Consider the following 141,629-nt stretch of genomic DNA (forward strand, 5'->3'; position numbering starts at 1 on the left):
CGCATCAGGCTGTGCTGCTTGGAGTGGGAGAAGGGAGGGAGAGAACGGTCTAGACTGGCCCTTTAAGAGCCACTTAGGGTCAGAAAGCCTGGGCTACAGAAAGGGGAAGGAGCTGATGTCAGAAGACGGATGGGCAGCAAGATGGGGATTGATGCTAATGGGGGAGTTAAAGCTAAGTACCCAGACACTCAGAGGGCAGAACTGCAGATCTGTCTTCCTTATGCTCACTGCCCCCCTCCCCAAACCAAGGCTGTAAATCTGCCTTCTCAACTGCGGGAAGGGGGAGTGAGGAAAAAATGAGATGCTTTCTTTTCCCTTTTCCTATTTTTTTTCTTTACCCTGCACCACCCCTCCCCCCAATTCCTTTGTCTTCTCTCAATCTCTTCCTCCCTATCCATATAACCCCTTCCCACTTAAAATTTCCAAATTTTGGCTTTCCATCAGGAACTGAAGGAATGGTGTCAGCTTGTAAAAGAGTTTGAAAGGAAACCACAAGAAGGCCTCTCTTACCAGACCTGGACGGGAATGGGCTGATGGTGAGACTGTGGTGAGACTGGCAGGCTGGAAGCTCTCAGTTGTCTTGGTTTCTCCTCCTTCCACCCTCTTCTCAACTCGAGGTAACTCTAGCAGCCTTCTCCCAGGACGGTAGGGTGAAGGCAGGAAGCAGGATATTGGATGCCAGAAGTTGAAAAGGGTGTGAGAACTTCAGAGTAGGGTTGATGGAGGCCTCTGATACACTGAGATGTTAGAGGGGCTAGGGGATCTCCAAGGACAGCTAGGGAAGTTACAGGAGCTGTTCACTAAAAGACATATAGTCTGGTTTCTCGGAAACTCCTAGATCATACCGTTCCCTCTCTGAGCACACACCTGCCTGCTGAGTAGAGACAATTTCAGGCCAATAGTCTATTTACTGTAAAGGTAGGGTCCAGCCACTCCTCACACCTTGAAGGAGGCAGTTGGAGGATCTCAGGAAGGATGGCTGCTTCAGAGGGGCTGGAGCTAGTAGCCTTTGAGGAATTCCATTTCTTCCTTTACTTCCAGATAAGATCCTATCTTCCATCTTTCTGGACCAATAATCACCCTTATCTCTAGTGGCAATCAGGGCCTGTTCTTGAGAGAAGTTCCTCTATTTTAGAGGAAGTCCCTTCTCCATCTCATCTGTTGCAGTACTAAACTTGAACTCTTTTCTAGTCCTGGAAACAATTGGTGCCTGATTGCTACTTGTTTCCAAATCCTTGTCAGCATCCATAACAGAATGAACCTAAGACATCAATCTCCTCCCAGGTTTTCCTTAAGAGGCCTAAAATCAGCTAGAGGACATCCTCTCTCTGTTTCCTAAGTTTTCAGGGACAAGGAAGAGGACAAAGTTGGAAAAGTGGGGGTTGTGAGCAAGAGCCATTGGAACCCAGGCTTCCAGCCTCCCAGCATCTGGCCAAGCATTCCCTCCCATCCCAGGGAGGTCAGCCATTGCCCTTGCCCTGGTCTCTGGCTGCTTCTCTATCCTGGTGATAAATCCTGTCTTTGTCTCCCCTTCAACCTGGGCCCCAGGCGGCTAGGGGTAAGAGGCTGGGGGAAGGGTCATTGACGAGGAGGGAGAGACACAAGGAAAGTGGGAGGAGAAGATGGACAGGAGCAGCTGGTGAGCAGGCTGAGGGGGTAGGGGGGATGGGGCCTCTTGATTCTACAGAACCTGACTGCACATTCCAGCAGGTCTGCATTCCAAGTGAGAAAGCCAGGATTCCTGAGACGTGGAAGTACCTTGGAAATGTCCCCTGGAGCATCAGGAATACTGGGAAATGAGGGGTTGGTGTGGGGTGCCCCAATGAAGAGGCTCCTAAAAGAAATGGGGGAATGAGAATATTGTGGGAATCATCCCTATGTCTATCACCAACCCCTGCACATGTGTGCAGTATGCACAGGCACATAGATAAACAGACAGACACACATGTGCACACACAAGATTTATGATCCATCAGAACAAGGGAGCCCAGGAGAGCCAGCCTGCCCCTCCTTGCCCAGCCCCTTCCCAACTGCCTTCTCTTGCTGTGACTTTCCTGTCTTTATCTCTCCATTCTTTTTTCTGCTTCCAGTCTTGCTGTGCTCTCTTTGTGTGGGGTTCTCTCTCTCCCAGCTTGTTATGCTGGCATTCAGCTAACTCTTAGACTCTACCTCTTTGTCTCTCAGTCACTTTTTCTCTCTCACTGTGCTTCTCTTTCCACCTTCCTGTCCCACTCCTCCCCCTTCTCCTACTTCATTGGACTCTCTATCCACCCTACCTCTGCCCTCTTAGGCCCAACCACCCCCCTATCTCATTGCTACCCCAGAGACCTCTGTTTGGCCCAGGGGACAGTCAGGTTTCAATGAGAAATGGGAAGGAGAAAAGAGGCTCTGAATGACTCCCTGTCTTGGTGGACGGTCTGGGATCATATTGTGTTATGATATGGGATGAAAATGGGTAGGGGAGGCTAGGTGACTAGGAGAGTTCAGCTAAGAGAGAAGGGGTAAAATGGGAGGGAAGAGAGACTGATAAAGAAAAGACACCAAAGCTCTGGGTGGGTAGCTCAGCTGGTTGGAGCATTGTCTCCATATGTCGAGGCTGTGGTTTCCATCCCAGGTCAGGGCACCTAAAAAGATCAACCAATGAACTCATAAATGAGTAGAACAACAAACTGATTTTTCTCTCTCTCAAAATCAATTTAAAAAAAAAAGACACTAAAGAGAGAAGGGTAAGGACTAACAGTTCCTTTTAAGTGTGTGTTTTAGGTCAGTCTGAAGGAGAGGAGCTGAGGGGCATCTACTGAGTCATATTGAGACACAGACCCAGAGACAGGATCTGGAAACCAGCCCATGAAACAAAGATATGATGTCCACAAGGCAGCCACAATTCTGAACTCTCTTGCTACCTGGGAAGATCTCTCAGACCTCTTTCTCCTCTGCAGTCTTGGAGTGCTAGTTCCCTCCCTACTTACCTCCTCCTCCCCAAACACCTCCCCTCCCCACCAGAGAAAATGACATCAGCTCCAGCTGCCACTGTCAGCCCAGCTGATGTACTCTCCCATGGGCGAAAGAGGCCAGTCACCTCTGCCCCACCCATTCATTCTCCAGCCCAGGAGCCCAGGCTTACACCAGCAGTCTCCCAAGGGTGGGAATGGAAGGAGGCAGTACCAATAAGGCCTTTGCAGGACACGGTGGAAAAAAAGGGGAGAGGGGCATGGACACCAAGGGGAGGGAGAGGAACTGGAGGGGGCACTTGAGAAAGAGGGGCTGCAGCATTAAATCACCCTGTGGGGGGGCTCTCTCTGCCTGAACTCAGTGGGGTGGGGAAAGGATAGACATTTGGGGAGGGGGAAGAGAAGAATGGGGAATCGCCACATCTGGCAGGCAGGTGTCTGGCACTGTTTAGGCTGTAGTCAGTCACTTTCCCAGCCAAAGAGCAGGAGGAGGGTGAGGGGAGGAGGGGCTTCCCAGGATCCCCTGGGAAAAAGGAAGGACTCACACACAGACTGAGGCCCAGAATTAGACAGAGACCAAAGAGCAGAGGTCTGCTCCCTAGTCTCTGCTTCAGTCAGTGCTGGGGACGGTTTGTCATAGTGTTGAATTGTTGGCCAGAATACTGGGTAGGTCAGGGCACCAGTTTCATTCGTAGTGGGTACCAGAAGGCAGAAAAAGATCAAACCAGGCCAGACTGCAGAGGCAAGCTCAGAGAATTTCAGATTTAAGAACTAGATAGAACTCCCTTCTCCACACCGTCAATGACCAGCACCTCCCAATTCTCACAGTGACATGCCTCCTGCCCAGGGTCAATGCTGAGTGATGAGTAGGAAGATCAGGATGATAATGCTTGACACTGCTTTCCTCCATGCAAACAGGCAAAGATAGACACCTAGTCCTCATCTAGCCCCCTTATATACCAATTTTCAATACAGGACTGCAGGGATGGTATACCCAAGCATATTTCTCTTTCTTTCTTTCTTCTTTTTATTATTTTTAATCTGAGGGCAATCCTGAGCATAGGTGCCCCACAGTTGTTCAGCTTCTTACAGAAGAGCAGGCAAGACTGGACTCTAGGTTTTATGTCTTGATGCTGGAGAGGCTCTTCCCTCGTTCCATTCTTCCCCTCATCCTTTCTTATCTCAGGCCCTAAATACGGTCTCTCTTGATGAATCCTGGATTTGCAGGCCTATCTTATGAGCAGTAGAGGTGACTGAGGAGACCCTTCAAACTGCAGTGCAGAGGAGGGCTCCCCACACTTCCCCCTCCTTAAAATCCTGCAGAGGAAGGGGAAAGAAAACCAAAGCATTCTCCTGTCACCAAGGCAACCATAATACCCCCAGCTAAATCCATCTTGTGAGCTCACCGCCCCATTAAGATGCAGGGCCAGGCTCCGCGCCAGCCCAGCCACATTCATTTGTGAGAATAAAGGTGGAGGAGGGGGAAGGGAGCAGGCTCTGGAGGGACGGGGAAATGGTGAGAAGAGGTTATTTACACCACCGTCCTGACCTTCTGGAGCAGCACTGGCTCCGATAAATAACCCGCTCAGCGCCATTTCAGAGCAGGAGTGGGAGGTGCAGGAAGGGAGCAGGGTCTGGAGGAGAGCCCCCACGCAGGTGCGCGTCTCCGGGTTACTAATGGCTGAAGCGGGAGCAGGCAGCTGGCTTTGGGAGTGGTGGGGGAGAACTCAGTTCCCTGGGACTCCCACTGAGAAAATACCATCCCCACCCCAGCCCTGGCGCCAATTTCCAGGCAAAGGGACTGAGAGATGCCAAGGAGGCAAACAGGCCCGTAAATTAGGGATGGCAGTGGTGGTGGGGGAGAATGCTGGGGAGTCTCTGAGGTAAGAGGGAAGAAATATTATAAGATGGGGAGTGAGGGGGATGCTAGAGGAATAGGAGCAGCTGCCAAAGAGAGAGGAACAAAAACATCACACAAAGGCAATTTGGAAAAAGAAATCTTTTATTCCTCTTTGCACAGAGCAAGTATATGAAGGAGGCTATTTCCTGACTTCATACATCTCTTACACAAAAATGCCCCCTCAGATATGCCCAGTTATGTGCCCTACTTCAGTCATGGAGAACTGGCCATTAGTAGGTGGGGCAGAAGTTTCAGGAAGGTTTTTTGAGACATTTTTGTGGAAAGTTTTTGGGTCAAGGGGAAAGATTAGACCCAAGAGTAGGCATTCCATCCTCCTTCTTCCTGGGGAAATCCAGATCCCGAAGGTTTTGTGAAGAAAGGCACCTCTCTCAGCGACCTAGGGAGGGGAAGAGCCTAGACCTACTGCCTGGATGGAGACAAAGAAAGGATAGGGTTAAGAGGCAGAGATTACAGACCCAAAGCAAAGAAGTGAAAAGCTTGTGGGGGGAGCAAAAGGACTGAGAGGGCCCAGAAGCCCAAGTCATAAATTCCACCCCCTCCCTAGTTCTGAGCAGAAACTCTTCTTTCTAAGACTTAGAATGGAGTTTTAGTTCAGGGACTGGCTTTCCTCCAGGGCACAGGGAAGACAAGTTGGGCAAAGACCCCAGGGCTGTGAAGGTAGAGTTTAGGTATCAGACCAAGAGATGTACGTTGCCACCATGACCACTCACAGACCACAGCGCTTTTGAAGCTATAAACCACAATCAGGGTAAAGAATGCAGCTGTGACTGAAATACAGAATTTTATAAGCCCTATCCAATAAAATTTAAATTACTGCTTCTTCCACTCTATTCCCTTCCTATGAGCTGTTCCAATCTTTTTTCCAAGGCTGAAGGATGGGGCAGTAAGGAGGGAGAAAATACTGAAGCCAGTAAGTGGGGCTGTGGCTGAGACTAGATATACCTCTCCTCACCACCACCCCCATGCATTCTACAGGAAAGAATTCTCTCTTTCCCTCCCCTTGCTGCACATATGAACTAGTGGGGTGAGGGCCCTGTAAAGGTAAGGGGAGAAAAATACTCAGCACATTCTTTCTCCTGCTTTGATTTTAAGTGTAGCTGCAGCAAAGGGCACAGAAGTTAAGAAGAAAATATGCAAGATAGGAGAAGGGAACATAATCCAGGTCTAGAAAGGAAGAAGTGCTTCCCCTGTCCTGCATCCAAATCTGCTAGAAGCTTTACTCCCAGAACTTCAAAAAACTGAGAAGGAATGGGAAGCACCTATGGGTCTGGGGGGACAAACACAGACAGGATGGAGATGTAAGGATCCCTTATGATCCCCGAGATGACCCTGAGAGCATCAGTTGGGGGACTGGATGAGAAATCACAGCAGATGTGGATTTTTTCAGGGGATGAAGAGCCAGGAACAGTGGGGTCTTCACCGAAGGAGTGACCACTTGATCTGTTCTTTGGCTGACTGCAGCACCTGCAGAAACAAGGGCAACATTAAGGGGGTTGGTTGCTGGAGGGAGGATGAGGATGGGGATTGGGATTGGGGCTTTTCCTTCCCCTCACTTGCCTTCTCTGTCCTTAGAAGAATGGCAAATAGGAAATTCCCAAGGGTAGAGGAATGGAAAAAAACTCTCTAAAGCCCTGAAGGATTGTCAGTTTGGGAAATTGCAAAAAAATTCAAATCCTTTGAGAGGACAAGGAGAGAAGAGATATGCCTGAGCAGAAAGAAAAAACTGGGGATTACTGGACATATGTTAAAAGGGATGTGTGTATGTTACCACATCCAGATGGACATTTTTTTGGTTTAAGATTTTATTTCTATCTAGAGAGAGGGGAAAGAGAGAGAAAAAGAGGGAGAGAAACATCGATGTGAGAGAGAAACATCAATTGGTTGCCTCTCGCAGGCCCCCAGCCAGGGACCCGGCCCACAACCCAGGCATCAGCACTGACGAGCAGAGCCAGCAACCTTTCTGTCCACAGGCTGGTGCTCAGTTCAGTGAGCCACACCAGCCAGGGCCAGATTAACTGCTTAGTGAGAATTCCAAGTGGGTAGAAAACAGAATCTCCCCTCCCTCCCCAGTCAGGCAAACAAATCTATTTGCAAAGCAGGATGGATCTATAAAACCTGCATATTTTAGAATATGCATTTCCAGCTTAGCCCTCATTTGAATAATGAGGCAGTGTGTGCGTGTGCATGCACGTATGTGCATGTGCGCATGTTGCACACACACAGACCATCTGCTTAAAACAAGCCTCTGCTCGAGAATAAATCACTGAATGTGGGACCGGGAAGGGAGGGTTTGAAGGGTACACACCAAGGCTGACAGCCACTGCTCACAGGAAACTGGAATGGGAGCTAGGGTAGGGTAAGGGCATTTGGCTGCAAGAGTCCCAGTTCTCTAGAATAAGAGGGAGCCAAGGAAGAAATGTCTTCAGTCTCCAGTCTCATTCAGGCTTCGTGGGTTGGGGCCGAATGCTATTCTAGCCTCTTTAATGACCCATTCCATCTGGTTAGGAAGAAGGGAGAAAATCATACCTGAGACACGGTCTGCTCCGTAAGGGGAACATCTTCACCCTATAGCACAGAGAAAAAAAAGCATTCAGTGTGGGAGAAAGCTGGAGGAAGACCTGACTGAAGTTTGGAAGTAGAGAAAGAAGCGATGGTCCTTTAAACTGAAGCAAAGGGCTAATAGCTTCAAGCTCTCAGTTACTTTAGGAACTAGTACAGCCATAATTATACTTGGCCAGGGGGCTGTGAGCAAAAAATGGTCATTTCATCCACCTTCTATTTTAGATAGGAGGACGTAAAAGATTTATTCCATTCCAAGTAATCATCAGGTTATGTGATCCACAACTTAGGAGGACCTGAATTCCTAGTCAGAGAAGACATTCCCTGAATACCAGTATCACTAGGGAAAGGATGAGGGGGAGACAGGGATAGTTTAATGGATCCCGTAAGGCCTGATGGGTAACAGCAAGCATGTTAATTTGAAGAAATAAACTGCTGCCAACAGCAGCCTGAGAAGGGGAAGGAGGGAGTTGGTGGGGAGGACCCTCTCTCTTGCCACACAGAGGCATATGTTACAGGAGAAGATTAAACTATGCAAATGGAGCCCACGGCAGTTAAGGGAGAAGATTTCCCATTACCCAGCACTGTCAGCCTTCACTCTTTGGAGGTCAGAACTGGGACATTCTGTGAATGGGGAGATTTCCTTTGCTCAGACATCTCTGTACCCCCACAATTTGCTGGTGGGCTCTCTCCACAGATTTGGAGCCTTCTGCAATTAACTTAGAGGCCCCTTTCTGATATCACTAGCACCAAAGAGGACTGAAATCCTAGCAGATAAGTACTTTCTAATGGAGAGGTGCTATCCTCAGTTTTATAAGACCTTAAAACACAAGGAAAACACTACTCTGTCTCAAATGATTGTGATCCATCCACAAAGGAAGAATAGGCCAACTTCAAGTTCCTAAAGTTTTAGGACCAGCAATATTAAAATTTCTTTTATTATATCATTGCTTCAATAAGTACATATTAAATGTATACTCTATGCAAAGACTGTACAAGGTGTTAGGTACTAGCTTAGGGGCAGAAATAACGTTCCTTTGCTTCTGTCTTAGGGACAATGAGAATTTGAAAAAGGAGAAGATTTATGTATTTTACAAACCAGACACTTAGATACAATCAGCAAGTCTGGCCCTGGAGAGTGAGTAGATGGAGGGATATAAACAAACACTCTTGCTTACCCTTAATGCCACCCGGTGTACCACTTGCTGGGGATCACTCTCTAGGATCACCCTACAAAGACAAGGAAGAGATCATGAGTCGCTCCCTCCTAAAAAACCTACTTACTGTGGGGATACTCTAGCCACTCAGTCCACTTGCCTTAGGATAGGGGCAGTTACCACCTCCCACTCCAACACACACCCTAGATTCAGAGAGGTCCAGGCAAATCAGAGAACTCACCCTCCATCTACGATTTCATCCACAGCCAGGAAGAGCCCCTCCATGTTCTCCAGCAGTGCTCGCTTTTCTACATTTTTCCTGAGTCCCCAAGGGGTTGGGGGAGAAACAGCTCATGTGTGAAAGGAATCCTAGGACATTGTCTGAGTTGGGAACCTACACTAGAGCAATAAATGTCTCCACCAACCACACAAAAAAGTAAGTCAGGTGCCCTGGCTGGTGTGGCTCAATGGATGAGTACTGGCCTGTGAACCAAAGGGTCACCAGTTCAATTCCCAGTCTAGGGCACATGCCTACGTTTCAGGCCAGGTCCCCAGTAGGGGGCACGTGAGAAGTAACCACATGGTGAAGTTTCCCTTTCTTTCTTTCTCCCTTCCCTCTCTAAAAATAAATAAATAAATAAAATCTTTTTTAATAAAGTAAATAAGGTAATTAATTCCTTTTTAGCTAATCCACTGTAAACACCTTCCTACTTCTGTTTGCTGAGAAAGGATCAGGAATGTCAGGAAAGAGATTAAAAAAATATAGTTAAGTTCTCAGGGGTTGGTTATCCAGAGCTGTTGTTTCTTTCCTACCTACCATGATGCTGCTCATGACATTTCTCATAAATGCTGACATCAATGGGTGGAAAAAAGGAAATAAACAAAGGTAAAACTCAATCTGGAGGTGGCAGGAGGTGGGGAGGGGTTGAGTACAAATTCCACTTGCACCCGAGCTCTGACTGACAAACCTCCTAAGCCTTCCCCTGTCCCCCCTCCCTAACCAGCTCTGTTCAGGTGTTGAAAAGAAGCCCAACAAGGGGGCTGGGAACAGTCAGGGCCCACTTCCACCAGCCTCAGATCTGGTGGTTGGTGTTTGTGGCCAGTCACATCCGTCAGTTTGACTCTTTCACTAGATTACCCGAAATGAAGTCTATTCATTCACCTGGCTAAGAAATAAATCATCCCCTTCCTAAGGAAATCTGAGCCATTCACCCTGCTGATTCTGTGGGGCTGAGAATGCCTGCTGTTCTGCTCCAGATGGATGGCTGTGCTGAGTTCACTGGGGAGCTGCTGTGGGGGAACGAGGTTCAGAGCCCTGTATGTTTTCAGGAAAAGTATCTTATACCTTTTCTACTGCCCATCTACATGAGGAGCAGAGGACTGGTGGAGTGGTGAAAGGGGAGGAGAGGGTAAATGGCACATTCTTCCTGTTCTACAGAAGGGAAACACTAAGGGCTACAAGTGAAAAATTAGGAGTGTTTTCTCCATTCCCAAGGTACTGATGTTTTATAGGGAAATTCCCTAAGCTTACCCCTTTCCTCTCTCTAACATAAAGAATGAAGTCCAGGAAAGCATTTTCAGGGTGCTTAGAACTCTGACAGAGCTAATGGGGAATAGAGTAGACACAAAGGTGAAGATTCTGCTCCCTCCCAATCCCCTTTCTTAGGAGAACTATTCCCGAGGGACATACTCTTCCCTCCATCCAGTCCTCCCCATCAATATGAATTCCTTATTCCTAATAAGCCCAACTTCTCAAGCTAAATCAGCTCCCTGGAGCCTCTGCTTCCCCACAAACCCCTGGGCCTGAAGAATAGTGACTTTCTCTCCTAAACAGATGTTAAGAATGGACTGCTCACCTCAGCATCTGGCTCAATGAGTCAAAGAGGCAGTTCAAAACAGCCATGAGCATCAGCTGTTGGGAGACAGAAGCAGAGAGAAAAGGTTCAAGACCCTGAAAGCTGCTACCTGAAAATAATACCCTCTAATTCATTAAGCATCAAAAGACATAGGCTTTTACAAAGGACCAAAAGCATAAGGTGGAAGTGAAAGCAAAACAGAAAGGGACCCATGGTTCCTTAGAGAAATAAATTCTGCCACATGATTCCACATTGGATGTCTCTCTGACCAGACTGTCAAACAGAACTTCCCTGTCATAGTCCTCTACATGTATTTACCAACTATATGTGCTACCTGATGTCTTAGATAGAGAAATCATTAACCAAGCACTAGCTGAGGTCAGAGAGTTAGTAAAAAGAACATGGGCTTTAGAGTCAGACAGATCTGGGCTTAAATCCCAGCTGAGCCATTTTCTAGATGTGTAACCCTGGGAAAATTAGGTTGAACCACATGAAACTGCCACTTTTGTAGTTCAACAGTGGTTAAATACTAGTAATTTCATATGGCTCCCCATCCACAAAACAAGGACACCAATGCCTATAACTCACACAAGCATTGTATGATTTAAATGACAATGAGCTTTACAAAGCACTTATAGCGATAAAAGCTCAGTAAGAGTTGATTCTCTCAAACTTTTACTTTTGCCTCAAATTATGTGAGAGCTTATTTCTACTTATCTACTCTCCTTCCTAGAACTTGCTACCTCAGATAAATAGCTTTTCCTGTGTAGAGCACGCAGGTTAGGACTGCATCCAATCTCAAGTGTGCAAGTCTCAAGTCTCAAGGACTAGACCCATTCAGAATGTATGGCTGGCAACATGACCCAGAATGTTGGCTAACTGACCCAAACTCAGTCAGGCGTGGAACCTTCATAGCAGGAGCAAGCATCCCCCAATCCTGACCATACCTCAGAAATCCATCTTAAAACATACTACTGAGGGAAGGCCATTAATATGGTACATTACTATGCATTCAAACACATGTGGTATGCCCTGGCCAGGTAGCTCAGTTGTAGAGCATTGTCCTGATATGTTAAGGTTGCAGGTTCAATCACTGGTCAGGGCACATACAAGAAGCAACCAGTGAACACATAAGTAAGTAGAACAGCAAATCAATGTTTTTCTCTCAACCTTCCCTCCTGCCCCCCAAAATCAATAAATAAATTTTTTAAAAAACCACACACATGTGGTGTCTCCTATATGGAGATAAATAAAGATCTGGGAAAACTTCTATTCTAGGTTGATTCATTTGTTAGGTTATTTTTGTGTGGCCAGCAGGAATCTGTCAACTTCATTAGCTCAGTCAGAAGCCAGAGGGATGTGGTACTCCTTAAGACCCAGAACCTCTAACTATGTCATGCTTGTGATTTAGGAAGTAGAATCAGGGACAGCAAAGAAGAGTGGGGATTCTTACCTCATTTTCATAGGAGCTGCCAATCACATAGAAATAGAGATCGATACTGCTTTTGTATACTACTGTTAGGCCTTCCAAAAGGGCAATTTCACCTGAGGGGAAAAAAGGTGGAAACAATGGGTGGCCTGAGATAAGTAGGACACAAAGAGTTACCACAAACTCCTGGTATACAGCTGTTTTGGGCTGAGATAATATAGGTCAAATGACCCCCAAAGATTGAAGTTGAACGGCTTTTTATTTTCAGGTGGTAGCAGAAGGTAAGTATAAACTTGGGGAAGTATAAATGTATCTTCTCCTCTAACCACCCTCCCCCCAACTACCCTCATTTCCCTCCTTGTATAAGACACAGGATACTAGTGGATCCTTCGGAGGTGAAAATGCAGAGCGGTCACCTTTACAGACTTCCATTTACCTGCCCTAATGGATGCGGTACAATAAGCAGAGCTGCAGTTAAATTTGTCAAGTGAGGCTCATAAATCCAGGGACTAGACAGGTAGCTAACAGCCAACCTTCCAGCACGGTATTCCCGCGTGAGGTACACTCACCTCCCCATTACATTTCTGAAGAGTTTATTATATGAGGGGAGGAGGAAAAAAAAGAGAAAAAGGAGGGAGAGTCATTTTATCCTTTCTCTGCAGTCCTGCTGCCACCCTCTTCCCACCATGGTTCTCCCTAACACAGAGAATAGTGAAAAGAAAATGACCTACTGTCGGTCCGATGGGTCTTGTTGAAAATGTTCTTCTCAAAGGCCTTTTGCTCCTTTACGCTGGGGTAGGTGTCGTCATAGTACTGGTCAGAAGGAAAGGAGAAGGGTTGGGTCATTAAAGCTCAGAGCTCAGAATGATTAGTGACTTTTGCTCAAAACATTAAAATGCTTTGCTCTGGATTTTGGATTTCTCTCTTTCAAGGCATGGGGTGAGGGAGAAATGTTGATATGAAGAAGAACTACAGAGGTAGGGTATGGGCAAGAAGTAACTGAATACAAAAATAATTTTTAAGGTCCTGGCTGCTGTGGTTCAGTGGACTGAGCGCAGGTCTATGAACCAAACAGTTGCTGGTTTGATTCCCAGTCAGGGCACATGCCTGGGTTGCAGGCCAAGTCCCCAGTGCGCAGGGGTGGTGGGGGTGGGTGACAGGCAACCACATATTGATGTTTCTCTCCCTCTCTCTAAAAATAAATTTTAAAACAACATTTTTAAAAAACAACAATTTTTAAGGACCCAGCTCTAAGCAACCCCACCTCACATTTCTATGACTGTAAGAGCAGAGGCTTACAATCCTATGATGAGGTTCTGCCCTTGTCTCTATTCTAGGAGAGCAATTCTGAGACCACTCTCATTGAGTGTTTCTATTCATTGACAAGCAACCCCATGTCAAGAAGTAGTGCTACAGAACACAAAAGGCAGTAGAAGCACAGAACACTTCTTCTTTTTTTTTTAAGATTTTATTTATTTATTTTTAGAGAGGGAAGGGAGGGAGAAAGAGAGAGAGAGAGAAACATTAATGTGCAGTTGCTGGGGGTCATGGCATGTGCCCTGACTGGGAATCGAACCTGCGACACTTTGGTTCACAGCCCGTGCTCAATCCATTGAGCTACGCCAGCCAGGGCTAGCACAGAACACTTCTTGTAGACCCTCATTCACTGTATGAAGCTGAGGAATTAAGAAAGGCTACAAAAATCTCCTCTAAAGAAAGGCAAACCCTACCTTATCCTGTCTCATAGCTTAGCTTTCTTTTCTGCAAACTGAAAGAAGCAGGAGGCAATCTAGCACATTGCTGAGCCCACTCCCAACCTCTCCCTGGTAAGGGAGTGGAAAAAGAGGCTGCTAAATCGCTCTGCTCTTTAGGGGCTAATCCGTTGCAGTCAGCTGAAGACCTATGACAGGTCTGGCATTTAGTAACTGGATAACTGTTTCAAAAGGTGTCCTGCATAGTTACATCCAATTACAGGAAGGAACAGCTGGTGAATTCTAAACTAATCTCTACCTGCTGATTGATTTATGCTACGCTCGCCCGGAGTTAACACACAAGGGACAGAAAAAATTTCTACAGGAGGGGGAGAATACAGAGGGAGAACAGAGGGGTGTCCTTTCTCTTCTTTTTAAATAGATCCAAAGTTAGAAACATCATACTGGGAAAGCCAGTAGGTAACAAGTTTGGTAGTAACTGCAGGCCTCCAGCCGGAACCCTGGAACTGTGAGGAATTTCCCTGGAAAAACCCAAACAGGTAACAAGGTAGAAGGGAAAGAGACAGGAGTGATGGGCATGACCAGGCTGTATCTCATATCTAGACACTGCTTTGTTCAGAAACCAAGGTTCCCAAGTTCTTCTCTGTTCTAATGCTGGTAACAAAGGAGATCAAAGTCTGAGGACAGCAAGGAGAGAAGCAGGGAAACTAAGAGACAAAAGCAGTTTAGGTTTAATCTGGAGTAGGCATGGACAAGATGGAAGAATTCTTATAATTACAGTATCAAGGAATATGAGTTAACAGGACCAGTCCCACTATTCAGATCTCAGAGTAAGTCTTTGTTTTGCTTCTAAACTAATTTGAAAGGGAATCTCACCTTGGCAAAAAGTCGATCTCCATCATTGTCCAGAATCAGGATGGCTTTGACAGTATACAGGGAGGGTTCCTGAAGAGATATGAACACACCTTCAGTCCTGAAGGCTCCTGCCACCACTGGCAAACTAGATACTTTCTCCTAGTCCCACTGAGGTGCCTCTGTGTATCCCCTATCCCAACATGGTTAGATACTGACATTTCCTACTGAGAATGGCCAAATGGTGAATGAAGTGAATTGAGGGAGGGGCGTTTTAACAAAGGACTCCAAAGCAGCATCAGATAAAGTTTCTCTGAGCCAGATCCACAAAGTGCTTAATCAAGATAGGTCATGCTTTTATTTCCAAATATCATGCTACAGTTATTTCCAAATTATTCTCCCTCACTGGTCTCCCATGCACAGGTGAGTATGGAATATGACCAGATTAATAGCCACTGCACAAGGATACTTGAAAAGAGGGCTGAATGCCCTAATGTAGTTGGAAGTTTCTGCAGTCCCAATGCAGTAGCAATGCAGAGGCATAAAGCAAGCCTTCCCTAAACCACCCACACACACAGAGGGAAATATCAGTGTGTGTGTGTGCATGCAAACACACACCAGTTCTGAATGGAGCCCTGCGAGACACCCATCTCCCAAAACTTCCCCTATGATCCCAATTCCTCTGCTACATCCCAACCACCACCACTTAACCTGCCAGGACAAAAAGCAATCTGAATTTTGGGGGAGCTAAGAAGCAATGAGAAAAGGATCCATTTAAGAAACACTCTGGGGCCTGGAGATAAAGAGGTGGGTGGGGGGGTTGTTTCTTCACTACCAAGAATCAAACTTTGAGAACACTGACTCTCATAGAGGAATCACAGTTTCTGCCTTAATTGTTGCACACAAACTCAAATAACTAAACAGCATTATCACTTTGCAAAAAGCTCCTCTACTCCTTCAACTTCTATGGAACCAGCTAACCAGAAGAAAGAAGGGGAGGCAGTGGTATGTGTACAGGTATTTACAGGCTCACATTGACTTTCTAATCAATATTACTTTACCCATTGATATCCCTTCCCTGTGCTATATAGCACAAGGCTAGTGCTTTGCTACCCGCCACACCCCTGCCCCCTTCCTGGCTTAGGAAACCCACAGTCCTCACAGGAGCCGGATATACTCTCCAAGCCTATGTTTAATAAACACCCAAGAGTGAAGAAAAAACAATCATTCCCAAGGATCCAGAAACTTCAGTGTCTGTAAAAGTAAATTGTCCCATGAGGCTCCAGAAGGTTTATGGTTCCATGTGAAGAACCAATCCTAGCTCAGGGAGTTAAGAATGAGAGTAGAGGAAACCCAGTCTTTTGACAACAAGGTGAATGTAAGCTTTCTTCACTTGAATTCTTAAGGAGAGTAATTTTTATATTTTGTTCATTGATTTACCCCAAGCGTCCAGAGCAATGCCTAACCATACTAAACTCTCTCAATATTTGTTGAATGATTATGAGACTCAAGTTTCAGAATAAAGTAAAAATGTTTTGATGTAGTATATACCTAAGAGACCCTCTTATAATTAGACTTCCACATATAGGTAGATTATCCAGTACGGCCATTTTGGGTAATATTACTACCAACTTATCTCTCCTCTGATAAATACTCCTTAGAGATGCCCACCCTATATATTACTCTCTGGAATAAATAAAGCATGACCAATTCCTCTCTCAAAGAACTCTATGTCTAGCAGAGGGAAGTCTCTGGATTCTCACCTAATAGGTCACAAATAAAAGCAGTTTTTCTAACTCCTAAATCCCCACAGAAAGATCTTCCCATAAAATAGGCCCAGTTCTATAGCAACGTGGATTCTCAATTCTCCAAAAGACAGATCCCAATGTGAAAGTTTCCTTAACAGAGAAAAAAAAGTCCACAGGGAAGAAAATACATAATATTTTTTCCCACAATCTTTTCCCTGGAAACCTTTGGCTCTGTTCCTCTATCCACATTCACAGCAAACTTAGAGAGCTACCTAATAGTTTAAACTGGGCATGGAGCTGGCATAGGTAACTAGTTCTTGCAGTCATAGAGTCTGGCATACCTAGGAAGAATGGGATCCCAAAGAAAAACCATTCTGGCTATGTGCCAATTAGGAGAGTCAAACAATGTCCTTTGTGGCCAACAATGTGAGTGCCTAAAACAGGTGGCAAAAAAGAGAAACAGATTTCTGGGTTCTGTTCCTGGCTATTTTCACTAGCTTTTTAGATGTTATCAAGGAAACTTCCAAAATAAAAATATTGGATCTTCCTGGGAAGGGTAAAAGACAGGCAAAGGAAGGCAAGGCTCGTAATAATCTTATTACAGCTCTGAAAGGGGTAAGAAGGCACCAGACAAAAGGCTGTTTATTTCAAATTCCAAAAGAATAGCTACATTAAATAAAACTGAGAATTAGGCAAGAGCTTGAATGCTGTTTTAGTTCTCTGTTCTGCTACAAGTGGAGCCAGCAGCCTCTCCTTTACTTCTCCTGCCACCTCCTGACTGCAGTTGGTTCCACTTCAGCCTGGGGCCTTTACCTCTCAGGAGTGGGGAGGGTCAGGAATTCCTCTCACCATAAAACCAGCCAGTTTAAAGGCTCCAAAGCCATTACTGATAATGTAATTTCATTTTTAAGTTTTTGCAAAGGGCATGTTTATAAATAACTCCCAGCTATTGAGAAATGGCCTTCTTGGACAATGGACTAGGCTTGACCTGCTAACACATTAAAATGCTGGTTATTGAGAAAGACCCTACAAGCTTAGGGATGTGTTCAAGGGATTTAAAAGGTCTATTCTTCCCTCCCACTCCCAAATGGGTAGCTGCTAGAAAGCTTTCGAGACAAAGTTCTGTGATGCACTGACTTTCAGAGAGCCACAGCCTGAGTGTATAACAGAACTTCACCTCAAATGCTAATGGTGCCTGGAAATGATTTGTAGGCAGATTAGTTTGTGGGAGGGTGCGTGGCTCAGATAGATTTTCATGTACATTTTTATTATCAAGAAAAACCAAGACTGAACTCCTAAAGAGAGCTGAAACAATGCTGAACAAGAAATAGTCTGCTGCAAAGAAGTCTTTGATCTCAACCAGGAGATGCTGAAGCCTGGTGGGAAAAAAAAAATAAAAAAATTTCCCAGTATCCCCTCCCCCAGCAGAGGACCAGAGAGGAAGAGCCATTCCTACTGCTGCCCCCTGTGGGCCTTCAGATGACCTGCAGCTTCCTAAGGATTATAGTCACTAGCCAAAGTATTAAAAAAGCAGCTGGCAGCTCTGGATAAAAGCTCTCTATTTGTGTGTCTTGTAAGCCAAACTAGGATACATGGGCTCTGAAAAAGGACTAAATCAAGTGTGTTCACAATGTATCAGTATATAGTAAGAGAATACTTTGGGATAAGATCATGATATGCCATCAGAAGAGGACTGAAGGAGAGTTTGGTGCAGGTAGACAGGATATTTGGGGACTATGACTAAAAACTTCATTTGATTCATTTGGAGGAGAGGGACCAACAAGGCTTCCTGGAGTTAGAGGATGCTATCTGCGGAGCTGCAAAGGGCACAAGTAAGAATCTGGTTGAGATTCCTAGAAAGTTCTTCATTTCCCACTTAAAAATCTTTATGGTCATGCCAAAAGGGTAGTACCATGGCTTGGCAATAGACTTGATCAACTAGAAACAAGATGCTCTTCCTTCAACCCTATTGATAAAATAAAGCCAAGACAGTAAAAACTAGAAAGAGAAATTCCTAGATAATAATCCCTGCTCTTTAAGACCTAGGCAGGTATTTGCTCCCTCATTCTGTGCCAACTTCTTAAAAATTAAAAGCTCCTTTGGGGTTGAGGGCTCCAATTTGCCAGCCACAAGTCTAGGGGCTTCAGATGGAAAGAAAAGAAATCAGGTAAACGCTTCGACAGGGAAAGCTGTTTTCACATGATACCCAGGGGTTTCCTTAGGTTCAAGAAGCACAGCTCAGGAAAGAATAGGAGCCAAGGTACCACCGAACTGGATGACATGAGACCAAATATTGGTTATACAGAGGAAACCAAACACATCTTGGCAAGGAAGAACTGAGAGCAGAAGAGATACCTAGAAATAATCTTCCTTTCTGACATAGATACAAAACATGAATGCACAATCACCAAGAATTCTGACACTACGGGAGAAAATGTCTCTAAACTCCTAAATAATCCTGATGTTATAGTCTGCATCAGCCATTACCTCAAGTTCTACCTTTCTCTAGGACTAAGCTTCATCACTGGAGAAATGAGGCCTGAGCTAGATCAGTTTATGTTAATACCTTTTTTAAAGTATAGCAGACCCCTTTGAAAGCTTATGAAATTTATGAACCTTGTTACCAAGAAAAGACACATTCACAAATTGTTTTGATTTGAAGAAGTTCATCAACCTAGGTTTAGAATTAAATGACATTCTTTCTGAAGATAATAAGATGGTATGGGGAGGGAATGAAAAAGGAGAAATGAGCAATACTTTTGTAAATCACCCCTTTTCTCTGCCTGGCACCAAGTAATGACTTCAATGAATGTGCGTGTGTGTGTGTGTGTGTGGCCTTCATAAATTAATAAATATGACTAAGTAAATATGACTAAGAAAACTAACATAGCCAACAGGGGAAGAAAAGGTCAGCACCACACCCCTCCAGCTTTCAATGACTAAATTTGGCGGCTGTGAGACAGGCAGGACAAAGATAACCAAGCCCCTGGCTCCTCAGGAATGCAAGTCTCAGGTCCTTTATTAAAATTCAGAAAGCCAGTGTGCTAAAGAATTTTATGCCCAGAGGTCACAGAGCCCCTAATTCTTCAACTATTATAGAAGTGAAATGATTACAGAAATGTGGGACAAAGCAAGCAGCACTTACTGGGAAGAGAAATTAATTGAACAAGGAGAAATCAAAGTACTCTCCACCTGAGGCTTGGGAGCAACATTAGAACATTCTGCCTCCCCAGTTTGGTAATTCAGGAGCCCTCATTTAAATATCACTCAGCAAAGGGAAAAATCAAATGGGGACAGATCAATTTCTGATGAGTCCTTGGTCATGATCTGTATCCTAATTTACTCCCAACTCCCCTCTCCCCCCATATCTGCTCCTGAAAACAAATAAACAAAAAAAAAAAACAGTCTTTAAAAGACTGATTGATAGCCTCTGTGTTCATCTTTCAACCTATTTTCTCCCCAAATCTACCTTTGAGGCAGAATTGCTAGCCTCTCCCCTAGTTTCAGTCTCCCTCTAAAAACTACACAAATAAGAGAAAAGAAGGAAAAAATTAGTAGACAAGCCAACTGGCCGTGAATGGGGATTATTTACCTCGATAGTGGGAAAATTAAAAAGCCAAATAAGAACTAGGCTTCATCTGCAGCATTTAAGATTCAGGTTATACAACAGTTAAGATTTCCTGAAGAGATGGGGTGGTCAAATACCAGAAGAGATGACAAAGACTAGGAAATCGAAAGACTAGGAAATCGAAAGCCTACTCAGTGCAGAATCAGGAGATGCAGAATGTGGGTGGGCCCTTACCAGTAGGGACATCTTTAAATGTTCATGGACTTAACCTCCCAAACCATCTTCATTGGCTGCCCGTGGGCACTGTGCCTACATCTTCCAAATTACTCTAGCATAAATGGGTAGTTAGGCATTGATTTTTTATTCTTGTTCTACCCTTTGCTTCCTTAGTTCCCCTTTCCATAACTAGTTTGTCAATATCCTATCTAACCAAGTCATATCGATGGAGTAAAGAACAGTAGCAAGTATCTAGATGAAAAAGATCCTAAATCTGTCACTATGCTCCCTCAAGTATTTGGATATTACATTCATCCTCTACCTCCCAGGGAAGACCTGGCTTCTCAAGGGTTTGGCTTTCTTCATGCGGAGGCTCCTCCTCCTCTTTTGACCATGTGACAGCTCCCCTAGACCTTTGATATAATTTATACCTTGCCAGGGACCAACTCTTTCCCACCACTGTGAAGGAGAGGGAAAAATATATATAAATACGTCGGAAATCTATAACGAGGTCTTCTTGGAGGGCAAGACATGGGGAGAGTTAGAAGCAGCGTCAATTGCTCTTTAGGGGTTTTAGTTCAAGCCAAGGTCTGCTTCCAGCAATCAACCATTAAAACAAGCCGGCCAGAGTAGCAGCACAGTTTATTCTGATCATTTAATTTGAAGTGTCAATAAATTAAACTTCAATCAATTAAACTAGGTGTGCAATAACCCAGATGGACACCCCGACACCAACATAATCACAATAAAAATTTTTATGGCTGCCAAGGACCTCACCGGGGGCAGTGCTGGCACTGCTCGCGCCCTAGCTGAGAAATATATCTCCACAGTGCAGGAACAAGGAGATTGCTTCTCCTAACGAAATGGGGGGGCCAGGCACCAGCAAGGACGCAGCTGGGAGAGGGGCACAGGGGACTGCCAGGAATGAGATGGGAGTGCTTTTGGGGCTTAATGTAATTGATACCTTTGCCCAGAGCAGGAGGAGGGGGCATTTAGGCCAAGTACCTCTACTGTTAGCGCCGAAGGAATTTAACAAAAGCCCCATTAAGATAATTCAGGAAGCTAAACCGGCAGAGCAGTATCAACCTTTAAGAGTCATTGACGTATTCTGCATAGTTTCCTCCTCTCTCTATATATGCATACTCTTGTGCACTTTGGATGCTCTGATGTTTGAATGAGGCTTAGTTAGAATTTTTTTTTAGGATAAAAATGTTATGAAGGGGAGAGAAAGGATACAAATAAAAAGTGTGGTCCATAAAGCACTAGAAAAGCACTCTGAAAGTGAATACAGAGATTAGGAAACATGAAATCTATGTGGGAAGATTTAAGGATCTAGACTGCTAAAGTAATTCAGCTTTGGAAAAAAAGGTAAACTAAGGGAGGAAGGGGATAAGCCATTATCTCTAAGATTCCACAGGTTATTGTCCTGGCCAGGTAGCTCAGTTGGTTGCAGCATCATCCCAATAAACCACAGTTATAGGTTCGATTTCTAGTCAAGACACATACAAGAAGCAACCAATGAATGCATAAGTGGAACCGATGATGTTTTTCTCTCTCTCTAAAAAATCAACTAGCCCTGGCCAATGTAGCTCAGTGGTTGGAGTGTTATCTAATAACCAAAAGGCTGTGGGTTCGATTCCCAGTCAGGGCACCTGTCTGGGTTGCAGGTTCATCCCCAGTCTGGCCATACACGATCCTTGGTCTGGGTGAGTGCAAAGGCTGCTAATCAATGCTTCTCTCGCATCAATGTTTCTCTCTCCAAAAAAGCAAATAAATGTCCTTGGATAAGGATTTTAAAAAAAGTAAAAACCAATTTAAAAAAGATTAATGGAGGATGGTGACTTGCAGAGCTCTCTCTCCATTCACAAGGAAGGTATATACAGCAGACAACAGCCAGAGAGAGGAAGCTAAATCCAAAGATGCATGCTAGCAGCATCATTATTAAGTACTGGGAACAGAAGGAATCTCTTTCCTTAGAGACTACAAAAAGACCTGAGAAAGTTTAGACAAATGTGCTTGAGAGCTAAACTACTTAATTCAATAAAGAAATGTGACCCACTGTAAAATCCTTAAATGAAGGGAACCTACTGGTATTTAGATATACCCATAATCAGATCAAATTTCAACTGATGGTTCTTCTTGAGCTCTACCCTGCCCTTCTTCTCAATATGCCATGTCTATGCACCTTGCAGACATGAGAATTGAATATGCTTTGATCAGATTTCCCCAGAGGTCCAGCCAAATCAGGTAATTAAACTACGAAAGGAGGAAGCCTAAAGGAACTTTAGAATTGTCTCCCTTTCTAAGGAGTGGGAGATTGTTAAATTCTTGTTAAATTCTATCCAGTTACAGTTAACTCTTTAGTTCAATAGAGAGCAAAAGTAAGCTCCAAGGATTCTTCACATTTTTTATAATGGAGATGGTGACCTAAGAATCCAGAGATGCTGCTGAAGACAAAACAAGGGGAAGAGAGTAAAAAAATCAGTGAGAAAGGGTGATTTTGAATTGGAGCTAAATTTTGTAAGCCAGTATGTGAAGGTAGTAAAAATGAAAAACCTATGACTCCTTAATTCTGAACTAGGGTTCCTCATCTGAACCACTGAATGTTGAAATTTTTTTTATGGGACTGTTTTCTCACTTTTCCAAAGGATGGTACAAAACCAGTGCCATTGTGGATACAGGGAAGTTGGTTCATTACATACAATGAATACCTTAGGTCATTAGGGATTAGTTTTTCTCCTGAACTCCAGCTGAGAAGGGCTAGAATTGTGAGAAGGGTATATAAATTCTTAATGGGAGCCTAAAATATATTGAAATTGTAAAGAGAAAAATGAAAGTTGGAAGGAGCTGACACAGATGAGACAAATGAAAATACTAGTTTAATATCGTGAGAACTCTGGAGATCAGCACAAGAATTGAACCTGTTGGTACTTTGTCTTCAATAAAAGCTTTATAAAACTGCTGGTCAAAGTACAACTTTCTTTTTTCTTTTTTAAGATTTTATTTATTTATTTTTTAGAGAGGGAAGGGAGGGAGAAAAAGAGAGAGAGAGAAACATCAAAGTGCGGTTGCTGGGGGCCATGGCCTGCAACCCAGGCATGTGCCCTGACTGGGAATCAAACCTGCGACACTTTGATTCGCAGACCGTGCTCAATCCACTGAGCTACGCCAGCCAGGGCAAAGTACAACGTTCTATATTGAAGAAGTAGAATGTGATAATGAGGTAACATGAGAGAGAATTAGTCTGGGATTAAGAATAAAAGTCTAATCTAATTTTGACAATGTACTTCCTTGAGCAAGTCCTTTTCCCTATACCTTAGTGTCCCCTAACCCCACGATACAGATTCATCATGACAAAGAATCAGTATAGTTTTTATAGCAAAGTTCAGGAGTGAAGTACCTGACCGGGTTAGCAGGGATCTGTGAATGTGGCATCTTAGGTACAGATTAAAATGGATATAAGAGAGAAGCAGGTTGAAATACACTGCACTGAGGAAGCAGAGATAGATAGCTGAGGTAAGAGAAAATGCAAGAGAGAGAGACTTTACATATAAGCCCCTCAACTCACCACGATACACAGCTTCCCAAAGTATCATCTCCCTCACTCCGTTACCTGTAAGCAGGTTCCCTTCTACAGATGTAGGGAAGTCTAAATATTTCTAAAACTTCCAAAGAAACTAATCCCCTAGAACTTATTTCAATCTGTTAACTAGTTAATATTACTTAACTGCTTGGGACAGAAAATGCCTTGTTAAAAACTAATTAAAAAATAAATAAATAAGAAAACTACTCAGATTTTAAGCTTTCTACCTGCACTTGACCAACCCATATGATGAAAAGGAACTATCTCTACCTTTGCTGTTTTGAAAAACACAAACTAAAACCTGTCATTCTCTTTTACCAGATGAGGGTTTGAATGCATACATGTATTAGAGCTGAAAGACAGAAAAAGGCAAGAAAAAGGCCTAGAGTTCAATTCAATTAAGGAACGAGCTGGGAGCTAAATTCCTACACACAGTCTATGTTAACATCTCCAAACTGCAAAACAGGTGAGGCACTTTTGGGAGACAATCTCTGGTCCACTTTTTAAAAAGGGATAAAAATGCTTCATTTGTTTGAACAAGCAAAAAAGATCATCTGGGCAAGGAAGCTAACACACCACTTTTACCACCAAAATTCTCATATAAGCAACGATAGAGTTAGATCCTACAAGAATTCCTAAAGTTTAAGTGGGTAGGAAAAAGGAGAAAATAAGGAGTCTAGAGAAATATTTCACAAACCATGCTAACTCTACCAGACCTTCCAGAACTTTGATGGAATGATGATTCTTTATCATGACTTATGTATATAAAATGAGTTAACAGGAAACCGAAGTAAAAAGAAGTAGTTTTCGAAGGAATGTGGCAATTATTAGCTGGGTGTCAAATTATGACAACCAACAGGAGAAGCCTGTGATAACACCACCTGCGTCCTAGTCCTAAAATCTGGGGCGAATTTGGGGGTTTGGGGAAACTCAAATCAGGATATCATCTACAATGCTTAGAATCGAGGGAACCTGAAAGACCCTAAGCCAGTATGCTTATGATCCTTTGCGTACTAAGGACTCCATGTGTTCCCTTCAACTTCCCACCCACTCTGCCCTCTCCCCGGGAGAGCTTCCTACTCTAAACCGAGGCTTTAGCTCCTGCTCTAGGCCACACTCTTATTACAAGGGCCAGTAAAACCCTCAGTCCGCGAGGATTTCCTGGAATTCCTCTTTCTACCCAGGCCCAGTCAGGCTGAACCCCGACTCCCAGCCCCTCCGGAGACCACAGCACCTCAGCTGCCCCGGCTCCTACCAAAATCAGCGCCTCCATCTTGCCCCGCAGTTGGTGCCGACGTGGAGCCGCAAAAGCAACGCCGCCGCTGATTGGTTCTACGTCCTCATTAGACCCCGCTCAGTATGGTGGTTATTGGACTACTGGATGCCAGATATTGCTATATTGTCCAATCAGTGCACTAGTTTGCTTAGCCGGAAGCAAACTGTCCAGCCACAAGGCTCAGGTATTTGATTGTCAGTTTAAACACTCAATAAAATGGTAAAACCTCTTCCTGAACGGGGCGGGAGGGTCCGTGGGAGGAGGCTGTTTCCATGGGGAACCGAGGAAGCGAATACTAATTTTCAATTGGCAGGGAGGAGAGCACGTGACATCGTCCGCCTGATTTAGCTGCTTTAATACGCTTTCCCTTTTGTGGGCGCTATGTCTCTTTAGCCCTTAAGATTGGCAGGCCCTGAGGGATCCTACCCCAACGCCTATTCCGAGAGCTCTCATTGCGTCGCTGATATCCACGGTTGCTTTGGCAAACACTGCTACCTCTTCCCTCAGACTCGCTCAGATCACTTCAGCATCCTCACAGAAAGTCTGCTCCATCACAGAATAAAAAAAATCAAAGGATACCCGCCCTGGCTGGGGTAGCTCAGTGGATTGAGCGCGGGCTGCAAACCAAAGTATCGCAGGTTCGATTCCCAGTCAGGGCACATGCCTGGGTTGCAGGCCACAGCCCCCAGCAACCGCACATTGGTGTTTCTCTCTTTCTCCCTCCCTTCCCTCTCTCAAATAAATAAATAAATAAATAAAATCTTTTTAAAAAATCAAAGGATGCCCAAAGTGTTAACTAGATAAACCAAAGTCATTAGAAAGTTAATGGCTACAGTAATAACCTCCCCAAAGGGGAGTGCCAGACTGTGTTGGACCTAGGGAAGGACCCAGTGAGTTTGTAAAAGCACATTTTCTTTTGTTAGAGTTTTGGATACCAGAGTGGTAAAGGGTCCAGGATAAGGAAAGATATAGGGAGCAGGGTCTGCAGTTCTCCATTAATGACAAACAGTTGCAAAATGAGAAAAGAGAAGTTTACTGAATTCAGGGATTTCACAATAGGGAAGAGTTTTGATGAAGTTCAGTTTTCCCCTACCCCTCTGTTCCTTGGTCTCTGACCTGCCCCCCTTAGGTTAAGAGCACCTTCTATTGCCTTATATTATCCCCAAAGCTATCCCACCCCTCACCCCTCAACTCCCACACACTGCTGTCTTTAGAAACTCTCCAAGAAGAGCATCCAAACCTACCCAGGAGTCTTTCTAATAATATCAGAGTAGACTCAGAGAGCCTAAGAGAAAATTACAGAACAATACAAAACAAACCACAGTGCTAACATTAGCTATGAAGGAGGGTATTTGATTTTCTGGTAAAATCCCAGTGACAAGCTTAATATCTGGAAGAAGCAAGGGCTTAGCCTTTATCTATTTCAATTAGGGAGTTACTCAGCCATTTAGCATTGTCCTAGCACTTAGCATTGTGCCTGGCATCATAAGCTTGTCCTTGGCTTGGCAGCTTAATGACAATACTAACATTGATCATTTACTATGGGCCAGGCACATACTACATCTTTGAATAAATTATTTTAATACTTGTATTTTTTATTTATTTTTAGAGAGGAAGGGAGAAAGAAGGGAGAGAAATATCAATATGTGGTTGCCTCTCACCTGCCCTCTACTGGGGACCTGGCCCACAACCCAGGCATGTGCCCTGACTGGGAATTGAACCAGCAACCCCTTGCTTTGCAGGCCAGCACTCAATCCACTTAGCCACACCAGCCAGGGCCATTATTTAATACTTTTAAAAACCCTTATGAAGTAGATGAGAATGGTGGAGCTGGGAGTAGTCAAATAATTTAATTAAGGCCATACAAGTATTAATTGGCAGCCATACATACATTTGAGCACAGAAAGTCTGGTTCTAAAACCAGGGTCTTACCCACGATTCATTCCTTTGACTTAGTGATACAGCCTGTTTAGTATCCTGGTCCTACCTGAAGTACCCTACAACAGTGCCAGATGATCTATAGGAACCACGAAGAGGCAAAAAGTATGATGTGATTGGTTTGGAGGAGGAAGTTGGCTCCTCTTTCTTTTTTGGCTTTTCTTTTTTTTTAGAATTTCAATTTTTTATTGATTTTAGAGAGAAAGGAAGGGAGAAACATCAATTTGCTGTTCTACCCATCTATGTATTCATTGGTAAGTTCTTTTTTAAAAATTTTAAATTGATTTTAGAGATGAAGGAAGAGAAAGAAACATTGACTTATTGTCCCTCTTATTTTTATGCATTCATTTGTTGATTCTTGTATGTGCCCTGACTGGGGATGGAACCACAACCCTGGCATGTGAGGATGGCACTCCAACCAACTGAACTGCCAAACCAAGGAATCTCCTCATTCTTTGATTGTGGAGTAACTGAAAAATTTTAATAGTCGGACCAAATTGCTTCAGAAGATGGCGAGTGGGGGGGGTGAAGCAAAAACAAACAAACAAAAAAAGAAGATGGCTGATTCTCAGCTCTCCAGCCTATTGGGCAACTGTGGTGTGGGGAGATATTAGTTCTTCTTGTGACTTTGCCTTAATAAGTGGGAGAATTCTGGCAAGCCCTGGTACCCTCTCTGGACTACAGCTGCCACTTTTAGAAAATGGGAACCTAGCATGAAAGTTTGGTGATCATTTTTGTTCATTTTGCTTCCATCTCCCCTTTAGCTGGAAAATCTTTAGGAACCAATCAGGTGGAAAATGCATATGTTCCCCCTACCACATATACATTATATATATATATATACACACACACACACACACACACACACACACAGTTGACCCTTGAACAACATGGGTTTGAATTGTGCAGGTCCATTTATATGTGTTTTTTCTAAATAAATACTATAAATGTATTTTCTCTTCCTTATTATTTTCTTAATAACATTTTCATTTCTCTAGCTTATTTATTATGAAATGACAGTATATAATATATGTATACATACAAAATATGTGCTAATCAACTGTTTATGTTATCAGTAAGGCTTCCTGTCAACATTAAGTTTGGAGGGGAGAGTCAGAAATTATATGTTGCCCTGGGCTGTGTGGGTCAGTGGATTGAGTGCTGACCTGTGAACCAAAGGGTAACTGATTCAATTCCCAGACAGGGCACATGTCTGGGTTGTGGCCAGGTCCTCAGTAGGGGGCGCTCCAGAGGCAACCACACATTGATGTTTCTCTTCCTGTCTTTCTCTCTGCCTTCTCCTCTCTAAAAATAAATGAAATCTTTTTAAAAATTATATGTGAATTTTTTACTATTATGGGTGTCAGCACACCTAACTCCAGCATTGTTCAATGATCATATACACACACATAATTCAAAATATATATACTTACAAACTATTTAAAATGTATAGAGGAGCCCTGATCCATGTGGCTCAGTTGGTTGGGCATTGTCCTGCAAAACAAAAAGTCACTGGTTCAATTCCTGGTCAGGGCACATGCCTGGGTTGTGGGTTCAGTCCCCAGGGCACAAATGAGATGCAACCAACTGATGTTTCTCACTCACATCAATGTTTCTCTCTATCTCTTTCTCCCTCGCTTCCCCTCTTTATAAAATAACTAAAATATTTTTTTAAAAATGTGTAGCCCTGGCTGGTGTGGTTCAGTGGAATGAGTGCCCATCCAATTCCCAGTTAGGGCATATGCCTGGGTTACAGGCCAGGTCCCTAGTTGGGAGTGTACAAGAGGCAACTGATGGATGTTTCTCTCACACATCAATATTTCTCTCCCTCTCTTTCTTCTTTCCTTCTCTAAAAATGCAATAAATAAATAAATTTTTTAAATGTGTAGAGTAAAAGATAGACTGGAAAGAAATACACCAAAATGTAACCTACTGTGTTAAACTGCCAAGACTCTTTTTAATGTTTCCATATTTTCTAGGTGTTCTAAAATGTGTGGGTGATCTTTTAAAAGAACAAAAACCATGTTCACAATGATATGATTAAAAGCATATTCAGGCACTGGCTGTCAAGGCTCAGTGGATTGAGCACCAGTCTTCGAACTGAAAGGTCACTGGTTCAATTCCCAGTCAGGGCACATGCCTGGGTTGAGGGCCAGGTCACTAGTTGGGGGTGTGCAAAAGGCAACTGATTGATGTGTCTCTCATATACTGATGTTTCTCTCCCTCTCTTTCTCCCTCCCTTCCCCTCTATCTAAAAGTAAATAAATAAAATCTTTTTTTAAAAAAACCTATTCACATATGTTATGTAACCATCACCACTATCAATCTCCAGAACTTTTACAATATCCCAAACTGAAACTTTATACCCATTAAACAATAACTATCCATTTTCCCCTCACCCCTCCCATTTGGATGACCACTATTTTACATTCTGTCTCTATGAATTTGGATATTCTAATAACTTATATAAGTGGAATCATATATTTGTTGTTTTATGTTTACCTTATTTCACTTACTGTGTCTTCAAGGTTATGTAAGAATCTTTAAGAGTTGATTTCATGGGACAGAGGATTCAAATAGGGAAGGGAATGGAGATAAAACTAGAAAGATACTTTGTAGCCAGATAGCAAAATGCCTTGAATACAACTACTATAATGAGACCAGATGATTGTGGGAGTTGGAACTGTTACAGTTTTTTGGAAAGTATTATAGCAATATTCTACAAAATTATGGGTGACTGGTGTGGTTCAGTGAATTGAGCACTGTCCTACAAACAAAAGGGTCACAGGTTTGATTCCTAGTCGGGTCACATGCCTGCATTGTGAGCCAGTTCTCTCTCTCTCTTTCTCCTTCCTATCTCTCTAAAAATAAATAAATACAATCTTAAAATTGAACATAAGTTCAACTACATTACAAATACAACCACTATATACTGGTTGTATCATTATATACTGGTTGTATAAAATGATACATATGTAAAAATGCTTATTATCCTGTGTTCATTATAGCATTGTTTACAATCACCAAGATTTGGAAGCAGCCCGAGTGTCCCTCATTTACACAATGGAATACTACTCATAAAAAAGAAAACCTTACCCTTTTGACAGTATGAATGGACCTGGAGAACATTATGCTAAGTGAAATAAGCTAGTCAGAGAAAGACAAATACTGTATGATTTCACTCATATGTGGAAGCAAATGAACAAACTGAACTAACAAACAAAAATAGAGACAGACTCATAGATAGAGAGCAGAATGACGGCTAAGTGGCGTGGGGTGTTGGGGTGGCAGCGGTTGGAGAGACAGAGGGATTGAGCAAAAAAGAAAAAGGACTCATGGCCATGGATAACAGTGTGGTGATTGTGGGGGCAGAGGTATAAGGAGACTAAATGGTGATGGGAAAAAAACTTTCAGAAAGAAAAGAAGTGTCCTAAAAAAAAAAAGAATGCTTATGCAACATTGCTTATAAAGGCAAAAATCACTTTCTCATCTATCAGCAGGAAAATAATTGGATAAATTATTATATATCCAGACAGTTGATTAATATGCAATTAATAAAAACTAATATAGAGTTATATGCATTAACTTGGAGAAATGGTCATGAAATGTTACATGACAAAAGTAAGTTGAAGAATTTATGTGGCATAATTCCATTTTTTCATTTAAAAATAAAGACTAATTATGAATATGTTTGAAATGTTTCTATTCTATTCATTTGTTCATTCAAAATATATTTATTGCATGACACCATGGGCCAGCCACTCACTCTAGGCACTCTCTATATAAAAATAGTGAACAATAACACAGACAAGTATTGTTGCCCTTAGGGAACCCCTGCGTTACGATTGGAGAGCAGGAGCAGACAATCACCAAAGAAATAACTAAATGCTATAGGAGATTGGGTGGTGATAAGCATTATGGGGAAATTAAAACTGAAAAGGAGCAATCCCACTATGTTCTACAATTTGGGGTGGTGCTGTTCACTTTGTGGAGAACTGAGGGACAGGGAGGAAGTTCAATAGGGTGGTCAAGACCTTACTAAGAAGGGGCCATTCGACTTAAAACCTGAAAGGAATCAGGGAATGAACCCCGAAGATATCTGGGGAAAGAGCATTCTAAGCAAAGGGAACATAGGGGAAAGAGTGGAAGAAAAATATTAACATATGTTGTTCTAGAGGGTGAGAAGGAAAGAGTGGATCGCTAAGTAGTTTTTCTTTATATATGTTGGTATTGTTTGATTTTGTTACAACAAGCATATATTTATAATTTTAAACTAATAAAAGTAAATATCAAAATGGGATAAAGTTGTGAGGATTAAATTAGATAATATGTGTAAAAATACATGTAAACTTTTAAAAGCTCTATTGTTACTTATTATGAGATTATGGAAACATTTTTTAATTAAAGCAAAATTAATGTAACAAAAATTAACCACTTTAAAGTGTACAACTCAGTGGTAGTAAGAACATTCACAATGTTGGGCAACCAACATCTCTACCTAGTTCCAAAACTTTTTCATCACCCCCAAATAACACCTGGTACCCATAAAGCAGTTGCTACCAATTTTCCCCTCCTCCCAGCCCCTGGCAACCAACAATTTGCTGTCTGTATCTGTGGGTAGTTAAAATAAGTGGAAACATATAATATGTGATCTTTTACATCTGGATTTTTTCACTTAGCATAATGTTTTTAAGGTGCATTTATTTTTTAGCATGTATCATTATTTCATTTCTTTTCATGCCATATAATGTTCCACTGCTCAATAAACCCTGTTTTGTTTATACATTCAATTGATAGACATGTGGGTTATTTCCCTCTTCTGGCTATTGTTAATAGTACTACTATGAATATTGGTGTAACTAATATTTGAGTACCAATTTTCAATTCTTTTGGTTCTATAACTTGCTAGGTTGTATGGTAAATCAATGTTTAACTTTTGAGGCATCACCCAACTATTTCCTACAGCAGCTGTACCATTTTACAACCCAAGGTATGAGGGTTCTAATTGCTCCACATCCTCACTAACATTTATTTTCCTTTAAAAAAAATGGTTATCCAGCCCTGGCTGGCGTAGCTCAGTGGATTGAGTGTGGGCTGCAAACCAAAGCATCTCAGGTTCAATTCCAAGTCAGGGCACATGCCTGGGTTGCAGGCCACGGCCCCCAGCAACCACACGTTGATGTTTCTCTCTCTCTCTCCTTCTCCCTCCCTTCCCTCTCTAAAAATAAATAAATAAAATCTTTTAAAATTAAAAAAAAAATTGTTATCCTAGCCCTGGTCAGATAGCTCAGTTGGTTGGAGCGTCATCCCAATGTGCCAAGGTTGCATGTATAGGTTTGATCCCCAGTCAGGGCACATACAAGAATCAGCCAATGAATGTATAAATGGGTAGAACAACAAATCAATGTTTCTTTTTCTCTCTCTTTCTTCCTCTCTCTCTCTAAAATCAGTAAATAAATGTTTTTTAAAAAATGGTTATCCTAGTTGGTGTGAAGTGGTGTTTCAGTGTGGGTTTTGCTTTTTTTGTTTGTTTGTTTGTTTGTTTATTTGTTTTTGCATTTCCTTAGTAGCTAATGATTTGAGCATTTTTTCATGTGTTTGTCGGCCATTTGTATATGTTCTTTGGAGAAATATCTACTCAAGTCATTTATCTACTTTTTTTAGTTGGGTTGTTTGTATTTTTGAGAGTTCTTTATATATTTGATACTGGACCCTTATCAGATATCTGAGTTGCAAATATTTTCTCCTATTTTGTAATTTGTATGGAAAAAATTTTAAGATGATTAATTTGACAACTGTGTGTGCAGGAAGGATTAGAGGGGAGATGAAGGCAGGAAGACCAACTAGGAAGCCATTGCAATTCTTCAGGTTTCAGTGAACACAAAATAGTAACAGTAGGGCAATGCCCCCAAAAGATTGTGTACAAGAGAAATTAGGAAAAGTCAAAGTATAATGGATGAGATTAGTCACATGTAAAAATAGTAACTGACCTGGTATAGTTCAGGAAAGCATAATTCTATCAATATATCTAAAGCTGTAGTAGTATAATCACTGAAAGTAAAATGACTGGAGCTCTAACACAATCAAACTCTAACCCAATCAATTATAACAAAATGGCTGGAGTGAACATAAGCAGCATTAATTATATTAACTTGGAGCTGAAGCTTGGAGCTCCTAGTTGGTGTGAAGTGGTGTTTCAGTGTGGGTTTTGCTTTTTTTGTTTGTTTGTTTGTTTGTTTATTTGTTTGTTTTTGCATTTCCTTAGTAGCTAATGATTTGAGCATTTTTTCATGTGTTTGTCGGCCATTTGTATGCCTGAAACCTAATCAATAGAATTATACCTTGTCTTCATAGAACGGGGACATTATCTGCATAGAATTCCCCCTCCAGCCAAAAAAAAGAAAATGTTTATTAACATTTCTCCAGTGACATTTAAGAAAAAAGATTCCCTGTTTGTTCAACATAAATAAATATTATCTTATATATTTATAAAGGATGTGGATACAGTTCCATTTGGCATTATTATTATCCCACTGATTTTTATTGTTCACTAAGCAACCTTCTAATTATATTTGGCTTCCAAAATCATAAAATATTTTTTAAATATTTTATTTATTTTTGGAGAGAGAGAGAGGGAAGGAGAAAGAAAGGGAGAGAAACATCAATGTGTGGTTGCCTCTTGCATGGCCCCCAGAAGAGACCTGGCCTGCAGCCCAGGCATAAGCCCTGACTGGGACTTGAACTGGCGACCCTTTGGTTCATAGCCCATACTCAATCCACTGAGCTACACCAACCAGGGCTCATCAAATATTTTAATCAGCCAATAGGATTGTCTAGGCCACTGTATGTTTTATGTAGAACTATGTAAATCAACCATATGGTTTATATATTGTGCTCTTTTAAGTTTGATCAGGATACATGAGTTCTCCCAAGGTGAATTAATTGACCAAATCAACTTCTGAGCATTCAGGCTGAGGTTTGGAACCTCTTAAAGAAGAAAAATCAATGTTTCTATCTCCAGTCACTCTAACATCAACCCCAGTGTGGAGGAGCCTTATTTCATGTATACTCAGAGAGATAATGAGAGGAGGTTTTTGTTGATTTGTTTTTCCATTTTGGGTGGAAACAGAGACTCGGAAAAGAGATTCAAGCTGCTTAGGGCTACATAGGGTTCACCTAGATTAGGTGCAAAACACTGTACTTTCCAGCCCCCACCTTGCTCTGCCTCTTGCTAAAGCAATGTTAGATTGCTGCTATTCCAGCCACCGCTGAATGGGAAACAGCATGATCAGTGCTAACCACAGACTACAGAATGGCAGCAGCTACAGCTGTTGGCCTGGACATGTGGGCACATGTCTTCCACAAGACAGTTGGTGAGGACATCTCAAGTCTTGGGTATTCAGTGGGGCAGTCTCTAATAGTGAGGCAGAAAATAGAAGAAGGTAGCATCTTTTTTACCTAGCAGCAGTTTGTCTTTGTCTCTGAGGTGTAGGAAATGTCTCCCTAACATACGGCTATGTCCACATAAAGGAAGACCACAAAAAAGAAGCTTCCTAGGGTTATATAGCTGCTGCTTCCATCCAAGGGAATGGGTTGGGAGTTCTGCCTGGATGAACTCTTAAGACTGTCTCCTTGTGATTCAGCCCTACCTCTGCATTATTTTCTCACTTTCCTCAGGACTGAATCCATATAGTCAGCTGTATAGAGAGCAACCTTGCTGTGGTGTGGAATTGAATGTTATCTATGCACTCAGAAGAATCTAATTTTCTCATCTCTTCACAGAACTGAGAGGGGATGTCCTTATTTAGGAACAGGGATGCTTCTTTCATCTTGGTAAGTTAGAAGGCCAAGCATGTGGGAATAGATTCAAGTAAGTCGATAGATTTAATATTAGATAAATAAGGCAGTCTCATCTAATTGCATCTATTTTATCAATGAAATATGAGGCAAGGTCACCTGCTGAGAGAGAAGTAGAAGGGGTGTTGGAAATTTCAGAAGAGAAAAGATGTGAAATATTTATTGAGCAGAACAGAAAGGAGAATTTGCCAGGAAAATGTAGAATTATTTGACAGTGTTGAGTTTTAGGGGCATAAATTAAAAGGTGATACTAGTCAACAAAATTCTGAGATTTTTCTCCACCAATATTTAGCTATCCTGGTATAGGTGTGGAGAAACTGAATTGTTGATTTAATTGAAATAGTTTTTTTTCCTAAGAAAATGCAATGGAGGGGTGGGAGGGCAAGGAAATCGACAGTGTCTACAAGTTTATAGTTCTGGATATGAAGGGGAGTGAATGGATTATTTAAAAAATAAGATTAGTCTCTGGCCAGGTAGCTCAGTTGGTTAGAGCATCTTCCAAGGCTGTGGGTTGTGCCTCGCTCAGGGCACATATAAGAATCAACCAATAAATGCATAAATAAATGAAACAACAAATGCCTCTCTCTCTCTCTCCGTCTCCTCCCTCCACCTTTTCTCTCTCTCTCAAATCAAAAAATACATTTTTTAAGAATAATAATAAAATTAAAATATAGTACCAAAGGCCCTGGCTGGTGTGGCTTCACTAAGCCGGCCTGAGTGTCAGCCTGTGCGAGCAGAAAGGTCGCTCGTTCGATTCTTGGTCAGGGCACATGTCTGGGTTGCAGGCTGGGTCCCCAGGTGGAGGTGTACAAGGGGTGGCCAATCGATGTATCTTTCACACAGGGATGTTTCTCTCCTTCTCTTTCTCCCTCCCTTCCTGTCTCTTTAAAAATAAATAAATAAAATATTTTAAAAATATTTTAGCACTAATATATATATTAAAAATATATAGCACTAATGATTTAGATGTCCTTGAGAAGAAGGGTATTCTGATAGGAGTAGAGGTGTTAGGGTATGGGAAGGAAAGGCAGAAGATGGTAAACAAGGTGAGATATTGGACATTTCAGAGGTTTTTATCTGGGCTGAATCATTTCAGCTTTCTTTTCTTTTCCAACCTTTGCTTTTCCTTAATTTCTTCTAATTCTTCTCCCACTGGAGAGACAGAAGTAATGAAGTCACTTTTCATCTCTATCTGGGTGACTGAGCTCTACTAAACTTCAATGTGAATTTCTGTCTGTCTTTTTTCTGTCTCTTTATTTTGGAAAAAGAAAGCTGAGAGTTGGGGGAAGATGAAGCTAGGAGCCCAAAACCTTTTTCCTCGTGGGTGGGTGTCTCATGCTCTGGCAAGTGACTTCTCAGAGAAAACATGGCCAGAGGCAGCAGCAACCAGGTTATGAATGAGCATGGTTTCAGCTGCAACCTAAGAGAACACAGACAAGAACTGCCAATAGGGAGACTGTGAGGCCCTGGGTGGAAGAGTTTTCTCGGGGAGAGGTTTAACCACAAGAGAAAATTGGGGAAGGGGGCCAGAGGCACTGAGAAAAGTAGACGACCTTCATCCTGTGTCTCCATGGGCCATACGTACATGAAACTTGAGGAATCAAAAAGACCCAAGTTCACCACAGTGAAGAGAACCCCAGGATGCTCCCTCTTTGTCAGTTTTGGCCAAGATGTTCACTCCTGGAAACTGGAAGCACCTCAGTGAAGCCCAGGGTTTTTCTAACCTGCCTAAGGATCCTGGGAGGGAGGGGGCTGAGAACTTTGATGGGCCCTGCACCTGATCATCATGGTCTTCCCTGCTGTCAGGAAACTTCCTCTGTACCCAAACCTCCTCTTACAACCCTGGGGCTTCCACACACCTGAAACCTTTATAGATTCCCCTCTACAGTTGTGCATTTACATATACTGTTTCTTTTGCCCAGAATTCTATCTCCCATTTTTTCCCTAGAAAATTCATATTTCTTTCAGCTTTCAAGACTAGTTCAAAGTTTACATCCCTTCTGAGGCCCTCCCTGAGACAACTATTTGCTCCTTTTTCTTTGTTCCCCCAAAACTTAACTTATCCATTGTCACCTCATTGGCCACATTCCTTTGTCTGTTTATACATGTGTCTGTACCATGTGAGTGCCCAAAGGGCAAAGGCAAGGATGATTCCTTCATTATCTTGGTATCCTCCAAATTTAGCAATTTGCTGAATGTTCTATAGGTATTTATTGAGTGATAGTATAATGTACTCAGACCTAGATACCTTAAGGTATATATAAAAAGATAAAACATAAAATTCAGTTTCCCCCAATAAAAAGCTTAAATCAAAATTAACAATTTGATTTAATATATTAAACATTTATTTAATTATTTAATAGTAAATGTACCATATACAGGGTGGGAGAGAAGTAGGTTTACATTTGTGAATACACGAAACACATTTCATTTTTCTATTATTTATTAATTATTGTATTATTTTTCACACAAACAACTATAAATCTACTTTTGCCCCACCCTGTATGTGCTACTTAATAGTGCTTACTATATCTCAGGCCCTGAATCATTGAATTAAACATACAGCTCAGCTTTTAACTTATTTACTTCTTATGATAACATGTAAGATAAATATTATTATTACTCCCAAATTACAGATGGCTAAAAATAAGCTCTTGGATATTAAAGAGCTTGCTTGAGATCTCAAAGTGACTGTCAGAGCCAAGGTACGAGTTTAAACCTTCCTGACTCTAAAACTCATGCTCTTAACCATTATATTGTGGTATTTGAGACAAATTTTGTACAGTGCAGTTTGTACTACTACTATTACAGAGTGATATAATAAGATACAGTATGATTCAATTAGAATATAAAATATTTAAGTGAGGTTATTAATTATCTGGTACATATAATAATTTCAAAAGGAGTTAGACAAGAGAAATATGTATGTGGCTGGAGGCAGCCAGTAAAGGTATTGCAAAGATTGAACTTGAACTGAACTGGGCCTTGGAGAGTGGATCAGAGAAAAAGAACCAACATGAATATGCTTCCTGAATAAACACTGTATGTACATTGTCTCATCTGATTCCTCACAGAATCCTATAATGGAAGTTCTGTTCTCCCTGTTTACCAAGGGGAAACTGAAGTTCAAAGAGGTTAATTTTCCAAATCCTCACTGTTAAGTGTTGAGCTAGACTCAAACCTGGATGTCTCTTCCATTCCATATAGCCTCAGGTTAGTAGATAGGGCCAAAGAGAGCATTCTGGTGGAGAGGAGCAGTGGGAGCAAAGATAGGCCGGAATAAACAGGATGCCTATGAAAAGGAGGAAATAAATAGGCATCAAGCCTTCTATCTTCAAAGGAGCAGAGGGCGGGACTTCCTAGCAGCTCTGCCCATTGCAGAGGATTGCAACAGGATAGGGTGAGGGTAGGGGTTCTGGGGTTCCTGGAAGCTGACTGAAGCCCATAAAACCGGCACTGTGCCAACTGTGTGGCTAAAACTGGCCCATCCAGTATTGCTGGGCAGAGAGAGCCATGGCCTGAGGGCTGGTTCCTGGAAGTCTGGCCACTGTCCCAATCCAGTGGCCACCCAAACATTGCTGCATCCTGGTGCTGGTTCTCTCCCAGAGTCAAGCTGCTCACTGGCTTTAGTTCTGTCCCAAGCCTCTCCCTACCAGAACGTGGCTTCCAGTTAGACTGTTCTCAGTTCCTCAAGCCCCTGAGGCCCTCTGGCCTTCAGATTTCTAAGCTGCCATCTTCTAATCATAACAGAGTCACTTTCTTACTAATCACATTTTATCTTCCCAACAACTCCACCAAATAGATATTATCATCATTATCTCCATTTTTCATGTGAGGAAACAAAACTCAGAAAGGTTGGGTTGCTCAAAGCCGCATAGCTAGTAAATGCAGGGATTCAAATTCAGGCCTTAAGATTTGATATCTGGTCCTCCCTCATTCAACTATATACCATACAACCTATTTCTCTCTCTAGATTTAGAATTGAGCCCCCAGGGGTTATTTCTTCTGGATTATTGTGGACCCATTTATCAGCTTTCATCTATTTTTGGTTCAGTGCTGGGCTCTGCTAACTAGGCATAACTTTTAAATGCCAGGTCTGGGAACCTCAGTCCTATCAACTCCCTGGACCCTTGAAAGCAGCAAGTTGTTTTGGCCTGAGAGTGAGGTTCTGTCCTCTCAACTCCCGAGTCAATCTTCAAAGAATTCTTATCTGTGGAAAGAAACTTTCTCAAAGACTTTTCTATCTTACCCTCATCCAAACTACAACACAAAGGGAAAACAATAGATGGCTTAGGAGGTCTGGTTCCACCATCTGGGCCTCAGTTTATATCCCCCATTTTCTTGCTGCTTACTTCATTAGGAGGTGCCTCACTACTATTCCCTGGTCCGGGACCCCCTCCGCCACCTCCTCCAACCATCCGGGGTAACCGCCAGGCTCTGCTGCCTAGGATAACGCCCACCCCTCCCCTTGCCCCCTGTGGCTGCCTCCCCTTTCCGTCTGTTGAGAGAGGAAGCCAGGGGGTGTTGGGTGCAACCCTGCAGGGCACTGATAAAGGGACAGCCCTGCACCCGCCCCCTGGGGCCATTGCGGTCAGACCAGCAGGCAAGGCAGCCAGCTCCTTCTGGGACCCAAGGCCCTCCCCTGGTTCCACCTCTACCCGCCCTGCCGTACTCGGGAAGCTGGTTGCATAACTAGTGGGGTGTTTGGCAACATTGCTTGTGGCTTGACCTGATGCTGCTGGTGGTGTGCACACGCTTTGGGGTGAGGGTGGAGGTAGATTGAGCAGGAGTGACAAGAAGTTAGTCTTTTGCGGGTGGGTGAGCAGCGTGGATAGGGAATAGTATAGCAGTAAAGATGTGACCACATTTTTCTTCATGTTCTGTCTGCTAACTTTGCTGCCATGGGAGAATCTTGGGGGATAATAAAAATCTTAGGTATCCTACCTCGCCATGCCACACTGTCCAACTCATTCAGACTCCTAATCCTCTGGTACTTGTACATTAAGCAAAGGAGACTTAAGGTAGAAGGGTGTTGACCCTGGACCTAAGGAATCGGAGAGGAGGGGGTCTAACTGAACCATTCTTACCTGAAGGTCTGTAAAGGTTGTCTGGAGGCAGTACACATCCTGGGAACCACAGTAAAGGCCTCTTTTTACACAAGGGGTGTAAGGGTGGGGTGGGAGAGATACCTCCACCTATCCCATTGTCTGAGTTATGGCTGCCTGTTCACTTAGGTCAGCCTACGTGACCATGTCTCTCTTCCTCATAAGTAGTAAACTACTTCAAACACTTCTACAAATGCCTGTTGCCTACAGGATGAAATACATCTTCCCTAGCTTGGCTTTCAAGGCACTTTACAATCTAGTTGTTAAATCCCAGGCTTATCTTCTAGCGCTTCCTACTCTTACACCCTACCCTAGTTAGCACAAAGTACTACACTGTGTTTTATGTCTCTTGTATCTTCACACCTTTGCTTGGAATACCCTTCCCACCTCTGTGCCTAGCCATTTTCTACAGCTCAGCTTAATTTGTCACTCCCTCTGTGAAGTCTTCTCTAAATTTGACCAGGCAGAAATTCAGGTCCATAGAACTTTATATAGACCTTTATTAGTATAATTCCTCTACTAGATTATGAATAAGGATATAGACTATGCCTTATTCATCTTTGTGTTCTTGGAGTGTAAACCATAGTAGATGGTCAATAAATATTTGTTGAATGAATGAATGAATGAATGATGAGGCTTGTGTTATCCATAGTTGTATGTGCCATGCCACAGTGTCCTGAACAGGTAGTTTTAATGGAATGTTTGTTGACTAGCTGTAACTTGATATCATTATTTAATCAGCCGTAAGTGTGACTATTATCACTCCTAATCAACTCTGAGGTGCCCAAATAAGTATGCAAGTGAGAGAGCTATATCTGAACACACGTTTGTGACCCAGATTCATGCCCAAGTCATCAAAAGATTCTGAACCCACATGTAACATGCAATGAAGCCATGGGTCACCTCCTGTATTACATAGATCATACATGTAGAATCATGATCTTAAGGGATAAGGATGGAATTCAAAACATTTAACCATGGGTTTGGCCTGGGCATTGATCGGTCCCGCACACACAGTCTGCAGGGAGGCTGTAAAGAGGCAGTACTGCATTGCCTCTTGAGATGCTTAGTTGTGTTACTGGGTTGTCAGGGGTACTGAAAGAGAACTGGGGTGGCTGATGTAGTGGTGGGGAACATTTGGAGGAATCCCAGCAGCTATTTTTATCAACTGAAGCAGAACTTTTGTGTGTGTGTGTGTGTGTGTGTGTGTGTGTGTGTGTGTAGGGGCAGCAGAACATTTTAATTATTTTCACAGTCAACACAATTCTATCAGAGAATACTGGCTGAATGCCAGACCTGCCTTGGGGTGGCATCTGTCTGTCTCTCCAGTCTTTAACTGTTTCCAATTTAACTTAAACACTATCATAAAAAAAAAAGAGATAGAAAGAGTAAGCTGCAGCTGTAAGTACTGAAGCTAGACATAGGAAGGATTTCCACTAAAAGCTAGGAGAAAGCAAGATTGTTTTCTCCTAGTCTCTGGAAAGAGATCTGTTTGGCTTGGAACTTGGGTCGTGTGTTGAAGGCAAAGGGAAGAATGAGTGACTTCTGGGGGGTATTTATTGATCTGACAGAGTTGCTGTGGGTGCTGGGGGATAGACCTGATATCCTACACACATGTCCTGGCCTGTCCATAGATCTGGGGTGCCTTGCCTGGAAGAAAGAAGGACAGAGGGCAACTGGGGTCCCCTTTAAGGGAGGTGAATAATGTCCCTGCTGGGCTCCACCCCGCCCCCCAACTCCCCTCACACTGACAACAAACCTAGCCAAGAAAGAAGCCTTTGTCCTGGGACATCTGAGGCTGTAGGGGGAGGGGGAAAGGCTACAGGTGAAAGGATACATCAAAGCAGCCGGCTGTCCCTCCTTCCCAAAATAGCTCCCCTACTCCTTTACCAGAACCCAGGCTTTCCTTAAATAAAAGCAGTACCCTAGACACCCACTTGCCTAAACAGCTGGAACACTAGAAACCTGGTCCTTTTCTTCAGCTGCCTTCTACCTTGCTATGACTCAGTTTCCCTGTTCCTAAGAGAGCAGAGGGCAGGAGGTTACAACTTGTGTAAAGTTTAGAGGTCGCTTTGGAGTGGACCATCAGCTTGGAATTCATCATCTGCATGGGAGAAACACAGACCTGACTGGACTCCTGGGCTCAAAAGGAGGGCTGAGAGAGGCTTGGAGCCATGTGTGCCCCTGCTGGCCGGGATCAGGGTGGGGGTGGGGTATGGGCAGAAACCACACGGGGCTCAAGTTTCCTCTCTTGGCCAGAAGGGGCAGAAGGAGAGGAGGGCCATGGGGAAAGGGGAGGGTTGGAGGAAGGACGAAGAAGTCAGGCCCCAGGGCTTCAGAGGAGACTGGTGTGCCGCCCTGGAGCTCCCTGTGATCAGTCTGAGCCTCCACACTCAGAACTCAGCAATGGTCAGGAGGCGGGGCACAGACCTCCCAGGTTCTCGGAGGTAGCAGGGATCCTCACCCAGGAGCTGTCAGCCCAGGCCCTGCCTCCCCAGAGACAGCACTCGGAGCCTCATCTTTCTCTGCACTCTGCTTGGACCCTGCCACAGGTGCCTGAGGGGCGGGGTGGGAGGGAGATTCCAATGGGATCCAGGGACAGACTGGGAGGTGGAGGAGGCAGAGGGAGAAAATACCCAACTTTCGTATGTTCTTAAGAGATCTTGGACCTTCCAGGCTGACCCTGGTTTAGGAATTTGACATCTCCGGGAACTCCTCTGGAAGAAGACCTAGGTTTCTGGAGTGTTCTGGGATTCTTGGGGTGAAACACTGTGTATGGGGACCAGACAGTGGTGTCTTAAGGTACCTCTGAGGGGCTGGAGAATGACCCTGAGTAACCCTTCAGCAGGCTGGTTGCCCTGGGGAAAATAGTACCACCCTTTCTCCTCTCCTTTCCATCATGCTGCTCTGGCCAGCTGGCTAGGAAGGTTTGGTGGAGGCTGAGGAACTGGATGGATATCTGGATCACCGAGAAGTGTTGTTGCAGCAAGATGGGGTGGTAGAAGTAGGGAATGCTAGTTCTTGCCTCCCTTTGTCCCTTCTCTTCTCTGGGCAATAGGGATCAGATGGAACTGGAAGGAAAAGGAAGGTATTCCACTCCCAGGATAGCTCCTTCCAACTGGAAGTATAAGCAGCAGGAACGGAGTGGGCTAGGAAGCAGTGGAAGAGAAGAGGGACTGGGACTGGAACTCTCTAGTCATTGGTCCCCCAAAGACTGCAGTTTTGGGTCTAAGGACCAAGTGACAGAATGGCAGAAACTTGTCCCTCTCTCCCTTGTTCCCATACACCTGTTTGAGCTATGTACGCCCTCAGGAGATTGGACCACACTCTGATCAACTCAATCTCTCTCTCTTTTTCCTTCATTCTCTTTGTTTCTCTCTCATCTCTGTGTCCCTCTTCCTCTTTGGGGATTCTTCCTAATCTTTCTGAGTAGGTTGCTCACCTGCCACTCCACACCCCAAGTTTCACTGATCTCTCTTCATTCTTTCACTGCTTCTATTGACATCTGGAAAGGTGGAGTGGTCTAATAAGCCTCAGAAAAAGGTCCTAGGGCCCTACCAGGGTAGCTCAGTTGGCTATATGCCAAGGTTGTGTATTCAATCCCTAGTCAGGGCACAGACAAGAATCAACCAGTGAATACACAAATAAATGGAACAACAAATCGATGTTTTTCTCTCTCCCCCTCTCTCCCTTCCTTTCTCTAAATTCAATTAAAAAAAAACAAAAAGAACAGGGTCCCAGGGTCAAAGGGTCCCCTTCCCCTTGTCAAGACAGTTAGAGCCTTGGGGCAGCAGTTGAGGCCAAATGTCTTCCTCTTCCCAGCATCCCTCTAAATAGTTCTCATCCTGCATCCTTAAGCATAAAGCCCCTTGTCATTCTGCAAGTACTCAGGGATTGTGATAAGATTCTGGGTAGGACCATCAGTATGGGAATAAAGGGTGGATTTATAGTTCCTGGAGATGGCTCCAGTCCTACTTGATACACGATGTTGGGGATAAGATGGCAGGGTGACCACAAAGTTTGGGCTAAACTGGGAAGTGGGAACTGATTATTGTAAAAGAAAAGGGACATAGGAAGTCCCGCTCCATTTTCCCAGTATCTCTCTAGTTTCTGTACCCTCTGTGGCATTCTTTTTGATTCAATTCTGACTATACCCTCTTCCCTGATTTATACCACCGGCTGACAAACCTCTGGCTGGTCCTCAGAAGGGTAGGCTCCTAAGACTCAGCGGAGCCTATGCCTAGTATACAGAAGGACATTGCTGAGTGTTTAGGGAAAAACATACTTCTCTCCTTTGACCTAGTGCAAACTGTATCAGAAAGCTGGTTAGAGCTGATCCAGAGGTTCTCTTCAACTCCCCCTTCTCCAACCTCTTGCCTCCCTCTGAGCCCCTTCTGGATTCTCATTTCCTTGTCCTAGGGTGAGGGGGAGATTGAGCTCATGGTCTTCATGAGGAGGGGTTGATACTTAGTCTCAGATACTGGGGCAGTCAGAACCTAGTGTTGCCTAGGTCAAGGATCTGAAGCTCAGAGAAGCCTAGAGATCACTTGCTGGACTCCTTTCTGGCTTTGTGTTTTTTCCTGTGAACTCATATTGTTGGACTACTGTAGTATTTCTCAAAGTGCAATGGGCCTCTGGCATCAGAAACACAAGGGCACTTGTTAAAATGCCGATTGCTAGGTACCTGCACCTATGAATTCAATTTAGTAGGTCTGGGGTGGCATTCAGGATTCTGTTTTTACAAGTACCCTGGGTGAATGTGGTATACAATAAAGTTTGTGCCTGCCTGAGCTAGACACAATAGACTGCTTCTCACAGCAAAAAGATTCCTCAGTCCTGTGTCCATTAAATGGAAGAGACTGAATGTGAAGCAATTTGCCTAAGGCCATGCATGCATCTGGAAGGCCAGAGAACCTGTATCCTGCCTTCTAGGGCAGGGTCTTCGTACTGCACCTAAGAGTCATATTCGGGAAGATATAAGGAGGGACAAAGGGTGGGGGTAGGTGTGTGTGTGTGAAGGACTATGAGGCAAGAGCCATTGTCCCTGCCCCATAAACCCCTTCTCCATTCACTTTGCCTTTGGGCAATTTCCTCCAGAACCTGGGTGGGGGAGTGTGGGGTTCCGGTGTTGAAATGGCATCCTGGACAGACATAAACACCCCACCCATTCTGCCCACTGGCCAAGGGCCTGTGCCTACACCACCTCTCAGCTCTGAGGATGGCGATAGAACAAGGGGTTGGGGGCAGGAGGTAGGAGAGATCCTCTTTCAAAAGGATAATTTGCAGTTCTCACTAATTATGTTGTAAATCAGAGTAGACTTCATATCAAGCTGTGATAGGCCATCCTTGTGGTAATCTAAGGTCATGCAGTTTGAGGTCATCCTGTCCTATTTGTTCTATGATTCTTCTCCAACCTTAGCTCTTACTTATATGGCAGGAGTGGGGTGTAGTGTCTAGCCCTAAGAGATCAGGAGGTTTCTATCAAACCTACTTGGAATTTTTTGCTGAAGGCAGGGAGAACAGATGCAAGGGAAGAGGGCTGTCAGAGAACAGGGAGTAGGGTGAGGAGAAGGCTGACAGAGAGAAGATGAAGGCAGAGGTGAGGGTTTGCTGAGAAAGTTAAGCTGTCTGAGCAGAAAGGGACCTCTAAGTTCCATTTGTCCAACACCCCGGTTTTACAAATGAGGAAACAGAGGCTCAGAGAAGTGTGACTTGCCCAACATCACACTGCTACTTTTTGGCAGACCTGCAGCTAGAGCCCAGATCAAAAGAGAGGGACTGGAGGGGAATGCGTATTCAAGGCTTGAAGGAGAAATTCCCCAGAAGAGGAGGAAAGAGACTGAGATCCCACAGAAAGAACTGGTGATGTAGACCACCATGAAAGGCCTGGGGTATGAAGATAGAGGAGCAGGATGAGAAGGTGCCTGGAAAGTGATATAGGCTGGTAGACTCAGGCAATAGAGGTTCCAGACCTGACTCTGCTATTTACCAGCTTGGGTCTTAATGTCTGAACGGACCTTATAGGATCTTTGTGAAAGTCAGTCTCATAAATGAATACTTGTAACACAGTTCTTGACCAATACTCAATAAGTCTTTGTTACAGTTGTTGCATTACCTTAGGAGAGGAAAGATCCCTGGCTGTGGGATGGGGTATGGCCAAGATGACCCTCTGGGGATATAGGACAGAGGTCCAGTGACTCCAGAGACCATTTCTCCCTCTGCTGCTTGCAGCTGATAAACTTCTTATCTGGTCAAGGCAGGGGAGTCCAGGGCCAGGATAGGAGGAGAGGGCAGGGCTGCTATCAGCCAGCAGGCCTGGGCCATATCTCAGAGAAGGGGAGGGACTGTCTGCTTGGCTCTTCCCACAACACACTCCTTGGGGATCCTCAAACACTCACTCTCATCTTGGGAAGAAAAGACAGAGATCCTAAAACTGAGAGCAGGGGAGGAAAGCAGGCGTGATCTCTGATGTTGCCCCAGAAAATGGGGGGAAAACCCCCAGAAGATGTGGTTTCTTCCCCAGCCAGTGATACAATTTTGGGGAGAAAGAAGTAGGGAAAAGAGAAGGCATCTTGTCTGAAAAAAAGGTAAAGGCCTAATGTGCTCCCAAAGGATCTGAGTACAGCCATAGCAGGTGAGGTAGAGATCACATCACAGAAAAAGACTTTCTACAATAGCTTAAGGAGTTGGTTGATGAGTCCAGCATGAGTGGGAGGGGATGAGGTCTCTCCTTCTATCAGGTGACATTGGATGGAGCCTCTCTGTGGAGGCAGGCAGGACAAAATTGCTGACCCCTAGCAGCAGAGCCCTAACTCCCATTTATCCTTTGACACAGGTTGCTGGGGCCGTTTGGGCTTTGGGGGACCCTGGACCAGGCCCTGGCCCTGGCCCAGTAGGATGCCCCCGTGTCCTCCTCAGCAGAGCAGGAATAGGGTGACACAGCTGCCCACCCCGGAGCTGGGCGAGATGGAACTGACTTGGCAAGAGATCATGTCCATCACTGAGCTGCAGGTAAGTAGGACTGAGGGAGCAGGGGAAGGGAAGGGTAGAGGAGCAGGACGTTTAGTTGGGACTGAGGTAGGCGGCAGGAAGAAGGAGGGCTCAGGGTCTCAAGCTGGAAATGTTCCAAGGACTGAAAAAGAAAGGGCTGGAGTAGCAGGGAGATCTGGTTGTTAGACCAGAAAAATAAGGAGAAGGGGTGTGGAAGAGCAGGAGACAGGAGTGTTGGGGAAAGAAGGATCTGATTAGAAGTATAATCTCTCTCAGCAGCCACTCTGTTCACATCTCTCTACCCCATCTTCTGCTCCGCCTTCCCTTTCTCACCTCCTTCCCTTCTGACTTCCTTCCCCAATCCTGCTCATCTTCTTCCTTCATTTTCTCCCCCTGCCCTCAGCAGCTGGGCCCCTTTCCCTCAGCAGCTGGGCCCCTTTCCCCCAGGTAGCTGAGCAGTACTTCAGGGGCCTCAGGAAGGGGGGTCAGTCAATGCCGGGGTCCTCTCCTCCTACCAGTTGGACAAAGGGGTATCTGTTGGCCTAACAATGATGCCTTTGTCCCCAGCTGGGCTAGAGCAGGGTGGCTCCCCTATGTGGGTTGGGGGCCCTGTTTCTAGCATGTTCTTTTCTCCTCTCTGCACCTGGGAAGGGACAGAGGGACTGAAGAGTAGAGGGTAGAGCTAGTGCCAACTCCCCAAGGTGACTCTTAACCCCCAGACCTGGCTCTGTGCCTGCCCCCTTCTCTCCCCTGCCACCATGCATGGGCCCTCAGGATCTGTCCTAAACCCTGCTTCCACACAGCAGCTCCCTCTGCTGGGCACCCAGGGCATGGACAAGATCTGAACTTGACCTTTTGACCCTAGATAACCACAACAGGAAAGGGTTCTGAGGGGTCATCTTGGATAACAACTCCTTCTTTTCCTGAAAGAAATAAAAGAACATGAGGCATTTCCAGCCAGTCAGATCTACTGAGGAGGAGTTTTTATGATTGTTGTAATGCTAGTTCTTTCTGAAGTCTGATCTCAGTGACTTCCATTCCTGTTTAAGCAGCTTTCTTCTTGAAGTAGCTTCATTGCAATTCTAGAAGCTTTCAATGATTTTTTAGCACCTTTCTGTTCCCTTGTTATCATCTCACTGGGTCTTTCAGAAGGACCCAGCGTGATCCTGAGAGAGCTGGCCCTCTTCCTCAGTCTGTCTCCAAACTTTTTTGTCTTTTTCTTGCAGGGCCTAAATGCTCCAAGCGAACCATCATTTGAGCCCTCAGCCCCAGCCCCGTACCCTGGACCCCCGCCACCTCCAACTTATTGTCCCTGCTCAATCCATCCAGATGCTGGTTTCTCCCTTCCTCCACCACCTTATGAGCTCCCAGTAACCTCAGCTCATGTCCCAGACTCTCCATACTCTTATGGTAACATTGCCATACCAGTCTCCAAGCCACTGACTCTCTCAGGTCTCCTCAGTGAGCCCCTCCCAGACCCCTTAGCCCTCCTGGATATTGGGCTACCAGCCGGGCCACCCAAGCCCCAAGAAGACCCAGAATCCGACTCAGGATTATCCCTCAACTATAGTGATGCTGAATCTCTTGAGCTGGAGGGGACAGAGGCTGGTCGGCGGCGCAGCGAGTATATAGAGATGTACCCGGTGGAGTACCCCTACTCGCTAATGCCTAACTCCTTGGCCCACCCCAACTATGCCTTGCCACCTGCTGAGACCCCCTTAGCCTTACAGCCCTCCTCAGGCCCTGTGCGGTCCAAGCCCACTGCACGGGGAGAGGCAGGGAGTCGGGATGAGCGTCGGGCCCTGGCCATGAAGATCCCCTTCCCCACGGACAAGATTGTCAACTTGCCAGTAGATGACTTTAATGAGCTGTTGGCACGGTACCCGCTAACAGAAAGTCAGCTGGCACTAGTCCGGGACATTCGACGTAGGGGCAAGAACAAGGTGGCTGCCCAGAACTGTCGCAAGAGGAAGCTGGAGACAATCGTGCAGCTGGAGCGGGAACTGGAGAGACTCAGCAGCGAGCGGGAGCGGCTACTCAGGGCCCGAGGGGAGGCCGACCGGACCCTAGAGGTGATGCGCCAACAGCTGACCGAGCTGTACTGTGACATTTTCCAGCACCTGCGCGATGAAGCTGGCAACAACTACTCTCCTGAAGAGTATGTGTTGCAACAGGCTGCTGATGGGGCCATATTCCTGGTGCCCAGGGGGACCAAGATTGAGACCACAGACTGAGCGGACCCAGCAGGTTGGTCCTGGTGATGATTTCCTTCATTCCCTTTTGATAAAGATGTTCCTGGACCCTGAGGCCCCTAAGGGGACTACATGAAAAACCTGACATTTGTTGGGTCAAGGTGTGTTTAACGAGGCTTGCCTTGAGGCAAATAGGTGAGGGAAGGCTGCAATCTGATTCAGTTTCCCAGGTCTCCAATCTCCACATTGTTTGAGCTTTGGTATATAAAGCCCTCCACAGAAAAAGCTTTCCATTGTGTCTTCCTTCTGTTAGTGTGTATACAAACATACACTTTTCTTTTTTGACATAATTTTCTTGAAACAGAGTAATTTTCAGATGCCACATCAAAGTTCAAACTTCCTTGTTACCACACTTCCATTATCTTTGAAGTTGTGCGGTTCCCAATCTTCTCTGGAACTACATTACTCAAACTATTTGGGGTGTTTTGCTTCTATGTATATGTATACTTCTATTCGACTTTACCAGCTCCATTCCAATAGGGAAACTTTACTTTCAGGTTCAGTTAACACACTACAGTTTTGACAAAAACAGTGATGTAGAGATGTGGAATCTGCATACCTATACATTTTTGAAAAACATGGTTTCCTGCCCAGGTTTAGGGAATTTAAAATAACTTAAGGCGCTCACAAAAGTAACTCAGAAGCAAAATTAGACCTTTAGAAGCACCTAAGTTCTGCAGGGGAGACTACATGCCTAAAGCAGAAGGTGGAACATGGTTTTGGAGTGTGAACTAGGATGAGTCAGTTTTCATGAACTTGAACAGGGAATCTCTTCCTTGAATCTACTTCTTGTAAATTGTATCTGTAAAGCACCCCTCAATGTACAGAATGTAAAAATGTGTTAAGGTTTTCAGTAAGAGTGCTTTTAACTGTCACCTCAATAAATTGCTAATTTAGCAAATCTCTGGTAGTCCTGGTTTTCCTAAGTCTTGGAGTTTATGGATTCACATACCTCACCAACTCCCTCAGCCCTACCCTGCTGTTGTGAGGCTGTATGACTTCCCTCCTGAAGGCAGCAGGGGAAACTTAGGAGCCTACTGAAATTGCTTCTAAAAATATTTCAGATTCATCATCTTTGAGAAGCCAAGATTTAGCCTCCCTCCTATATTCTTACTGGACTTGATTTTTTTGAAGCCTAAGATAGCTGGCCCATATATGCTTGTCCACCAAAGATGACATCCACTATGCCCCTCGAGAACTTAGTAGGTCCAGCTCAGAAACGACAGTGGTGGCAGGTAGCTCTGGCTCCGCCCCCCTTTCTCTTGCCAGGGGAGCTAGAAAAAGGTTATGTACAAATGGGAAAAAAAGTAGGTAACAGTTTACTTCTAACAGGGTCAGGGCTGAGTCCTGCAGTGAGAACCCAGTTTCTCAGATCCCAGTAAATGATGCCAATGAGATAAACTTTTCTAAGGGCCCTGTTCCTTTAGATTGACACTGCTAAAAAATTGTTTAGCTGACACCTGGTATGTAATTATCTCCTGTATGTCTCATCCCCAATCTTGAAATGCTCAGTATCAAGCTTACTGTGTTGTGAAAGCAGAAAAAGAAAATAAGCAAAAACAAATTAAAAGCATTTTATTTAAAAAGTCCACTCATAAAACTGAATGATTAACTCAAGCTGCAGCACAGCTAAATGAAAACTGCATGGCAGTGAAAATGAAGTACACAGTGGCTCAGATAAAGGCTGTCCTCAAAAGGATGCTCCTGGCAAAAAGTAAAAAAAAGAAAAAGTTACGAAATAGTTATACAAGCAGATGAAAGATTCCCATTCTCTTTAATTGAGCCCAGTTGTTTTTAACAGATTTCTGAGAGCAGATTATGACATCCTTTTTGGTTCTGAGGCAAGCTCATTCTCTACTCTGGTAATACCAAAGTACTTTATAAAAACTTACCTTTTAACTATAATCTTGGACAGGTTTTTTTTTTTAAAGGACACTTGATAACCTGTAGTAGTAGCAGACTCCTCCCTAGAAAAGCAAACAACCTTTAGAACTAGCTTTTCTGAGACCAAGACCCATCTCAGGCTAAATCCCCCACCCCCCAATAGAGGCCCACCCACCCTCCCACCATCATTTGGGGGAAGATTGTAATACATTACTTTGAGCCATTGTTTTAAGGAAATGGGTCAAAGGAAGGAAGGAAGTGAAAATTAAAGGGCAAAAATTTATCACAGTACAGATCAAGTGCTCATTTCCTTCCATTGGGATCCACTAAGACTATGGTGTCAATTTATAAAATAATCCATCTCCAGAAAACCAAGTTCAGCTTAACTGGACTAGTTTTGGCTCAATATATTAAGGAAAATATAACAAACTGGATTTTAGATAACTATATGGATGTAAGTAAAATCTGTTCTTACCTACCAGCATAGCAATAAAACCTTTCCTCCTGGATCTGACTGCTAGTCCTAAGAGTCAGGTGTGCCTTACTCTTGTCTGCCTCCTTCCTTGCGATGGTCACTGAAACTTCACTCCCTCCTAGCTTTCACGGAGCGTGTCGTGGACTGCCCCTGGCTTATCTGTACTCCACATACCACAAGTGTCTACTCTCAGCTGTAGAGTGTCTGAGCTCGCAGTCATTCGCGCTATGCTTGCTAGCAGTTCCTAGTAGCTGAACATCTCTCCTGGATCTTTAAAGGCATTGTCAGGAATCCTGAGGTATCTGCAAACTCCCTCAATAGTTAAGGTTCCACCTGCCATTGCAAACTCAGCCAGTGTCAAACCCATGGAACTGTATCATCCATCCATGCTTTCCCACCCACATCCACCTCCCATCCACCTCCACCCACCCTCCCCTCCCCAAACTTCCAAGTAACACACCCATAGGTGAAATACAATCCTAGTGATCAACAAATCTCTATGCTACTAGGTAGGTACAATGGCACTGAAATTGAGGGTATCAAAGGGAAGGCTCAAAAGAACCTATGTACAAAAAACAATCACTGGATATTAAGTTAACTTTAGAAATCATTTTCTATACAATTAACATTTTAGGATGGTTACGTGATCTTGTGCTATGTTTAAAGGAAAACTGCAGTTAGCATGTTTATAAGCAGTATGGTTCTTTGACATCTCCATAATGTTAATCTCCAAATAGGCAACCTAGTGTGATTAAAATCTATTAAGTCTCTATAAAGACCCACCCAACCAGAACAAAGTAAACTGCAGTTTTCCTTTAATGTAGTGTAGGATTAAGAAACTCTTACTGGTTCTGGTAAGTTTAAAAACATCTCCCAAAACACTTCTAATCTGTGGATTTTTTGGAGCTGCATTAGCCAACAGCTGGTTTCTAATCTCTGGCAAAGTTTTGAATTTGAATTGGTGACAGAAGCATTCAACATTCATGGGTAGTGGGTAGGGAAAGTCCAAAGCTCTGCCAGTCCCAAATCCATACAGTTGTCATTCCATTCAAGAGGATATTAAATCGTTTATTGATTACACATGATAATGGATGATACACAAACTTTATTCCCATCTATAATTTTATCTGGTACCATAATTCAATTTAGTATATTGCATAGGATGTGCCAACAACCATTAGTAACCAAATAAACTCCATGACTCTGCTTGGGTGACCCTTTTAATGGTGAACTCCAGGTCACAACACAATAACTTATCAATTCAACTACACCAAGGTTTTTGAAGACAATGGCATGTGTGCCCAAGCAGGTTGTAAATAAATTTCAAATGGAATCTGGCATCACCCTGAAGGAATTCTAACTTCACACTGTTGGGGTAATTTACCAAGATGGCTTCAGAGTAGACTAACTTTACACAGCACATTTAAAAAAAAAAGACACATTTATTCAGCGTCATGATCAGACTATTACATTTAGCAATCAACAGCATGGGTGCAAAAAGGAAAAAAAAAAAAACTACATTAAAAACCCTTTGTTGGAATGCTTTACACTTTCCACAGAACAGAAACTAAAATAACCTGTTATACAATTAGTCACAAATACAGTCCTCGAGTTTTTTTGCCCATTCACATGAGTATTGTCTAAAACATGTCTTCTTTGTAGCAGCTAGGCCCTGCCACCACTGTGCTTGGCTGAGTTCACAAATCTGTTGTAACCTGTAGCTTCCCTGTCACTTCTCTGGCTCTCCTCTCCTGCTAAGCTTTGTTTCCTGTTGAACAATATGGAATAAAGTTGTTAATCTAAACATATTAAGACTTAAGGCTACAATCCAATAGCAAGTTGTTTCCCACAAATTTTGCTGATCTGAATATTAACTTAATATCCACAATTTTACTGCAGTTACATTGTTAACTATGTTGCACTGCTTAGCTACATTAGGGTTACTGGGTTCATTTTCAATCATAAAAATTAAGTTGAAACAGAAAAAGGTGTTTACTTACCTGGCATAATTAAAACCTTCTGCCACTGCCATAGCTACTGCTGCTGCTGGAACCACCATAGCCACCTAAGAATAACGTTTGTTCCTTTAAACTTTCAAAGTGCCAAGCAGTAACACTTTTATATTTGAAGCAATAAAATTCAAACTGGAGTTTCAGCTCAGATGACATTTTCAATTTGACTGAGTTACCAGTCACTTAAGAACTTTGTCAGGCTGGCTATTATAGCCCACACAATGTCATCTAAGACTCAAACTATTCTTTAGCAGTACGAATTAAAGACACCTAGCCCTCTACTACTACAACTACCACCACTATCACCACCACCACCATTCACACACTCACTATACCTTGGTTTCGTGGTTTGGCAAAGTATTGGCCTCCACCACCATAGGGGCCAGAGCTTCTGCCTCCAAAGTTTCCTCCTTTCATGGGCCCAAAATTTGAAGATTGATTGTTGTAATTGCCAAAATCATTGTAGCTTCCACCACCTCCAAAGTTGCTTCCTAGGAATGGAAAGAGGACCTTTATCTGTTACTGAGGAAAGATGACAGCTCTGAAATCTATTTAGTGTTCAAAAATGGAAAAAGAAAAAAAAAAAAGTTGCATGACCTGCCTTCCACCCAAACTCTGATGGCTCCAATGTTTATCTTTGTATTTCATCTTTTCCAGGTAAGCAAGCATTCAGTTGAATAATCCAGAATTTTACTCAACTCACCATGACAACACAGACCATATCCTATAGCCTTGAAGTCCTTGACCCATCCAGGGGCACTACAAACACATGCTGGATTCATCAACTAAGTGCCTATGGTCCCAAAGAAGTTAAGACACTAAATCCTACTAGAGCTAATCTAGTTCCAGTTGAACAGCTGAAGATGCCACTATCCACTCATTCATCTATTTGGGAGTGAGGCGGCCCCAGCTTAAAGCTAGGAGGTAGCACAGCAAGCCCATTAAAAAAAATACCATGCAATGTACCACATAATGCATCTAATCCCCACATGGGCATAAATTCTACAAGGCTAATCTAGCTACTGCACCAAGTACCTGGATCACTGGATACCTACCACTACCACCGCCAAAGCCGCCTCCGCCTCCTCCGTTGTTATAGCTGTCATAGCTGCCACTCCCGCCATAGCCACTGCCCTGGTTTCCATAACCCTGTCCACCACTTCCATAGCCTCTGCTTCCTCCAGAGTAACCAGGGCCGCCTCCTCCATAACCACCTACAAGAATACAATTCTTCTCAATAAGACAAAAGTATTCAACAATCAAAACCTGTTTAAGCGTAATGGGTAACAGCCTGCTCACATGCTGTTATGGTCAGAATTTAGCTTGTCATGCACTAGAGTTTTAGTCTCTACCGACCTATTCTATAGATCACCAAAAACAAACACCTCCCCCAACTTTTTGCCTGTTTATTTCTAAATAAACCAACCCACAAAACTTACCATCATTACCAAATCCATTATAGCCATCCCCACTGCCACCATATCCACCACCACCACGGCTACCACCAAAGCCACCTGGAAGAAAGCAGATTTGAAGTATATGAATTCCATACAAATAAATTACAGCCTCGTAAGTATAAACTTGAGAGAACAGTTCCTGTGCTAAAAAAATTATTTTCACACACAGGACTTTAACTTTGGGTTGGTGAGAAGCCAGAAGTACATTTAAATAGAATATAACTTTGGAAACAGTGACCATACTGTCAGATTGCACAAAGGACAAGTTATTTGAAGTCATTAAATTATGATCAAATATACCTCGACCACTGAAGTTTCCTCCACGACCAAAGTTGTCATTCCCACCAAATCCACCTCCACGACCACCTCCGAAGTTTCCAGAACCACTTCGACCTTAAGAAAAGATGAATTGCATTAAACCATAAAAATTGGAATTGGTCCTTAAGGTTTAACAAAAGCAACAAACCCACCTCTTTGGCTGGATGACGCACTCGCCATCTCTTGCTTAGATAGAGCTTTCCTTACTTCACAGTTGTGGCCATTTACAGTATGGTATTTCTGAACTAAAAAATTTGAAGATAAAAAGAACACAACCTCAGGGTTTGGAATATAACCAGAATTTCAGAACCCTTAGCTAACAAACATGTCATGATACTCACTGACAATTTTGTCGACAGAGTCATGGTCATCAAAGGTTACAAAAGCAAAGCCTCTCTTTTTGCCACTGCCTCGGTCAGTCATGATTTCAATCACTTCAATTTTTCCATACTGTTCAAAATAATCTCTTAGGTGATGTTCTTCAGTGTCTTCTTTAATACCACCAACGAAAATCTTTTTCACAGTTAAGTGGGCACCCGGTCTTTGAGAATCCTAAGGGGAAAAAACCCAATTAAGTTAGACACTAGCAAGATCTCCTAAAATTACGGTTCAAGTTTGTTACTATTCCCAAACATTGTATCTACCTGGTGGCACACTTGTAAATGACTAGGGAAGGGAAAAATAAATCACTCACTTCTCTTGAGACAGCCCTCTTTGGTTCCACAACTCTTCCATCCACCTTGTGTGGCCTTGCATTCATGGCTGCATCCACCTCCTCCACAGTGGCATATGTGACAAACCCAAAGCCTCTGGAGCGCTTGGTGTTTGGATCTCTCATCACCTAAAATGTAATTCATTTAAAATCATAGTAAGACGCCCAAACTACTGTCATTTCTACCTTGAATAAGATAATAGGAAAGTATACTAGTCTTCGAACAAAGTCCTTCAGTTTCCCATTATTCTTGTACAAATCTATTGAGAGCTTTTTAGCTCCCTAACGCCACACCTTCTCATCATTTCCAACTATAATCCTGTTAACAATAGCCATTAAGTATTCAGACAAGACCTATGGCACGAGAAGCCTAGTAAACCAACTAGTTCTAGGGCCCTTTTTCTCTTCCAAGTCTTACCACACAGTCTGTGAGCGTTCCCCATTGCTCAAAATGGCTCCTCAGACTCTCATCTGTTGTTTCAAAGCTCAAACCTCCGATAAAGAGCTTCCGTAGCTGTTCCGGCTCTTTGGGAGACTAGGAATGGGGAAGGGAGGGAAGCGTTAAATTAGCCGGTTAACGCAAAACACCGTTCACTTAAGCAAAACTAGACAGTATGCACGCAGTGCTTATTGTTCCTTCTGGTCGCAGCAAGCCACGTGTTTATCCCCACGGGGGACAGAGTACTGGAAGGTACAAAACAGCGAGCGCATGCGTCCCTACTCTGCCTTTGACGCACGCGCAACAAAAGGACTGAACGGGAGGGGCCCGTTGCCAAAAAGAGACGAAAGCGGCTTTTTAAGAAACTCGCCTACTGAGACAAGGTAAAAAAAAAAAAGACTTAATATGCCTAAGAGATTTACTGGGAGGTACAAGCCTGGCATAATAACTGTTACGGGACGGCGGCCTCATGGCCACGACGAGGACAAAATGGCGACCTGAACTTTGGGAGGGGTAGGCCCGGGCCGCGACCGAAGAACTGCCGAATGGGCTGGCGCAAGCAGCCAATCTAAACTGCATCCCACGAAACTGAGGCAGAGGTGAGCAAGAAAATTAAGTTGGAGAGACCGTCTTACCCACCTCTGATTTAGACATGACGATTGCAGAAGAGAGAACTTCAACGATGCTTACTCAGTGGCGTCCACCGGCAGAAAGGAGTACTGTAACGAACGTATCTGCCAGCCTACCTTCGGCCTCGCTTTTTATCCCGCCTCCTCCCTTACGGCATTGGTAGACTCCGCCCCTGAATAGCTGTGATTGGATATTTGAAATAGCTTCCTGCTACTATTGGCCTGTGATGCCGCATTGCTGTTAACGTCATTCCTTTTGGAGGTCTGCGTAGTCTCCACCCCTCGGAGTTCATTGGTCCCCGAGTAATATTATTCTTAACTAATCTGATTGGCTAGACAACAAATCATTTATATTTGAATGTACCTAGGATATTTAAATAACTTTTTAATCCCCCACTCTTCGAATACTACATTCTACTTAGTTGTCAGGGCATGATTAATACTATATTTCAAAAAGTAGCATGTGATAATTTTATTTTTGCAACAACTACTGCTGAGCGCATGTGTAGTAAAATGGCGAGTTTACGCACGCGCACTAGGAAGTTCCGCTTGGCTCAAAGAACACGTGAAATGGCGGGTGGGAGACGGCAGTGAATTTATAGCGCCTGCGTAGTGGCGGGAGCTGTGCCGCGTTTTGCGCAGGCTTAGTGGGCGGAGAAAAGGTCTGGTTCCAGGATTGGTCGCGCAGGCGCAGGAAACGATCCGTTTTGGCGGGCGGTTGGCGTTGCGCAGAAGACGGTGGCAGTGGTGGCTTGTGGTCTGGCCTCATCATAGAGGAACAGGGAAGACATTAGCGTGAGTGATCGGTGTCGATTCCGGGTAAGTGGCGGACAGTCTTGCCTACCCATATGAGGTCTTGAACCGACTCCAATTGGGCCAGTTATTGTGTGAAATGAATGGACGGTGGGGTGGGGGCTAGTGAAGGGGGAGCGGTTGGTCGGGCCAACCAATAGAAGAACAGGGGCGGATGTTTTGTCCCTGTAGGTTTTGTGGAGCTTTGCAGCCGAAGAGTTTGACTGGCAAGTGTGCAGGCCAATTGGGTTTACCTTTAGCTGTCTACTTTTCGGTCCTTGGACCTTCGGAATATGGGAGGCGGGTTTTCGCCTCCTGAGCAGCGTCTCACTGAGCCAATGAGCACGAAGCGCGCGGTAGGTTGGGCTCTTCCGAGAGGCTGCGGTTTGACTCCAATGGGGAATGAGGGGGTCGCGCGGTTAAATGGATGGATCAAATCTGGAGCCAATACAATAAGAGGACAACCTATGGAGAGCGCTCGGCTGAGTCGTCCAATTAATGTTCCAAAGGGCAGGAGTGTTAGGTTTGTGGTTGTGAGAAAGGAGATTCAATGCCTGTGATGGCGCGTCGGGTGGATGGATGTTTTATCCACGATAACTTCTCTAACGAAGCCTTTAGGCCTCCATCCCATAAACCTCCCTGGTAGGGAAACGGTACGTTTGCTCCTGTATACCTCGAGTTTGCCATTTTTTTCTCCTCATCTCTACATCCCACCATCCACTGTCGATTTTGAGGGGAGTAAGGGAAGTCTTTTGACTTGGAGAATTAGCTTGTTTAGGAAGACTGACTTGATATGTTAGAACGAATGGGATAAACCTCTACTACTGTCATTGAAAGGCACCCAAGTAAAACCCGCATAATGCATATTTCCACGGAGAACTCAGTATTTGTAAATCCATAAAGTTTTGGAAAGCTACATGACCAGAATGTGTAACTCTAGGGTTACTGGGAGATGGAGGCAGATTGGATCTCTAATACTTAAATCTCTCCAGGGCTAATAATTGTGATTAAAATTAAATTCAAAAGTCAGCTGTTTTTTGTTTCCATTCATAATCATGTACTTCTCACCGCCATTCTCCTTACACCTCGAAGGAGGAAAGCGCAGTTTTTCCCTTAGAAACTAAGGTGATTCTCTGTCTGGAAGTATAAATAAAAAAGTAACTTTTGGGTACTTAGTACCTGCTAGGCATCATGTTAAGAGCTTTGCAAGAATTATCCATGTCCCCAATGCCTTAGTTTCTCCTTCGAGGAACTTTCCCCACTACATATATCTTTCTATGCACCATAAAGAGTTCTAAGCCCCTTTGCTGTTTCTCTGAGGATGTCTGAATTTGGATAAGAAGGAAGCTGCTTAAGGAGGGTGATCCATCACCTGGATTACTTTGTTACCATTTGATTATATTTCCTTCAAAGTGTTTATTTAACATGCAGTTCATCTCTTGGTAATGCCCATTCTACTCATTCCAAGACTTTTACTAAGATACAGAAATTTTCATTGTCCTTTTGCTGTGTCAATGTATACTACTCTATTCACTGATTTATTTAGGGTCAAGGGAAATAGTGTATAACTACTGTAATAAGTTCAGCTACATATCAAGTACCCTTATGATTAGAGACCTTTCTGGCAAAAGACAGATGATTTTAGCATACAGTGGAGAGAGGAGGGATTTCCATGTTCTCTGGCACTTGAAAAGGGACAAATCTATTTCATATTTGGTTATAAACTGTAGGGATACTGATAATACAGCTCCTTAGTTTATAAATATTAGTTTATGTTTTTTGCTTTTATTGACGTTTTATTTAAACACACAGCATGATTTACTTATAGGAATAGCCCATTCAACAAGGAAACTAAAGGAATATATGTAGGTTAAGGTATCCATTCCTAATTTATTTAGGTTTGAAAAGAATACACTCTTGGTCTACAGAGTTTGCCACCCTCAGGACTCTTGATATTTCTGGCAGGGTGAATGTACCTCCCCTCCCCCCACTCCCATTTGTGACATTCAGAATGTTTCCATACATTGCCAGATGTCCTCGGGGGTTATATGGGAGCAAAATCTCCACCAGTTGAAAATTATTGATCTTATAAAATGACTGGTGCTAAAGTTGATTATCTTGTCAAAATCTTTAACCAATTGGAAATTTGAGGGAGAAGATGGGTGAAGGGTTTAGGAAGTATCTTTTGGTAAATGAATTACTAAATCTTAATGATTATCTCTTCAGGTGTAGAGTGATCATTGTTTCATTGGATAAAAGGAAATTTTCATTAGTAATTGGTCAGTGGCATGTCAGGAATTGGGTCACACAACCAGGTTACACAGCCGGAGGTGAGGGGGTCAGGCCAGTGAGCAAAGCTGCCTGAGCTACGTCCCCCTCCCAATCCTCCCGGTGGAAAAATTGTCTTTTACGAAGTCAGTCCCTGGTGCCAGAAAGGTTGAGGATTGCTGTTCTAAAATAATGGCAAATACGATTTCTAAAGCAAGTCTATTTCCAAGGTAGACGTGCTTTAGACGCTTGCATTTCATCTGAGTTAAGCCTCCTTCCTTTACTGGGATTCTTTTGGATCAGTGTCTCAAACTTTTTTTGACCTTGATGCTCATAAAGAAACACATTTTATACTGACCCTGCACACAATATTAAAACAAGTTTCTCTGTATAAATAAATGTGCAAAGAGTATACTATTTTTTTGCATCTACAGTACATTACTTCATTTTCTTAAAAACGTACATCATTTTTTGCTGAACTGATTTCATAGCTATGCACAGACCCACAGTTTAGAGAAAAAAGAAAAACAACTGATCTATAGATTAGGTAACCAAATTATGCCACTTTAGATTATATTTTAATTTGAAAGATTTCAGGATTTGAACATAGTTTTTGGGTACTTTGGTGTGGAAGTAAAAATTACTTGTTTTATTATGAATTATCTTACAGTATTATAGTTGATATATCTGATAAACATTTCTCTGGTAGGAAAATTTTAGTGGGTAATTTTTCATTGAAGTTCTAAGAATATCACATTGAAAATTCTAACTTTAGACTTTTTTCCTTGCCTTTGGAGAACCTGGCTTGGTTGTTAACAAGACAGAATGTTGAGACTATGTTATAAAAATTAAATTTCAATCACTTGTGCTTATTCCTCAGAGGCATATTATTGCAGCTAAAGCTAAAAGGGAAAATAACACATCTTCACTGAAAACTAATCAGTAGGTGAGTAGAATGATGTCTGAGGAAAAAGAAAGAACATACCTCTGGAGTGACTGGATTTTTATATGTCCAGGAAACTTCTGGTGATTCTCATAGCCCTCACAATAGCTCTAGAAAAAGAGAAGAGTATCCAGAGTATAAAGATTTCTGAGGAAGACAAGTATTTTTTGCTTTTATTGACATATTTTACGTAAATACATAGCATGATTTATTTATCTTATTGGAATAGCCCATTCAGTAACTCTTGGGGAAACATTTTTTTCCTTTTTTGTTCTTTTTACTTCCTCTATTTTTATTTCCATTCATCTTGCATGATATTGGGTCTAAAGCTGTGTGCTATGGATATTGACTTTAAAAAGTAATAAGTTATAGTGTGAAATATCACTTATAACTGACTCAATGTGGCTGCTATTTATATGATGTTATTTGTGAATTTGGACTCTGGGCTCTCATCTTTTTTCCCTGATGTAAACTTTGATTTTCCTTTGTTCCTTGTAGAGGATGGCTTTAGCTGATCATTGAATTAATGGGAAGAAGTCCAGGTCATCCTGAGAAGAGTTGGCTTGTGCAGAGTCCAAGATGCAGATTTGTTGGACTTTTGTGAGCCACTTGAAGCCACATATTTATTTCTGATGACAACTTTACACTTGTGTTGGCAGAACACCCACAGTGACAACTGTTGCCTATGTTTAGTCTGTACAGGAGCCCTACCAGCTAGCATGTTGGGGAAAACATAAACTGGTTTTCTCAGTAGCTGTGTAATATTATGTAATATTAAAGCTTTCTGAATTTGTCTTCTTAGATCTCCCAATGTTTCAGGTAAATTATGTGCTGTGATTGCTTCAATTTACCCTTTGAAATGAGGGACTAAAGGTTTTAGGCAATCTATGGGTCACTTGAAGCACACTTCTTTTTGGATCAGTAATTAGTTTTATATATGTCCAGTTTATGATTTTTATAAGTTACATTTCCCCTTTGTGTTAGTGGTTTTTGTTTGTTTGTTTGTTTGTTTTTTGCTATAACAAATTACCAAAAACTTGGTGGCTTCAAACAGTTCTGGAGGCCAGAATTCTGTAATCAAGGTGTTGAGCTCTTTCTGGGGGCTCTTGGGGAGAGGCCCTTCCTTTCCTTTTCCAGCTTCTGGTGGTTGTCAGCCTCATTTTGTGGCCTCATCTCTCTCTGTCTTCACATTCTCTTTATTTTTCTCAGAATTTTCTTCTACCTCTCATAAGGATACACATGATTGCATTTAAGGCCCATGGATAATCCGGGATAAATTCTCCTTTCACATCTTTGAATCACATTGTTTGCCATATTAGGTAATTTTCATAGGTTCTAGGGATTTGGACATGAATTTTTTTTTTGGAGCCAGCATTCAGATTAGTACACCCTCCCTGCTTCAAATAAATTTTACCAAATCCAAAAACCCCTATCCAAATAAATTTTACCAAATTCAAAAAAGGAAAGGTTACTTAAGAGAGGGAAAATGAGGCAGGCAAGTTGGGGGGAAAGGCTCAGAAGACATGGGTTCTTATTTCTGTCATTAAGTAGTGATATAGTAACCTTGGGTGAGCCATTTGTCCTCTTTGGTCCTTAGTTTCTTCATCTTATAGTATACAGAAGGATTTGTGTAGGTGATAGCTAATAGCCTTCTAGACCAAACACTTTCATGAAGGTGACTCCTAAAATGTCTTAGAATTTCTTTTTAAGATTTTATTTATTTATTTGTAGAAAGTGGGGAAGAGAGGAAGAGAAACATCAGTGTGTGGTTGCCTCTCACGTGCCCTCAACTGGGGACCTGGCCGATAACCCAGGCATATGCCTTGACTGGGAATTGAACTGGCGACCCTTTGGTTTGCAGGCTGGCACTCAGTCCACTGAGCCACACCAACCAGGGCCTTAGAATTTGTTTTTGAAATCAGTAATTTTAAATGCAAATCAAGAACTCATCTAATATTTTGGATCAATGTAGTTTTGTGGTGTGGTCTTGCCTAGGACTCGAGAGACAGAAGACTGAATTGTTGGCTGGTTGTCAACTCCTTGGAGTATTATTAACACAGGATAACAAATCTGTACTTGTTAATTGTGTGTGATTTTCTAAGAAGAGTGTAATGGACTAGCTGGGCCATTTTCTATTTTCATCCTAATGAGGTTGTGGACTTCAGTCTGGATTTCCTTTCTAGTAAGAGTAGTTTGTCAAAATTAAACGCTGACAGATTTTTTCCTACTTGAAACTAGGTCATGGGCCTAGTTTTAGAATTTTTCACATGCAGTCTTATTTTTCAAACTTACTGAGTCCTTATTCCATTGTGTTCCATTGCTAGGGAGAACACTAGAAAGCATGGGACTAAGATGGTGTTGTTGGAAGGACTATTTCAAGATCAAGTTTTATAACACACATTACCTGTTTCTTCCATGAGAGGAGAAACCAAATTGAATTCAAGTATTTTTCTGATTGTAATCTACATTTCTTAGAATAAAGCAAATTTATATCTGAGCCAGAAGGCATAATTATGTTGGAATAAAATGCCCTGTGCTAAAGAGGTCAATTAACAGGTTGGGAAATCTTAAGTTTGGTTTGTGAGGCAAATACTTGGACTTCATGTGCCTTGTTTTTCATCAAGGCACATGGAATAAATCAGTGAGACTCATTTACTTCAGATGGAATTGTGGAATGTAATATACTGCTAATTTGTTCAGTACTTTACAACAATAAATTATATCAAAGGATCTGATAAAACATAGGCAAACCTTATTTATATGAATAGCTGGAAACAAGCATAGATAAAATTTACAGATAGTTCAGAAAACTCATTAAAGTTATTTTTAACTTCCTGTATCATCAAACCTTTTACCTTTGATTTCCTGTATATTTCCAGAATTTTCTTGTTCTTTTTCCATAATAGACAGGAGGTAGGTAAGAGATAGAGTTAACACTTGATTAGATGATAAGGGCATCAATTCATCAATAGGACACAACTGTCCTAAATTTTGCACAATGAATAATAAAGATTTGAATTACATGGAAGAAAAAACATACATCTGCAACAACACATTTCTATGTAACCCACAGATCAAACAAGAGATCACAAAGAAAATTAGAAAATGTTTTGAACTGAGTCCTGGCTGGGTAGCTCAGTTGGTTAGAGCATCATCCCATACGCTTCATATCCCATACAGTGTACCTAACAGTGTACATACAGTTTCAGGTTTGACCCCCAGTCGGGGCACATACAAAAACCAACCAATGAGTGCATAAATGAGTGGAACAATAAATTGATATTTCTTCTCTGTCTGTCTGTCTCCCCCTTCCTCTCTCTAAAAATCAATTTAAAGAAAAAAAGCAAAAAGGTCTAAAGTTAGTGACTTATTTTTCTCTCGCAAAAATCTAGAAAAAGAAGAGCAAATTAAACGCAAAGGAAGCAGTAAGTAGTTGATGAAGTATAAAACAAAACCAGAAAAATTAATAAAACTGAAAGAGGGTGTTTCAATAAAATTAAAAAACCAAGCAAGTCTGATCAGGAATAAAAAAAGATGCAAATTACTAGCATCAGGAATAAGAGGAGGTTTATCATTACTGATCCTTACAGATATTAAACCAGTAATAAGGGAATATTATTAACAACTATACCAATATATTCAATGTCTTAGATGATATGAATCACCTCTTTGAAAGACAAACTACCAAAGCTCACTTAAGAATACAGAACTTCACTAGCTCTATACTATCTGTTAAGGGAATAGAATTTATAGTTAAAAACCTTCCCACAAAGAAAAGTCCAGGTCCAGATGACTACTGGTGAATTTTAAGAGACAGTTAAGAAATAATACCAATTCTATACAAAGTCTTCAGGAAAATAGACGAGGGGGGAACACTTACCAAAACATTTGTTATTTTAACTTCATCTGCTAATAGACATTTAACTTCCATTGCTTTACATTTTTAAGTGTTTTCTAGTTTTATTTTTCTCACGCAACAGACCTATGAGATAAGTAGGGCAAATAACTAATACCCTTAAGGTTAAGTGAACTATCCAGTCCGACCTTTCAATGATTTACTTAGTTGGGAGGGGACTCACATCTGATTCCTAGTCCTGATCTTGCTATTGTTAACAAGTTGCCCCTTAGTAGCTTTTACCTTTGGAGACAGGTCTAACCACTCATTTAACCAAGCACAAACTATTAGAATCCTCAGTTGTTGAGTTGAAGATTGGGCTAGACTCAGTGCACTGCAAGCTTGACATATATTTTAAGCCCTCAAGTTATATCCCATAATGAACCAATCAATTTTATTTTTTAAAGATTTTATTTATTTAACTTTTGGAAAGGGGAGGAGGGAGAGGAACATTGATGTGAGAGAGAAACATCAATCGGTTGCCTCTAGTACAAATCTAGACCCAGGACCAAACTTGAAACCCAGATGTGAGCCCTGATGGAATCGAACTGGTGACCTTTTGCTTTTTAGGATGACACCCAGCCAACTGAGCCACACTGGTCAGGGCCCAACCAAACAATTTTAGAGCAAGGATCAGAATTATTACTATATTAATCATCCTTTTGGTGTAGGATTTGAATCAGGATTGTAGCTGGAAACTGGACAAAAAGAGAGTTAGGAACATCTTTTTTGTCTTAAGTAACACGTTAGAATGCTCAGTGGAAGAGCTGGGTGGTCTGAGATTGGCCATCCCTATAGCCGTTTATCTGATGGTGGCCTTTCTTTGCATTTAACTATCAATATATCTGAAGTGTAGAGCACACTTTTATGATATTGTGGCATAGTAACTCACACTTAAATGTCAGTAGAGACACTTGCAAAGACCTACAAGGTTCAATAATTTCTGGTGTGGGTTTGTTTCTCCTGTCATCACCCATTATGTATTTTTTTACAGCTTTTAAATTGCCTTAGAGAGAAATTGGTCAGGATCATAATAGATTGCCAAGGAGCTGCCAAGGATACTGGTGTATGGGAAGGGAAAAGGTTCGATACTGGCTTGATTTTATTTATCTAAATTGTAGGCTATGACTTCAGTATAATTCATGTTGCAAATATACCAAGGGAATAGCAAAGCACAAAATTATGCCATATGTTGAAGGGATGCTTTCTTTTACTCCCTGAAGTTTTATAGTTTGAGATATCTTTCTTATTCCAATTACATAAAAATTCCTTTTTTGTTAGCATGTATTGATCAGATTTTAGCCTATAGATTTAAATTCTAATACCATCTCAGTTAAATTAGAGGTGTTATGGTTATGTAAATTAATTTTTATGTTTCTTGAACTTCTTCACTAAACTTAGATTATGAGGGAGCATAAATTGGCATAGTACAAACTCTTCCTTAAAATAGAGTATTTGTTGAATTGACCTGAGGGGGCCTTTGTAACCCTTAAGCTGCTAATGTCCAAAATCTATACAAACTAGATAATCACAGGATAAGCACCAAGTCTTAATTGTATAGCTGTTTGGAAAATGCTTTATAACCATAATTTTATTTGGGAATGGACATTTTTTGTTTGTTTGTTTGTTTGTTTGTTTAAGATTTATTTTTATTTCCTGGCTGGTGTGGCTCGGTTGGGTGCAGACTGGAAGGTCTCTGGTTTGGTTGCCAGTCAGGGCACATGCCTAGGTCGAGGTGTAGTCCCCAGTCGGGGTACCTACAAAAGGCAACCAATTGATGTTTCTCTCTTTCTCTTTCTCTCTCCCTTCTCTCCCTAAAATCAATAAGCATTCCTCGGGTGAGGATTAAAAAAACATATATATTTTTATTATATATACTGATTTGAGGGGGGGGGAGGGAGAAAGACATCAATTTGTCGTTCCACTAATTTATGCATTCATTGGTTGATTCTTTTATGTGCCTTGACCTTGGATCCAACTCGCCACCGTGGTGTATCAGGTGATGCTCTAACCAATAGAGCTACCTGGCCAGGGCTAGTTTTCTTATAAGCCATTTTGTGAACATGCTCTGCTAAAGTGGTATGTCAAAATCTAAGATTCATGTCAATGTACTCCAACATGGATGTTACTCATTTTTCTTAAGATTGTTTATAATGAGCTCTGGCTGGTGTGGCTCAGTTGGTTGGATGTCTTGTACGTCAAAAGTTTGGGGATTTGATTCCTCAGTAGGGCACATACCTAGGTTTCAAGTTCAGTCTCAGTTGGGGTGTGCGTGGGAGGCAACCAGTCAGTGTTTCTCTCTCACATCCATGTTTCTCTCTCTCATCTATCTTCCTCTCTTTCTAAAATCAATTAACATATTTTTAAATTAAAAAGATTTGTTTATGATGAAATCTCCAATTTCTTAATGAAAGATGACAAGGATCTACCAGTTCATGTGTCATCACATTTAATTAAGAGAGGGTGAGTGTGAGATTAACACCATCCTGGCCAGTGCCTTGAGATGAGGTCAGTACATTTCAAGGATAGAGTTTTTGGAAAGTACTATCTGGAAGACATTTGCCCATAGTAATGCCAAATTCTATTTTCTTATAAATCTTGGTATGTAACCTCTTACCCAGTGATAGTTTAAGTGTGCCCTAACTAAATTAAAGACTGACACTTGAGAAAAGAAATTCAGTAGATTTTAATAAAGGAAAAAAATCCCATATAAAATTATTATTTTGTGGGAATAATATCTGGTAATGAGATATCAAGAATTTGTGTTCCTGCTAAATATACCAGTAAAACAGACTTACCACTTCAAGCAGTTCTAAACATTGCTGTAGTACACATTCACTTATATATTTTCATGGTGGTCAGACCTTGGAAGGCATTGAAGCCAAATAAAATTTATAAGGCAGCCTTTATCTCTATTTATGATGTATATGTTTTAATCTAAAAGGAAAAAGGGCCCTTTACTCCCTTGCTTATTGGAGTAGGAGGCTTGGATAGTCAACAGACAAGATACTTGACCCCAGAATCATTCTGTGCCTGGATGAAGTAGTAGTGCCTTGGCCTGATTTTTTAAGGATCACAAACTGGACCTGTGCTAGCCAAAGGAAGAGCATTTCCTCTCTCCACACTCTGTGTTACAAAGTTTGTGTTGTCTGTATGTGGCCTGTTAATGATAGGGGTGTTAATGACAACAGTTAATCTTTCTTCTCAACTCTTCCCTAATCCAGTCTCTTAAACAGATATTTAAAAAGCTTTTAACTCCTCTTGAATTGGGTGCTCAGGGGTTTTGGTGGAGGTGGAATGATAGTTACCAGCCCGTTTAACAAAATCTGAGATTGCCACAACAGCAGTAACATGCATCTCTATGCTGTGTTTTTGTTAAAATACCACATGGATAACACTTTGGAAATCATAAATCTATCTAGAGGAAGAAAAAATCTTTACAGAGGGTATTTTGGTTTTTATGCAGTATGCGTTACAAACCTGCGTTACAAACCTAAAACCACTGGTACTTCTAGATCCTAAAGAGCAAATAACAGACCAGAATAAAATGGTTTTATAAATTTGGTTTCTTTTCATCTGTTTTATTACAATAAGGCTAGATAGAGAACACTTTGAAGACAAGGCTGTAGCTGACAATTTAATCTTTATTTGAGCTATTAGCCTTTCCCAAGGGCCTTAGGGGAGAAATAGGAATTTCTCAAGCCTGGGCCTACTGAAGCCACTCATCAGTGGCATATTTCAGTGATTTTCAACCTTTTTAATCTCGTGGCACACATAAAATAATTACTAAGATTCTGCAACACACTAAAAAAAATACATTTTTTTGCTGATCTGACAAAAAATGGGTGTAATTTTGCTTCCTTTACATCAGACAGCTATTGTGTTGGTTGTTACCATTTTTTTATTTGATGATCTAAGGGAAAAGAGGTCAGTGCCCCTGACTAGTCAGGTATTGCATGTTTTAAAAGTTCCTCCTGCACAACTGGTTAAAAATTGCTGGTGCATGTGATAGGGAGCTTTGCATATGCCTTCAACCTCTGCTACTTTTAGGATGGCTTTTTTTTTCTGGAGGATTTTGCCTTCTTAGTAGACTTATAGAATTTATATTGAAACTCTGAAGAGGGAGCTCACTGATAATGCATTTTGACATTTGGTCTGAGTACCACCTCCAAATAGTTGAGTGGGTAGTTCAATGAGGCAACTTACCAGTTATTTTCTATTACTTTTTAAATAATACAAAGGAAGCCTAGAGAAAGATTTAGAATTGTGAGATTATATATGTGTATATACTTATACACACATATATATGTTTTTGCTTGTAAGTAGTGATGAAAATATAATTTGCTACATCAAGATCAAAGAAAAGCCACCAAGACAGCTGGCATTAGAAAGGGACTGGAGGGACCTAAGCCTGAATTGTACAGAGGAGACAGATATCCTGAGACCCAATTTGGTTGGTTCTGTGGTTCCAGGATTGATTGGTTAATGCAAATATTAACTATCATCTGCTGTTCTTCTGGATTTCCCCAGTTTTCCTCTCTAATTTCTGGGGATTGGCCATTTTAACATGTTTTTTTCTTTTATCCTTATAATGTGTGGGGTTTTTTTCCTTCTCTTTCTGCTTCATCTCCTCATCTCTTCCCTTTTTTATTTTTCTGGAAGATTCATCTGTTAAAGACATCTCCCTGTCATCAATTTGGAATGTGGGTTCTGACTGTGCCTGACTACAATGATCTTTGATGTTTTTCCAAGGCTGACTCTCCCTAGATCTCTGGTTTAGGTGTTTTTCCCCTGGCACTCAGAGGCCTGTAAGGTGAATTTGCCTTGTATCGTTGATATGAAGGGTTGTTGGGGCCTGCTGTCTTCTTGTATCCTTATGGGCAATTAAATTGCCAGAATCTATCTGTAGATACTGCTGTCTTTAACAGAGAGTTACTGCGTACAATCAAGAGAGAGCTGAGAGCTGTTATGCCTGAAAGACACGAGAAATTTGAGAAGCTACTCACCCCTTCCCATGGAGATTTCCACAAGGATACGGTTGCTCTTAGAGGCTCATCCTATCTTCCTCCTTCATGGTGTCGGGATTCTACCTTAATCACTCCATCATCCTGCCAGCCATGTCTCATTTCTCATACTGGAACGCTCCCTCCTCCCAAGCTCAGCGTGAACCACCAGTCTTGATGCTTTATCTGGTCCAGGCTCTAGCTCTTAAATTGTCCGTCTGGCTTTGTGTTTCATTTGACCCTAATACACTGGGTCGCACTGTCTAAAAGAGAATTATATCCCCTCTGATGTCTGAGTGCATTTCTCATTTCTTACTGCTGCTCCTGAGCAGATCTGTAACTTCAAGGTTAAGATAAGACACATTCCATCAGAACTATGTCGTCATCCTTGCCAGCTTCTGATCTGTGACTGTCCAGGAGATTTACAAGACAATTGCATGCCATTCTTTACAGAATATTATGGTTGGACTCTATGACTCCTGGCATCAGGCCCAATTTGATTTGTCAGCTGTTACAAAAACCATTTCCCAAAGAATAAGGGACCTCAGCCATGTGCCCTTTAGGCAGGTCTTAAGAGTGGGAAGGAGGGAATTGAGCTGACTATTCCCTGGTGGTTTAGGGAGAAGAGTGGACTCCAGAATATTTTTGTCCCTTTCCTCCTTGAACTCTTTTTCCCTGAAGGTTAGTGTTTCTCTCATCCTTTCCTGTCCTTTATTCCTTCACAGGATTTATTATTAGTCATTGTTTTCATTCTGCCATCTCCTATGCTTTTCTGAGTTTTAGGGCATAAGAGTAAGTATTTTACCCTTGAGAGAGAATGCATCTGCCTGTTCTCTCAAGGTTTATTAGTTTGCTGTTGTCTAATTAACAAAGACACTGTTCCTCCTTTCTTGCTGTCTACCTAACATGTTGAGCAGCAGGAGTTACTGCATGTGATATGGTTTAATGGTTTAGGAATTTGAAAGGTCATATTTCCTGCTGCTGTTGTATTCTGCCCTATAATATTTTTACAAAAGCTTCTCTTTAAGGGACTGAACAGGTCTTTGGTTTCAACATAAACACACCCTTTCCTTAGGAGGTAGGCAGTGGGGATTTATTTGGCCCAGTTTAGTGATTCTAGAGTGAGATAAAAATTTATTTACTGAGATCACATATGGTAAGTTCATCACAGAATCAGAACCTTGATCTAATTTCTTTGGCATTGTTTTCACATAACAGTTAAACTAAAAAATTTTAACTTCCATGGCTGAAAGTCTTCAATTTTTTTTTAAATTTATGATTTGAGAGAGAGAGAGAAGCATGATTTGTTGTTCCACTTACTTACGTATTCATTGGTTGATCCTTATATGTGCCTTGATCAGTGATCAAACCCAAAACCTTGGTGTATTGGGATGAACCTCTAACCAGCTGAGCTACTCAGCCAGGGCTGAAAATCTTTTTAAAAGAAAGGGTTTATCAGGCCTTAGGGCAAGGAGTCTGTCTAAACCGCCAGCAGCATGGCTAGGTAGGGTAGACAGCATGTCTATTGCCTAGTTTTTATACATCAGGTAAGGAAGAAAAAGATGTGACTATTCTGAAAGTATTTACATTAGCTACAGACAAAGAGGGTGGGAGTAGGTGAAACAGGGCTAGTTCTGGGATGGATGTAGTAGGGTCCTTGAAGTGCCTGCTCCTGTGGGTTAGCTGTGGGCAGCAGATTGGAAAATTGATGTGTAAATACGATGCGTAGACTTCTGGGATTCTGTGGCATCTGGCTGTTCTCTCTTGGATAATCCCAGAAATAACCACCTGGGAATTAATCCTAAATTCCAACAGATACACAGGAAATTTGAGCAGTCTTTTGTCAGAGCTGATCCACAGCTATTAACAGACTAATGTTCTTTCTTTTGCTTTCTGGCTGCTGTAATTTTAATTTAGAACACTTCAGAATATTTTTCTTGTCATCCTTTAACTATAGGAAGTAAAAAACCAAAAAACCAAAAAACAAACAAACAACAACAACAACAAAAAAACCTTAGGAAGCCCTGGCTGGTGAGGCTCAGTTGGTTGGAGCATTGTCCTGTAAACCAAAAGGTCAGAGGTTTGATTCTGGTCAGGGCAGTCTGGGTTAGGGGTTTGGTCTCAGGTCTGGGCACCAATAAAAGGCCACCTATTGATGTTTCTCTTTCTTCACTTGGACATTTCTTTCCCTCTCTCTCTAAAATCAATGAGCATGTCCTGGGTGAGGATTTAAAAAAAAAAAAAAAGAGTGAGGAAGCCCTGGCAGGCTAGCTCAGTTGGTTAGAGCACCGTCCTGATACTCCAAGGCTGTGAGTTTGATCCCAGGTCAGTGCACAAATAAGAAACAATCAATGAATGTATAAATAACAGCAAAGAGATGTCTCTCTCTCAAATAAAAAAAATTTAAGTTAGGAGAAGTCGAAAAAGGAAACTTGGAGATTTCGTGATGGGTCCATTCAAAGTTGAGGAAATCTTTCGTAGTTGAAAACTGTCTATGTTGCTCTCTTACCCTATAATTGCTTCTGTTTGATAACCAAATAGTCATCATTCTGCACTTTTTCCTCAATCAGGTTGTTTTTGATGTCTCTTTTTATTTGTCTTATGGCAGCCACCTCTGGCTCTAAGGACGAGTATCCATAAAGCAGAGCAGGGGTTTGGAGCTAACATGTTCTTTAGGATCAGGAAAAACACAAATTTATGGGACTGCAAGCTCTAAGTATCTTTTTTTTTTTTCATCTCAGTTCTCTTTTTCTCAAGTATTAGGGATTATTGATATAAGTAATTTTGAATGATACATATTTTGGATGAGTAATTATTTTAAAATTTGTTGTATAATATTACAAGAACAACTAATGAGAAGTGGTTTTAACTGTGATGGTTGTGGCTGAACTGCTCTCCCTTCCCCCTTTTAAAACTACTTAAGGATTAAATTTTTTTCTGTCTATAATTTTAGTTGAAAGGTTCTTTGGTAGTGTTTCAAGGCTCTGGGTTCTGTTTCTGTATCTAGTAATCTCCCAAAAGACAGTTATGTAGTATCCCAAATAGTCTCTTTCCACTTTTTGTTATCTCTCCCCGCCCCCAAGCAATTTTAATTAACTGTTCCGTGACAGATGGTAGAAGAGGCCTTGTGTAAAGTGCTTCTGGTGGGCTGGATTAGGGGGTGGGTGGTTTGATTCGATACTGTTGTAGAAGGACCTAGCCTTTCCCTTTCCCCTCCCCCGTCCAGTCGAGCTGTAATCCTGTTAGATGATTGTAAACTGCTATTGATTAATTCCCAGTGCCCTTAGAGGAATAAGCACAGATTTTGGATTTAAAACCCAAGAACCAATTCCCTTGAGCTCTGAATGTCTTAGCCTTGAGGCCAAAGTAGGTACCTTCCAACTTCCTCACTCGGTCTTCACTGAGAAGGAAAGTTAAGGCTTTTAACTTTTCAGTTTGCCTCTCCCCCTCTTCGTCTAGTACTGCTGCCAGTTGCCATGGTAACGGACTGGGACAGCTGCGCAGTGGCGCCCAGGCAGCTGGGTGGGGGCGGGGGAGCTGCCAGCCCGCCAAGTCCCAGACCTGGGAGGGGAGGCCCCTCCTGTTAGCCCAGAGGGAAAGAAAGAATCGGGGCGATCCGGTAGGTAAATAAGGGAACCCCCATTCATCTTCTTCCTTTGGGGTGCCTCTTCTGCATGAAGGTATAAAGGGAGATTTTCCTCTTTTCTCCCTCAAACTGAAGAACACATATGTAAATCCTTGTTTTTCCTCGTGAGGCAGGGGAGGCCATGGCCACAATGCTTAACTGCATGCATCTAACCCAGGGCTGGTTTTAACCCCAGCGCTCTGACCTAAACTGCTCAGCTCCCGGAAATTCCAAGGTGAGTGGGGTGGGGTGGGGTACTCTCACTGGAATAGGACATTTCCTGTCTCTGGTAAGGTCGCAGGCTGTGATTTTTTTTTTTTTTTAATAAATCAAATCAGAGATTTTTTTTTCTTGAAGCTTTGGACTCTGTTCTACATTCATGGCAAAATTATTTTGAAACCCCTTACATCCTCCAGCCCACCCCACTCCTCCGAATAAAGAATTTTTTAACGAAAACTTAGTTTTATTACAGGGCAGTAATGGGTACAGGCCGTATTTTGGGTGGGCAGAGCTATTGCTAGCAAGGTCTACAGATACAGTTTTCAACTATATATTCTTGGAATAATTCCTTAAAATTTGCAATTTGAAGTAAATTAGTAAATGCAACTTTTTATGCTACTTGACCTGAACAAAATCTTGAGATTAGTAATGACCTCCCCTAATCCTGGGAATGGTCTTCTGTTGGAGATGGAAATATTTTTAGAAAGTGCCTAAAAGAATCTAAAGATTACAGCAAAATAAATATGTAGTTCAGCTAAGAAAACAATTCCTGCTACTCTGTAATCCAGACTGTAGGCACCATTTAACATGGTTAAAGAAGAATTCTTAAAAGTGATTATGGTAACAACGTGGGAATTTAAAAAAACCTAGATTCTCTGTTGAGTACCCCCTGGTTGTGCATATTTCTGCGCTTAACTCAATTTCCATTTGTGTTGCATTCAGCTTTCCTTGGGCCAATGAATGGCTCCTCTGTGTTTTGAGGCTTCATGTTGATGTGAGTCTGGGGCCAGACTTCTTTTTCCTCCTCCTCATTCTTTGGCCTGAAGTCAACTCCAGTTAAGAGGAGAGGTACCTTCTTAACTATTAGTTGAGCCTTGGGAATTACTGAACAATCCAATGACTAATTTTGATTTTTAGGACGAAACATTTTTTTCTCCTCTCTGCCTCCCTCCCATTCCCAAATGAGAAAGGAGGCTTAGTGTGTTTGAGATGTCAGTCTTGTTTTTGTGAACTGATGGATGCTCTGAAGAGACAAGCTCAATTTGTTTAAGGGAAATGTACCGAGTCACTGAAAATGTGAAAGATGCCTGAGCAGGCCTTTTTTTGTGCTGCTAAGAGACCAACCAGTCAAGATGCTCAGAGGAGCAGAAAGTTACATTTTGGTGGCTTTTCTTTTTTCATTTTTATAAAGAACCCTCTTTAATTTGGAGGGAAAGGTTTTACTTCTATTACGGTTCTTTTAACTGCACGTTTTCCACATTTCTGAGTCCCTGGCTTGTAAACAGTTACAGAAGTTGCCAGAAGCAACATGTCACACTACTTGTCTTTTGGAATCTGAAGTTAGAGGAGTTAGACAATTATTGCTATCTAATTTTGGTCCTGTTAGTTGAAGAGAAAGTTGTGCTTGGGGAAGTTGGGATAAACCCATTTTTTGGTTAAGTTGTTAGGAATTTAGGAATTGTATGTAGAGTACTTTAAGACCCAAGAGAATGGTATATGGCAGTTGTATTATACCCTTTGCATCTCATCAAAAAGAAAAACTTGTGCTGGCCTAGGCTTTCTCTGCTCCTCCTGTACTCTGTTGTAACAGGGAAGTCTGCAGGATACACAGCAGTCTCCCTCTCGGTTTAGGAGGGCCGTCTGAGTATAGGGCTGCCTCTTAAAGGCACGAGAGGACAATTTAAAAAAAGAAGAGGACAGAAAGTTACCTCCTCACATATGTCCTGACCATTTTGTCTTTCCCATTTGCAGGAACCCAGTGGCCTTAGTCCTTCAGGTGGAACAGCGTGCGACATGGGAAAGAAAACCAAGCGAACAGCTGACAGTTCTTCTTCAGAGGATGAGGAGGAGTACGTCGTGGAGAAGGTGCTAGATAGGCGTGTGGTTAAGGGGCAAGTGGAATATCTACTGAAGTGGAAAGGCTTTTCTGAGTAAGTGCCTTCTCTTAGGCCTTAGGACTCTACAGAAGTGGACACCTGTGGTTTATTTCCCTACGAACCACCGCCATTTTGTCTTTCTTCTTCCACTTGCACTCCTTTCCTAAGAGTCAGAAGACACAGCAATAAACTGAACAAAGTCTTCCTCCTTTTTGGAGCAAGTATTCTAATGATAATGCTTTCGAGAGCAGTATTTTGAATTGGCTAGGAACATAGACTTTGGACCCAGATTGCCTGGGTCCAGCTTCTTGCCGCCACCACCACTTTGATACAAGCTGGGACCTTGGTTAAGTTCCTTAATCTTTTTTTTCTTTCTTCTTGATATAATAGGGATAAGACATGATACTTGTCTTACAGATGTTGTGTAGACACAGAGCCTGACACATAAGCTCAGTGTAAGTAGAAATTTACTGTTAACTACTCTTTATACATGCATTGAATAAGATGAAGATGATGATGATGTCATCATCACCATGGACTCCAAAGCCCATAGCTATTCAAAGCCCTAGATCTTAGAATTGCCCTAGGATGAAGGACTTTTTTAAAAAAAAGTGTTTTATTTGTTTATATTTAGAGCAAGGGGAAGGGAAGGGAGAAAGAGAGGGAGAGAAACATCAGTGTGTGGGTTGCCTCTTGTGCGGCCCCTACTGGGGACCTGGCCTGCATCCCAGGCATGTGCCTTGACTGGGAATCAATCTGGCGACCCTGTGGTTCTCAGGCTGGCACTCAGTCCACCGAGCCACACCAGCCAGGACCTAGGCTAAAGTGCTTAATGAGGCTTAAATCTGAGGCCACGGTCGCGTCCCATTATACTCCCCACCTGTGTGTGTGTATTTTTTAAAATCCTCACCCAAGATTATGTTTATTGATTTTAGAGAGAGGAACGGGGGGAGAGAGAGAGAAACATTGATGTGAGAGAGAAATATCTCTCAGTTGCCTCTGGTACCTACCCTGGCCGGAATCAAACTGCAACCTTTTTGGATGACACTGCACCTACTAAACCACTGGGCTAGGGCCATGTTTATTTTTGAAAAACTTTAAATATACAGCTGAGGCAAAAGAAGTTGAGTGAACACTCAAACATACCACCTAGTTTCTACAATTAACATTTTACTATAACCTATCCACCTTACTCCTTTATTCATCAATCTATTAAAAAAAAAACAACCCTTGAAAAACCCTCTTTTTAAGTCAATGAGCTGTAAGAATGATACTGAAGTGATGACTAGAATGTCTGTTAGTAACTGGCTTCGTGCTGAAGTGCTAAAGTAGATTATTCTTTTCTTTGGAATAAATAGAACTAGACACATTGAAGCATAGAAGACATAACTTGAAAGGTAAAATATGTGAAGCTGTGTGATCGTTTGGTATTTTGCCTCAATTGCTGGTTAATTTTTTTATTTTACTAATTTATTTAAATATTGTTTTAAAGATTTTGTTTTTTAGAGAGAGGGAAAGGGAGGGAGAAAGGGAGACAAACATTGATGTATGAGAGATACATTAAGATACATCAGTCGGTTGACTCTCGCACACCCTTTACCAGGGACCTGGCCCACAACCCAGGCATGTGCCTTGACTGGGAATCAAACCGGCGACCCTTTGCATTGCAGTCCAGGGCTCAGTCCACTGAGCCACACCTGCCAGGGCTAATTGATTTATTTTTAGACAGAGGGGAAGGTAGGGAGAAAGAGAGGGAGAGAAACATCAATGTGTGGTTGCCTCTCATGTTCCCCCTACTGGGGACCTGGCCCCCAACCCAGGCATGTGCCCTGACTGGGAATTGAGCCAGCAACCCTTTGGTTCACAGGCCAGTGCTCAATCTACTGAGTCACTCCAGCTAGGGCTATAGGTATACTTTAATATAAGTTAGTCCTTATATAGAACCAAAAGGACATTTGTTACTGGCTAGGAATAAAGAAGATGTCTGGTTTAGTTTTTCTTATATAGGTACATTTCTTATTTGATTTCTTAAGCTTATGATGGAGTTGGGGGTTTGGTTTTTCTAAAATCCATGCCAGGAATACAGGAGAACAACTGTGAATACCAACTATTTGTTAACCTCATAATAGGACTCCTTTGCTCTAAGTTTAATTAGACCCAACGGTTTAGTGTGGGGGTTATTTTTTATTTATTAATATAACAATGTGTTTTTGACTACCTAGTGATGGTAGGCTTGAATCCAGACCATTGAGTTAATGTACTACATTTCCTACTTCTGAGTCTTCTCTGTATGGTTTGTCTATATTCTAATGATTTAAGCCTTTACTGCTTTTTTTCTAAAGAACTATTTCTAATCTTCCAAAAATTTGTTGGTATTTCTTCAAAATATAAGTAACATTTAATGGGGGGAAGGGCTGTATGATTTATTAGTGTCTTCTCATGATTTGCACAGATAATTATATGTATGAAATTACATTATTTTGCCATTTTTTGAAGAAGAATTCATATTTGAGGTCTTAACAGTTTTATTGAGGAATCGTTTACAATCCATAAATATTCATTGAACGTGTAAAATTCAATGATTTTTTTTATCCTTGTCTGAGGATATGTTTATTGATTTGAGAGAGAGAAACATTGATTGGTTTCTTCCCCCATGAACCTGATTGGGGCTCGAACCCATGATCATTTGTTGCAAGGGATGATGCTCCAGCCAACTGAGCTGCTCGGCCAGGGCTTCTTGTGTTTTGTTTTTGTTTTGTTTTGTTTTGTTTTTTCCCTTTTAAGTAAATTTATAGAGTTGTGCAACCATTTCCACACGAACATTTCCATAACCCTCCCAAATTTCCATGAGCCCATATGAGGTTAATCTCAACACCCAGCCCCCTTATCAGGGAGCCATTGATCTGTTTCTAAAGTTGTCTTGCCTAGACATTTCATGTAAATGGAATCAGACAATACATAGTCTTTTGCATCTGGTTTCTTTTGTTTTGAATAAATAATGTTTTTGAGGTTTTTCCATGTTGTAGCATGTATTAATTAGTATTATGGGGTTTTTTGTTGCTGAATAGTATAGTTCATTGTAAGGATATACCACATTTTGTTTATCTAGTCATCAGTTCATGGATATTTAATTTTTTGTCTTTTGGCTATTAAAATGCTAATTTTTTACAGATATATTTAAAAAGTTTTGGGGATAAATTCCTAGGATCAGATTTTTTATCTCCTTAAGTGTAGGGTTTCTTTCCTAATTTTGCCTACTTGTTCTCTTTAAACTAAGGCATTGGGTTTTCCCCCACCTTATTGTTTTCCTTTTTTCTCTGTTCTTGCCCAGGGAGCACAATACTTGGGAACCTGAGAAAAATTTGGATTGCCCTGAGCTAATTTCTGAGTTTATGAAAAAGTATAAGAAGATGAAGGAGGGTGAAAATAATAAACCCAGGGAAAAATCAGAAAGTAACAAGAGGAAATCCAGTTTCTCGAACAGTGCTGATGATATCAAATCTAAAAAAAAGAGAGAGGTAAGTTCTCCCCTTTTTTCCACATACTATTCTTTTGCCACCACAACTCCCACGTCTCTCCCCAAAATGCCTGATTTTGTTTATTTCTGTTCTAAGGATGGCCCACAAGGTAAAATTATTGAACAAAAGAACTTCCAGGGAGGTACGGTATGTTAATTAACTACAGCGCCCCCTCCTGGCTGAATGAGAAATGTAATGCATATAAACTGAGTTGTAATAAGGTACCAAAATTAAATTCCTGTAAAACATTCAGCCATTCTCTGTCTTCTCCAAAGTAGAAGGCTAAGCTATCTTAGAGAAGAAGGGTCTTTGGTGAATTTTTCAAGAATACAAAAGGGCTTAAAATATTTACCACTTCTTTTTTCTTCTTGTTCCAAAGATAGCACTTATTTTCTTTTTCCTTTTTCTTTTTTTTTTAACATGAAGCAATGAATTTGTCATCCAGTTTTAGTATATGTGCTGCTGAAGTGAGCACAGCCCTTATTTTCAATCCTTTATGTTCTTTTTTTATTGAGATGAAATTCACATAACATATAATTAACCATTTTAAAGTACACAGTTCAGTGAACATGTATATTCTCTTTTGATCTTTTTTAAATGTACTTTACATAGGAAATTAATTTTCATCTTTTTAAATCTTACTGATCAATTTGGAAAGTCTGAAATTTTGGTTTGATTCAGTTGCTTTAGTCCTTCTGATCTTTAGGTCTCAAGTAACCAACATAAGCACTTATTTCTTTTTAAAAAATTTGTTTTACTGATTTTATTTTTTAATTTATTTTTTAAAAGATTTTACATATATAGTTTCAGAGAGAGGTTAAGGTAGGGAGAGAGGGAAAGAAACATCAACGTGTGGTTGCCTCTCACACACCCCCTACTGGGGATCTGGCCCAAAACCCAGGCATGTGCCCTGACCAAGAATTGAATTGAACTTTAGGTTTACAGGACAATGCCCAACCCACTGAACCACACCAGTCGGGGCTATTTAATGATTTGACGGAGACAGGGAATATTGATTTGAGGTCCACTTATTTATACGTTCATTGGTTGATTCTTGTATGTGCCCTGACTGGGGATTGAACCCTCGATCCTTGGCATGTCAGAATGGTACTCTATATAACTGAGCTACTTGACCAGGGCATTATTGCCTCTCTTTTCATCTATTATCTTTTCCATCTGTGTACATATATACATATGCCCCCTTCCAGCTTCCACTCCTTTCCTTTATTTCAAGGTTGTAAAGCCTTTTGTGGTGAAGGATGTATTGTACCCTTAAAGTTTAATAAAATAAAAACATAATTCTGCATCTGAATCTTCTAGCATAACTGTCATAAGCATTCCTATTTTCATTCTGCTTGGATACCCATCTTTCTAGACATTAGTTCTCAGCTTTGGCTGCACATTAGAACCACAGGGGTGGGATGGGAGGCAGTTTAAAAAACCTTTAGCGCTCGAGACCAGACCAGTTATATTCAAATTTCTGTGGGTTGGACCTATGCATCAGTATTTTATAAGGACATACATAAATGATTCCTGGTCTCCATAGGAGAGAAAATGGAAGACCAGTTTTCCCAAAGTATTGCTATAAGAGTGAAAGATTGTAGACTGCAAGTGAAAAAGGACTCTGGGTTTGTGTCTGTCTCCTTGTTTCCTTATTTTATTTTATTTTATTTTTATTATTTTTTTATTTTATTTTTAAAGATTTTATTTATTTTTAGAGAGGGAAGGGAGAGAGAGAAAGAGAGAAATATCAATGTGCGGTTGCTGGGGACCGTGGCCTGCAACCCAGGCATGTGCCCTGACTGGGAATCGAACCTGCAACACTTTAATTTTATTTTTTTAATTAAAAAATTATTTTTTGAATTTTAGACAGAGGGGCAGGGAGGGAGAAAGAGAGGGGGGAGAGACATCAGTGTGTGGTTGCCTCTCGAGTGCCCCCTACCAGGGACCTAGCCTGCAACCCAGGCATGTGCCCTGACTGGGAATCAAACTGGCGACCCTTTGGTTCTCAGGCCGGCGCTCAATCCACTGAGCCATATCAGCCAGGGCTAATTTTATTTTTAACCTCATTTTTAAAACTGCCTTATTTTGGTGAGTGTGTGTATCATTATGATAAACTACTGATAAAGAATTTGAGAATGCCTTCCCTTCTTGAAGGAGCTAAGGTTGTTTGTTTTTTTTCTTTTTTAAAGTTATTGGGGTAACATTGGTTAATAGCATTATGTATGTTTCAGGTGTACAATTTATTTATTTTTTTATTAGTCCTTTGGAGTCTGGCTTTTTCCATTTGATTACCTTTCCAGCTAAGTAAAGAGACCAAAAAATAACATTGTGAGATTTCTAACTAGCCATTTATGACATAGTGTGTCCTTCCTCAACCTAAGGTTTTTTCCTATTAAAAAGGAGCAGTCTGGCTTAGAGCCACTGGCCAATGCAGAGAGTTTTGTTCCTAGGCCAGGTTCTATGCTGCTGACCTTGAAAAACAGCCCCCACATGTCCCTTACATTGTAATGTTCGTCTGGGGCCTCTGACAGCATTCTTAACAATGCTGGTGGCTGTCAGGTAGGCAGCTAGGAAGATAGGTGATTGTATGTTTTAAAGATACAGGAGGAGGTTGCATTTTTTTTAAGACCACCAAAGAAGAAACTTGTTAGTCGGCATTATGCCTGATTTAAGATTACTGCTTGTGTGATGATTTTAGCATTTTCCTCACCTCATCTCCTTTTCAGCAACTTGAACATTTTTCTTCCCTTCCCTCCCTATGTGGCAAACCTGTTTTCAGCTGCCAGCTATGATTTACAGCTCAGTTCATGTGCCAGCATTCCAGCTGTGAGCAGCTGTGTGCACATCTGGGAACCTCCTCTGCTTAAGGGCCCCCAAAAGACGCTGTGTTTTTGAGTCAGTATCTCTCCTGGTCCATGCATGAAATTTCCTTCCCAGTGTGGGTTCTGGTATCTTTGGGGACCACCTGGACCCCGAATATTTTTCTCAGAAGAAAGCAAGGTGAAAGTCAGATCAGAGATTTTATTATGAAAATAAAACATCAGATATTAGTTCATTTGCACAGTCTTTATCTTCCATAATAAGGTTTTTAAAATTACATGCTTTTCTAAGCCCTGGCTGGCGTAGCTCAGTGGATTGAGCACAGGCTGGGAACCAAAGTGTCCCAGGTTCGATGCCCAGCCAGGGTACATTCCTGGGTTGCAGGCCATGACCCCCAGCAACCGTACATTGATGTTTCTCTCCCTCTCTCTCTCTCTCTCTCTCTCTCCCTCCCGCCCTAAAAATAAAAATAAATAAAATCTTTAAAAAAAAAAGAAGTTTAAAAAAAAATAAAATAAAATTACATGCTTTTCCATGGCTGGTGTGGCTCAGTGGATTGAGTGCCAGCCTATGAATCAAAGGGTCGCTGGTTCGATTCCCAGTCTAGGGCACATGCCTGGGTTGCTGGCCAGGTCCCCTGTGTACGGTGTGCAAGAGGCAACCGTATGTTGATGTTTCTTTCCCTCTCTCCCTTCCTTTCTCTAAAAATAAATGAAATCTTTTAAAAAATATAATATATCAGTTAAAAAAATTACCTTTCTTTGCCTTGGCTGTTGTGGCTCAGTGGATTTGAGTGCTGGCCTGCAAACCAAAAGGTCACCAGTTTGTTTCCCAGTCAGGGCACATTACTGGGTTGCTGACCAGGTCCCTGGGAGGGTATGTGAGAGGCAATTGATTAAGATGTTTCTCTCCCTCTCTTTCTCCTTCCCTTTCCTTCAGTCTAAAAATAAATAAGCGAAGTCTTTAAAATTACCTGCTTTGTGTAACATTTTGCCATTTTGTTCTCACCAGTGCCATCACACTTGAGTCAGACCCTGTACTCCTTACCTAGACTACATGATTGGATTCTGACCAAATTTGAATACTTCCCTAGAGAATAATCAGTTTGTTTGATTTAAATCACCGACCAATTCTGTTCTCAAATGCCAATGACTCATCCACTTCTGGAGCAGATAGACACAGACCAGGGTCTCATCTCCAAATGCATGGGTAATTGCAGTATGTGAACTCTGAAAGAAATTTGTGTTTTTTTATGGTACTTCCTTAAATCATTGTTATCTCTGTTCTTTCATATATATATATATATATATATATATATATATAGATGACTATGTGAAAAGAAGTATTAAAAATATTAGTCAGTGTTAAGGTAAACTAAAAGTCTGAAAAAATAAAGATTGAGAAGTGTGGAGAAATTTATAATGTGAAAAAGGTTTAGTTTGGGTAAACATGGACTTGTTTCATGTACTCGTTTATCATTTCAGAAGCCATTTAAGGCTTATCAATTTATATCATTAAGGAGATTGGATTAGAGGAGTTCCCAGATGATGACTCCAGAATATTTTAATGGATATTGAAGAGTTTTAGGAGCCACTCTTAATCTTGAAGGAAAGATAACTGCATCTTCTTACAAACATATTTTTTGGCATCACTGTCACTGGGTGACCTAGTATTGTAATTTTTAAGTTTTAAGAATTTTATGAATTGTGGCAAAAATGGTTGTCAGGTGAGCCCTGACCAGTGCAGGTCAATTGGTTGGGCATCCTCCTGCAAAGTGGCAGATTACTGGTTCAATTCCCGGTCAGGGCACATGCCCAGGTTGTGGGCCTGTTACCCAATTGGGACATGTGCTAAGTGGCAACTGATTGATGTTTCTTTCCCTCCTTTTTCCTCTCTAAAAATAAATAAAGTCTTTTTAAAAAATGATATCAGGTGATATTAAATTAGATTGTGCTTCAAGCTGAGAGGGATGTTTTTAACATTTCTTCATCTTCTGTTTGTAGCAAAGCAATGATATTGCTCGGGGCTTTGAGAGAGGACTGGAACCAGAAAAGATCATTGGGGCAACAGATTCCTGTGGTGATTTAATGTTCCTAATGAAATGGTGAGAGAGATCGGTTTTTAGTTTATAATTGTGGGTTTTTTTGGCCAGTGACTTGAGTTTGTATGAAAGATAGTGAGGGAAGACTTCCCTAACCAAGAATTTTGATTGTTAAGGATCTTTAACTGAAACCAGATGTCGGTATTAAATAGGAATTATGGTGTGGAATGAATTCAAGACACTCTCAAGCTTTGGTATTAAGCCAAATTATATGATATTAGTCCAAATACCAGAAAAAGGTAGATTTGAGGTAGGAAACATATAAACACGACCTAACCACTTTTTTACACAGTTCTGAATCATTTACCGTCAGACCATGAGCATGTGGCCATGGGATAGGAGTTGCTTAGGGTTTTTTGCCATCAACTGAGGACCAAGACCACTGAATAATGTCTGAAAGAGAAAAATAATCTGAACGAAAAGCATTAAGAATAATACTGGCCAAAGCACAAGTTATTTCATCTGGTAGAGGGAATGGCTCTTAGAGGAGAGTATAGTTACTTCCCCTCAATTGGGTTTCTAAAAGACAGGGTGATTTATGGTCTGGCCCCCACTGCCTCCGGTATTCATGTGTTCTGAGCTTAATGATTTATGTTTGGTGTCTAAATAGAGGGTTCATGCTATGGTGCCACTAAGGAAGCTAATTACCTTAAATGTTGTATAATCAAAAGGTTTAACATTTTATTTGATCAAAATTTTGCTGGTAAATTACCCAAAAGCCTATTTTTGAAGAATCACTATACACTTGCAGAAATGAGGAGCTGTATTGACTGCTTTTCCCACTCAGTTGTGTGTTACTTATGATTTATAGTTTCATGATTATATGTGTGTTACTTAATGATTGATAGTTACTTATGATTAACTAGCTTTTTCCATTACTTTCCAGATTTGAGTATCTTCTCTAAACTGTGGGTTTTCCCCTTTCTATTCTCACCCATAATACTTATCTCTATGAATTAAACATCTCAGTTCTCTAAACAAGGAGGTAGTTGTCTTTGCTCACATCTCAGTGGAATATTTTTTTCAAACTATAAGAGAAAGTTTATTTAGAAAGTCACAGAGGTAGAAGTTACCGGTAGAAGAAATGTGCTCAGGAGACACAGAGGTAGAAGAAATGTGCTCAGGAGTTATAGAGGCAAAAGAAGTGCTCTTGAGCTTAGGAGAGAGAAAGGTTAAGGTAACACACTTTGGGGACTTGGGGGAAAAGGTGCAAGGGAGAGCTGGAGGAGTTCTCCATCCTAAAGGGTTTTAAGGGGGATTTTAGGGGCAGCCCCAGGGGAGGATCTCAATAGAATATTTATCAGATTTCCAGGCATGTCCTTTTAGGGCCAGGGTCTTGACTGATAGGTTGGCACCAGCGCAGGGTTCATTGGTCATTGCAGCTGGTCCTGATGTCAGTCGTGGCATCCCTTGTCTGGTTTTGCTACTTTTCTGGGCTTGGAGCTGAAATACAACTGAGGCCTAGATGTTATCCCCAGGAATTAATGTTTACGGGAGTGGTTGTGCAAGGGCTTGTGGGGGGGGTCTTATGAGGCCATTATTATTCTCCTTTTCAGTGGAATTCTGATTAATTTTTTTCTTGATTTCGAATCCTGGTTAAGGAACTTGCTAGATTTTTTTTGTCATATTTTGTAGTAAAGCCTCTGTAACTCGGATAATTAAAATTCACAGCTAATTCCCACATTACATTTTAATACTATATTATACATACTCTCCTTTTTATAAATAGTTGCTGACTTAAGTTTCTGTTTTCTTACTGTTCCAATCCACATTTCTGACCAAAAAGATAAAGAATTTTTAAAAGGCCACAAGGTGAGGAAGAGTGGGACACTTCCACTTACTTAGATTATCCAGAAATTGGATTGATCAATTTGTGCATAAGCAATAGGGGCGAATGTAGGTTCTATTGTGTGTTCACTGATATGCTCATACATCAAATAAAAATTATGGGAGCAGAGTTTATATAATTTAATTTTCAGCCTTTTGATTAAGCCTGCTATGTTTTCCAACTAAGTTCTAGCTGTGAAGATTTCCGTTTGTGTCTGATGTAGTAGTTAAATGACATTCATTGATACAGTTGTCCCCCCTTACCCGTGGTGGATATATTCCAATCCCATCACCCCCACCTCCCACCCGCCCAGTAGATGCCTGAAAACTGCTGGTAGTATAGAACTCTATATGTATTATGTTTTTTCTTACACATACATACATACCTGTGATAAATTTTAATTTGTAAATTAGGCACAAAGTAAGAGATTAACAACAATAACTAATGATAAAATAGAACAGTATACTTTAATCAGAGTTATGTGAGCTCTCTCTTCTCTTTCATGATATCTTTATGTATAGCATGGATACATTGGACAAAGGGATGATGTACATCCTAGGCAGGACAGTGTGAAATTTTTATCATGCTCCTCAGAACAGAATACAATTTAAAACTTAGGAATTGTTTATTTCTGGGATTTTCCATTTACTATTTGTAGACCACAGTTGGCTTTGGGTAACAAGCCGCTAAAAGCAAAACTACAAGTGAGGGGGGAAACTACCATAATTTAATTCATTTACTTAAATTTCTCCTTGAAAATATTGAACTGAACCCCAATAATTTAATAAAATTTTTTCAAAAAGGAAAATAACTGGTAGGATTCTTCTCACTTGAAATCAGGATGAAGAGGAAATCAAGTTAGCTTAGTCCAAATAACGACAGAAACCTGTATTTGGACAAACTTTCCCTCTTACTTAAGTCTCCTTTTAAGTCTTCCTATTCTTTCTCTCCAGGAAAGACACAGATGAAGCAGACCTGGTCCTTGCAAAAGAAGCTAATGTAAAATGTCCACAGATTGTGATAGCATTTTATGAAGAAAGACTGACGTGGCATGCATATCCCGAGGATGCGGAAAACAAAGAAAAAGAAACAGCAAAGAGCTAAAAGAGGGGCTAGTCTCTGTCATTTCTCTTTGTACATAGTACATTTACTTCCTTGCCTCCTCTCCCTTATACCTGCCCCTTCTATCCTAAACATATTCATAAAAAATGTGCTTATCACTGTGCTCCACAGGAGAAATGTTGGTATTGGTTCTCTTGTAACATAACTGATGGTCTGATTCATGATCAGTGTCTCTCTGTGAAGACCAGGCATTTACATACTGTGTGTAATTCCCACATTTTTTCCTTTGCCCTCATCTCTTCTACTCCCCTGTGACCTCAAGATGAGTTTTAACTTTGTAATCACCTTAGAGTCTTGATCTTTTCAGGGTTGGTCACTTTTTAGATTGGGGGATTGGGGGGTTTTGTTACAATGATGATGCATTTTGGTTCTTAAAACATGTTGATGACTAGCTAGCCTTTGTTTGTGATGTTGGGATGGAAAAGATGTTGCCCACCTTTTTAAAAAGCCAATCGCAACTTCCTACCTGTTGGGGCTTTCCCAATCTCATTCAGCTCTACCCAGGAATGCAGGGTTCCTGGTATGGTCTTCTGGGCCACTGTCTGTAGTTCACCCTTACCCAGCCTCCCAGAATAGCTCCATCCTTTGGAGCAGTTGAAATTTTACATTTAGATTTGTCAAGGCACTCTTTTTTAGCCCCAGGACTTGTGGCTTTGTTTCTTAGCAATACCTGCTTCTGCTTCTGCAAGGTGGTGTAGTCTGTCATAAAATGGCAAGATTATTAACTGTGGAGTTTTTTAGCTGTTAGTACATGAAGATGATGGGGTAGGATACAATTGTCTTTTTTATCACATATGATATATATGTATTATTTACTTCCACCCCTCACTTTTGGACTATATATTTATGTAGGTGTGAGTGACTGCCTGGTGCTTGCTTGTGCCAAGGTGCTAGGCACCCTCCAACCCTGCCAACCTCTGTGGCCTCCCAAAGCATTCCTGTTAACCAAAGAGGCTTCAAACCTGACTTTCACTTCTCAGTGGACCCAAGTTTCCCCTCCATGCCATTATTTTAATGGGGAATTCTTGGAGGGGAGTCATTGGCCACACTATCAATTTTAAATATTCATAGCATTTATAGTCATAAATGTTGTCTTTGTTGACTCCTGGGTTTGCCAAGAGTCCCCAAAGTATTAGTGTTCTTCCTTTTTCCACCCTAAAACTCTTACCTGTATCTTTTTAAAAATGCATTTCCATGGAAGACTATTCACCTCAGAGAGTAATAGCCCCTGGCATTAGCATGTTGACACAACCTTCTCTCCCTACTCAGCAAAATATTTCTCTTTTAGCTTCCTCCTGATTTGCCATTAGATTGAGAGTTTATTTTTCTGATCATATCCTGTCTTTGTCTCCAGTGAAATGCCCTACTTCTATATACTTTTCTTTCCTGTGGGTGATGGGGTCTAGAGAATCAAGACTAAAGTAAGGAAATAGCAGGGTTTTGAGCATCCTTGTTCTAGCCCAAAGCTGAGGAAATGATAATAAATGCTTGAAATAGCCTTAACTCTAGAGTTCACCAGCCATTGAGGTTATTTTGTTCTTGCTTTGATTTTTAAAATAGAGCTGACCAGGAGCAGTCGATCATTTCTAGATTATTCAGAGTAATGAGGGAAATGAATAGATTGCTCTAGTCCACAGATGAGCTGAATAATATGCAAATCATATACCCATTCATAGCATTTGTTAACATTGCTTCCCAGCTCAGCTGCTGATTGAATTCTGTATGGTTGTATAAATTATGTCAACAATTATACTGCCCCGTTGAAAAGACAGCTGTTGCTGCAATGATGTGACAGACTGGAACAGAGAAGATTTTGGTTTAAGTTATCCAGTTAAATCCTCCCAAATGGTAATGTGATTTGGTAGGAACTCATAACCCATACCTCCATTTTCTTTTGCTCTCTGAAGAAATTAAAGACCTAGATCAAGTGCTAGATAATTGACAGTTGTTACTACTAATCTATGGGCATCTAAAAGAAAGGGTTGTCAGGAAATAGATCTGTCATACAAGTATTCAAGGATATCAATTAATATAAACAAGGATTGGGCAAAAGTTAGGCCAGAGCCTCTGAGGAGGTAATCTGGGTCTTGATTTGCAGGTGGAGAAAAGGACAGCTTATCCATGTAGCTGATGTGTGTGTGTGTCTCCTATGAGCAGCGGGCGTGTAAACTACAGTGACCATATTTGTAAAACCAAATTCTAGCATGTGGACAAAACAATTATTTTGTATTGACAGCGATTCTGAGAAACCTGGGACACATGGTTACCAGGGTTACAGGTAATATTTAAGTTATTCGTCAAAATCTGATTTTCTTTTCACAAAATAACCCCAGTATTATCTATTCATCACCTTTTTAATACCTTACTCTTTATTCATCTTTTCCTGTCCACAGTTTATTGAATCAAGGTCTTGTACTGAGTGCCACCTAAACAACATTTGTTTTCTCCCTCTCCCTGCCTGTCCACAGGTGCTTCTATAGGAATATAGGGAGCCAGAGGCTAATATTGATTTCAGCCCTCAGCAGAAAGGAAACCAGATGTCACCCTATGCCTCCATCTTTTGTTTTTTCAGAGAAGCTGTCCTGGCCCTTGGAGAATTGCATCCTCAAACAGAAAGTTGTTTTCTCCTCTCAGAAGAGTTAGTAGCTATGGGCGAAGCACTTTTAACATCTAGGTCTTAGGTGCTCGGTATGTTTTTCCTGTATTGAATCCTTTCAGAACATCTTCGTAATAATGTTTCTTTAGTAACCAGCATTCCAGGATCTCCCTTTCCACAGAATATAATAAGAGTTTTGCCCAGCAAGAGTATGCTAAGGTCAGTGTAGCTACTTTTTCTGAGTCCTGGGCTGGACTGATATCTCACATTAATATTAGCTATTAGGAACATCAGGCCTAATGGAAATACCCATTTTTAACCTGGAGAGATCCATATCATTTTTCCTCCTGTAGTCAGTATTTGTCTGCTCAAGGAAGCATTTGGACCTGTGGTGTTCCCTAACACTCAAGTTTTCATGGTCCTTGGCTATCCCCTATAGTCGTATCTGTGTGTTATTTTTTGTTGTTCATGAAAGGTTGGTCCTGTTCTCATAGCCTGGGCAGTTACTAACTTTTTATCCTGTTCTGTAGCCATCCTACTGTGCATTTACTTTATATTCAGGCCAAATTATAGGGCCTTGGGGAACGTGCTTGGGATTTTCATCTTGTGATTTTGTTGGGTCTGTGTTTAGGCCAGCTCACATAAAATCCAGAGGAATCTGTATTTGGGTTGGAGAGTGATTGTCCTTGCCCTTAGGGTTTGAGTTCAGGGATCTAAAATACTACTTTGCAATGACATGAAAACCCCAGAAAGGGTTATGCCATTAGATTCAAAATGTAGAAGTTGTTTCTTGCAAATTAGGTTAAAGTGTATTTTTTCTCTCATGACTCTATGCTTTTGGTTTAGATTTGTAGAGTAAAAATTACAGTGTTGAGGTCCACACCTTTGTAATTGGACCACCAAGCAAGCATCCCTGTAGCAAGAAAGGCCTGGACCCAGTGTATTCCAGTTTTATATTGGCTTTATCACTAATTGTAAAAATTATGTATTCAAAAATAGAGACTTTACCAGCCTTGCATCCAAGAACATATGTTAAGAATTGAGTACCCCTCACCTAATTAATAATGGCAGATTTGTATTGAGCCATCCATATCCAGCCACATTAGTCTATGTCAACATTCATTCAACATTTTCTGGCCTAGAGGATACAGAGTTCAAAAAGATGCAGTCCCTGACTTGAAAGAACTTTCATATTGGTGTGGGGTAAACTGACTTAATAATAAAATGGATACACATTTCTGATTTGGGGGCAGAGATAGCTGTTGATACAGTGTGTGGCTCTAAAGTAGAAGGGTAACAGTTGGTTCATATGTGGAAAAGACCTGTGACCTTGAATGAACTAAATTAACTGGCCATAGATGGACCACAACAAGGGCTTTATTGCAGAAAATAAAACTGATAGTTAGTTTGAAATGCTGCCATTACTGAGTGAGAACAACAGGTGAGTGGGGATTGAGAACCCAAGATTTTGGTCCCTAATTTAGGCTCTTTGCCAAAGTATTTAATGGCATAGTTAATCCCTGCTTGTGAATAGTACTACCTGTGTTGCAGTTCCAGTTACGTGTTACATTATTGTGGGTTTTGTAACATTTATTCCTCATGGACATTTAACCAGAGTTGCTCAACCTTTTTCATTTTCTCATCCCTTTTGGAGGAAGTAACATTAAGCTGGCTTTAAGCCTAAAAACAGGGGCATATTTTGAAATGACAAGAGATTTGCTAAAAAGAAGCCTTGAGGCACATCTGTTAACACCTGGCATCTATGCTGGGCAGTGTAGTTTTTTTATTCAACACTGCAAGATGGTGATTTCTAAGCAGAGATTTGACTCAATTATGTGGAAACCATTACAGGAATATACATTCTCCGGAATTTTAGATTTGACCAATTTAGGGGTTGGTCTAGCCTTACTGAGAAACATTCTGACCTTAAGAAATTTTTTAGTTCTGACCACAAGAAAAAGATACTTTTGTCTGCCAGGATAATTGAGAGTTGACTACTGTTGGAAGTCAGAATTCCCATGAATTAGAATAACTTCTGGAAAATTAAAGTGTGAAGGTTCTTCAGATTGCTTCATAAAAACAATACTAGTTTCTTTTTGCTTGCGCTGGACTTCTTGAATTTTAAACTACCTCATCTTGACTTTCTAGTTACTTCAACTTGCCATTGCCTCTTTAACATGCTTGACTTTGGCTGTTTTTTAAGATGGATTTTTTTTTTTCCTCTTCATTGATAGCCTGTTCTCTTGCCTTTTCATCCTGATCCTCATTTCACCTGATGTCATATTGTTCCTCTGTCAGAGAAATGTTTTTAGTTTAAAATACTGTTTTATGAGAAGAAAGTGATTCTCCAAATGCCATTTGTCTTCTAAGATCAGTAAAAGAAGGAGTTAAAACAAAGTGGTGGGGGAGGGGACAGAACTACACTGGAGGAGGCAGACCCTACAAGGGAAGAGCCATTAATTAAGACAATTTCAAAGTCAACTGGTTGTGATCATTAATGTCACAATAGATCAAAACCTAATTATCACAGCCTAGGTAAGAGCCATCAGTATTAATCAGAGAATCTAATAGGAAACTATTATCAAGAAATTAGGTCAAATTGAATGCAGTGAACTTTTCATCTTACCATTCTGTGGTTTTTGTGTGTGTGATGTCCCCTGGCATTGGCAGGTGTGACCCTCACAGTTGATCCAGGCCCCAGTGGCTAGTTTGTCACACTTTGAGGAGTTCCTAACAGACTGAACCTGACTGTCACTGCCATTTTAATCAGTCTTGAACTTTATCATCGTCTGGACTTGTTCAGTGTGATCAGCAATCAATGAAAAAAGGTTTATATGTAGGTCTTGGAATGGTTGGTCCTTCCAGGAAATAGAGTATCTGTGGTGAACATATACTGTGTGTGTTGATAAATCATTCTTTGAGCTTCTGATATGTGTAGAATCCTGCCACTCTGGCTGCTGTAACGGGGTATGGCTTTAGTATTTGATTCTAAACCAGAGCAGGCTGTGGATTTAGTCTCCACTCTCCCCTGCCCCCATGCTAGCTTTAGGATTAGGGTCGTGATTTCTACCAGAATCCACTGTAAATCAAAAGGAGGAAGAAAAAGTATTTTTCATTTTGCCTCTTTTGTTAAAGCGTTACACCTCTGGTAGGAGGAAAGAATATTACAAGAGTCTTATGACTAGTTATAGAGAATATTTTATCTCCTTTCTCTGAAATGAAAAGTAGGGGAGTCACCATTTCTATCCTTAATCTTGAACTGCTTATGAAAATGACACAACTCCCGAAGTTAAGCTGAGTCCAGAAAGGTTAGTGAGATGCTGTCTTCTAGGAATTTGGGGGATGGACCAGAAGCTGCAGAGAGTAGTTGGTGTTGGGATTCCTATACTCCTAGTTTAGTCTGTAGAGAATGTTGCTTCTGTCACCGCTATTGCTAGGCTTTCCCCACCAATCTGCAGCTCTGAGCACTATCAAGACCACTACTGGGAAAATGGTTCTGTTCTTCCTGCTTGAGCGTGGTCTTGCTTCATTCTGGATTTAGGAATTTGGGTTACTCAGTACAGAACTTTGGGAAATCAGTGTGACTTAGTTCTTCACCTTAATGTTTAAAATGTAATTTTATTTTCAAGACCCATTTTTTCACAAGCAGTTTGTTTCTCCAAGGTTTCTTGCATTATGCTAGATGAATAATAACCCTCAGTTAATACTTGTGGGTTGATTGAGTTTATCTAGTTTGTATAGTGAGGTGTTCTTACTGGCTTCCCTTTGCTCCCAAGTGTGCTCTAAAAAGTTGTGGAACAGAATTGAGTGGATGCTGACTATGTATGTGCCAACCTTCTCAACAGATTCATGATGGCTGACCTTGGGCAAGTCACTCCTTTCAATGCCTCAGTTCCCCGTCTGTCAAATGGGGGTAATAATACTGACCTACCTCACAGGGGTGTTGTGAGGCATTGTAAATCAAAGTTGATAAAATAGTTTAGGGTCCTCGGTGGAGGATACTTGGAGCTGAAAACTAGGCTTGATACAGGATTTAGTTCTCACCGAGTTGTCCCAAGTTTGGAACTACTTAGTGACCTAAGAAAGTTTTCTGCCCCCCACCCCTCATCAAAGCTGCTAGTTCAGATGTTGACAGTGTTTTTGTAAATGTTGGGGTCTTCATAGTCCAGCGTTAAGATGTTTTGGGGGGAGGCACTTAGTATTTTCTACATCTTACATCCACAAAGAGTGGCTCTTTCAGACCCAAGAGCATTAGATTAGGGAATCATGAATCAGGGATGCTACTGATTGTTTCTCTCTGCAAGTTGGGAATTAAGGTCCTGTGCTTCGTGAGCTTGGAACACTTGGGCTATCTCAAGCAAAGCATAGACAGTGGGTTTGATTTATATTGTTGCTTATCAGTTCCCAAACCAACCCCCAGACAGCTGGTACACTGCTGCCCTTTGTGGTATCTGTACCCAAGCTTCTGTCTCCCCACAGGAACCAGCTGGTTCAATTAAAAAACAAAATAAAGCAAAACAAACAACAACAACAAAAAACACTTCCTCTAGCCCCCATCAAAAAAAGCCACATTGGAAAAAAATTTTTTTCTAGAGTTATGTTTAATACTCAGAACTGGGCATTGATACTCTAAAGCTTCATCCAATTCACTGCATTCAGCCTCTGTCAGTTCTCACAGTGTGAAGCTGACCTTTTTTTTTCCGCCAGTTTGGGAAAGCTATGGACACCATTTCTGTTTGCCCAGGTGCAGGCTCAAGAGCCTTACTCTCCATCTCAGTTTAGGGACCCACCCAGCTCCTTTTTCCCATAGGGCTCTTTCTCCTTTCCCTCTCCTTGGCCCCAGATGTGTAACCTATGAAAAAGCACAAGGTCCTGGCCCCCTGCTGCAGTCACATTCTGGTTCTCTGTGTTTTGTGTACTCAGCACTGGTGGCCGCAGGTGGTTCTGCAGAATTCTGGAGGATGGAGAGCGCACAGTTTGACATCCTGCCAAGTAGCCAGGAGCTGACTTGCCAGTGGCCCACAGCCTTCCCACAAGATGGGATCTGAGAGACTCAAGAGGCTGGGTTTCTCAGCACTCTACCATGCTGAGTAGCAAAACAAATCACACTTCATAGCCAGATTTCTGAGTGGAAAAATGGGAAATTGAATTCTTTATGGACTTTTTGGTTTGTGGGGGAGTATTTGTTATGTCTTGGTTTTTTTTTCAGCCAAACATGTCTGATTTGGATTTTTTAAATTTTTTAGGATGTGATTTTTTATATATATATATAATATATATATATATATTATGTATATAATATATATATATATCATGCACACACACACATATACACACATTCACCTTTTAAATATAAATGTTCCAAAGTAAGCAATTTATGTGTTTCCACAACTGACATCCAATGCACACCTCATTCTCCCCCTCTTCCACCCTCCTCTTTTCCCTCTTTTCATACTCTTGTATTGGTTCTAATAAATGTTTGCTTTTCAAATATGGATTCTGAGTGGTGGTTTGAAGATCTGGGTTTTACACTCACTCCTTCCTTAAATTGGTTCCTGGAATGTTAGCCAATCACACATTTCTCAAAGAGCAGTGAGTCTTGGAGAACAACAGCTTTTTTTTGAGTTGTTAGTGTCTGACTTTCTGCAAACAGCCACAGGGTGGCGCAAGCTTGAGGGAAAGAGAATGTATATTCTGTTTCTTACTCTCCCCTGAGAGTTCAGGCGTATGCCTTTCTAGTGTCCTTGCTTATCTGTCCCCAGTGGCTCAGGGAATAAACATTACCTTTCAGGGACCTCTAAAAGAGGCAGCTCCTGGTTATTAGGATTTGTGGAAAACCACATTTGAGAGTCTAAATCAGGTTGAAAGTCTCAGTATGTGTGAGTTTGTGATATAACTATCTTTCTGATTTCTTGCTTCATAAATACCAAGGAAACTCCTGAGTACCACATGGGGGTAGGGGACAGAGGGCAGGTTGGATTAGGTGGGGGAAAGAGTATGTAGATAATTGAGAATTTACTGGGTAGTGTAGGCCTGATGTATTGTTCTAATGGGGGTGGTCAGAAACTTAACAAGAGTGAGAAGTGAGGAAGATAGGCATCCCAGAACCCAGACATCCACCCGCTGAGATGTGACTCCTCCGAAGGCTGAGCCCTCTTGTTTTCACAATCACATCTAATTCTCCCTTCTCATGTTCTCTTATTGCTGAGTTATAGGTTCTCTTCAGTCTAATCTCGTAAAGTCTTATGAAGACATCTGTAGATTGGCTGGTTTAATGGTCCATGACCCCATAAACATAGGGTAGGAGAGCAGTTTGATACACTTCAGAGCCAGACCCTTCTGGACATTATTTATTTCCTAACGCAAGCCTGGGACTGCTTGCCCCTTCCCTTTCAATCTCTCAATGCCACTTTATCTCTGTCTAGGGCACATCCGATGACTCCAGAGTTTTGAAACCCGTACTCCCACTCCTAAACAACTGTGCCTTGGTTTTTGTTTCCCTCCATTATGTCAGGGGGTCTGCCTGCATGACATTCAAATGAGCTCATTGCTCATAACTCCTTCCAGGAATCTTGCCACCCGGTGCTTTGGAGAAGCCTAGAGTCAAGCAATTCTGCCTCCTTTTGTCTCCACTAACAGGCTGTAAAGCCAGTGAAATCGATGCAGCACAGGCAGCTGGGGGAAAATGGAGGATCACTGTGTGGGAGCCTGTGCTAAACTGGATCACTGAGCACACAGCTTGGAATCACCCTGTTAGAGCAAAGAGACCCCAGGCAACCTCTGCCTTTGGGAGGAAGTGTGAGCTGAGGGGTGAGAGCTTAGTGTTGGCTGCTGCACATAAGCATGTGCAGAGAGGAACCCATTACAGCCTGTGGACATGCTAAGCTGCTACTGAAACCTTGAATATGATGTGGGGTGGGGGGTGGACAAGGCAAAAGCTGGAGTCAACCCGTTGACTCCATGTGTGTGAGCAAACCCGTGTGTGAGCAAACCACACACACACTGAGGCTGTTATTCCAGTAGAAGTGAAGGAAAGAAATCAGCAACGATGAGAGTGAGGAACCTTGTGAACTCACCTACTCAAAGTCATGGGCAAACTGCAGGCACAGGAGAGGAAGTATCTCGTCCTCAGTTCCTGGCTCCTTTCCCTTTGTTTCCTCCTCTCAGTCTGCTTTCCTGCTTCCTCCACCCCTCTGCAGCTGTAGCATCTTGCTTTCCAGGTACTGGCTCCCTCCTCTCAGCTTCTGTCTTAATTTGTGTATCTGTATTTAAAAATGATTTCTCCTTTGTCAAGTATATGGTGTATGTTTTTCATTTTTCTTCTCATTTCTGGTCTCTCCACCCCATGTTCTTTCCACCCCCTTTAAATTCCACAAGCACCCTCAATTTGTACATTTAATTTCAACCCTATTAAGTTATTATCTTTTTTGCAACAATCTGGGACTCTTTACGAGACCTTTATACCCCATGCCACCTCTGGAAACAGGTGCATCTTTCTGTGTATGTTGTGACTCTCTCTCCCAGATGGGAAGAGGCAATGCCAGCTCAAAAGCCTCATGCCTCTCCTCAGCAAAGCCTTGCATGATCATTTGGTTCTGAGCCAGGGGGAGAGAAAGATGCTGAGAATTGAGTTTGCTGATAAATTGAGGGCTGCCGACATGAGGTTTAGGGTTATTATCACACCCTTTCCTTTTTCTCCCCCTTCCTGTTGCTGCTACCTTCTGAGGAAGCTGGTGGGGAGCTGAGGTATTGGCCACAGCCACTGCAACTTATGAAATTCTCATATGCAGCAGGGGTTGGGGTGGGGCAAGTGAGATATGCAGCCCTGGGAAGAGGACAGGTGAATCAAAGCCCTAGTCTGTGCCATGTAAGAATGGGGTGGACTGTTCTTCACACTATTTCTGATACCACCTCCCTGTGCTGCCTGGTCCCTCCTGGCTCCCCACCCCACTATAACTCTGCTGCTTATGTTTCAGTGACTCCTAGCAGGAACCAGGGAGCCCAGCTCCGAGAGACCTAGGCCTGGTTGTGTTCCTTTGTCCTCTGTCACATACCCGTTTCTCTTGTTCTGCATCACCATTTCAGTCATCGCTGTATGAAGCTGGGAGGTAGAGGGAATGGAGCTGCTACAACACTACCTGGAGGGAGTAAGGCTGGGGCTACCTGCTCCTCCAGGGTGCAGGCACATCTCTCGGGCTTCTAGACCAGGACTCAGAGGATGTGCCGTCTTTCCATGTTTTCTCTACCCTTTTTTCTTGCCTCTACCTTTTTCTTTTGTTCATTGTCCTTTCTCAGTTATTGTTTTTCCCTTTTAATTAATCACCTTCTAAGTTTCTTTTTGGATTTCCACCCCTCCCTGTTTTTTTTATTTCCATGTTTGAGGAGTAGACACCTAATAAAAGGGCTTGAGGGAAAAGGTTGAGAGGGACAGAAAAGTTTAGATTGTCTTTCCTCCTCCTTTGGAGATGTGGGGAACAGGAGTACTGCCGTTCTTTCCTTTCCTGGAGATTGAAGCCTCTCTCCATCCTTAGATTTCCTGATTCTTTCAGCAGTGATATCTAAAACAGGCATTCTTAACTTTCGTTTTTCATAATTTTGTATGTGAGTGAGACATCCCCACAAAAACAAAGTGAGTTCTCTGTGTGGTATTTTTCTGTTAAAAATTTTAAGATAACTTCTGAATTTTATAACCTTCCTTGAAATGACTGGAGTCATTTGGAGTATTGTAGCAAGACTGGAAGTCACTATTCTTTAGTATCTAGCTAAACCAAGAAGATCCTCATTTTCTGTCCAAATTTCTTTTTATTATTCCTTATTTTTATTTTTAGTTGTGGTAAAATAGACATAAAATTGACAATTTTAACCATTTTTTGGTATACAGTTCAGTGGCAGTAAGGACATTCACATCATTGTGCACCCAACACCACCATTTCCAAAGCCTTTTTATTTTTTATTGTTTATGCTATTACAGTTGTCCCAGTTTTCCCTCCTTTGTCCTCCTCTGCCCACTTCCATGGTCAGTCCCCACACTGCTGTCCCTGTTTCTGTGTCCTTCTTATATGTTCTTTGACTAATCCCTTTACCTTCTTTCAATCAGTCTCCACCTCCCTCTTCCCCTCTTACAATTGTCAATCTATTCTATGATTCTATGCCTCTGGTTCTATTTTGCTCAGGAGTTGATTTTATTCATTAGGTTCCACTTATAAGTGAGATCATACGGTATTTGTCTTTCACCAACTGGCTTATTTCACTGAGCATGATAGTGTCCAGTTCCATCCATGCTGTCTCAAAAGGTAGCAATTCCTTTTTTCTGCTGTGTAGTGTTCCATTTGGTAAATGTATCACAGTTTTTTTAACCCACTCATCTACTGATGGGCACTTAGGCTACTTCCAAATCTTGGCCATTGTAAATAGCACTGCTGTGAACATAGGGGTGCATAAGTCTTTTGAACTGGTGTTTCCAGATTCTTAGGTATATTCCTAGCAGTGGAATTGATGGGTTAAATGGTAGTTCCATTTTAAATTTTTTGAGGAAATTCCATACTGTTTTCCACAGTGGCTATACTAGATCTACATTCCCACCAACAGTGCACTAGGGTTCCCCTTTCTCCACATCCTCACCAGTACTTGTTTGTTGACTTAATGATGGCCATCCTGGGAATGAAGTGGTATGAAGTGGTTTGAATTTGCATCTCTCTGATGGCTAGTGATGTTGAGCATTTTTTTTTTCATAAAAAATATGGCATGCTTCTCGAATGTGCATGTCATCCTTGCACAGGGACCGAGCTAATGTTCCATTTTTAGTATATGTGCTGCCAAAATGAGCACTCTGAATTTCTTGCTGCCTTTCAGCATGGAATAACAACTTCCCTCTTTGGGGGTTTCCTGTGGCTCCATTCATCAGCATAAGGGATCATGGGCAGGTAGAAACCATTTCCCTGATTTCCTCTCTCAACCTGCCTATACAGGGAGGTTAGGCATGGTAGTTGACTCTCTCATACCCACCCTTTACTTCCCTTATGGTTCTTTCACTCAAAGGAGAGAGGACAGTTTCTGTTTTCCTTTAAGGAGCTGGGTTAGGGATGGTTGGGGATGAAGTTACAAACTGGGATGGAGGAGGTGAAAGAGAGGAGGAAGCATAAGGTGGTCTCTGTGAAAAACTGGGAGGCTGGAATGAAATGAGGAAGGAAGATGCAGGGTGTGTGTCTTTGTGTGTGAGTGCAAATGCACATGTGTGCAGTCATGCATCCACGTGCCAAAACACAGATGTCAGGAATGGAATGTGGAAGCTCACAGAGGGGTTTGCAAGGCCCTCTGAGGCTGCATCCTCTGCCTTCAGGCAGAATGTCTTCTTCACCCTGAGGCTGAAGGCTGGAACTTCACTTCTGAGGAGCTCTGGGCAATGAATCAATTTAGCACTTACCCTCATGTGTTTTGAATTAGAATACTCTGTCCTGGACTGGATGACTGCCCTGAGAATCTAAAAAATATTCTGATTACTTCAGGAGGCCCTTCTGCATCCTGAATGACTTCAATTTCCACTCTGGCGTGGGGGGTGGAGAGCCTGGAATCTTGATGTTTTCTTCCCTCAATCCCCAATCCTGCTTTAGGTGGTCCCAGGAAGGGTATGAAAAGGGAATGTATACAGGGGAGCAGACTGAGAGGTTGGCAGTACAGATGTCATTGGTTGCAGATAGGGATACCCTAAAGCTCATTAGAGATTTCTGAGAACTGAATAGCTATTGCTGTCTCCAAAACAGAGATAGGGCAAACAGCTTCCCTCTTCCCTGCCTCTTCCCCGCTGGTCTGTGTGTATGAGAATTGGAAGAATGTATTCATTTGAATGTAACTCTGAATATCTGTTTGTGTTCATTTGAATATATTAAATTCCCTTGAGTCCAGGTTGAGTCACTCTAATGTGGGGAAGCAGTGGTCTAGGTAATTCAAGGCAGCAGATAATCCCCAAATCATTTATGAGTATGACTGAAAGGGGCTTTGGATTGCACTCAGGATGGGCTTTGGAAGGTGCCTTGTGGGCTTCTCTGGGTCAAGAGGAAGAAGTCATTAATGGAAGCAAATGAAAACTGCTCTTAGATCTGCACCAGGGCAGCCATACAGATCAGAAACAGAAAATTGCAGGCAATGTGTCTTTTCAGGTGGAGAGGCAGGGAGGCTAGAGAAGGGCCTCAGGGGCATCATGCTATTTGAAGGCCAAGGGCATAAAGAAGGGCAGGATGAAGTTTGGAGTGAGAGAGGTTAGGAAGCAATATAAGCTCACAACTGACCTCACTCCCAAATTAGCCGAAGTACCAGCCTAGAACAACTGAGCACTGGGAAAAAATCTGGCCATTTCAACTCAGCTTCATGCCTTTGAAATAGTGGTGGTTCCTGTGTTTCATTCTCAGCTCTGTTCTCGCCTCACTGTTTCCTTCTCCTGAGATAGTGTGTCTACTCTCAAAATTTCAACCACTGCTTAAAATAAGGTTTAAACCCCAAAGCTGTTTCTCTGTTCTCTCTGTATCCACTTGCCTTTTGTTGCCTCCTCTTGAGTATCCTGGAGACTTCTCAAGGCAAAGAGCTTTACTAAAGGGTTACATGTCATTCCTGCCTTCTGGGGCTCACCAGTCTCCATAGCTGGTGTTGGGGGATGGCCATTACAGACAGATGGACAGTGAACAAGGATGTGAACATAATTTAAAGAATGACATGATATAGAGGGAGGTTAGATGTGTCTCCACTGTCACCAACAAGTGTGAAACTCACCCAGAACATCAACTGTTGGCAAGGCCAAAACTGTCTGGCCCCTTCTGGTTCCAGCCATACAGACCTCCCTCCTGCCCTCTTGCTTTCTGCATGAGACTGCCTTGTTCTCAATACCTTTATCAGTGAGGCTGTCCCAGCAGTGAGGACATCATGTTGCACATCATGTCCCTTGAAGCTCCAAAAGGTGGTGGTTTCTGAGTTTGAGATCTCCAAAAAGTGGGTCATAAATCATTAGGGCCCTGTTGATGTCTCAGGTCTGGGAGGGATCAGAGAGGGGAATTGAAGGGAGATGATGGAAGGCTCCCCTAGGAGAGCAGGGGAAAACATTTGGGATGAAGAGAGGATGGGGATTCTAGAGGGTAAGAAGGATGAGAAGAAACTAAGCCCCAGAAAAATGAAGAAAGAAGAAGTGGAAATAGAAAGGGTAGATGCATAAAAGAGAGGAAATGAAAAGAGAATAAAAAAGAAGGTGCCCTGGCTGGTGTGGCTGAGTGGATTGAGTTCCAGCCTGTGAACCAAAGGGTCACCAGTTCAATTGCCAGACAGGGCATATGCCTGGGTTGTGGGCCAGGTCCTCGGTAGGGGTTGCTCGAGAGGCAACATTTCTCTCCCTCTCTCCCTCCTTTCCCCTCTCTCTAAAAATAAATAAAATCTTTTTAAAAATTTAAAAAGAAGGCAAGAAGAATGAGATGTGGTAGGGAGTGAGAGAAAAGACACCACAGGAAGGAGCAGTACCAGAGTTGTGTCCATGTACCTCTTGTACACCATCACTGTGAAAGAATGTGATGAGAGTCTCGGCAGGAACACTTTCAAGTACTTCTTTCTGTGGGCTGAGGGAAGAGGGCCAATCCTCTTGGATGTCATGATCCCTGACACACACACATACCAGCCTCCTATAAAGCAATGAGTTGTTAGTTGTCTCACCCAGAAAAGGTGCCTGGTGGGGCTCTATAAGTGGGAGTGTGCTGGAACCCTGTGTTGTTCCCTAAGTGTTGGGCACAAGCCCTGTCTTGTGTGAAGCTGGATTCAGACTGCATCTCTTGGATGGATAGGACTCAGTGTGTGTATCCAAGGGGATATTAGCGTTAAGGATGATGGCTTTTGGGACCAGTGCAAAGAAGTTGACCAGCCTGAAAATACGGCTAGTATGAGGGAGGCTCTGGCCTAAGCGGAGGTAGAGTGAATCCTGGGCAGAGTCAGAGAAATCAGTGTTGAATAAAACAAACGTAGATCAAACTGCTTTCCATGCACTGAAAACATTTATACCTCACAAGTCCAAGAGGAGACCAAGACCTTTGTGGTCCGCTTAAGGTGTCACAGTTGATTAGCTGTAGAGCCAGGCCTGGAACCCAGGTCCGTCTTCCCCAGAATTCCCTACTATATTCTGTTTCCAGGGGTTTTGGCTGTGCCCCTCCCAATCCTGGGCTGCCTATTAGGACAAGACTGGCCATAATCAAGGGCAGGCTGGGCAATTAGTGGGCCTGGGAGCCTGCTGTAAGTTGGCTAAGGGAGCACAAAGCCATTAGAAAAGACAGGAGATCTGGGAAATTGGAGGAGAGGAACAGGACATCAAGGGTTGCCTGGGCCCTGGCAGAATGGCTCATTTGGTTGGAGCATAGTCTTGTACACCAAAAGGTTGCAAGTTTGATTCCTGGTCAGGGCACATACTTAGGTTTTTGGTTTGATCCCCAGTCTCAGTTTGTACAGGAGGCAACTGATCTCTCTCTCTCTCTCCCTCTTCCTCTAAAATCAATAAACATATCCTCCTCGGGTGAGGCTTAAATAAACAGTCCTGCCTGGGAGAGGATAATAAGAACTTGGGAGGGAGGTGAGGACCAGGACTCAGTTCTCAGAGGATGGCACTGAAGGCTCACCTGCCTCTAGCCCTTAAGCAGCCTGAGGCGATTTGGGAATTTGTGCTGCCCTCTGGTAGCCATCGAGGGAATAGCAGTGAGGACGGTTCTCTGCAAACAAGTGCCTTGCTAATTCCGTGCCTGTGAACTCCATCCCAGGGATGAATGTCTTGCTGTCCCACATGTTCTTGCACAATGGTGAAATTCAAGGCTCTGGAAACCTCAATCCCTTAAGATTCTTGGCTTAGATTGTTAGTGGAAGTACTTTCCTCCCAAGGGAAGGGGGCAAGATGGATCTTCATATCTGCCTGGCATTTCACAAATCCATCTCTTTTTGACATATAGTAAGCACTTCGTAAACTAGTTCATTCAATCATTGTGAAGTCCCTATTAAGTGGTCAATATGATTGCCATGTTACAGTTGAGGAAACAGCCTCAGAAAGAGGCAGTTATTTTTTTCCCCAAGGTCATGCTGCACTAGAGTTTGAACCCAAAAAGAAGGGGAGGAGGAGCTCTTCTGCAGGCTCACAGATGCCATGTAAAGGCTGCTTGGGACTAGCAGAGTCCTGAGTATCTTCTGTATGTGTGTCATACTCCGGGTGCCTGGGACAATTGCAGCCTCATTAATTCACTCACTCATTCAGTGTTTCATCTCCTGGTGCCAGACTATGTCTGGGGACTGGGGCACAACAACAAACAGACATGGTTCCCTGTCTTAACTGAGCAAGCCCCACAATCTGGTGGGTGCAATTTACCAACCACTTATGCAGTAAGTGCTAATAGACAGCGTTACAAATTGCCAGAGGTGAGAGAAATTAGGGAGCTCTCCCTGGAGAAGGGAATGTTTTAGCACTGATCAAAAAATGCATTTGTCAAGTAGACAAGAGGGAGGGGCAGTCCAGGTAGAAACAAGGTGCAGGTAAGGGCCAGGCAGAGGGAGAGAGGTTATTGGGGATTAAATGAATTTCCTGTAGTTTTGTGTAACTGAAACACACAGGCTGTGTTGTGCTTGAGTCTGTCTACGATTCCGGAGATAGGGCTAAAGATAAAGAAAAGAGGGATGCCGGCCGAATGTAGGGGGCTTTCCTTGGCTAGAGTGAACCATATAATCTTTATTCTCAGGCCTAGGAAATCCACAGAATTTTAAGCTGTTGACAATAATTAGACCTATTTTTCAGCAAGGTACCCTCGGAGGCAGGACTTCCACTTTTGTGGGTACACACTAGTCCTGGCAGGAAACTCTGACCAAAAACCTGGGTCGAGGTGTCAGGGAAAGGTGAATACTTCAGAAGACAGTGACCAGGTGGAGTCCAAGAGAGATGGAAGAAAGGGGATACGGGTTTTCAGGTGGGGCCTAAGGCTGTGCGAGTCAGACAGACGCCCTGAAGGTGGCGCGAGCCGGGGGAGGCGGGACAGGCAGGGCCTCGCGGGCGGCTGCTCAGGGAGGCGTGAGAACCCGCCGGCACCCTAGGCGTGAACAAGCGCGGCGGGGAGCAGAGAGCGCGTCCACCCGGTGTGGAGCCCCCGCGCCCGGAGCCGCCTGCCACGAATTTATGGCCCAAAGCCGGTTGCAGCTGTGCGCAGCTGGTTATGCAAATGTATGCAAATTTGCGTTTCCTCGGCCAAGTCTTGGTCGCTAGCTGCGTCAAAGCGTGGGGGAAGGGGAGCAGCATTGTTAGTGCTCTTCCGCTCCCCAAAGATGTTCAGACAGGGTGTGTGTGGGGTGCATCTTCTCTGTCCTGGCGGTCCCTCCTTGGGACCCTGACAGTCTGTCACAACGAACGTGGGATCCCCTCCCTATTCCCAGTGACCTGTGCACCCTCACCCCCATCCCGCCTAAGGTGTGGGCAGAGGGACAGCCAGTGGCTCCGACACTACCTGTGCCCTCCTGCTGGTGAGAGCTCTCTTCCTACACTGTAAGAGGAAAGAAGCCCCAAGACAGGGTCTGATAATCCCACACGTTCCCCAGCTCCAGAGAATTCTCTCTTCCCATCGCTGCCGGGGAAGGGTGGGTTGGAAGGCCTGTCTTCTTTTACCCCTTCATTGCCCTCCTTCCTCCTGCTTCTCATCCACTTCTACAGAAGTACTTCCAGAAGTCTAACCACAGTCACACTTGCTGTTTTAGTTTTCCTTGTGGTTTGGCGAGAAGTCTCTATTCCTGAAATGCCTGGTGTTGAGTTCTGAGGGTATGGGAATGGAGTGAAGGATTTCTGAGCACAACTAGCCCCCAACCCCCCTAGGGAAAAAAGTCCCTACCCTTGGCAGGACCTAGAAGGGAGTCTGGGCTGGGGACTCGCATCTCTCTGCTCTGGTCCTCTTTTCTAGCCGGCTCTTCCCACAACAGCCACAAGGGGTCTTCCTTGCGCCAAGAATGGGAAAATTCTGCCAGGCTCGAGTGCTGGGAGGCAGGGGTGTCTGGTGTACTGTCCTCTCTGCGGTCACCGAGCACCCAGACCCGCCCTACCCAGGTGACTTCCCTCAGTTGCAGACGACCTTCAGCTATCTGACCCAGAGCTCTGGACTGGAGATCGACACTCCTGGATCGCCCGTTCCTCCCTTTAAACCTAGGGAGCAGTCAGAGGGCTGGGAATCGAGGGGAGGAACTCAGAGCAGGCACATAATAGGCACTCAATAAATGTTTTTGAGATGAATGAGTGTGGCAGTGTCCTGTTCAGAAGCTGGGGGAGGGACGAGGTGACCTAGATGTGGTGGAGCAGGAACCCTCCACCACCAAAAGGAGGGTGCCACCGGGACGGTGCAACTCCCTACCAGGGAAATCAAGGCCACCTTTGGGCCCAGGAGCGTGGGAATTGGGTATCAGAACAGCTGGAGAGGTCCGATAGGAAGAGGGGAAACTGGAAGAGAGGGGACGGCTAATCAGAAGGCAATCTTGAATTACCTTGACTACAAAGGGCGGAGAAGTGAAACATAGGGACCCAAAAGGGAGGTCTTGACAGAATGGAGAAATGGGACATCAGCGTGGAAAAGGGGCTGGAGGTTTGGATTGTTTAGCTAAAAGAAAGACAGTTAAAGCAACCACTTTCAAAAAGGACTTACCTTTTGGAGTCAGATTGGGGTGGGGTGGGGGATGGTGTACGGGGATGACGCTGTTCTAGGGGCTAGGGGTGAATTACCTGAAACCCCTTTACCATGGAAACCGCCCGGGATTGTGAGAGCGGAAGAGATAATGTAGTTAAGGGTTAGACAGTTGGTGGAAGCCTAGGTAGAGGCGGCAGCCCTTCCCCCTCGGAAGCGCCTGCGGGGTCCGAAGAGTAGTCGGCCTCGGACCAGGTGCTCTCACTTTGACCGCCCACTGAGAGAGACACTGGGGTGGCCACGAGACAGTGCCCTCCTACCCCCACGCCAGGGCCTTGCAGGGGGTGGGGGAGTCGGGGAGCTCTCCCCAGCGGGATGGGGCGAGCTGCGTCTGGATGCGTCCGAGTCGCAGACCGCACACTGGTGGCACAGACCTCCTCGAAGATCCTACATGGGCTCCCACAGCACGTTGCCCGCCCACCTCCCACTTTGGCGCGTCAAGGGCACTTCCTGAAACGTTCTCCCTCTACCTTTCCAGAAGCTTGTCACGCTAGCAGCAGCCGGGCTAGAGTCCTTTCGCTCCTCTATATTAGTTCCCCTGGTGACCATTCAACTGTGAATAGGAACCACACCTTGATGAGCATAGAGTAGGGACACCAATGTAGCCTTGGGGTGGAAGCCTGGGTTTAATTCTTGCATTCACTAACTGTGTGACCTAGGTTTGAAACCTCCAATTCCTCATCTGTAAAATGGGGTTTGTACTCTTGTCTTGTTAGGTTGAAAAGAGGACTGCGAAAAATAATGGAAGTGAAATCATTTTGTTTTATGCAAAGGTGAGCTATGGGAGCTCTAGCCACGCAGGCACCGGCATGCATAGGCATAGGTGCTCCCACATTCACACACACGTTGAGGCTCTTGGAGGGACCAAGTTCTGGTCCCTGCAGGCAATCAAGCAAAAGCTGGAGAGCCAACTTTCAGAGATGCTAAAGAGGGAACCCAAGAGTGCGACCGGTGGCCCCAGAGCTGGCTGTCCCAAACCTAGGATACGATTCTCCGGGGCAGGTCCTTAATTCCCTGCGGGATTCTGGGTATAGCCCAGAGGGCTCGGATCCAGAAACCCGGAATTGGAGACCCCACTGTGGGAACCGCGAGTCCGGCCTCACGGGGCGGACCCCCAGCAGAGGGCGCCCAGGCCAGTGCAGCCACTTAGCTACAGCCCTCGGAATAGCTTTCTCCTGGCCGGGCTCGCCTTCCGCGCGCCCTCTGCTGGCCACAGAGGGTACCGCCGCGCGACTCCCCCTCCTCTGGACACCCAATCAGCGGGTTTCTGCGCATCTGTTTTCATATCCACGCCCCCCTGCGGAAGCCGGGAGGAACCCAGACGTCTGATCCTCTAGCTAGGCCTGGCTCTAACTCTCCTTATCCCTCGGCTCTGTGGAGTAGGGTCCAGCTCCTCCTCACCCTTCAAAAGTGTGGTGGATTAAAGTACCAGATTTTTTACCCATCTCTGCACCCACTCTGGTTGGTGGCAAGGTGGCTGGTGAAGGAAATCTCAGCAGCCTCATGTGTAGAGTCTGTATCCACACTTATGAAGGATTGAAACCCAACCTCCTCACTCTCAGCTTCCTGGCCACCGCCAAGTCCCAGACTCTTAGCCCTTGGGGATCCTCAGCTCTGACAGGCTTCAGCCTTCGACCTGGAGCCCCTGCTTACCATCCTTGCTCTGCACTCTCTCTTTCTAAAACACAGGTCATTCTTCTACTTAAATCTCCAGTAGCTCACCATTGCCTACAAGAAAAGGCCCAGACTCACTCGGGCTTAATCTACCTCCTTCCTTTATGATCTGGTCTCCTGTTTCATCTGTTGCCTCCCTGCTTCCCTGCCTCCCTACTCACAGTTCTCTAAACACATCCAGCTCTTCCGTGTCTTTGTCGCTTTACTTGGCAAACTCCTATGCATTCCTCAAGGTCCACTTCAAATGTCCCCTCTCCAGGATTTTTTTCTCTGACATCCCTCTGGGCAGGCTGCTTCTCTGTTCCTGTGGACTTGATACAAACCCCTTTTTTATGGCATTTTTGCCAGGTCATTGTCTATTTACCAGTCTGTCCCCGCGTGCTCCCCCCCCCCCACACAAGTACTTGAGCTCCTCTAGGGAAAAGCCTGATTCTTTTTCTTTTTTAATTCTTTTTTCTTTTGTATTGAATTTATTGGGATGACATTGGTTAATACAATTATGTAGGTTTAAGGTGAAAGCCTGATTCTTATTTGTCTTTGCACAGATTGACAGTCTAACAGAGGTTTGCTTAGTGACTGACCAACTGGTACCTCAGTCCCAGACATCGAGAATCACTGTCCTGTGTCTGCCTCTGGGCCTAGAACATGGCAGAGACACCCTTACCTGCTTAAAGACTTTCTGGACATGCCAGTCATCTCCTTCACTCTTCTCTGGGGCAGCCTCTGCCTCCCCCCACCCCCAGGAAATTATCTGTCCCCTCTTTCTCCCTGCTTATTGATTCCTACCCTACTGGGAGGGAGTGCTGCAGATCCTCTAGGTTCTACAGACCCAAATCTAACTCCAGTTGGAGGTTTTTCTCAAGAGCCCAGAAACAGATAATAGGAGAGTCCTGGAGACACCCCATTGGTTCTTGGACCCCACTCCAAGTCAACCCACCCCCTCATGAGAATTTACCCAGTCCTTGCTTGTTTAGCCTGGGGCTTGGGGGCAGAATCATAAATTTGGGAGACAAGAGGTGAGATAAAGATCATTTGTTGAAAATTGTGTCATCAATCATTTGCTAGAGAGACTACATCCAAGAATTCCCTCAGCATGGGTGCTTAGCTACCCCAACCTCCCTGTTATGCTCTCCCCCACCAGAAAGTGTCCCTCCCCATCCCCACCAGGCTTCCTGGCAGCTCCCTCCAGGACTTCAGGTTACCTGATCAGTTAGTTTCAATTCTTTCCTGTTCTCAGGCCCTCAGGCCTTCTCCTCTCCTACCTTGGGAGGGTCTAGGGGTGGAGAAGACCCATCCCCCATCCTTCCCTGCCCACATTAATGAGCACATTTTTGAAAGAGCCTGGAGGGGAGATTCCCAAACTCCTAGTTGCAGAGTTTCAGGCTGAGGATGAACAGATAAATAATGACTTGCCAAATTAATTAATTATTTTATTAGCCTGAGTAATTATTAATCAGGTCATTAATCACCCAGCTGTGTACTATGAATAATAATTGAGTGGTGGTGGAGGGAGCAGGGTGGAACAAGTTATGGCTCTAAGGACTGGCAGCATCTGGACCCTCTCCTGGTCCTAGGCAGGTTTGGAAAAGTGTATTGGCCCCCTTCCTCCCCTACCCCTATGCTTAGGGATTAAGAACAGAATGGGTCCACCTGGTCCGTTTGCAAGGGCAAGCACCAATTTCATCCTTCTATTCCGGACTTCCGGAGTTTAGATGAATGTAGGACATAGAGGCTTGGACATGTGCACAGCGGTGAGAGGAAAATGAAGGGAACTTGCACTTGGGAGTGTGTGTGTGTGTATGTACAGGGTGAGGACAGGGCAATGGCCCAGTGAGGAGAGGAAAAGACAGCCAGAGGTCTAGATGTCCCCACAATGGCAGTCTGACCCATCAGTTGATATGTATGAGCAAGGCTGGGATTGACTCAGAGTTTTGCCTTTGAACCTGACACTTCGGGACTGTGCAGATGCAGTCAGGGAGGAGGATTAATAGAGGAGGCAGAAACCAGAGGAGGGGTGGGGATGACAAGATGAAATGGAGTGGTGGCGGCTTTGGGGAAGAGGAAGAGGAAGGAAAAGATGGACATGACTCTTCACTTTTGGATTTGGGACCTGCCAATTCCAGGATTTTGTATATTTGTCTTGTTAGGGTGTCTGATGATCCCCTTCTGTGCCCTCTTTCCCACACATTCCACTGTACTCAGGACCTCCTCTCTTCTGAGGTTTGGAGTGGCCCTTAGCTTCTGAATCTTTCCCCTTGGCTATCTCCTGGGAATCTATCCACTGCCCAGTGCGGCTGGAGGGAGGGAAGATGTGAGGATAAAAGGAGAAAGTGAAATGGTGGCACATTACACTTGTCTTTGTCACCAGGAAGTCATTCTGTAAGTCTCACCTCCATCCTTCTTGCTGTTTTGGAGGTCCCATCAACTCATATTCTTGTGTGGTGTCTCTTCGGACAGCAGTAAGATCTTGTCTCTCATGTTGCTCCTGTCCCCAGGTCTCCTTTTCTCTGGGCCAGGTGCTCCCAGGTTCCTTTCCCTTCACTGCTCACTTCGGGGGAGGGTCCAGTGATCATGTTTTGACCACCCTGGTCCCTCTGTTATAGCCCTTTCACTTTCTGTTTACAGTGAATTTCACTCTTTATTTACAGTAGGTCCTGCTTTGTTTATGACCTGCTTGGGGTCAGTTTCACTGTGTATCTCCAGTTCCTCTCCCATGCACTGTGTGTTTATTTCTCCTCTTTGCACCCTCTTTGCAGGCCCTTACCCAAGACCTCACTCTGAGGGGGCAGAGGACAGGGGAAGGCCTGGATCTGAGAACCTGGGCCCTGCAGCTTGAGGAGACATTGGGCTGAGAGTGGCCTTGGGGTGGTGGTGGCGCCTGCCCTCAGCCTGGGGAGGTTGAATGCAGGGGTAGCTACCTAGGGAGAGGAAGGAGCGGGAGGTGGCCCCTGTGTACTGAGGAGCCTTTGCAGAAGAAGCCCTCACATGCCCAGCCCTACCTGTTTGGGGATCAGGCTCTGTGAGAACATGGACACCCACACTCTTCAGGCGCTGGCCCCTGCAGGGCCCGTCCACTGGGCATCCCTGTTCAGTGTATCCTCTCAGCAGAGCTCTGGGGGCAGGGCAGGGGGTCAGGCGCAGGGGCAGCTTCTGACAAGACAGAGCCTGTCGTGAGATAAACACAAACATGGGGCCTGGAACCCAGCCTCTTGTTTGGAATTCTTGACTGCAGCTGGGTAGGTGGGTGGGGAGGAGGGGGCAGTTGGTGGGAAAGGGGTTGGAGAGGGGAGAGCAGACCTACTAGAGGGTCTGAGGGTGCAGAAAGATGGACTGCAGCCCTCAGCCCTTGACATTGCTCAAGGACTTATTGCCAATCACTGTGAGGAAAGGTCTGGCATTTAAAGTCCCCTGAGATTGACCTGCCTGCTTACTAAAGCACTCAGTGCTGGGCATGGGTAGGGGAGCAGAGGGTGGGGACTTCTGTGGATTCTCAGTGTCTGGGGGTCAGGAAGGGGGATACAGCCTAGACTTAGCCATGGCTGTAAGTTCTTCTTCTTGTCAGACTTCCATTCCTCTCTTTGTAAGGGAGGGAGTAGGGAGAGAAGAGTGAAGAGTGGAGGAGGCCAGGTTCCTTGCTCTTCCCTCCAGAATCTCCCAGGGAGTTGTTCATCTTCAGCCAGGTTCTGAGCATTTTCTGGAAGACACTCTAGGGAACCAGCTCCAGCTCTGCCAGAGTCTTTATCTTGCCTGAAGACAGACTCAATTAACCTCTTCCCATCTTGGGGGTGTGTGGGGGCAACCTCCTCCACCCCTGGTGGACCCCCTCGCCATGTGTCTCTGGGGCTATCCATCACAGATATTCCTCCTTGTCCTTGTCCTCCCTGTCCCCTTTGTCAGGATGGGACATCTCTGGAAAGGAGGTATCTTATATTTTTCTGTTCCTCCCTTACCCTAAACTCTCTCTCTCTCTCTGCTCACTGGGAAGCCCTTCTTCAAGGCCTTCCTGCAGTTCTCCTTTTCCATTCAGTTTCATCTACCCAAACTTTTTGTTAGAATGAAGGTGGTCTGGTCCCTGATTTCTACTCCAAAACCTCTCTGGATCCTGCTGCTCTTGGTCCTTTCATGGACTCCATAGAGATTTTCCTAGACTCTTGAAACACTGGAGAGAACTTCCCTGCCTTCCTGGGTGCCCTCTCCTTCCAAAGTCTCAGATTTCTGGGCTGCCGAGGGGAGAGGAGTATGCAGTTCTTCCCATTGACAGCAGAGGGCAACACACACAAGCCCAGGCAGAAGAGTGTGGAGGCTGGGGGGTCTGGGGTGTGGTGACTCTGGTGAGAGGTAGAACAGAAGCTTGTAGCATAGGTAGTGGTTTTGGGGCAAAATTAGTGGAAAATTCTAGGACCACTAAATGGGGTGGAGATGTCTAGTTCTTTGCCTTATTTACAAACTCTACAATAGCTAATAATATCACTTACATTTTTGGGGCCACAACTTTATAATGAATGTCAAATTCTCAAAATAACTATGAGGTACTATTATTTTCATTTTACAGAAGGGTAAACTGAGACCGGGGAAGGTTAGATCATGTTGAATCCTGTGCCCAAGGTCAGACAAGAAATTGGCAGAAGTGGAACTCAGTGGTCATTATGAGGTGGCCTATGCCTGGGGGTCTTCCTTTTCCTTCCAGACACTCAGTAAGGAGCCTGGAAGGGGCCCTCTTGGCGCCCACCCAGCCCCCTCCTTCCGGCATCCAGCAGGGTTCAAAGGAGGTATTGGGAGGCTGGGCTGGGGACCCCTGCCCCCACAAGCCTCTCTCAGCCTGGCCAGATGCCTTTGGGGCCTGGAGACAAGGGCTGGAGAATGGGGCTACCATAAACAGTGTCCGGCTGCACTGCAAGGCTGTAAAACCAGCCCAGCAGAGGCTGGAATGTGGCGGGATCCAGGAAGGATTTTCCGGCAGGGTCTGGCCTGATAGCATCTTTGGGGCCCTGGGGTCAAAGGGGAGCCCGCCTCCCTCCCCTCCCTCTCCTGACCATCCTGCTGCTCTCTCTTTCCCCTTCCCTACCCCCTCTTCTCCCATGTTTGTGTCCATGTGTCTCTACCTCTACTTGGCCCCTCTCTGAGCGGTGGTACAGCCCCCATGTGAGCCCATTGGCTGTGTAACTTTGGGATTTCTTTGCTTCACTCGTCTCATCTGTAAAATGGGGAATCATGCTAGTATGTATCTCAAAGGCTAGATGAAGTAATATTTGTAAAGCACTTAGGACAGTGCCTGGCTCACATAAAGTGCTATCTCATTGTCTGTTAATATAAGTATCAATGTTGATTTATTTTCGTTTCTTCTCCCTGCTGAGGGATCTGGATTAGCCGTGGGCTCTATTTCCACGATTTCTTCTCACAACCTTTATCTGGGTCCTGGAAGGGAAGTGGCTGAGGACGAGGATGGATCTAAGGACAGGGCACATGTTGGATATCCTACATCCCACCTAGATCAGTCCAGGCTCCTAGACCTGGCTCTGCAGACCAGGCAGTCATCCCTCTTTTAACCAGCAGGGGGCAGCAGATGCCTGAACTGTGAAGAGCTGGAAAGGGTGTGCCCCAGTTTACCTGGCGCTGCTGAGAAAAGGCATTCAGGACTGTGAGGAGAACCCAGTGGTTGTGCGACTGTGGCAAGGCCCGGTTGTTTCCTGGGTGCCTTTCCCCTGCCCCTGTGCCCTTGTATGTGTGAGGGGGTGTCCTGCCCTGTGGTTACCCATGTTGTGATGTGTACAGGGCAGGTGAACGTTTTAGAATGTCACAGAACCACCAGAGCAGCATATTAGAGACATAAGGGACAGAGCTTGTCTAATGGCCCAAGCTGCTTCAGATGAGGTGGCTGAGGCCCAGAGAGAGCAAGCTGCGTGTTTGGGCTTGCACAGCGAGTTTACCACAGAGCTTTCAGGATCCTACTCTGTTGCTCTTACGAGTGTGTGTCTGTGTGTCAGAGTGATCTAGGTGTTTGCTGTTCCATTCGGAAGCCTGGACTTCCGAAGAAGTGCCTGGTCGGTCCCCGGCCACTGAGGCTGTCTCCTGGAAGTGGTCCTGTCTTCCCCTTCCTTGGCTCCCCTTGCTCTGCCCTGGCCTCTTCCTCATGGCCCAGCTGGATGAAGGAGTTTGCCTTCTTCCCTAGATTCTAGGTCTCTGGAGATCGGAGCTCTCATAATAACAACAGTAAAAACATTTGTAGAGTGGTTATTACCTCATGTATCAGATCACTTAATTACTTAATCCTTCAATAACTTTACAAGAGAGACGCTCTGATTATTCTTAATCTACACATGAGGGAATGGAGGCACAGAAAGGTCAAGGACCTTGCCCAAGGTCACACAGCCATCTGGTAATCAGGCTGTCCCCAGGAAGCTCCAAGCACTAAGCATATGTATCAGTGGTGTGGGCTCTACCCCAGTAACCACTCTGACTGCTTACTGAGTGCTCACCACATGCCATACACTTCTTATCCATATGGGCTCTAATCCTCAGCATAACCTTGCGAAGTAGGTTTTATTGTCACTTTGCAGATGAGGGAATGGAAGCTCAGTTAATAAACAGAGGAGCCAGACCTCTCTCCGGGCTCTGTGTAAAATGCACACACTTAGCCATCTATTAGCTTGGTGCTCGCAAAATTTACATCACCTGGAGATCTTGTTAAAATGCAGGCTCTGGTCTAGTAGGTCTGGGGCAGAGCCTGGGATGCTGTACTCCCTAAACTCCTTTCAGTGGTGCTGATGCTGCTGGTGCATGGACATGCTTTGAGCACTAAGGGTCTATGGCTCTTCCCACACCTGGCATGATGGGCTTTCTCTGGGCTCCCTGTTCTCATCTGTAAAAGCAAAGGACACTAAGAGTCCAGACTCTCAGTTCAGTCTCTTTCCACCCCCACCACTGCCTAATACCAACTTTAAGCACTTGGCTTCATGGTCTCTCCCAGTGGAAAATGGGGAGAAGACCTTGAGGACCTCCTGGTGATCCCCCAGGCTATTTTTGATATAGCTGGGAAAAGTAAGACCCTGGTGGGGTTGGGTCCTTTCTCGAAATCCCAAAGCACATTTGTGGCACATATGGAACTGGAACCGATATGCCTGACTTCCAGTCATGTGCCCCATGCTCTTTCTGAAAGGGCCTTGGGTGCCCTAGGAATCCACAAGGAGGCCCAGCCACTGGGCGATGGGAGGGCTGGGGGCTCCCATAGGAGGCCACATGATGAGTCCTCGTTGGAAGCTAGTTGCCCTCCTGGCATTGATGCCATCCTTTCTCTCTTGGTTTCTCATCCCTCCCCTCCCTTCTTTGCTTCTTGCTGTACCTACTCTCTGTGCCCTGGCATCTCACCCTATCTCTGTTGCAATCTTATTGACTCTATTCTATTTGTTCCTAGTCTGCCAGCATGCAGAGTCAGAGGTGTGGTTTTGAATGGCATTGACCAGTTTGCATGGACAGCTTTACTCTCCCTTCCTCTTGTTCAGTCTGATCTTCTCATGATCTGTGCCCTTCTGGCCTTCTGCAGCTGAAAAAGTTCAGAGCAGACAAACCTCCTGAGGATGACAGAGTGGGGCCTGTCTAGCTGGGAGGGTCTAGAGCATGAAGATGGGTCCCATCCAGGCTGGGGGTGGAACTCCCACAGCAGCCAGGCTAAATGGGCCCCCAGAACCTCACGCCGAGTCCAGCAGCAGCGTTCACGTTGACCTCTCTCCTGGCCTTCTGCTGGGGGTGCAGTGGAGCACCTATGGCCCTTGGTCTTTTCATGTCACTGACACTGCCTGACCTCTCAAGGGGTCTCCTGACCTAATGCATTTACCTGGAGAATGAGTAAACCAGCAGTTTACCAAGGAAGCCCATAGCAGAGCTGGGTCCTGCTGCTCTCCTGGTCCCAGTTGCAGCTGGCTGAGGAAGGACTGGGAGTCGAAGTATCTGGGTCCCAACTCCCTACAGGACTCAGACTGGAGGGAACAGGAGCAAGTGGCTCTTCTCCTGGCCTTTTCCCAGGGACTCTAGTAAAGTTTCTGCCCCCTCTTCCGGGGGTGGAGGCCGGAAGAGGTTGACTGATGGAGTCATTCATTTTACAAATGCCTATTGAACACGTCCCATATGGTTGGTGCTGAGATGGACATCAGATGCTCAGGCCCAGCTCAGGTCCTGCAGAAGAAAGAGGAGGGGTTCTTACATGGACCAGAGAATGGGAGGGATGCCTCTGTCACATCAGAACTGAGACGCAAGGCCAGGAAGACCTTTCTTGAAGTTGGTGCCGAGAAGGCATGGAGAAGTGAGAAGCCCTCCCTGCCTGCGCCTGTAGGGTCCAGCGTGCAGATCAGGACCTGGGCAGGTGGCTCTGCTTCTCTGGGCCTAACCTCCCTCCCTGAAAAATGACAGCATGAAACAAAGTAAACAGTTCTCGGGTGCCGACTCAGAATCACCTGGGGTTTAGGAGTCAGATTCCTGGGGCCCTCTGATCCAGGAGCTCTAGGGTCAGGACCTGGCTTTGTTTCTCTAGGCTGTCTATGGTTCTGGTGGACAGCCAGGGGATGGGTGGTGGCGCTGGAAGCCTGGAGGGCCTCCTTGGGCCCCTCCTGCCTCCTGCTCTGATTCACTTGCCCACTGATCTCAGGAGGAAGTCACTGTGCTTGACTTTCAACAATGCCAGGCACCGAGCTGCACTTACTTAGACCCTAGACAGGCGCGGTTACCTCTGTCTTGGAAGGGAAACTGAAGCCCAAAGCTGGTGTGTGGAACAGCCCCCAGCTTTTTCTGTTTCAGGTCTATTTCCCCCCGCTCCCCACTCTCTGTGTTGTTTTTCTTCTCTTTATGGATATGACACTTCCCTTTTCCATGTCCTGACATCTTCCCGTCCTCTCTCTTGCTGTCATCCCCAGGTTCTAATAATTGAAGGTATTTTCAGAGAATGTCCTTATCAACCCTTTTATGGGGAATCCTTCCTGAGATCTGCCCCAAGTCCCTCCTCCAAGGGGAATCCGTATTCCCTGTTTCCTTCTCATGGATGGGAAGGAGAGAGGGTCATAAACATCACTTTTCTGACTATCACCTGTCTTACCTGACTCCCCCTTGTCTACTGCTACCTCTCTCTCATTCATTGCCAATTTTTGCCCCTCCTCTTCAAGTTTCAGAATTATTTGTTTGGTTTATAACAGGGGCAAAGAAAAGCCAGAGTAATCCCTGGGGAGAAATCTTCTCTGACCCCAGCAGGAAGGATTGAGGTTAGATGCTGGCAGAACTTCCAAATAGCCAAAGAGAGCAGTAGTGAAAGGAGGCTGTGGATCCCAGGGAGAAACCGATCCTCTTCCTTTCCCTAGTTTCTCTTCTTCACGAATCCAAGCCCTGTCCTCTGACCTCTTCATGGATGCTGGGGGAGGGCTCAGTGCTCATGGGCTCCTCAGAGCCCTACTGATGCTGAAGGATGGGCTGAGGCACCTTCTACTCTGGCCTTGCCCATTGTCCCTGCTCTGGCACCAGTGTTCTCACTATTTACTCCAACTGTCCCTCCCCTTTTCAGGCCCTTCTGGTCTCTGCCCCTGGGGTCAGCTGGTGGGTGTGATGAGCTCTGGGCTGCAGATTGGGCCTGTCTTCTGCTCTCCGAAGGTGGGACACCAAGGGCTACCTCCCCTGGGCCAGGCTGGGCACCGACTGCTCTCAGGGGGCTGGAGGCAGAGCTGCCTGTCCTGCCTCCCTGTGGCCACAAGGGGGCTCCAGGACCAGGTTTTTCTCCTTTCCACTGGAGCTGCAAGGATTCCCAGCAGCCCCAGCACCCTGAGATTTTCTGGAAGTGCTGGCCATCCTCCTGCAGCTGCCACGGAAGGGTCTCTGCCAGGCTGGGAGGCCGCTGGAGGGGATTCAGCCTTTGCCTTTCATAAACCCATTCCAGAAGTAACTCCCTTCTCTGTCAGGAAGTCCTTGCAGCTGTCTACCCTCCATTTCTATTGCTACTAGGTGGAAGAGATCAGGCTGAGTGAGCTTCTCCTCCTCTTCCTGCTCCCCCTTTTTTGCATTACCGCTCCTTCCTTCTCCCAGGCTTGAACTGAAGAACTTACTCTCTTCCACATCCCCTGGCCATTAAGCTCAGACTTTGCTCTACCCTCACAGCTGAGGATTGGGTAGGCAGCAGCAAGAAACATGTAAGCTATACATTAGGAGGGACTTCCTGGCAGAGAGGGATGTGAACCACTGGGTTTAGTATCTGAGGGAGGCTGACAACAGGGAGGCTGGCTGCTCATCTGGGAAGGGGCTCTTGTTCTGTGCGTTGGGGAAAGACCTCTGTGACCCACAGCCGCCAGCTATACTTCCCCAGTGGGGTTAGAGAGGAGGAGGGCTGGGCACAGTTGCTTGCCACTGTGCATGTCCAAACCTCAGAGAACCACGGATGCTGCTGATCCTGGGCTTCGGGGATGGGAAGAGATCTATGTGGGGCTTCTCAAAGGAAAATATCTGAGCCATTTCTTCCTGTTACTCCCTCGCCAGATGGTCACTGGCAGAGGGAAGGATGAAATGACAGAGCAGTTTTCTGGATCCTTTTAAATGTCTCTTCAGAGCCCATTAGGTCATTAGATTCTTAGTTTGAACATCATCGACCTACTAGGCAAAGACTAAGCTGATGCGGGGGGGCGGCAATTCCTGGGATGGGAGGTGACACCACAACAACACTCCCCCCCAGGGTGTGGAAGTGACTGACCCCCTTTTGCCCTGTGCACCTCAACTTTCCAACTGTGACGTGAAATGTCATCTAACTCTTTCTGGTCTATCTGCAATGCTGAGAGGGCTCTGAGCTTGTGGGGGGAGAGGGGCCTTGCCCACTTCATGGAGGCAAATGGCAGACCTCTCTGCCTCAGCCTCTATATCTGTAGGGTGGGAATAAAAACTCCTACCTCTCTGGTGAGCTTTGGAAGACAGTGTGTGTGGAAGGGCCTCAGGAGACTCAGCACAGCAGGTGCTTCCATCCTCCACACCCCTCCCCAGCCTCACTTGTTCTTGGAGAAGGGGAGATGTGCCCATTTTCCAGATAGGAAAATGGGGGCAGGAATGATACTAAGGCCCAAGGCTGGGGTCTCTGCTGGACATGCTTGAGGATCAAAACTTCAGGTTCCCCCCTTCTCTTTGTTTCTGTTTCCTCTCTCCCTCTTTCCTTGTTGTCCTCTGACTCTTCTCCCTTCTATCCCTCATCCACCTCTGTTCTTCCTTCTTCTCCTTCTCCCCTTCAGTCTACTCCTCTGTTCCTCTACCTTCCTCTATTCATTCATTCAGTCCGTCAGTCAGCATTAAGTTAAGTTTGGTGACGTGAGAGGGGTTCTTTAGAAAGTCAAGACATGCATATCCTGCACCCCTGGGCTGTCTCCCGGGACTTCTCCGCTGGCACATTGGCCCAGCTCTTTGTTGACTTCCCCAGTAGCTCGATGCCACTGTTCCATGGGCCTGGGTCAGGGAAGGAAGATGGTGATGAAATCTGGTCCAATTAAACAATGTGTGCTCTGGAGGGAGAGCTGAACAGGACATGATGGTGTCTGCCCTTGAAACACTGGTGACGAAGGTGGGAGGCTGGGCTGTCAGCAGCGGTGTGACGAGTGCTGTCTCAGAGGCTTAAATATAGTGCTGGGAGCCCAGGAGGAATATCAGGGGAGGTGCTGGAGGAGGTGGTCGTTGAGGGATGAACTGGAGTATCCCCCACTCATAATGGGGCGAGAAGAAAGGCAGTCCTGTCAGCGGGACCACCGAGGACAAAGACATGTTGCCAAGAAAGGCCAAGGGGAATTAGAGATCCTGCCGGGAGTTCTGTGTGGCTGGAGCCCAGGGAACTTGTGGGAGACGAGAATCCCAATCCATAAAGAGTTAAGTAACAACGTTTAATGGTTAGCTCACTGGCCGGACAAGAAGATTCAGAACATGGCATTTCTCTTGGCCAAATGAATGACAAGGAGAGGGTAGGACTGGAGACATTGTGAGAAGAGTGACCTGGGCTTCCGTTTTCTCCCTGCTTGTTGCCTATACTGTCCTGAGAAATTTACTTCACTGATCCTGGGCCTCAGTTGCCTCATCTATAAAATGGGGATAACATTGCATCATCTACCTGAAGACAGGTGTTGAAGTGCCTTCCAGTATTGAGAACTGTAGTTCTATCACCCTGGGCCATGTGACCAGGGGAGTCTTCATGGAAGAGGAGGGCTTGGTGTCTGGCTTTAAACTACGGGAGTGCTGAGCTAAACAGAGAGGGGTGGGAAAGGCTGGGGGAAACATGGGGCGAAGGTCAGAGGTAGGACAGTGAAAGTCCTGTCTGGAGGAGAGTGTGTGGCTGACACACACAGGTGGGTTGGGAGGCTGGCTCTAAGGGGGCGGGGAGGAGACCCTGGCGGGGCAGGAATGTGACTTGTGCTGGCAGGGGGTGTGGGAGAAAGACTCATGGACACCAGTGTGTGAACTCTGCCCTCACTCCTACCCACCTTCTGTCTGCTCCCAACTCCCCTAGAGGCTGGAATAAGGTGGACAGAGCCGGATTTGGAAAGAGCTGACTGAGAATCAGGGACATGCAGATGAGATGCAAACAGCATCCGGATTAGCCACTCCCAGCCAGACCCCCTGCTAGTAGTCTGCTGTTTCTGAGGTCCAGCCACAGGAGGGTGGGGCAGAGAGTCCTTTCACCTTCCCTGCTGCGGCTCCTTCTGGCTCATTGGCTAAGCCTGGACTGACGACTCGAGGACAGTCCTGTACTGCTCTTTTCCTTCTGCAGGCTTGGGAGCTGTCCCCTGAGCTGGAGCCCTTGCCCCTCCCTCCATCCCTGGAGGACTGGCCTGGTTCCTGTGGGAGCCTCCCAAAGCCCACAGGAAGCGTCTGAATCTTCCTGAGATTCAGGGCAGGGCAGGGCAGGAAGATGGCCTGAGACGGAAGGAGCGGCTGGGGTGGGACACAGACAGGGAGACTGACAGGGAAGGAACAGGGCCTGGGGAACACAGATTCGCAGGGAAATGGGTAGATGCTGACCCAGTGATCAACCAGCCCCAGAGACACAGTCCAGCAGAGAGACCCTAACTGACAGACAGAGAGCCCTTCTCATGTGTCCAGCCTGGGGCACGTGCCTCTCTTTGGGCTCTGGTGCCTCTCTGGAAGACGGTCTGGCCTGTCCCTGGCTGATGGTCCCTTTGTCTGTCTAGCTCTTTGTTTGCCACTCTCCCCCCCACCCCCATCTGTTGGTCCAGACCTCTCTATCTGCTGCAGCCCTCTGCCCTAGCCACCTCTCTATGGAGAGGAAATTGTCCACTGAGATTGTGGGACCCTTGGGTCTTTGTCTCCTGGTCTTGGGAAAGTTCTTGCCTTTTTGTCTTCTTCCTGAATTTGTCTCAATTTCCTCATCCTCTGCCTTCTATCATGTTATAAAATTCAGAAGTGTGAGCAGGTGAATACAAATATGATTGCTCAGGCATAGGAACAAAGGGTTTAATTTATGTGAGAGGCAATACTGCATTTCAGCCTTCTAAGGCCAAAGAAAGAAGAAAATAGTGACTGCAGCATGAGACACACTGGTTAGACATTCAGAAGGACTTCCCCAAGGGGAACTGTGGATAATGTTACAATAGATCAGCTAAAATAGTCTCCCATTGAGAAGCTCCATGGTGGCAGAGGGAGATGAGAAACATGACTATCCCTAGTCTGTGTAGTCTAAGAAAAGGTTTTTTGGTGTGAGGTAGCAGGGATGTGCACGAGAAGGCTAGGGTACCAACCACTGCCATCACCTACCCTGGAGTCCCACCTGCACAGTCTCCCAGGTGGCTGGGGAGAGAGCCCAAGGGGAAAGGGTGCAGAGGAAGTGCTATCTCCCCACCTCCACCCTGTTTCCTCACCATCTTCCCAACCTCAGGACCACCCCGCGTCCCCCCTCCGACAATCCATGAGAGATGGCTGCTGGGGACGGAGTGATGTATGTAATGCAGATAAAATGTCAGCAATTCTAAATGGGTCCGGAGATGCAGCCGTGGGGGGTGGGGAGGGAGAGAGGGCGGAGCAGGGGGGAAAGAGGAAGGGAAAATGAGATGTGGGTCCTCACTGGACCACAGCAGGGGCAGCCACCCCCCTCCCCCCAGCAAAGGCCAGAGGAGGGGTGGGCCCAGGCGCAGGAGCCCAAATGAGATTTTGAAGAGGGAGCTGGAGGGTGGGGGGTGGAGGAGAGGAGGAGGCGGCGGGCGGGGGCAGCGGGGCCGGAGCTGCTGATGTATAGCGGTTTCATAACTTCCTCAGTATTAAAGGCAGGTTCATGGGGAGGGCAGCGCCATTAATCACCAGGCTGAATGGGGCCGGGATTTGCTGAGAGGCGCGCTTGCTGTCTGCTGCGCCTGCCCGGCTCATGGCGGGAGGGGGCAGGCAAGGATGCCCCTCTTGAACTAGGGGTAAGACCCCAGGAATCTATTCTGGGTGTTGAGCAAGTGGATCTTTGCAGTAAGGAAGGGAGGGGGACGCTTTGGACCCTGGCAGGAAGAAGGAAAAAGATGAGGAAGGTTGCGACAGGGGCTAGGGGAAGTGGGGTAGGGGCTGGGGGAAAGATGGGGGCAGCAGCTGAGGGGACCATTGGGGAGAAAAACTGGGGAGGGAGGATTGTGCATTTGAACGTGAAATTGATCACATGTAAATATAATGCAAATGACATGCAAACGAGCACAGTATTTCTCTGGGTGCATAGCTCAGGCGTTCTTTCTTGGGCTGAGAATTGGGGCCAATTTGCATCCAGTTCTGAGCCCACTGCCTTGTTTCTTTATTACTAATATTATCGGAGAGGGAACTCAAAGTCTCAGTTTTTAAGGTGCTGTTGGAGCCAAGGTGGGCCTGGTCCTCTGGGCTCCCTGAGAAAGGGCGAGGACACCCCTGGGAGTGGTAGGTAGCATCAGGAAAATTGACATGCCTGAGTGAGGGAGCTGAGTGGTAGGACTTCTGGCTCTGTGCCTGAATTTATGGGCGGCAGGGAGGCAGAGGCTCAGCAGTGAGACGGGTTCAGCAGTGAGGCAGAAAGATGGAGACAGTCAGTCAAATCCTCACAGCTTCAGAGACAGACCCTGAGCAGATAAGATGAGGATGTGTCCCATGTTCTCTGAGGTCGGCACTGTCATCCTCTCATCCAGGTGAAGAATGAAATGACCGGCCCTAGGTTCAGAGTAGTAATGATCTTCCTAAGTTCACACTGCTGGTAAGTGCCAGACCCCTAACTCCAAGTTTCCTTGAAAGTTCAGTGCTCCTTTCAACCCACCATAAGAGCATGTCTGAATGAGACAGACAAAAATAGAGAGTGGATATTCGTGTGGTCAACAGGCATTTATTGAGCAAGTACTAGATACAAGGGAGTGGACCTGTGCTCAGGAGACTGAGTGTTGAGCTCTTAAAACACATGGTCTTATAGGTGCCATAAGGCATTTTGGCAATTAGTGAAACGCTCCACAGTTTGGGACAAGGGTCACCAAGGAGGCACAAGCAAAGGGAAGACCAGGGAACGTTTCTGAGAGTCAGTGGCATTGGTGCTGGGCTGGGGAGAGGGTAGAACGTATTCAGTGGCAGAGATGAGAAGGCAAGAATGAACCAGGGGAGGGGACGAGATGGGCCATTCTGCAAAGGCAGGAGAGGATGCGGTTGGAAAGTAGAGCTTTCCAACATGTTGGAGCCCAGAGTGTGTGGAGAGGTGTGAGGGAGGTCAAGCTGAGATGGTGAGGGTCAGAATGTGAGAGGCTGGAGAGGCCAAGCCAGGGACAGGGATGTGCCCTGGAGGCCAGCCAGAAGTAAATAACAGGGTAAATCATTCATTTGATCCTCGATTCAGTAAACAGACATTTACTGTGCACTAACCACAGGTCAGACTTGCCCTCGTAGATCGGGATGCAAAGATCAGGTGTGTCCTTCCTTCAGGGAGTTTGGTCAGCAGCAGTGTCCTTGTCAGTAAATGGGGTACAAGAGTGGGCCCCCCACAGTGTTAGCATGAGGGTTAAATCGGAGAATCCACATCAAGTAATTAGGGTGCCGTTTGATGTAGGAGAACTCAGTAAAGGTTAGCTATTGTTATCATCCTTGTCACTGTTTTGAAAGGTGTGGAATGGAGGACAGAGGCAGGGAGAAGGGTCTGCAGTCTGCTGACTTGGGGAGGGGTAGAAATGGGGCAGTGTGGGTAGGAAGGAGACAGGTTCAAGAGGACTGCAGGGACAAGAGAAGGCAAGTGACAGAGCCTGGGCCAGGGGCAGAGAAAGTGTGGTCTGGGAGCACCGCCGGGGCTGGGGAGAGCAAGGCTGGAAAGACTCATCCTTGGTCAAGACCCTGTTCTGTTGCCGCTTCGCTCAGAGAGCACTGGGGAGGGCAGGGCCTAGGCGGTGGGTTGGCTGGAAGTTGGGGTTCTTGGGTCCTCCTCCCATTTGGCTACTTGGCCTCCCTCCCAGACTCATCTTGACTCCTCTTAGTTGCTTGATTCGGCTCAATCTGTGGGAAATACTCCTCCCACTCTGCCAAACATGTAACTTCCATCTTCCTGCTGCAGGACTGGGGACCAGTCTGATCCCCTTGGCTCTGTCACTTGCCTTCTCTTGTCTGATGTCTGTGTGGTCTCCTCAGAACAATTGCTCTGGACAACTCTAACACCACTCAGACAGATTGGCCAGCCTCCTGGCCCGACATCTCCCACCACTGCATCAAGCCAAATTACTCAGCCCCCCCAGCCCCGGGCTCTGGTGAAATCCGATTAGCAAGGAGAGAGCTGCGCTGAGCTGACAGCTCCTCCGATAATTGCTTCCCAACTAAGCGATGCAAATCAGCCCATCCAGCCTGTCCCTGCTCCTCTCCTGGGGACCCAGGCATCCAGGCTCCAGGAGAGGGAGAACAACTAAGCTGGGGAGACTTGGAAGCTGTCACCTGCCTCCAGTTAAGTGACCATCAATCCATAAAGCTGGTCTGTGCTGCCTTGGTGTTAGAGATGGGGGTATTGGGGTGGTTAGGCTGGACTAGGGACCCCACTGGATCTGCATTTCTGCCTTAACTGGGACAGTGTCACTCTCCCTCACACTGTCTCCTCTTGGACAACAATTATATGCACCCATTTCCCAGAAAGGTAGATGAAGGCAGAGATACAGAGGACACAGAGACAGGGAGATGGCTGAACCTATTAATGAACAAATGGTTATATTCACAGCCTGGCTGTCCTGGTTTTCTAGTCCCAAGAGGGAAGTGGGAATGGGACCTGTAGGACCTGCAGATGGTGTTCCCCATTTCAGCAGGCTGGGGGGAAGCCTTTGAGGGTGAAGTTCCCACAGAGCTAGGATAGGGCTGTGATACAATGTATCTTGGGAAGCTAGGAGAACCTGATCAAAGCCTGAGACTTTGTATCTGCACTTAGATGCAATGGCCCTTGCTCACCCCACACATCAGGAACATCTCTTCACTTCCCTAAACTTAGGTCCTTTTATAGGTTTCTCTTTTTTAAAAAATATTTTATTTACTTATTTTTAGAGAGGGAAGGGAGGGAGAAAGAGAGAGAGAATCAAGGTGCGGTTGCTGGGGGCCATGGCCTGCAACCCAGGCATGTGCCCTGACTGGGAGTCAAACCTGTGATGCTTTGGTTTACAGCCCGCGCTCAATCCACTGAGCTACACCAGCCAGGGCCTTTTTGTAGGTCTCTTAATGCCTCTTCCTGAACACCTTCCCTTTGTGTATCTTTACCTCAAGGTATTTCTTTCTTCAACTCTGTCATCCTGTCTCCTGCTGATCTTGGACACCTTCAAAGTACTTTTCTTGTAGTTCTGAACTTCCAGCCCCCAACCCTAGCCCAAATGGGTCACTGTTTTTGTGGAAATAGCCAGGGATGAGTTGCCCCATCCTGTCCTCTGTGCCTGTGTGTCTGACATGCCTCTACGGTCTGGATCTTGAATCCTCAGACTGGCATCTGCCTGAGAACCTGGCACATGGTCATAACAACAACCATTAGCCTTGCAGAGCATTGACTCTGTGCTAGACACAATACTAAGCACATTATGCAATTAAGTAATTTAATTATTACAAAAGAAGACATGGATTACAACAATTATCCCATTTAACAACTAGGCTCACTGAGGCACAGAGAAGTTAAATAATTTGCCCACAGTCACCACAAGTAAATTGGCAAAGCTGGGGTTCAAATCCAGGCAGACTGAGTCCAGAGCCCACATTCTAAAGGACTATGCTAGGTTGCCTCTCCTCTCCAATGCTATTTTCATGTTCATTAGGCTGACTGAGGGAGAGTAACTGCCCAGTGTAGTGGAACTGGGGGAGATGGCTACACTGAAATTCAAACAGGAAAACCTGTGGGGTTCCCCAGCCCAGAAGTGGTGGGATCTGACAAGGGTGACACGTGATATTTGGGGAGGGGGAAAACATGGCTCTCACTTCTCCAACCCCAGATATCTATTTCTGCGTTGGAGCCAAGCAGCTAGACATCTAACTCTTTCCTATTCTGAGAGCATGGAGGCAGGTGAAGGGTTGAAAGATCAGAGAGCCTGAATTGAGCTGGGAGTCAGAGCTATGACCTCTAGAGGCCGATAGATGGCGCTCATGGCCCAACACAGCCCTGGCAGCCCAAGGAAACCAAAGGAAAACAAGCTAGGAGGTTAACCCCTTACCGCCTGGGCTCTGGCTCCAGGAACAGGCTGGTATGTGGCGGAGGGCCCTGCCTGGCTCCTAGAGAGTGACCTGGCTCTCCAGACCCTGTCCCCATCACAGCCTAAGTCTGCTTCTGCTCATGTATCACAAGGCTCTATCCATAAATCAGGTAGCCCCCCTGGGGACTTCCCAGTGGGCCAGGAGTCTAAGGCATGGACGTCGCAGGTTGGGAGGGCCCCACCTCAGCCCAAGTTCATCTCTCAAGCTCTGTCTCTTGAAATTTTATGGGTATCTTTTTCTAAGCAGTCCACACCATGGAGGTGTGGAACTCTTCATTTCCATCTTCCCTCAGAGGGACTCACTCGGTGGGGAGGAGTAGCATGGACTAGAGGCAGAGAAGGGCCTCAGAACCCTCTGGGGTCAGCTGTAGGGGGTCACTGTGGGTTTCCCAAGACTCAGTTTCTTTCTGTGTCTGGACTCCCTATCGCTGGGCTCCCTGAGGTGAACAGGCTTATGGGGACAGAAACAGTTATCCAACTCTCCCAGGAATTTGAAATTGGGAGTGGGAGTTTAGTGCATCTCCTCTTGTCTGTCCCTCATTTCACTCATTCCTGTCTTGTCAGAAGCTGTCTTGAAGTGTGGAGGGACTGCCATGAGGAAAAAGTGAATGTGCTTAGCAAGCAAGTTGCAGAGGGGTGGGGTGGGCAGGAGGGTTGTCTGAGGGGTGGTGAGGCTCCTCGAATTCTTAAACAAGTTCCCACTTCCACACTAATTTTTGTTCAGAGACACACAAGTATATGGATCTACAGAGACAGAGGAGCCTGAAGGGGAAGTCAGTTCTAGAAACCCAGGATATTCTTATTTCAGTCATTCCAGAGAAAGAAGCAAAGACAGGGAAACAGATGTACACAGAGAGACAGAGACACACAGATTACAAGAGGCTAGAGATAGAGATACATTTATACAGGGAGAGAAAGGCAAAGGGACAGATAGGGAGAGAACCCGGCACAAACAAAAGCTCAGGAAGTAATGGACTTTGTGAGGTAGGTGATTAATTCAGTTTCCAAAGTCTTGCAACGGTGAGAGCGGTTTCTTCCTTTGGTATCAGATGATCACTGCTCACAGTTGCCCAAAGTTTCTGCTGTACCCATTAAGTTTGTTTATTAAGTTTGTTTTTTTGTCTATTGGTAGGAGGGCAGGGGAAGCTTGGAAAGAGGGTAGCATTCTTGTTCTCTCACTTCTTTCTATTCTGGGGTTTATTGGTCTCCTTCCTTACTACCTTCAGGAAGAACTTGCTTCTCCATGATCTCAGTCACGGCTGTACTGAAGTGTTCAGGGGGTGGGGGTGGGAGGAATCGAGAATATGACTGACTTCAGGGGCAGTTCCAGTCTAATGAAAATCTTATAGTCAGAACACAGAAACAGACCCAGAGAGAGGACAAGAACAAAACTAGGAGTGGGGCAGCTTTGCACATTGGTATTGGGTTGGGGAGGTGGGAGGGAATGTACTGTTAGGTGTAGCCATGGGGTTGGAATGGGTTAGAGAAGGTGTTCCAGACATACTATATAAAGGGGGGACTTGGGAATGATGGGAGATTATAGGGCTGGGCAAATAGCAGCACAGAGGAGGGAGGGAAGTTAAGTGGAGACAGGGACTGTAAGAGACATTAGTAAGAGTTGTTAGTAGATGACAGAACTGCCTCTGTGGATGTTCTGTATTCAGTCCTTGGAGGACTGCAAAGGAGAGGTCTCCCATACCTGGGGCAGCAGGAGGGCTAGAAATGGTCTTTAGCCATTGTAATACCCTCAGTTGAGAGGTTGGGGATGATTGAAAGTCCTTGATTCGTAATCCCTTTGGGGGAAATGTTGTAGATGAGTTTAGGAAGGGCGATACCTTCACTTCTCAAGTCTTCTAGCTTTAGCCCTGAAGGAGAGAATTAACTACAACTCCCAGCATCGCCTAGCCCTTATTTAATACGCTTTCCGGGGATTTGAGTATTTCCGGCGGAAGTGCCTGGGGATGGGCCAATCTCCTTCCCTGAACACAGTAGACTACGATTCCCGCCGTCCTCCGCGCCCGGGGGCGGGGTGAGGAGTCGGAAATCAAGTAGGGAGCTGGACCAGGTGAGGAAGCAGGACCCTGGGAACCTGGGGCTCTAGGGGCAGGCTCCGGGCTCACAGGGTCCTGGGGTGGCGGCAGGCGGGGCCCATAATTGTGTTTTTGGGGCTCCTCGTTCTGTTTGTGGCTCGCCCCCGGTGCAGGGAGCGCAGAGTCTGTGGAACTGCCCCGGAGCCCTGAGGGAACTAGGCTTTCTCTTTCCGCGGAGCCCGTGGGCGGACAGTTCTCTCTCCCTTTCTCTCCTTCTCTCCCTCCCTCCCTCCCTCCCTCCCCTTCTCTCTCTCTCTCGTTTTTTGTTTTTTGGTTTTTTTTTTGTAAAGAGAATTAAGCCTTAATTTCCTTATTTTACAAATAAAGTTGGCTGAGCTGGTTGCTAGCAGAGGTTTCCTGTGGAGCTTTAGTCGTCTGCCTCCTCGGAACAAGGAGGAAGGTTTAAGTGGTATTTTTTAGTCCATTTATTATTATTATTAATTATTATTTTATAATTAATTATTTGCTGATTGTCCCTGTGGGTTCCTGGAGTGCCCCATAAGTCACAGGGCACTGTTCCTTAACTTTCTGGATTTGGTGTCATAAAGCCTAGGTGGCCAGACTTACCACTGGATCACTCTCCGCTTCCTTTGCACATTGTAATTTATAAAGTATATGTTTCTGAAGTCCCTGGCTCTTGATGACTTTAGATAGGACTTCCAAGTTCCTCTTTTGGGCTCTTATAGAATTTTGTTTGGGACATTAAAGCTCGAAGCACGGTGTGTTACCGTTGTTCATCTGTTGTCTCGGTAGTTTATGAGCCTGGCCTACATTTTTTTTTTCATTTTGGATTTCTTCTCCACCAGGAGAAAGACGTTACAGTGCCTATTATGTAAGAGATTCATAAATATTGAAAAAAATAAATGAGTTAACTACTGGTGGCAGGTGGAATCTCTCATTTTCATGTCATAGGTAGGAGAGTTAAATGATTTTTTAAAAGATTTTATTTATTTTTAGAGAGGAAGGGAGGAAGAGGGAAACATCAATGTGTGGTTGTCTCTCGCGCGCCCCCTACTGGGGACCTGGCCGGCAACCCAAGCGTGTGCCTGGACTGGGAATCTAACTAGTGACTGATTCACAGGCCGACACTCGAACCTCTGAGCCATAACAGCCAGGGCAGGAGAGTTAAGTGACTCTTTAAGAGAGCCTCCTTAGAGTAGAAACTAAGAATTTGAGTAAAATGACACCCAGCCTGTTGCTTTTGCTGTCAGATCAGGCTTAGAAACCCTGAAACACTGAAAATAAGGCCTCGTTACTTTGTGTACCCCCAGCCTTGCTGTCTCCAGCATAGATCTCTAAAGATCAAAGGTAGGTCCATCTTAAGGTTTGGGAGAGATTCCACATCTGGAGCAGGCAATCCACTACTGTTGATGCTACATGGGGAGATGGAAAGCAAGGGCCCCTGAGACATTTGAGTTCTCCACAGCTTCCTTCTCAGAATGTGTTTGAGTCGAGTTGGCCCTGGGTAGCCACCTGTATAGATCAATTAAAGACTTCTGAGATCATTCTGGGGAAGGACTTCCTAAGTTGGGTCCCTGATTTTTTTTTCTCTTTCTCTTTTCCTCCAGGCTAGGGTCAGAGAACAGGTTGATGGATCAAGCCATTGTGTCAACCCCAAGTTCCTATCTGGGTTATTTTTAACGTGGGCAAGGGTTTGAGAGGGAGAAAGAACCATGGTCTTCCCTATGGGAGGTCCAGATATGATGGAAACATGCCCAGAGCATGGCAAGCCCTGGGAAGCAAGCAGACTGCAAGTGGGCAGCTGAGCCTTCACTGAATCAGGATGTGTAGGAGTGGAGAGCAGTGCATCAGGAAAGCCTCCTTGGTAGAAGGTAGTTTTAAACAGGGATAGACAGCTGAACACGTGTTTGTTGACTGCATAATAAGAGCTAGGACCTTGGCTATAGGGAGGGAAATTGAATAGTGACTGGCCTCTGATCTCAAGGTATGAATTCACAAAGCCGCTAACCATGGTGACACACAATGATTCTCAGCCTTCACCAACCATCAGAAACACCTGGGGAAGCTTGTTCAAAACAGAGATTCCCAAACCCCATGCCAGACCGACTCATGGGGGGTGAGGATGGGAAGCTATGGAAAATTCTGCAGTATGTTAAGGAGGGAGGGCTTTACCAAAGGGGTGGTTTGCACTGCATCTTAAAAGATGAGTATAATTTGGGTGTATGGAGAGTGGGGGAGTCTCAGTCCTGGCTGACTCGAGTGTTTGTAGAAATGGCACGTGCAAAGTTTTGACAGTTGGGATAGGAAAGGCATTTTGAAAGTGTGAGTGGTGTGGTCAGGCTGGAATACTGGATTTTCAGGGGAGTGGCGAGATTGGGATGATGGGCAGGAATGGGTTTTACAGGTTACAGAGCTCGCCTGAGTACTCCCTCTACCTCCTTCCCCCTCCCCTCTTTTTCACTTCTTCCCTTCCCCTCTTTCCTTCCTCCCCCCTCACACACAACATCTCATTCTATTTCTTATATCAACATTTTTAATTACAGTTGACATACAATACTGTTAATTTCAGGTCTGCAACCCAATAATTAGGCATTTGTATAACTTACAAAGTGGTCATTCCGATGAATCTAGTATCCATCCGACACCTTACATAGTTCCCATATTTCATTGCTGTACTTTAAATCCCCATGACTGCCAATTTGTACTTAATCTCTTCATCTTTTTCACCCATCTCCCCAACTTCCCTCCCATCTGGCAACTGTCAAAATGTTCTATCTATGAGTCTGTTTCTCTTCTGCTTATTCATTTATTTATTTTTTAAAAGATTTTATTTATTCTTAAAGAGAGTGGAAGGGAGGGAGTAGGAGGGAGAGAAACATCAGTGTGCAAGAGATACATCAACTGGTTGCCTCTTACATACTCCCAACTGGGGAACCTGGCCGCAACCCAGGCTTGTGCCTGACTGGGAATTGAACCTGTGACCTTTTTGTTTCACAGGTGGGCACTCAATCCACTGAGCCACAACAGTGAGGACTATTTTATTTTTTAGACTATACATTTAAGTGAAATCATTCTTGTATCAATATTATTAGGTGGATATTATTATTTTTAGTATTTGGATAAGAAAATCAGAGAGACTCAGGCCAGGGTTACATAGCTTGTAAGAGTCTAAGTAGTCATCCCATTCACCACTAAGAATTCTTGAATGTGGGCAAGAAGCTGGACTGGGCTGGGGAGATTATAGAATTAGCCGGGTGGCTGATTGAACCATATAGGGCAAGATGGTGCCATGTGATTAACAGCAGAGCCTTGAGTCATGTAGTATGGGTTCAAAGGCCAGCTTTGTGACTTGTTAACTGTGTGACCCTGGGCAAGTTGCTTGATCTTGCTAAGCCTCAGTCTTCTCACCTGTAACATGGGAGCAGTAATACCTAACCTCGTGGGGTTGTTATGAGTATCAATGTGGTATATCTGGCACAGAGCACTTGCTTACCACCTGGAAGCTGTTGTAATGAGCTCTCTGTAATTAGTCTCTGAGCTATGGCTTTGCACCTGCATCTCGTTCTTCAGCACATTGGTTTCCAGGACACAGCTCATCCTGGCTGGGCTTGTTTTATTAACAGTGACATTAAAAGTGCTGAAATTTCGCCACCAGTAAATATTTATTGGAAACTTAATATATTTGGCATAGTCTAGGACTAGTGACTCAAGACCTCTGCTTGATGGAAGGGAGGTTTGGAATGGGAGATGGTTGGTTATGGGTTATTCTCACCAGGTGATGAATGGAGAAGGATACTTGAAGCAGGGAGAGAAGGGGTTCTTTCATTACCAAGAACTGAAATGAACTCAGTCTTGCCTGGAGGTTGGGGATGACTGATACAGTCTCTTTTGAGCCCAGGAAATGATAGTAGGTGCCCTGGACAGCCTGGGTCCCTCCCACTGTGGGGCTGAGGGGACCTCTGTCCATTTCTTTTCCAGGTGATGGTGACATGGCTGTGCCCCAGGCTTCCCCACTGGGGCCTTTCCATGAGCCTGCAGGTGCCCTGATGGAACCCCAGCCCTGCCTTCGAAGCTTGGCTGAGGGCTTCCTGGAGGAGGAGCTTCGGCTCAATGCTGAGCTGAGCCAGTTGCAGTTTTCCGAGCCTGTGGGGATTATCTACAACCCTGTGGAGTATGCATGGGAGCCACATCGCAGCTACGTGACCCACTACTGCCAGGGCCCCAAGGAAGTGCTGTTCCTGGGCATGAATCCTGGACCCTTTGGCATGGCCCAGACTGGGGTAAAGGGCGTGCCTGCCCCTGGTGGGTGGAGTGGGGGGCTCCAGGGTGGATGCTTGGCTGTGTGTGCTGTGGAGGAGGAGCATGTGTGTAGCTGTGGACACATCTGAGTGCATGGGGCTCCCATCCCCTCCCAATATACACACTGGCTCCTGTGGGTCTCAGACACTCTCCTGGCCTCACTGCCCATAGTTAATCAAGGACATTAATGGTAGTTCTATTTCCCCTGTGCACTGTCCACTAATTGCTTCTGAGAGCCCTTCCTTCCGTCAGCCCCGTCCTTACCTTACCTTGCTGGATCTCCTCTCCCTAGAATGTGGTTGGGATCAGGAGAGGGACAAGGACTACTGAGTCCTCAGGAGAACTGGCTGACAGGGGTGGGTATGGAACTAATTCGGGGTACTCAGGCAACCTGGGTTCTGTTTCTTAGCTGAGGAGAGGTTCAGAACAGAGCCAGGCTCCAGGGCCTGCCTGCTTATCTTTCAAACCCTAGGATGAGTGACTGCCCCTTGGTGGGGGGTGCTTGGCAGGTGGGGGAGGAGAAGAGGCTTCAGGGCAGGAGTCTCAATCGTTTTTATTGACCCCAACTTGGGGATGAAAGGTGATCAATGATGACCGATGGAAATGATAGCCTGAGGCTTGGGGCTGACAGGACACCCAGAGAGCAGTGGTCAGTGGTCAGCCCTGTCCTTGTGCCTTCTTTAACCTTGGCAGCCTTTCTGTCTCAGACCATTGGTCTGTCCTCAGTACTACCCATCACACCCTGTGAAGGGCCAGATATCCTCGTATGCTCCCTGCACATGACCCCAGAGGCTAGTGGGGATAGAAGCGAACAAATAGATTCTTCTGGACCGTGGTCCACAATGAAAAATTGGAGCAAGAAGGACAGATTCAAACTGCCAGAACAGGAATCCTCATCTCAGGCCTTTGGGTGAAGGCAGAAGGGTGTGTGCATGGGGCATTTAGGCTGGATCTTTGTGGAGGGTGAAAAGGGGTCAGTTGGTCCAGAGAACAAGTGTCAGGTCTTCAGTTTGAAGCCCTCATGTCTCTCTCCTTCCCCACAGGTACCCTTTGGGGAAGTGAGTATAGTCCGGGACTGGTTGGGCATCAGGGGCCCTGTGCTGACCCCTCCCCAAGAGCACCCTAAGCGACCAGTGCTGGGACTGGAGTGCCCACAGTCAGAGGTGAGCGGTGCCCGGTTCTGGGGCTTTTTCCGGAACCTCTGTGGACAGCCCGAGGTCTTCTTCCGTCACTGTTTTGTCCACAATCTGTGTCCTCTGCTCTTCCTGGCTCCCAGTGGGCGAAACCTCACCCCTGCTGAGTTGCCTGCCAAGCAGCGAGAACAGCTTCTTGCGCTCTGTGATGCTGCTCTCTGCCGGCAGGTGCAGCTGCTGGGGGTGCGGCTGGTAGTGGGAGTGGGGCGGGTGGCGGAGCAGCGGGCACGGCGGGCTCTGGCTGGCCTGATGCCTGAGGTCCAGGTGGAGGGGCTCCTTCACCCCTCGCCTCGGAGCCCACAGGCTAACAGGGGCTGGGAGGCAGTGGCCAAGGAGAGACTGAATGAGCTGGGGCTGCTGCCACTGCTAACAAAATGAGTGCCCCTGGGGCCCAGCACAGGACACATTCAAGGCTCTCAGGTCCTTCTTGGGCAAGCAGATGACTACACGCCTCTTGGAGTGGAGCAAGAAGGTCTTCCTCATTGTCTGGTTGCTGGGACCTGCCGTGGCAGTTTTGACACTACTGTTTGCCCTCCTGATGCCTGTTTTCTTCCCCTTCCTCTGAGCATTGCCTTTTTGGTCCTGTGCTGCCTAACTCCACCGAGAGGCAGCACCTGCAAACTGCTTACTTTACTGTTTCCTTGGAAGCCTCTATTCAGCTGAGAGTGACTTCCAAGGCCATATTTGCTGTTTTAGAGGAAAGATCCTGCCAGGATTCCCACCATTCTCATAGAACAGTGTTCTTCAGCTGACCCCTTTCCTCACAGGGACCAGGGCAGAGCATGGGACATGGGCATTAAAAATGAAATTTTTGTGGAAGACTGAGCCTGGATCAGAGAGAGAATTCAATGGGCAGAGTGGGAAGGGCTCGAAGGTCTTTTGAGACTTGTGAACTTTATGACTTTGGGCAAGTTGATTGACATCTCCAAGGCTCAGATTCCTGATCCATAAAGTGGGAATCCCTACATACCTCATGGGGTTGGTGTGAGGATTAACTGAGGCAACACTTAAAAGTGCCTTGTGTATTGCCTGGCACATGGGTGCTCATCACACTTCTTTTTACTTGCCCCCTCTGGGCTGGGGAGTCACTGCACTACTACAAGGGCAGCCCTTCTACTTGAAGGCCTTGCTAAGCAGATAGGTGGGGGAGGAGATGTCTTGGCTTCTACGTGTGGCCTGGGTGAGGGTCAGACTTGCCCTGCCAGGGCTGGGCCAATGACTTTATGAAAAACCCAATCTGTGATTTTTCAGTCTAAGCATTAAAAGCTCCTAAATCCTTTTGTGTTGGTGCTTTTTTTTCCTCCTCTTGCATGTCAGGGGTGGAAGGTGATAGTTTAGATTTTCCCTTCTTACCTCTTCTCTGCTTGCAAAGGATTCTCTTGGGCAGCTGGGAGATGATGTAAACAGATCTCCAATTGCCTTATCAAAGCAGCAAGGTCTCTGTTAGGGGCCTGCCCAGTGGCTCGTCTGCTTCTTGGGGCACTGCAGCAGACAAGTGCCCCACTGGGTGGATGGGAGTCTGGTATCTGTAGCTAACTCATTTCTTGTGAGTCTGTTGCATGGCTGATTGGTGTGCCCATCTGGTCAGGTCTGGGAAAGTGAATCCAGTTGGGAGCAGAGCAGGTCCTGAGACTGCATTCATGAGGAACACACGGACTCTCCTGGGACAGGTCATCTCCAGCTTTCAAAATTAAGATTTTTAGTATTGAGTGTCTGAGTCCCCCCCATTTCTCCCCACCCCACATTGTATAATAAAGAATTTGGCCTTTGTCCTTGATTTTTTGGAGGGAGCCTCTAAATCCTTGGAATTTCCCAAGTGATAGGAATTTCTTTGTTGTTCATGGTGGATCACTCAGGCCACACCTGAGTTTTGATGAAGTTTGACTCAGGATGAGGGTGGCCACGCCAGAAAGACCAACCTTGTAGTTAGAGGGTAGGGCTTTGAGCTAGATGATATCAGCCTCCATGGAGGGGAGGGGGACTAGAGATTGAGTTCAACCATGAGGTCAATGATTTCAATCAGTTATGCCTGCATAATGAAACCCTAGTAAAAATTCTGGACCCTGAGGCTTTGGTGAACTTCCTGGTTGGCAAACACATGGATGTTTTGAAAGGGGGATGTGTCATGATTCTGTGGGGAAGGGGCATGGAAGCTGTGTTTGGGACCCTCCCAGATCTTGCCTTATGTCTGTTCATTTGGCTGGTCTTGATTGGTATCCTTTATAATAAAATTATAATTTTAAGTAGAGTGCTTTACTAAGCAAATTGAACTTGAAGGGCTCATGGAGGCCCCTGCATTTGTATGTAGGTGGCCTGGGGACTCCCAAACTTGCAACTGGCATCTGAAATGAGGGCAGTCTTATTGGGGACTTTGCTCTTAAACCTGTGGAGTAGGGCTAACTCCGGGTGATTAGCAACAGAATTGTACTACAGTTTTGTACCCCTATATGCCTTAGATGTCTTTTCCCTCTCTGCTGTCAGTACTATAGTGATAAGTAGCCATTGCTCCATGTTGCAGAGGACTGGATTAAGCACTGTGGAGTACTTCACAGAGACAGAGGCCATTGTTCCCTTATGCATTTAGCTGAGGCAGTCAGGGAAAGCTCTCTGGAGGAGGTGGCATTTCAGGTGGCTTTAGAGGAAAGTTTTGGAGAGCTTAGAGAAGAGCATTGTTATGTTCAAGGGGTAGCAAGTAGACTAGCATTGACTTGGCCCAGTTGGGAGGGAAAGCTGGAGAGGGAAGTGGGGGACAGTTTATGAAGGGTCTTGAATGCTAGACTAACTTTAGAGAATTTGAAGTCCAGTTGGGAAAGTGATGCACAGAAAACACTCAGAACACCCAACAGTAAGTGGAAACCCACAGATTGTGATGAAGGGACATGCCATAGCAGACAGTGTAGGTGAAGGGGTCAGAAGTAGAAAGGGAGGGGGTTAATGTGTAGGGAAGACGTCATGGGGGATAGTAGAGTCTGGGTGAAAGCTTAGAATTGGGGTGAGTGTCATGAGATGGTGGGGTGGGGTGGGGTGGTACAATGCACAGAGGCCCTTGAACAGCAGTGACCAGGGTGATGACTTGAAGACAGGTGTCACGGAATCACTATTCTTGGGGTGCATCTTGTCAGGGGGAGGCTGGTTAGGATCCCGACATTGCCTTTTCCCAGGGGGATTGTGCTAGTCTGCTACCATAACAAAAATACCACAGATGGGGTGGCTTAAGCAACAGAAATTTATTTTCTCACAGTTCTGGAGGCTGGAAGTCTAAAGTGCAGATGTCCTCAGGTTTGGTTTCTCCTAGGCCGCCCTCCTTGGCTTGCAGATGGCTGCCTTCTTCCTGTGTCCTTCCATGGCCTGTTCTCTGTGTGTGCGCCTCTGTGGTGGGTCTCTTCTTATGAGAACACTGGTGCTATTGGAGCAGGATCCACCATGACCTCATTTGACTTCAATGATCTCTTTAAAGTCCCCATCTCCAAGTACCGTCACATTGGGGGTTAGGACTTCAACGTATGATTTGCGGGGGGGCGGGGGCGACACACACAATTCAGTCCATTATAGGCACCTAAAGTGGTGTCACTGTTTTTTCTGTCCCCCACCAATATCAACCTCTAATAAAAGAAGGTACTCAGGAGTGCCTTTTTTCCAGCCTAGGGGTAGAGGCTGGTGAGGTGGCTTAGCTGGCTGACAGACCTTAATCCACCAACTGGCCCACACCCCCAACTCATTCTAGAGCAGTTTCTTCAGTATATGTAGTGTCCTTAGGAAGAGGAAGCTCATTGTTTTTGTCTGAGCCAAAGGGAGTGGAGACTTAAGCTGCTACAAAAGTATTTTAAAACCAAATTGAAGTGATTTGGGATCACCTAGAGTCTTACAGTCTGATACAGTAGGCACTAGCCATGTGTGGCTGTTTAAGTTTGAATTAATTAAGAAAAGTAAAATAAAAAGTTCCATTCCTTAGTCACTAGCTGTATTTCAGGTGCTCAGTAGCCACATGTGGCTAGTGGGTACTGACTGGATGGCACAGATAGGAAACATTCCATCATTGCAGAAAGTTTTATTGGACAGCACTGATAGAGAGATCAGTAGTTTACAACCCTGCCTGTGAATCAGTCCACCTGTGGAGGTTTTAAAGAAGGCAAATGTCCCAGCTCCACTTACGAGATTTTGATTTGGGAGGTCTGAAGTGCAACCTGGTATCTATCTTTCTCTTTGTACTACAGCTCTGTAGCCAAGACTAAGACAGGATATTGCACTAGTGCCTTGAAGGCAAGAAGTAGGTCTCTTCTTTTCCCCAGCATGTAACCCCACACCTGGCACAAAGTATGTGTTCAGGACAAGCGTGCATGTAGTGCAGGAATCTGGTTTTGGAGCCATGCCTCAGAGTGCCCATGCAGTAACATGAATGTCCACAGAGTTGTTGCTTTTTCCCAGTGATGGTGATTCAAATTCTGGTTCAGAGGAGTGATGGAGGTTTAAAAATCTGCATATGTGCCTGCACACGTGCACGCACACGCACACACACAACACTCACCTTGACAGAAGCCAAATTCTGCTTGGGGCTGGCTGGGTGCTTCTGAGACTCTGACGGATGGAGTGTGTTGGAGAAGAAAGAGACTCTTCCTATTCTTCTTTCCCTTACTGAAATAGGATGGCTTAAAGAAAGATTGTCCTGAATTTGACCACTGTGTGGTCATTTTCCTTTCCTAATTCAACAAACATTTATTGATGTCCACTGAGTGCCATTCCCCCTGCTAGGCACTGTAGGGAGTGACAGAGGTGAATTAGGTGGTCCTTTGCCCTTACGTTGCTCACTGTCTGGTGCTGGGAGACACAGGCATATAATTATAGTATAAATCAAATGGAAAACGTGTGTGAACAAGTTCTAAACACAGTGCCCTGGGCACACTGACTGAGGAAATGATTAGCCCTCAGAATGTAGGTAGGAGGTGTGTGTGCCTGTGAAAACAGGACGGTGATTGGAGAGTTGTTCTTTCATCATTTGTTCAATCTTGTGACTTCTATGGACTGGCTGTTCAAAAAGCGGGCCATTATGTCAGATCTCTCCAAGAAATTTTTGGGCCCAAACTGCAAGGGGATAGAAAATAGGGTGAGGGGAGGAGCTCCGGTGCCAGGAATTGGCAGAAACCAAGGGTTGGGCGTTGCTTTATGGGAGACAGGAAGTGGGGCTTCCTCTTTGATCTCTTGTTATGTGAACCTCCAGGATGGAAAACTACACCAGGTTGTGTCAGGAGATGTCCAAGTGCTGGAGCCAAAGGAGACCAGAAACTCAACCTGGGCATAGCTGTGCAGAAAAAATACATGGAATGGAGGAAGGGAATAGAGACCATGGCCCAGCACAGACTACACCTTGACTCTTCAAATATTCTTGTTTAGGAGGTTGTAGGCTAGCTGTTTTCTATTTTTTTCCTAATGCCCCAAAGAAAGAAATATAGTAATTTCAATTGGAGCATGAGACATTGAGGTTAGACACATGGATAAACTTCACTATGACCACCAGGTGATGCAGAAATAAATTGCTTTGGAGGAAGCTGAATTGCTTTCTTCTACAGAAGCCTTAGTGTCAGTCTGGCCCCAGCCTCACCTCACCAGTCAAGGTTGAATTATAATGTATTTGGGGAAACTAACTTTCCCTCCTTGTTGTGACCCCCATTCTGTCAAAAACAAAACAAAACAACCGCAGTAAAAATTCCCTGCATACCTTCTTGCCCATTCTTCTGCCCCTACACTAGGTCCAGCTTGCAGAGGGGGTGGCTGAGAGCCCAGAACAGTCTTGCATGGTAGCCTGTGCCAAGTCAGGTTGCCATTTCCATTTTCGTTAATTGAAGCAGCTTGACCCTTATCATTTCAAGCCAGCAATTTCCTGTCTACAGTTGGGAGTGTGGGGAGGACATGCCTCTGCAGGTGATTCTGTCCTTCCATCTATCTTGTTGGTGCTGACTAACTCCTAGTCCAGACTGCAGAAATGGCTCTCCCATTGCAGTTGACAAAGGAGAAGCCCAGTGTCACACAAATGCCCAGCCTCACCTCTCGGCATCTCAAACTTTCTGTCTTAGGAAGGCCTTCCTGGTGTCTACCCTCACGCCTGCCTGTTATAATTTTGGCTCAGTTTGTTTGTTTCTTTGTTCAGCTTTAAGGAACTTGGGTGACCGATACAGTTGCCTGTCAAATCCTCATCAGGTGGTACCTTCTGCTGTGGCCTGGGAAAAGAACAAGATGACTTTGAAGGAAGGGTTTGACTTCCAGCTATGGAAAAGCGCACAGTGGAGCAATCGGGGTGTTGCACTCTTGCTTTGCTCGGGGTGTGAGAGTGAATGTGTTTTGCTCCTTACCTAACTTTGAAGAAGGTCTGTGTGTGACCCTGTAAGGTCACTGAGTTACCATGTGGGGTACTATTACTTTGTAGGAACCATTTTAGGGGCAGGGGAAGTGTTCCCTCTGGAGTGTGAATCTCCATTGTATTACATGCATTTGTTTTTGTCTCTGTATTTTTAGAAACCTCTCAGATGGCCACTTGTGTCATTTATTTTACCCATTTTTGCTGCTCTTGTGTCTGTTGTATTTTTGTGTAGTCTCTGCATTTTCATGTATCTTCAGGGGACTTGTGTGTTCTGAGTGTCCTCTGGCTCACTGGGGAGGGGAGAACAGAAGAAGGAGCCCAGACACGAAGGGGAGCCGTCGGGGTGAGGGGAAGCGTGTTGGGTGGGGGTGCACTGCAATCTGTGACTTGGAAAACAGATTTGCGGAGGAGGCGAGCAGCCCGGGCGTGCGGAGCATTCGGGGCGGGAGCGGGGCCGCTCTGGCCCCCAGCTCCTCCGCAATCCAATTAAATAACATTTAAATGCATAACCAGCTCGCGCGGCGATGAGGCTGGAGATTGGAGCGGGCGCGGCGGCGGGCCGCGCGGGCGGCGTTTTGTGGAGCTCAGCGATTCTGGCGGCAATTTCCCCGCTCCGCGCAGCTTTTACGAGCCGGCTCCCGGAGCCCGCCCGCTCTGCCGCGCCCGCCCTGTGCCCCCCGCTTCCCGCCACTCCCGCCTCCACTCTTTTTTTTTCTCCTTCGCCTTCTTTGCAGCCTTCTGGTCTTTCCCTAAGCGTGTGGCTCCCTCTGTGTCTCTGTCTCTCCATCTCTTTGGGTAGCCTATGCCTCCCTCCCTCTCTGGCTGTTCTTCATCTCTTTCTTATGGTCTGCTTCTGATTCCCTCTGTCTCTCCGTCTGTCTGTCTGTCTCTCTGGGTGTCTGACTCTCTCTTGCACGTCCTGTCTTTAGCTCTGCCATCTGTCAATGTTTGTTTCTCTCCCCGTTTCTGCCTCTGACTGTGACCCCTTTTCCTGGTGTGATGGTCTCTCTGCTTCTCTCTAAATCGCCCATCTCATCACAGTTTTTATTTCTCTTTGCTTTAGTTTTTTGGGGCGACTCTCTGGCCTCTGCACCCTCCCACCCCCCAAACCCTTCCCCTCAAGTCCCCACGACTCAGAGCCCTGTGGAGGGGCTGTCACCTG

The 141,629-nt window shown here is 44.5% G+C and overlaps 5 protein-coding genes, 1 non-coding gene and 1 pseudogene across 13 annotated transcripts; 4 read left to right on the forward strand and 3 right to left on the reverse strand.

The window, feature by feature from the left end:
• Positions 1-4,935: 4,935 nt before the first annotated feature.
• On the reverse strand, positions 4,936-24,920 carry COPZ1 (COPI coat complex subunit zeta 1). The gene is made up of 9 exons (XM_045829916.1): positions 24,808-24,920; positions 14,462-14,530; positions 12,605-12,686; positions 11,898-11,989; positions 10,445-10,500; positions 8,830-8,907; positions 8,610-8,661; positions 7,399-7,437; positions 4,936-6,336 (listed from the first exon to the last, which is right to left on the reverse strand). The coding sequence occupies exons 1-9, from the start codon at positions 24,823-24,825 to the stop codon at positions 6,289-6,291; spliced, it is 534 nt and encodes a 177-aa protein (XP_045685872.1). The 5' UTR covers positions 24,826-24,920; the 3' UTR covers positions 4,936-6,288.
• A 17,147-nt stretch (positions 24,921-42,067) lies between these two features.
• NFE2 (nuclear factor, erythroid 2) lies at positions 42,068-54,390 on the forward strand. Of its 4 annotated transcripts, XM_045829256.1 has the most exons (4): positions 42,068-42,280; positions 46,564-46,739; positions 47,945-48,965; positions 53,999-54,390. In XM_045829256.1, exons 2-3 carry the CDS (start codon positions 46,626-46,628, stop codon positions 48,950-48,952), a joined length of 1,122 nt encoding a protein of 373 aa, XP_045685212.1. In that variant the 5' UTR covers positions 42,068-42,280; positions 46,564-46,625; the 3' UTR covers positions 48,953-48,965; positions 53,999-54,390. The 4 variants fall into 4 exon arrangements, with proteins under 4 accessions (XP_045685212.1, XP_045685209.1, XP_045685211.1 ...); XM_045829253.1 differs by lacking the exon at positions 53,999-54,390 and having other exon boundaries at positions 47,945-49,840; XM_045829255.1 differs by lacking the exons at positions 42,068-42,280; positions 53,999-54,390 and adding an exon at positions 45,498-45,590 and having other exon boundaries at positions 47,945-49,840.
• HNRNPA1 (heterogeneous nuclear ribonucleoprotein A1) lies at positions 50,530-57,031 on the reverse strand. 3 transcript variants are annotated; one of them, XR_006784609.1, is made up of 12 exons: positions 56,907-57,031; positions 56,247-56,363; positions 55,811-55,957; positions 55,458-55,668; positions 55,269-55,361; positions 55,099-55,191; positions 54,781-54,855; positions 54,397-54,555; positions 53,677-53,832; positions 53,330-53,394; positions 50,863-50,937; positions 50,530-50,674 (listed from the first exon to the last, which is right to left on the reverse strand). XR_006784609.1 is itself a non-coding variant. In XM_045829251.1 (11 exons), exons 1-10 carry the CDS (start codon positions 56,919-56,921, stop codon positions 53,339-53,341), a joined length of 1,122 nt encoding a protein of 373 aa, XP_045685207.1. In that variant the 5' UTR covers positions 56,922-57,031; the 3' UTR covers positions 52,377-53,097; positions 53,330-53,338. The 3 variants fall into 3 exon arrangements, 2 of the variants coding, with proteins under 2 accessions (XP_045685207.1, XP_045685208.1); XM_045829251.1 differs by lacking the exons at positions 50,530-50,674; positions 50,863-50,937 and adding an exon at positions 52,377-53,097; XM_045829252.1 differs by lacking the exons at positions 50,530-50,674; positions 50,863-50,937; positions 54,397-54,555 and adding an exon at positions 52,377-53,097.
• A 463-nt stretch (positions 57,032-57,494) lies between these two features.
• Positions 57,495-94,999, forward strand: CBX5 (chromobox 5). 2 transcript variants are annotated; one of them, XM_045829033.1, is made up of 5 exons: positions 57,495-57,715; positions 75,394-75,572; positions 78,850-79,036; positions 83,863-83,963; positions 86,742-94,999. In XM_045829033.1, the coding sequence occupies exons 2-5, from the start codon at positions 75,436-75,438 to the stop codon at positions 86,890-86,892; spliced, it is 576 nt and encodes a 191-aa protein (XP_045684989.1). In that variant the 5' UTR covers positions 57,495-57,715; positions 75,394-75,435; the 3' UTR covers positions 86,893-94,999. The 2 variants fall into 2 exon arrangements, with proteins under 2 accessions (XP_045684989.1, XP_045684990.1); XM_045829034.1 differs by lacking the exon at positions 57,495-57,715 and adding an exon at positions 73,331-73,416.
• LOC123813153 lies at positions 75,184-75,322 on the forward strand. The gene has a single exon (XR_006784664.1). It is a non-coding gene; the product is annotated as a small Cajal body-specific RNA 11 (non-coding RNA).
• A 4,240-nt stretch (positions 95,000-99,239) lies between the features above and the next one.
• On the reverse strand, positions 99,240-99,334 carry LOC123813200 (annotated as a pseudogene).
• A 22,853-nt stretch (positions 99,335-122,187) lies between these two features.
• On the forward strand, positions 122,188-135,395 carry SMUG1 (single-strand-selective monofunctional uracil-DNA glycosylase 1). Of its 2 annotated transcripts, none has more exons than XM_045829122.1 (3): positions 122,188-122,303; positions 132,602-132,903; positions 133,966-135,395. In XM_045829122.1, exons 2-3 carry the CDS (start codon positions 132,613-132,615, stop codon positions 134,491-134,493), a joined length of 819 nt encoding a protein of 272 aa, XP_045685078.1. In that variant the 5' UTR covers positions 122,188-122,303; positions 132,602-132,612; the 3' UTR covers positions 134,494-135,395. The 2 variants fall into 2 exon arrangements, with proteins under 2 accessions (XP_045685078.1, XP_045685079.1); XM_045829123.1 differs by lacking the exon at positions 122,188-122,303 and adding an exon at positions 128,566-128,637.
• The last annotated feature ends 6,234 nt before the right edge of the window (positions 135,396-141,629 follow it).

This window comes from Phyllostomus hastatus, unplaced genomic scaffold, assembly GCF_019186645.2.
Source record: "Phyllostomus hastatus isolate PE091 unplaced genomic scaffold, TTU_PhHast_1.1 phas_scaffold_93, whole genome shotgun sequence".
In the NCBI taxonomy this organism is placed as follows: domain Eukaryota; kingdom Metazoa; phylum Chordata; class Mammalia; order Chiroptera; family Phyllostomidae; genus Phyllostomus; species Phyllostomus hastatus.

Excerpts from the sequence above, each read along its gene's own strand:
- COPZ1 (XM_045829916.1), bottom strand. Across the intron at positions 12,687-14,461 it reads GAGATCGACTTTTTGCCAAG|TACTATGACGACACCTACCC; the intron begins GTGAGATTCCCT and ends CCTTCTGACCAG. Across the intron at positions 10,501-11,897 it reads GCAGCTCCTATGAAAATGAG|CTGATGCTCATGGCTGTTTT; the intron begins GTAAGAATCCCC and ends GTCTCCCAACAG.
- NFE2 (XM_045829256.1), top strand. The coding sequence starts at position 46,626 with ATGCCCCCGTGTCCTCCTCAGCAGAGCAGGAATAGGGTGACACAGCTG. Across the intron at positions 46,740-47,944 it reads TGTCCATCACTGAGCTGCAG|GGCCTAAATGCTCCAAGCGA; the intron begins GTAAGTAGGACT and ends TTTTTCTTGCAG.
- HNRNPA1 (XM_045829251.1), bottom strand. Across the intron at positions 54,556-54,780 it reads TAATGGATTTGGTAATGATG|GTGGTTATGGAGGAGGCGGC; the intron begins GTAAGTTTTGTG and ends GTATTCTTGTAG. Across the intron at positions 53,395-53,676 it reads TGCCAAACCACGAAACCAAG|GTGGCTATGGTGGTTCCAGC; the intron begins GTATAGTGAGTG and ends CGTTATTCTTAG.
- CBX5 (XM_045829033.1), top strand. The coding sequence starts at position 75,436 with ATGGGAAAGAAAACCAAGCGAACAGCTGACAGTTCTTCTTCAGAGGAT. Across the intron at positions 75,573-78,849 it reads AAGTGGAAAGGCTTTTCTGA|GGAGCACAATACTTGGGAAC; the intron begins GTAAGTGCCTTC and ends GTTCTTGCCCAG. Across the intron at positions 79,037-83,862 it reads AATCTAAAAAAAAGAGAGAG|CAAAGCAATGATATTGCTCG; the intron begins GTAAGTTCTCCC and ends TTCTGTTTGTAG.
- SMUG1 (XM_045829122.1), top strand. The coding sequence starts at position 132,613 with ATGGCTGTGCCCCAGGCTTCCCCACTGGGGCCTTTCCATGAGCCTGCA. Across the intron at positions 132,904-133,965 it reads TTGGCATGGCCCAGACTGGG|GTACCCTTTGGGGAAGTGAG; the intron begins GTAAAGGGCGTG and ends CCTTCCCCACAG.